General features: G+C 49.4%; 2 protein-coding genes across 4 annotated transcripts; both read left to right on the top strand.

The window, feature by feature from the left end:
• The first annotated feature begins 28,132 nt into the window (after positions 1–28,132).
• RRP15 (ribosomal RNA processing 15 homolog) lies at positions 28,133–47,256 on the top strand. The gene is made up of 5 exons (XM_028531389.2): positions 28,133–28,313; positions 34,723–34,967; positions 36,096–36,193; positions 36,785–36,986; positions 46,352–47,256. Exons 1-5 carry the CDS (start codon positions 28,169–28,171, stop codon positions 46,490–46,492), a joined length of 831 nt encoding a protein of 276 aa, XP_028387190.1. The 5' UTR covers positions 28,133–28,168; the 3' UTR covers positions 46,493–47,256.
• Positions 47,257–59,775: 12,519 nt separating this feature from the next.
• On the top strand, positions 59,776–129,687 carry TGFB2 (transforming growth factor beta 2). 3 transcript variants are annotated; one of them, XM_036016162.1, is made up of 8 exons: positions 59,776–61,516; positions 75,144–75,227; positions 104,009–104,172; positions 120,341–120,473; positions 120,597–120,707; positions 122,534–122,596; positions 123,705–123,858; positions 126,868–129,687. In XM_036016162.1, exons 1-8 carry the CDS (start codon positions 61,171–61,173, stop codon positions 126,890–126,892), a joined length of 1,080 nt encoding a protein of 359 aa, XP_035872055.1. In that variant the 5' UTR covers positions 59,776–61,170; the 3' UTR covers positions 126,893–129,687. The 3 variants fall into 3 exon arrangements, with proteins under 3 accessions (XP_035872055.1, XP_028387186.1, XP_028387187.1); XM_028531385.2 differs by having other exon boundaries at positions 59,781–61,516; positions 122,419–122,596; XM_028531386.2 differs by lacking the exon at positions 75,144–75,227 and having other exon boundaries at positions 59,782–61,516; positions 122,419–122,596.
• The last annotated feature ends 12,688 nt before the right edge of the window (positions 129,688–142,375 follow it).

The raw sequence follows: 142,375 nt of genomic DNA, 5'->3' as shown, positions 1-142,375 counted from the left end.
CTTGGGTCTGTTCTACTGAGTTTGGGATTGACTACACCAACAAAAATTCCTGCCGAAACCCTCAAAGACATAAGAAGTCCATGAGGGCAGTCCTCAGTACCCAGAGATGAAAAATTATCCCCTGCAGGTCTGTAGAAAATGCTTGATCACTAGTACCGTCTCGACCCATGCACACTCCTGCCTGCAAAGACAATTACATGCATTTCTCAGGGAAAATCTCAGGCTAAAATGAAAGGATCTTGTTCTCCCTCAGAAGGGACTCCCACTCAATTTCTCACTGGAATTCAACAAAATCCCTCCATGACTGCCAGCCCCATTTTTAGTGCGTGTCTTCTGCATTTAACCTATTTCTTTTCACAATGAAGAACAACTGACTCACTGGTTTTTCTTTAAAAACGGCAGCAATCATGGTAATAGTGTGGTTGAGAGTAAATGTCCTCTGTGCAGGAGACAGGAGACAGGAAGAGGAAATAATTGTGTGTCAGGATTTCTTAACTATTTTACATTTGAATCCAAATAAGCAGATTGGGCATAGCTTGGGCATTCCTTTTTGAAAACAAATCTCAACTGGTGAGACGGGTGAGAAAGCTTTTGTGGGAAGCTATTCATTAACAAGGAATGTTACCAAGGAAAAGCTGTACCCATTAAAAAGGAAGATGGCCTTTTCGATCAATTAAACCATAATATTGTAGATTTATTTTATTATTTTCATATCTATTATATATGTGTGTATGTACATATGGAATATCATATGCTGCTTTCCCATGTTCCAGTTATCAAAATTGTCACCACTTGATAAAAATGAAAAATTTTCCATCTCCTTTTTTCCAACTATTTCAGTAGCTACTGTCATAAGAATAAAACATGCAAATGATCTTTTCCTTGTTTTTTTTTCTTTAGATGCTTAGCTGCCAGTTGTAGGAGAGAATGCCTACATAGACAAAAGAATGAGAGGGTCCCATTCATTAAAACTGAAGTATCTATACTGATTTAATAATCTGACTATTTCAGGTTATGTAGATTTGGAGAAATAACACCAATAGATTAAAAAAAAACTAGCCTGATGACCACAAATGTTTATATATACAGAATGGGGCAAAAGTAGGCTTACAGTTGGGAGTACATGGAACAGTTTATTCTTGTATTATTACTTATATTATTTTCATATGAACAACTGTGAACCTACTTCTACCCCACCCTGTGTATATATGTGTATTTGTCTAGCTTATGTAATATAATGTCTCAACTCAATTAATAATGGCTTGGCAGAAAAATTACGGAAGCCCTTTTGCATTCAATAATAGCACCTAGTCACAGCACAAATACGGAAACAAAAAAAATGTCAACCCCTCTTCTGACATCTCACTGGGTTGCAAGGGTTACTTATCTTTCCTGGGTCTGTCTCCACTAGAAAACTGGGCCCAAATCCTTCCTCCTCCACAGGTAAGGTGTATAAAATGCTCAAATTCAAAATCACAGATCAAGTACAAAACGAAGTCCTCGTCCTTTGAAGAAGAATGAAGGTGAGACATAACGTACCCAGTTACAAATCAAAGGGGCAAATTTAAAGCGAGGCCTGGCTCCTGGCTGTGAAATCCCGTCAGACCAGGGAAGAGTTAAAACAGGAGAACTCCCCAAAGCTTAGATGACTTTGGAAACACAGATCAAAAACAAAGAGACGGAAAGTATAATTAACTCCATTACTGCTCAGTCAAATGAAAACAGCCATGACATCCCTTCTTATTTATGGCACCGGCAAATGGCTCAATTCCAGGCCTGGAGATTGCCGTGGGACGGTCCCGGTTGCATGGCAGGTGAAACAGAAACGAGCTGCTGAAATTTATGTCACTGGACCATGTTATGGATAGAAGATTTATTCGGAAGTCCCATAAAAAAATAAGTAGCTTTTCTATCTTCTTATAACAATTCTTGCTCTACAGCAAGCCGAAGTCTCTACGTAGAAAACTGGAATCTTCTAAAGTACATCTAGGATAATGAAAGGCCTGTTTCCTTAAATATCCTTTTTGTCTCAGATACTGGAATTTGCCAATAGCAATTAAAAAATCCTTGGGTAGTCAAGCCACCTTTTAATGTTTGTGACACATTTTCATTCCTGAGTTGGCCTCCTTAGGAACTGGGAAATTCATCGGTGTGGTGTGGGCTCGCCATTGTACAGAATGGCAAAGGGAATGTTTGGGTCACATGCAAAATTACCTTCCTGGAAATTACTTCCAGTTGCTTTCCACCTCTGTGCTTTGCCTTTCTGTTCAAACCTTGTCCTCTTAATCATTTTGGTATGTCTAATGCCCAGGACAGTATGCAGCTTTTACTCAATAAGTTACTTATCCATAAAGAATTTCATGGTGCCTATACATCCTATCACCCCAGTTCCAATGGCAGGGACCCCCTTATATTTCTTTGTATTTTGGCATCCATGCCGAGGACATGAACCTTATTTATAGCAGGTTCCCAAAAAATATTAGTCAATTGACTGATTTCCCAGGTTAAATCAGTAGTTTTGCAACTATATAAAATCTTTTCTTCACTTCTGGATGGAAGTATAAATTGGTAAACCATTTCAATGGCAATTTATTTTTTACAGTTTTGGTCAACAATATTCAGCAACATAGTTTAGAAGGACAAAAAGAATACAATGGATACATAGTAGTATATTCCCATAAGGGAGAGTCATAGGCTAGTGACAACACATCCACCATCCTGACACAGGTCGTCACCAATGATTCTCCCAAACAAGACATTAAGGACACAAAGCCAAATTGCACATCATTTACATGCACAGTTTTAAGCCCTGAAGGCAAAACTACCTGTTGTATGTACACCACGCATTGCGCTGATTAATTTGAAATGCACGGGAATGAACAGTCCTGCCTTCAGCACACTGGTTGCCTCGGGGTAAGGAGAGAATGACAGTCTCAGAGCAGAGCACAGGAACACAGAACACACCATGATATCCAGTACTGGCAAGGGCGGAAAATACAAAACAGTGATACCTAACATTTATTGAGCAGGTCATATATGCCATGGGTTACCTCACTTACGCTCGCAATGACCCCATCACTGGTTGTGGCGCCTTCTAGGTGAGGAAGAGAAGAAAGTGGGAGGCAATGGAAGCTGGCCAAGGTCCTGCAGCTCATGAGTGCTGGACCTGAGATTTGCACCTAAGCAATGTAACTCCGGAGCCCACCCTCTGAAACCGTCCTCTGAGTCTGCCTCCCACTTGAATGTGAGGTTACGGGGAGCATAGATTAGTACAGGGTTTTTATTTATTTATTTTTGTTGATGTTCAAATACAGTTGTCTCCATTTTCCTACCACCGCTGTCCCCGCCCTACCCACCCCCACCTCCTACCCTCAATCCTGCCCCTCTTTGGCTTTGTCCTTGAGTCCTTTATACATGTTCCTTTGCAATCCTTTCCTTTCCTTCCCACCTTATTTCCCTCTCCCCTCCCCTCCGGTTACTGCCAATGTATAGTACAAGTTTTCCTGTGGCATCTTGACATCATGTACCTAAACTTTTAGGGTGTATATTTTCTGACTCAGAAACAACATTTCTGTATATTTATGCTCTTACTTATTTATTAGTGCTCTGAACTGGGTTACCTGTCTTAAGAAGGCTAGAGAGCCATCCAGTTTATGCCCCTCAGTGGACCAGGAAGGACCAAGGAACGGAGGCTGCAAAGACAGGGCTGCTGACCATTCGGTTTATAGGGTTTTTGTGTATTTTGTTTTCGGAATGTCATCAAGCGGTAGGAGCCGTGACTTAAAGGGCTACAAAGCCTTCTTTCCCCCTTATTCTTCTCAAAGCAAACAGGCTGACCTAGCCCCAGCCTCCTCCTGTCAAAAGAATAGTCACCCCATAAATATGTGTTGCAAAAAAAAAGAATGAAGAAGGGAAACATGTAAAACAATTTTTTTCATCGGTCTTGCCGTGGCACTAAAAGCCATAAAAACCACAACTGAAAAATGTAAGATTTGATAAATATTGAGTCTAGGGAAGGAAAAAAAAAGCGTATTTATAAATTAATTTGTTTTCAGTATAAGACCTTGTATGCCAGGTTCCAACACAGTGAATTTTTACAGTGAGGCTATAAACTCTAAAATGGGGATTATGAACGTGGACGATATAATTTATAAGACTTGCATAGCTTTCAATTATTCAGGTGCTCAAAGCCCAACAAATTGAATAATGAACAGGGGTAATGAATTGAACCCTGAGAAGATGATCGCAAAAAAACACTGGGTCGGCACCACCGAGGAATTCACGTGCAAAGTAGTCCTGGAAGAAACAAACTTGTTTGAAGGGCACGTTTTCTCTTTCATGCCAAAACGTTTACGAACAGTAATGCAAGAAGGAATTGCTTTTAAGAAATACCTGTGCAGGGCATAATGCCGCGAAAAGAGTATATTTCAGATGCCCAAACAGAGAATTAGAATCATAAATTGGCCTGTTACATTCTTGGAGAGAGCAGGTTCTCTATTCCATTATTTCTAACTGCATTGAGAGGGGGGGAAATGCGGTCATATAAATTATGAAGCCTCGTCGCTTGAGACATGGGCTGGGGAAGAGTGTTGATATTCCACAGATCCTAAAGCACAGATTTCTTAGCAGTCTTTCGTACAACACTGCAGACCAGAAATTTAAATAATGACATAGCTCCCGAGCTTGCTGTCCGGCCCCAGGATAGATGACACGTGTTTTGTATCTGCTAGTGCAGGTTCTGAAGGAAGGGTGTGCACTGTGCATGGCACCCACCTCTCTGCCTCCAGGGTCACCGCAGACCTGTGTACTGTGCAGCTCACTAAAATCCTCAGAAGATTCGAATTAAACACAATGAGCTAAAGTCAATAAAAAGGAGCCATTCCTTTCACCCCAGCCCCCACCACCATCATACACACTACTCAGTCTGTTCCTTCATCCAGCTCCTACATAAAGTATGTTTATCAAAGCAACTTAAAAATAATCTGTCTACTAGAATATTGCAAACCAAGGGGAGAACCATATAATGATCAGTGTATTGTCCGTGAGGTCAAGGTAGCTGGTTTTTAATCTCAGCTCTACCATTTCCTAGAGTCTTAGACAGACTGCTTAACCCTCTAAACTTCAGCTTATCTGCATCATGGGGATAATGCCAGTACCTACCTCATAAGGTTATTGAAAGTATTCAGTGAGATAATATATGCAAAATATTTAGTATAGTAAATTGTAAGATATTTAAGTGCAAGAACCTCCTCTCTTTTTTGGTCACTTATAACATGGAACACTGTAGGCTCCCATGAAATCCTCCAAATGAATGAACTCTAAGAGAAAGCATTTCAAGCTATTACAGCCGATGAACTCTGAACTCTTAAAAACCTTGAAAAAAAATTCTTTTGGTTCAAGGGTGACCTGGAACAACCCAAGAACAATAATGTACAACATGACCTTGGATAAATCAATTAACTTTTCTGGACCTGGGTCTCTTCACCTGGACCGTCAAGGGGTTGGCCAGGGTGACGTGTCGGGAACCCCTCACATCGACCACTCTGCGACCCCGTCCCTTCCTTACCCTGCTTTCCCTGTGCAGCGTGAGGTCGCACCCATCGCCCCTTCTATAATAGCCCTTCAATCTTACTTCCAAAAGCCAGGGCCCACTGGGGTCGGAGGGCGTTGCTGGCTTCTAGTTCGCACTGGAGAACCCAGTGGTGGGGAACTGATGAGGATCGATGCCCTGTTCTGGCCACAGCTAGGAAGCAATTTCAACCCTTGTGCGGGGGCGGGGGGGCACTTTGCTGCTCGGCTGATTTCACAGGATGACACTGTCCTCCTGTGAGTACTTGGTCTTAAAAAAAATACATATATGTATCTGTGGGTGTGCTAGCACCAGAGGCTTGCTTCCTGACCGACAAAATACAGAAATAGGTCCCGTGGAATCAGAGAGGAGTAGGGAGTCTCTTCTTTGCCCTTGATCTCTAGCTGTTGACTCAAACTGAGATTTATGGCCAGCGCCGGGAGTCTGTTCTACCCCCTGGAGACCCTCAGAGAGCACAGAGATTTCAACGGAACTAAAATAAAACTCCTTCCCAAAATATAGAGCTGGCATGACAGGAATGCCTCTCCAGGGGGAAGCAAAACGATGGAAAGAAAGTTGGTTTAGGTAAGAGCAGTGTGAATATTCTCCCCAAATAAATCTCATTAGGTACGGAGACGGCAGAAGCAACAGCCAGAGGCAAGAAAACAAGGGTGACCTCCGAGCAACATTAAAGCAAAATGCGGCCCACTTTTCCCGTTGAAAACATGTTTGCCGAAGGTTTTAGTACGACAGGTTTCAGTGACAGGGCAGGGCTGCAAAAAGCAGCTGCCTCCTCGGACAGAGCTATGACTCATCTGAACCCCTAGAGAAAGAGGGGTACACTTAGAAAATTACTTGAAGTGAAGATCATTTCCTCACCACAAGAAACCCCTTTACCACATTTTCCCTAAACTTCCCCAAGGTTCCCTGTTAATACATTATTAATGTTAAGAAATGGGCAGCGAGAATAAACAAGCCCATGGGAAGGCATGCCCATTTGAGAGAGAAGGATGAAGCCAAATCAATTTCAAAATTGAACAATTCCAAATTATCCCATTGGCTCCCCTTGAAGGTCACTTTCAAAGATCCGGCTTCACTTGGAAAGTTTCGGGCGTGCATTTGTTTTTAATTTAATAACAGGTTAGAGATTTCATTGCTAATGTCCTACACATTTTTTACCCCATTTCCTTCACCCCTCTTTCATTCATTCACTTAACTCTCTCATTCTCTCAATCACAACCTGAGGAGACAATATTCATAATTAATGTAGAATTGTCCTGACTTGCTTTGACCAATAGGACATCAACAAACATGAAGAGAGAGCAGTGGGATAGAAAAAGCATGGACTTTGGGGTCAGCAAGACCCAAGTTCAAGTCAGAGGTCTGCAACGTGTTAGTTGAGACAATGGGAAAATGATTTGGTTCCTGCGCTCTTCATTCTGAGAGACAGGTTACCATGGTGGCATGTGATCCAGCTTCAGGGAATTGTACAAATCATTTAATTACTCTAAATGCCGGTTCCCCGTCAATCAGGTGGGTGTAATACTGTTTATCCTACACATTTTAATATTGCATAATACAATTAGCACCTCACAAGCGGTAGACACTCAAGAAACTGCAATATTTGTTGAAAGGTTAATTTATACTATTTTTGGTCTATTTTTTAAATAGAACAAAATGTTCACAAATAAATATATCAACGAAGTGTTGACAAATATATAAATTCAAATTACAAAATGACCAACTACAGTAGTCATTGTATTTGTGTATTACAGCTTGATTCAATGTATCTTTCATATATGATATCTTTTCATTGCATAAAAATAAGAATGTGTAAAAAACACACAAAAATAAAAATTTCCCATTTCCCTCCAACTTAAGTTAATAATGATTAATACTTTGGTGACTACATGCCCAGATATTTTTCTGCAACTCTGGGACCATACTGTAAATATTGTTTTGTAATTTCCCTTTTTTTTTTTCACTTAACATACTGCGAACACCTTTGTGTCTATAAATATATTCCCCAAGACTGCTGTATTAATGACTGTAGTATGGATGTACCGCAATTTATTTAACTGTCCCAGTGTACCCATTAAAAAGTAGCTGCAATTTTGTTTATTTGGAACTCTGAGCCATATATACAAATCAAATCCGTCACTAGGCTCGAACAGAAAAAAAGATTTCATATTAAATTTAATCAACATCTCCAATTTAGAGATGTCACGCTGAAAACTAAAAATATGGACTTGGTCATTAAATATACATTTGGCTTGTGTCTTACCAGTAACCGAGCCCCTGCTGGGGATGTTTGTTGACTAGAGAAGTATATTAATATGATTGCTCTGATGCGATTCCCATTGCTCTAGAAGACAAATCAACCTCGCGTCGTCCCAGAGAGAGGCACTGTGAGGAAATCAAGTTTATTTTTCCCTTCCCACGGACTTGGAGAAAAACATGTTTTCCAAAGCTGATTTATAGCCTGCAGACAAATGGAGCTGGAGATATTAAGCTGAAAGTAAGAGATGCTGGTAGAGAGAAGTGACTTGTCCCGAGCCAAGGGAAGGTTGAGGAAAGGACTGCTGGGGCTTCTGGTCAACCCCTGCCTCGAGAAAGAAACCCACGACCTTCATTCAGAGCCAGATTGATCATGAGTATGTTTTTACAATAAATCTCTTCTTCCAGCCCAACTGATGAAATCACGAGGGCTCCCTGACAATTCTCCAGGGAGAAATCAGAAATAAATGGCCAATGCAACTCAACCAGGGGCTCCCAAGGGGTTTACAGAGAGGAAATTCAGAGCCTTGGCACTAATGACACACCACATACTTATCGAGGATTCGCTGTGGGTGACACATCCAACTTATGCAGTTGTCGCAGCATCCCTGGGCACTAGGGACTTGTAGTGTCTCCATTTCTCAGAGGAAGCAGCTGACACTCAAAAGCTTGGGTAACTTGCTTTAGGTCTCATAGGTGAGAGGGGCCTGGAAGTCTGGTGCCTGAATCTGTGCACATAACCCCTTCTGTCCTGACTCCACGGAGCACCAGCCATTATTCTCCGAGATAGAGCTCCTGGCCACTGCCCTTTGGTCCCTGGGTTGAACTGCTTTTACAGTCGTACGTCATTCTCACTCTTCCCTGGAAACATGGCAGAGTTACTCAAAATGCCTATATGTGTTGGATGCTCTAAGCATATGTGTAAATACGCTATATGCATATTTGTTCTACCACATCTCAGTACTGATTCAACTTGTTCCCCCAGGGAAGTCTTTGCTCCTGAAGAGCAGCGTCTTTATTGGAAGCAAACATTAACAATAACAATGTGATGGTGAATTCTGTCATGAGTGTGAATTCATTCATTCATTCACTCACTCACAAACTCTCAGTATTTATAGTCTAACTGGCTCCTTGCTATAGAGGTTTCTCCGCATGTTCTTATTGGTGAGCCCCCCCGGTGGGGCATCTCGGCAGCTGGGCCACTGACCAACAAGATGTCCTTTTGTTACCTGGCAACTTGTTGCTGACTGCAGATCCTGAATATGCCCCCAAATCACCGCCATCTACAAAGGTCGATGATACGTAAGTTTTGCTGATGTACATTTGATGAAGGACCAGGTGGCCTCTTCTACATTACTAGCCCTGATTTGATTAACAACTTGTGTTATGGATTTTTCCTTCTTTTTTTTTCTGACAACCCAAATCCCAAAGAGCAAGTTCCAGACTTCCCTAAGCCTGAATTAAAAGCAGTAATCTGTTGAAACGGAATGAGCAGGGGACCTCTCTGTCAAATCCCCAAAGACAAAATTTTTGCATCTATTTATGGACAGAAGAATGCTACCCTTAGAATTCCAAGCACCTGTGCATCATTCGTGACATTGAATATTATTCACAGAGTCCTTCCATCTGTCCAAGCTATAAAGAGCAGACACAGGCTCGTTGTCAAGTGCATCAGAAGTGAAGGCATCGGCAGCTTCTCTTCCAGTGAAACATTCATGTGTTATAATGACCCAGTGATGCTTTTTTACTCAGTAATAATGAAAATATATGTTCAAAGGAGAATTACAAAAGAATGTTCGTAGCTCTACTAATAATAGCAAACAAGTGAAAACAACCCAAACCCCCATCAATAAGCGAATGGATGTACACACAAGGGGACGTTGCACAGAAAGAACAAAGGACAAGCTATTGATAGGCCCAGGAACTTGAACCCCAGAAATAACGTGGCCAGCAAAAGTATGCCCCACTGATGTTCTAAAATAGGCAAAATTCTGTTAAGGTGACAGAATTCAAAAGAGCTGGTCAGTGGTGGGAAGCCGACCCCAAGAGGCATGAGGAACATTTAGGGATAACTTTCTGTTCCTATAACTTGATTGAGGTGGTGGTTGTAGGAGTAGAGACTTACATCAGATCTCACTGAACGGAGCACCTAAAACCTGTGCTTATCTAAGCAGTACAATAAAATTGAATAAAAACTTGTAAGAGTCCAAATAAAACGGTCACTTTTGTTCAGACTGAAGTTCAGACATCGCACCTTCTTGTGCGATGGCTTTCTGTCTCTTGAACCCACTTTAGAGATATTCCAGCACCCCTCCCCCCTCCTAACTCATGCTAAAGACGAACGGAGAATGGTCTCCTGATGGTCATTCATACTGAACAGCTAATATTAACTGAAAATATGGATGGGGATTTGCAGTCCACACACACTGGTCCATCATTTCTACAGTAGTTTTATTATTATGTTTGCAGGTATTCAATGGTGACAAATGGTTTTTCAAAGGGTAAACAATTAGTCTGTAAGATTCAGCACATTAAACAGACTTTATAGTCTCTTTACTAATCTCGAACTCGACAATTTCTGGGAATTTTGAACCAATGGGTTTTTCTGGTTATTTTTCCAATGACATTTAACAGTTAGACTTAAAAACACAGAAGAAAGCATTATAAGTTTTACCCAAAATGATTATGGCCATCATTTGAATAAAATACAGATTTTGCAAGCTGTAAAGCATATCATTTCAACACACTGGCCTAAGGAAGGTTTGGTCCACAAACTACAGCGCTCTAACCAAGTCATTAAATCTATCTAAAAGGGCCTCATTTGAGAAGCAATAAAATTTTTAATCATTTTATTATTAAAAGAGTGTTTAATATGTAGCTAATTAAATGCCAAAGGCAGGTTATCTGAGTTTAACCTTCAAAAAGAAAATGATGGATCAAAGTGTGCCTCTGGCATCACGGGATGGAAATGTCATCCCCATAATCACTGCGTGACAACTAGCTGGTGGCCTTTTCGGCAGCTACAGTTAAATTACCTGATTAAATTAATAGCCATTTAGATGTTTTAGGAACTGCACAGACCTATAGTACATGAAAATTAGGCCCATTACATCTTCTGAGTGGGCTGGATAGATCCTAAAATAAAACGCGGATGCCATGGCCCCCAAGACTTAGATCAAGCAATTAAAAGCTCCTTCTAAAAAGCATCCAATTCCCTGTCATGTGCAGACAACTGGGTTTACTGTAATGACCAGAGGGAAGGGTTTTTTTGTGTGTATGTGCTTATTTTTCCCGATTCTAGGACCAATTTTCTGTGTGTGTGAATTTTGAAAGAAAAGAGTAAAACTCGAAAACATCACCTAGATGTGTGGCTAGATAACGTTATTTGTGATTTCTCGAAGGCAATGAACAGTGGTTACATGTAAGACACTAAATTAGAAAGAATACAAAATCATCATAATTGAGAATTCACTAAATGCTGCAGGGTTATTCTAGGAAACAGCTTTCAAACCATTCAGCTATTTCAACTATTTGGAAAGAATACAAAAAGAATTCAGACATTCTCTCCTGCCTAAGTTAGTCCTTCCATATGAAATCCAATCATCAAATAATTAAACACATCAAAAAAGGCAAACAGTATATTAACTCTCCCTTCCCTATTCCTCCAGTTGCCAATGAATATATTGGACATAAGTTTTAAGGACAGAAGGTTTGGTTGCTGCTATATCCCAAGTACCTAGAATACTGTCTAACACACAGTAGGTATTTAATAAATATGAACTGGATGAAAGGCAAGCCTAAATTTTTTTCTCAGTTCTCCTTAATAACATTTATTTAAAAGTCATATTGATATAGCAAAACCCTTTCTCTTGATAGCATGTTAGCACATTAAGTATTTGGCAAGAAATTTTTAGGGCAGAGCCATTTCAGATACCTCTAATACATGAACCACACCCATGTGGATGGAGGCTTCCTTTATTAATAATTAAGCTTCATTTCATTTCACACTTATCCAGGGTACAGCATCCTATTCACGGACTTCGAGGGGTTCAAGGAGTAGACATAAATTCTATAATATTCTATCTCAGCATCCTTCCTGTGGCTACAAAAACTGAGACCTACTATAACATCTAGTACTATTTACAGTGACATATCCATGATGTTTCTAACTTTAAACAGGAAGAACCAAGGCAGCATAGACAAGAACGTGTGAGCCAATCCCTCTCTGGGAATCAGAAACACTTACATCATAACTTGGTCAAACGCACGTCAGTCTTCATTCACTGAACCAACATTGATCGGGGGCCAACGGGGTGTCTGCCTTGCTCTACACTCTTTGTAGAAATACAAAGATTCCTCAAACAGCCACCCTCTTAACTCTAGTGCAAATAAATAAGTAGCACTGGGCATGAAAACATAATAATAAAGAAGTACACATGAGCAATAGTAGAATTGAATAGAATAGTAGAATTGAACAGAATAGTAGAACAGTGTAGCAAGTACATCAGCTACAGCAAGGTAGAAATTATGAACTGTCCTGTGGATGGTTGAGGCACGTCAGGGAAAGCGTTGTGAAACAGAAGATAGTCAAAGCTGTCATGTGAGGAAATGAAAAAAGAAACCGGTATATGAGGATGTCAGATCTAAAACAAATACCAGAAAGGTTGACTCAGACACTAGATTTAACTCGATACAGAGCCTCCTCAGAAAATGTCAGAATCTCATTCAATGGATTGAATTTTTTTTTAAGTTGCTTTATTGGTATGTCAAAAAAAAAAATATTCCAGTTGTACTGCATTCTACGTACTGTGATTTTTTTCAAAGTTACTGTGGAAAACACTTCTTAGAGAGAAACACCATGGGATAATTCCATCATAAAGAAGACAGAGGAGATAAGAATGTAAGACTTGCACGAGTCCATGATTTACAACTTTAGAACTGAGAGGGAATTCTGAGACGTTCTAGCCTGACCTCCCAAATATTGTTACACTTCCAGTCAATAGGGGCAGGACTCGAACGAAGTACTCCTCACCAGACTTCTCTCCACCATCTCTTCTGCCGCCCAGTGAGTTTCCCCAGAGCTAGAACCGTCCCCCAAAGGCGCCCTGCCTCGGTGTCTCCCACGTGGAACAGCTGCGGAAATCGGTAGGAGTTCGGCGTCTACAGCAACCTCGGAGGCTGCTTGCGGGTCTCACTGCATTAGAAGAAATACACATGCATTCATCTGATCTTGGCTCCTTGGCTGTGCGTTTAGAGAAAAAAAGATGAGCATGAAATGTGTGTTCTCTCTGCGATTTTTCGCCCAGGCATTTCCCTTTTTATTTCCCAGGCAAAGGTGGCTGCCATCTGAACGGGAATGTCAGACCCCGTGGACTTTTCCACCCGCACGTTGTGGAGATTCAGTTTTCCACCATTTAGAATTTGACGGCGGGTCTTAGGTGAAGCCTGCCAGGTACACGGAGGGTCAGTGGAGGGAGGCTGGCAGAGGGTAAAAGGGCTACGAAAGTGGCCGTATAATTTACAATCCTGACGCCCATAAAAGCATGGCAAGCAGGTAAGGTCAAGTGCATTCTCACATGGGCACTAGCCAGGCCTTGAAGCTATAAGCTCTCATTTCGTTATCCCATGACATGCCTCCCACTCTCCTATGATGAAGCAGGAAACCAACCACACAACTCTGCAGCTTTGCTCCCCCAAAACCGGGAGGCCAAGTGCAAACAGCACAGCTAGCATTGCCAGGTGGCCAGCGTTCTTCTAGAGAATCACAATGACGAGTTATAATGTCCAGAACTCCGGATCTGGCTCTGATTCTGTGGCTTTGTAGCTGTTGCCACAATGCCACGGAGGTATTAGGTGCATGGGGCTCTGGGTTCAAATCCTGTCCTGCCAACGTGAGCTGGACAGCCTGAGCATCTACATCCCTGACTCTGACTTCCTGAACCTTGACATGGTCATCTGAACAAGAGTCAAATGCTTGGGGTTATTAAGAGAAATGAAAAAAAAAATGAATCCATGCAAAATGCATGGCATATAGTGAGCATACACTAAATACTAGCTTAGAAGTTTGATTGGCTTAGCATTTATGATTCTGATGGATACCTAGGCAGTGTGTCAGGCCAATTTCTTTAGGTCAACCTATACATTTTTGGCCATTCGTCATTAGCTACTAAAGAGATTCTCCTTCATTTCTATAGGTTAGGCTGATCAAACTGGAAAATCACAGCAATGAAAAACTCCACCCGGACTATATCATCATAATTATCTGAATAACTGAAGGGAAAGTTACAAATGTGTCCTAAAAAGGAGCGTTTAGTAAAACACCCCTCCTGTCCACCACACAGCCTGCATTCCTTTCTGTTTTAAAATTTTATTACATTTATTGGGCTGGCAGTTGGTTAATAAGATTTTATAAGTTTCAAGGGCACAGTTTTATAACACAGCATCTTTCATAACCAGTTCTTTCCCTACCCCGACGCAGCTCACCTCAGAATAGTGTCAAATCCCAATGAAGATACAACGAAAGAAAAATAAGTAATCTCGTGTGCTGTTTTGCCATTTATAAAACACGATGTCACTTACAGAGCCATTCACAAATAACATCTTACAATAAAGAGTTCTGTTCCCATTAGAGAAATGCTACATATAGATTCTGAAAACTGAACTCCTTGTTGAGGCTGGCTTTTGTACCAATGATGTCTTTCATTAATGGACAGGGAAATAAAGGAGGTAGCTGTCAGCGTGCACCCTTTACTTCTCGGGTTTGAAAAGGAAATGATCCACGGGGATGTTTTTGATCTGCAGTGAAATGTAATATTCTGTTCGGGAGTTGACATAGGAACCACCAAATTGAGGGGGGGCTGGGGGGGACGGAAGGGCCCCTGCATATTTTTCGCTGGTTTTCTCTCTCATCAACTGGCAATGTGACAGTGTGAGCGGCAAACCTTCTACCCCGCGTCTGAAAACCAAGCGCTTAGGCATTTTTGAGTGATAATTCAATAGGATTAAATTACACGCAGGTGACAGTTCAACCTCGCTAATGAGGTACATTTCAGTAAACTGTTGACAGAACTGTCTGGAAGGTTTCTTTAATTTACCAACATGTAACAACATGGGAAACGCATTCGTCAACTAGATGAAGATGAATAAGCAGGTCTAGGGGTATTTTGCATTAATACCTGACAGCCTGAAAGGGTTTTTGTCACGGGCTCTATTTAGCCCAAGGCAGGCACAGAATAACCGGTACCTGTTAGTGTGATTGACTTCCCCAAAGCAATGAAAGGAATTATCGTGAAGAGGGCTGAGCAGAAAATATGTCAGAGAAATTTCCTTTCCTTCCAGCTAGCAGGAAGCGTGTGCCTTGTAAAGCAGGTGGCGGTTGCAGCCAAGTTCAAAGAACGTTTCAAATCGTTTCAGCTGGCTACATCAACACTTTCATTTTTCAAACTCTTTGAGTCTGTCCTTATAGATGAGAAAATCTGCCTGTATATATTTCCAGCAGGTGTTGATTGGAAATAATGTAAGGTTATCCTCGCCCAACTATATAATTTATTCCAAGCCAAAAAAGAGAGAAAATATAAGGAGCATGAAAGAGTAGGGAAAGAGAGACAAGGAAATCTGCTTCTGAAGGCATCAAATGCTTACCGAAAAGTGTTTGTAGTAAGATTATAGTAGCCAATAAGAGGAGGCAATCATTTGCATCCTTTGAAAAATATTCTGAACTAACAATGGCCCTCCAGTGTCTGGCACATTAATTCTACCTAAATGGATGAACACGGTAACCATTTGGTCCAAGGGATTGTCTGGCTCTTACCCTGACCAACTTGATTGTCATGTAATAGATTGATGGACCGAGTTTTAAAATTAAAAAGAAACAAGTGAATGTTGTCTAGGGTTGACTAAGCTATCTAACCAGTGATTTTGGAAAGTTTCAACAATACTAATGGTCGATAATAGCTATTTACCAGCATTGTGGGATTTCATCATCCCACAATCCTGTGCACCTCAGTGCTGTTATTAGCCACATAGAGAGGATGTGAAAGGCAGCCTGAGAGCCCACACGGTGAGACGAGCAATCAGCAGAGCTACCACGTGGACCCAGGTCCGCATTACTCAGACTCTTCGACCCACTGGCTTGACCATTCCTTGGCTAGATGCTGTTTTTCCAGTGACTTCCTAAGGTTCTCCCATTTGGCTAATTCTGGTTCTCTAACCCAAGGGTGGCCTAGTTAGAAAAGATGACAAGGGATTGAATCAACTGGGAGCAAAATGAAATACATTCGAATAGAAATGTCTACTTTCCTGTCACCGGGGAAGTCTAGCACCAAGCTGCACGAATGGCCAGAACGAGCACCAGAGCAGGTTTTTTTTTATGAAAAATTCATTCTCCAGATACACTTGCATTTGAATATAAAGATGTATTATAAAGATTTAGATATTGTTTGAACTAGGTAGTAAAAGAAAAAAGACTTGGTGGGGCCAAAGGAATAAATAAATTGTGACAAATGCATGCAATCCAGCACTGTGCCACCATTACAAGAAATTAGAGAGATCAGTGTGTGCGAATATTGATCGATGGCCAAGACATATTGTTAAGTGAAAAATCAAGGCGCTCCTGGTATCTCTAGCATGTTGCCAAATAGACTGTGATATGAATTTGTACAAAATACTACATCCCTGGAAGGATCTAGAAGATACTGGCATTCATTGTCTCTGGAGAAGGCAACCATGAACTAGAGAAAAGAGACTGCTTTTGTTGTGTAATTATTTCTATTGTTCTAATTACTTTTTATCATGTGCATGAATTACTTAAAAGTATTTTAACATTGATAAGAAAATAATCGTGGCTCAATCAATGTGTGTTGAGCTGGACAGTGATTAGAACACACGGGTCGTGTTAATCTGGAAGCACTGGGATCAGACACACACAGAGATTTTAAATGGGGCTCTGTCACAAACTAGCAGAACGGGGCTTCTTTGTATGAGGTACTTAAATCTTTCCGTCTCAGTTTCACTTATGGGAAACTGGTGTGATAGTGGCTACCCTACACCTCACAGGCTCGTGAGCGTTAGGTGAGATAATATACAACAAAGCGTTCCCTAAAGTATAAAAATACAAAGCATCGTTCTTGTTTATGGATGAGGCAGGCTCCGGTGAAGATTAGGAAGCCAGGAGTCACAAGAGGATGGTTTAACATGTACGGTTTTAGACTTGCTTCTTCAATCAAATATTTTCCAAATAGCCATTTCATTACCCTATTCTTCCTGTTTTGCCACTATATGTAAAATATTCTTTTCCTGTTCGACAAGAGAAAATATTTGCTTGGAGAAACACTGGGGTGATCCTTTGGAGGAGAAGGTCACCGTGAGAGAGGCCTTGCTGAGGCAGAGAGACTTGGTCACGTTTCCTCGGAGAAGGTGGAGAGCAGGGAGGAGAAGACGCGGACTGGGACCAGAAGAGGCCAGGGCTGGGCAACGGGCACCCGCCGCCACTGCACTTCCCACTGAGACCCCAGAATGGTGGAGGTGAGCAGAGCTCAGGGGAAGCCAGCAAAAAGGCTAAGCAGAGTCTGGATAGGGTCTCTCAAGGCAAAAGAGACAAGGAGATGAGACAAGGAGGTAAAAACTCAGGGCCGCTTGGGAATAAAAGAATCCTGGGCCCTCGGCTGCACGGGTTGAGATCTGGATGTCCCTTCAGACGTGTGTGAGAGGCAGGCACCCCAGCTGACTTCGGGGTGACCTACTATTTCCCCAAACAGGGAGTGAGCCACCGAAGTTCAATACACGCTTGGGGTTAGATGGCGTTGGAAGTGGAAAGGATGCCACGCCAGTGAACTGACCGTCCACGATCAGTGGGAGGGCTCCTCGGGGAAGTGCAAGCTGCTTGCTCAGGTGCCTGACCCTTCCAGACCACAGTGACAGTTGCCACTCGGTCCTAAGCCGGGCTTATGCACCACTGAGGGGTCCAAGCCCGCCCCACAGGAAGGCTTCCAAGTCATAGGGGCTGCACGCATCTGATGGTGACTAATGACTAGTTTACCTGCTGATCAGTACACAGTAGTCAGTATTTTGTCCTATCCCCAAAGCAGAAAACACCACACCACTCACCTAAAAAAAAAAAAACAAATAAACAAAAAAAAATAAAACCTACAGCTTCTCTATATTTCTAGTAAGACCTGAAATCGGTTCAATTTTAATCCCATAAGCAGTAAATCAAATATCAAATTTAAAACAATGAACTACAAAGAGCCTCCTCGAAGTCACTTAGCGTTGATAAATTAGTAATGTATTATTAAATTATTCATATCTTTTTTCCCTCTGCACTGTAACGATGTACTGTACACAGCGCCGATAATTTACTTAGGCCGAGTCCATTCACTTAATTATGCTGCTAAACTTGGTCGGCCAATTGGTCATCACGAGGGTTTTCAGGAAAGCTAATCACAAATATATAGAACATGTCCCTTATTGTCCCCAGCGGCTAAGTGCTGAAATGCTATTTAGTGCTCGGAAGGTTAATGTGCTGCTTATGTAAATTGTCCAATTTAACATTCAGCAGCCGTATCATAAATTCTGGCTCCAGAATTTCATTAAACGTATGTTCAAACTAGTTGACCTTAAAGGTTAACAAGCACAAGTTGAACAGGACAATTATTTAACTCGCTTCTTATCAAGAGACGCTCGCGGACTGGCCACCGCATCGCCCCACGTGTGCCTCACAATTAGAATTCTTAGAAGGGCTCCGGAAAAACCGCAGGTCATGAATTTTCATAAGGATGTCAGATAATAACTATTTATCTGGACTTGTTTTTCTTTCTTATAAACTTAAACTTTGATCTTAACATTCAATTAGAAATGACTCCGCAGAGGAGGACCAGGGGACTCCAGGAGCCGCGGTCGCCTTCTTGGGGGCCCACGCAGGGATTTAAAACAGTCATGGGTGTTTTCATGAGTGGAAACGGATGCAAAAGAGTCAGACGCTCACGACCAAGTGTGCACAGCTCCAGTGAAGTACCTGGCCCAACACTGAGTTGCAATATTGCTTATTGTTTTGGGACATTAGATCAAACATTTCCATTGATTGATTGATTGATTGAGATTCTATTACAGTTGCTACAATTTGTCCCTCTTCGCCCTCTTCCTCCCAGCCCACCCCCGGCCCCCATCATCAATCCCCACACCAATGTCCATGTCCACGGGTCATTCATTCGTCTCTTTGACTAGTCCCTTCCTTTTCTTCCCACCATGGTCCCCCTCTCCACCCTTCCCTCTGGCCATGGTCAGTCTGTTCTTCAAACGCCTATCGACCTACTGGAGAAAACGCATTCTCCTTTGCCTTCCTATTATTATGGGTTTTAATATAATATAAAAGAGAGATTATTGAAAGTGTCCTTTTCCTTGCCAGTCTGGTTTTCTCCGCTGGCACTCGCTGGGCTTCGTGAAATAGGGGCAAAGCTCAGGGGGGTGATGATGGCCTCAGCCCTCTTACCTACGGCTGGGTGATGCCCAGAGCCAAGCCCCTGGACTGACATTTTCCAACGCTCCCCACTGTGGCAGGACCTGGCAGTGGCTTCCGGATGCAGCACACTGGTACCCACACGCCAGCAGCCTCCACAGCTGACAGTCACGGTGCACCAGGAAAGGCACGGGAAACGTTCACGGCAGGTTCCGCTGCGCAGACGGCTCGCTGTTAGAAAATAAATCAGCGAGGAGGAGCCAAGAGGATCTCACTAATGAATCCCAAGCTGGCTTTCTCTTAGGAGCTGGAACTGAGCAAAATATGTCAAAGTTGCCTATAGGCACATTTATTGGGTGCGTAATAAGCAATTTCAAAAAAATGTGCAGTGTTTGTGAAAAGTCATGAAAGGCAATGATAGACAAGAGGTAGAGAGATGATGGATGGAAGGAGAGACAGACAGAGGACAGACGGATATTCAACAAGCCTGTCCTCAGCCAGTTCCCCATTCTGCACTCCTCCGTATTCCCCCAGAGGTTACTGGATTGTTGGGAACTGTTTAAAGAAATAACACAAGGAAGAAATATTTTCCAGCAGGAAAAAACGGACAGTGTTTTATACCCTCTTGTGTTGCTCTTCGTCCAAACTTCATCTTGTGAATATTGGCTTCGAATCCCGCCCGAAAGGGGACATAAATAAAGCGAAACGGCTAATGGACTAAAAACACTTATGATCAGGTTTTCATAACTAACATTATTGATAGCTCCTCTCCCACGTGCGCCCGTGCACGGTGCAATATCCATTTCTAAAGTAAGATTTAGAGCCCTATTTGCAATAAAAGGCTAGCACATGCAAATAAAGAACCGGGAAGAGAGGCCAGCGGGTGGCATTCCCCCGGGGAGGGGGAAGAGAGCTTCTTGGGAAATGGAGCTGACCACGGTGTGGGGGTGTGAGCATGGAAAACACCTGCAGATTCGGGTGTGGCTGTGCTTTTCCTTGTGTCCCGGACAGGTCTTAAAGGGACAGGGAGCGGTTCATCTGGAAAGGGCCACTCCTTTCTATTTAATGGCATCGGTATTTGAACTTGGGCATGAACGTAGGTTTGTGTGCCTGTCCTTTAAAACAATAACAAGATGGCCATGCAGGAAACGGAACCAGGCAAACAAGGAGGCAAGATGGGAATATTTTCATGGGCATCTGGTGCTTCTTCCCATGTCAATTTTAATGTGGTTTTCCTGGTTTTATGTTCCCTCTTGAAGATCTCTATTTTAGTAAAGATGATTAAAGGAAAGCTTTTCCAATGCCTAGAAATTTGTTTTGTGCAAAAAAATGCATATGTATAATTCTCTCCTTGACAGTATTTTAGCTGCAGCCACAAGGAACAGACACTAACAAACAAAACATTTCATCTGCTTCTTGCTATTTAGTTCGAGTATTGGGAGCAAAATTTTCTTCTATTTTGTTTTATTTATTTTTTATTGGTTGACTTTGAGAGAGAGAGAGAGAGAGAGAGAGAGAGAGAGAGAGGGAGAGAGAGATTTGTTGTTCCACTTATTTATGTATTCACTGGTTGCTTCTTGTATGTGCCCCGACTGGAGATTGAACTCTCAACCTTGGTGTATCTGGAAGATTCTCTAACCAACTGAGCTTCCTGGCCAGGGAAATTTTCTTCTATTTTATTTAGTTCCTATTGTTCCAATGTCAGCAAAAATATTTTGTCTTCAAAATCTGGACTTCATTATTTTATAAAAAATTAAGTTCAGATTACACGGGAAACTGTACATTATGGCTTTATTACGTTAAATCAATTAGAAGGAACATAGGACTTGCCGAGTTGATAGAGCTATTCACGTTTACAGCTTCTGCTACACTAGGGTCCCCTTCTTTAATTGTATCAAAAATACAAAACCACTGCAGTCCTGGTACCTGTCCCACTTGGAACTGTGCAGGAATATTAGAGATTGTCACCTCTGTCCTGCCAAAAGGCTCCTTGGGGAGCAAGCTCGCTGGGACTGAGACCGCTGGGCAACCAGGCCATTGCAGAGCCTCACAGACCACGTTAGGAGTGACTAGTCACTATGGCCTGAATTGCATTTGGAAAAAGTCATTCTATCTGCTGAGTACATGCAGGAGACCAATGGGAAGGGGTGGAGCAGGGGGTCGCTGAAAGCCCACTGGAGGGATAACGGAGGTTTTGGCCACAACAGTGGCCTCAGGAAGGAGGAGAGCAGATAGATACAAAGGGTGTCAGGAAGTAGAATGCCAAGCAGCACGGATAGTCTTGCTGCGTGTCTTCTTTACGACCACTTTCACGGTCTAGGTGACGCTGCTGAAGGCCTGGGGGGAGCCAGCGCAGTAAGGCTCCTGCTGTTTGTTAGCCATCTGATTTCCATGGGTCGCACTCCTGTTCAAGTTCAGACTTCTTTGTTTGTGACTTCTTTCTTATGCCTGTAATTTCTAAGTCAGCGCTTTTTAGTATTAAGGTTGACCTTGAAACCATCCGTGATCTGAAGGACATCGTTTGCATTTCCTCTTAAAGGGACACAGACCGCACCTGGCCCTGCCAGCGATCCAGCAGGCTTCCTGCAAGCCCGTCCAATCAGCTTCCACCTCCCATTCTACAAGGAAAACCCTGGGAGGACCCCCAGGTTTGGAAGGAAAAGATCACCAGTGACTACCACAGCCCAAGCAGCTGCGGAGGTCAACAGAACGGTCTGGCTATCGCACGGAAAAACCCACAGCCGTCAGACTATATTTATTACCGTATTTAGTGGACTGTAGCCACGGCCTCGTTATGACCACCCTCGCACAGCACAAGGCCTTTCCCATTAGTACGAGAAGGAGCAGAAGGTCAACGTCTCCCTTAACTTCGATGCACTAATTAGGGAGGCCCTCTACTGGGCGAGGCTGAACATAATTCAGCCATTACCGAATCCCACCACAAAATAAAAAAACACACAGTTTCTTTCTTGTTGGTTTTCCCATGAGCAACACACAGATCGTCCATGGATGTTCAAAACGTAGCAAGAACATGGCTGACGGTTTTCTAAATGTGAAACCCAAGTTCATGAGACTCTATTAATACTCCTCGTGTTAAAGACCCTTACTGAACAGGTAGACCTGCCTCTGACCCATGCTAAACGTCTGGTTTCATGAACATCATTTCCTGGGAAGCTCAGGAATTGCCGTAGACACTGAAAATTCATTGCTCTCAAGAAAGACACCAGGGTTTCCTTAAAGGCCATGATGTTTTGGGGACAATTTAATAAGAACCCCCCCTTCCAAAAACACCTGTGGATATAACACATGGGAACACAGCCAGGGGGACCCACTTCCACCCAGAGCTACATGGACGCATCTGGAACAGCACCCCCAGATCTGGCCCAAAGTCAGGGGGAGGACCATGGGGACGTCTTCTTTTTGGAGGAGAAGTGAACTACCAAATCCTCTTGACAAGGTCAGCGTTTTCCATCTCTTTCTCTTTTCTCCGGTGGGATGACCAAGGCCCAGTGCAAAACGTTTGATGTCCAAGCCCAACACTTTCTTGTTTGTCTTTCAAAAATTAAATTTCACGTTTACTCCTTTCATATGAATGGGTCCATTTGAAATGGCAACATAAATAAAACTTGAAAGAAATGAAAATAGCTGTGTGCTGTGGCTTCCTTTGGAAGTGTTTGTTGTCATAATGGCCTCATTGTCATTTGTTGTCAGAATGGCTACAAGGAAGTTTGACCAAATACTTGACCATCCTAGTTTTTCTTTTTATTTTTAAGATTTTTATTTATTTATTTTTAGAGAGGAAAGGGAGGGAGAGAGAGAGAGAAACATCAATGTGCGGTTGCTGGGGGCCGTGGCCTGCAACCCAGGCATGTACCCTGACTGGGAATCGAACCTGCGACAGTTTGGTTCACAGCCCGCGCTCAATCCACTGAGCTATGCCAGCCAGGGTTGGCCATCCTAATTTTTCACATTGAAAGTTCTCTCTGTCAATATCACAACAACTCTGCGAGGTGGTGGAGCCCAAGAAAATGGAAAGTCAGCATTTCAGTAGATTGAGTTCAACTCTCACAATAGGAAGGGAGTGGCAGGCCCTTGAACACAATTCAGGGTACACTTTCTACTAACAGAAATGAGAATCTAAAGGATGAAGGTAGCCCACTTTTCTGTTTCTTTGATCCTTCAGAAATCCTGGGCAAATCTTGCCACTTCTGATGAATCCTGCCTAAGAGACAGTCTATTCCAATCACAAGGTGAGTTTTTAATGGGAAGGTTTCATGCAAGGTGAAATATGCTCCGTGATGCATGAGAGTGCCCGGCTCACTAATGCAGGCTCGGAGACCAGGAGTCCATGAGTAATTTGTTCAAAGAAATAAAGCCTATCCGTCTTGCCAGGATTCACCGACCAGATGATGTAATCTGTCCCTTGCTTGTTTACAGGCATGTTCCTAAAGAGGCGATCAAACATTGCGTCAGTCCGGTTAGGAATAATGAGGCTGCCGCATGAGTCTTAATGATACCGCAGGCAGGAGCTCAGGGCTGGAAGAGAGAAAGATGAAGGGGGAAGCTCTCCTGTTTCAGAGGATGTTCCACAGGCTTCAGAAACACGTGTCCTTAAAGGGAATATTACAGGACTCAGAAAGAGTCCTGTGAACAGACGGAGCCTGGAATGTTTGGACTTTGGAAGTAGTTCCACTTTTCTATCAGAGAGCAAAATTGCTGTGAAAAAAAAAAATGGAATTCTAATTACTTTCTTCTTAATGAATTGCAAGGGCTTTCAGGAGACACACATGAAAGATTATTACTGGTCCCTCCTTCTACCCTAAGGGTCGATACCCAGAGGAGACAGACCCTCACCCGTGGGCAGCTCCGCTCCGTGAGCGCTCATCCTCACGAAGGAAGGGTGTGCACTGGGCTGCACGGCTGTACCCCCTCTCCTCCCACCGGCCGTTCCAATGGGATCTGGGCTGAAATCAACATACATCTGAAGAATATCTGATCTCTCTCAGGAATACGGCACCTCATTCCTTTTTTTAAGTTTTCCTTTATGTCTCTCATTACAACAGCAACTCAATCAAATGTTTGTGATGTCGTTTCCCCTGAGACCACAGTAGAGTTTAACATCGATGCCAACCTCTTCTTTTAGGGAACTCATTGCACTTGTGTTGAGGGCCTTAGTATTGCTCTTCTCCTAACTTTCCTCCCTGATTGCTCGTTCTCCTTCCTGTCCACACAGGAGCCCTGGTCCACCCTGGGATCCCGAGACAGCTTCTTTCTCTTTACACCCTGTCTTCATAACCCCACTCCCTGTGAAGAACCCGAGGACCATCACTGAACCAGAACCTCTTTCCAGAGCTCTTGTCCATCGTGTTTGCACCCACACCTCGCCCGACAGCAGCATCCCTGCCCTGGACCCACTATCTCTCCTCTTAATCTGCCCCCTGTCCATCCGTTCAGAGATTTCCAATGTGCTCACATCAGCCGAGCTGCAACAGAACATCCAGAAGAAAATATCACATCTCTTTTCCTCCTACAAATATCAGTGTTTTCACGAGGAACTCTTCTCCCTCCACCCACCCCACTCTTCATAAAAGGAACCACCCTCCCTGAACTAAGCGCTGCAGGCAGGCAGGGTGGACATTCACAGGTGCTGATAATATTTTCATCACAACATGCATTCTACCGTTCTATCCACCAAGGCCAATCAAGACAAAACACTGCTTACTAATTTCAATAGGAACGTTGAATATAAAAAAATATGGGTAGAAATCTGGGGAGGGATGTGTGGGGAAGACCAGCCATGGCAAGGAATGGCCACTGGAAAGGGAAGATTGTGTATTACACATTAAAGGGTGATCTTGATACCTGTTCTCATGGGTATCAGTAAAAGTCATGTTATATAGTTGCTAAGCTATACTATGTCTAGTGTTGAAAATAAAGATGATAAATAAGGATTCTCATTTTAAAAAAAAGAATTATTAACTATAGTAGAGGGCTGACATAACAAAGGATTGGCTGATACAAAATGAAGTCCAGAGAATGCAGGAACGGCAGATGTGAGGAGCTGAGACTAGCCTCGGAGCTGACAGTTAGTGCCCAGGGAAGAAGTGCCCCACGGCCCAAACCCCTCCAAACATACACAACTGAGGTCCAGGTCTGGTGGGACCTCAGTTGGTCCCCAGTTGGTCATGGCTGTGCCTTATTTATTTTGGGGGGTGGCTACATGTTTATTAAACCAAGCTTTTCCATGATATCTACCTACAATCTGTAAACATATACAGGACACACGCGAGTAAAAGGCTCTTAGATTAGAACAAGTGCAAATTCTAAAGATCCATTTCTACACGGGCACCTCCCTACTCCTGGGGCTGATGTGATTTTGTAATTGAGAGTTAACTGGAAAAAAAAAAAACCAGAAGGAGCTTAGCCCAACTCCACCTGCCAGCATGGAGTTCAAGACCTCACATGCATTCCACGTTACGGTAGGCTGGGTTGTAGCGAGGCAGCAGGACCTGTTTCACCTCCACAGACGGGCCGACATAGTACGAGCTAAGCTTCTCTTCTGTGAGTGCCCCTCCCTGTGACCATCACTAATGATAAGAAATGCGATGGAAAAGAAGTGATGGACCACAGGTGGTTACAAAAATAGATACTTCCTAGAATAACACATATCTGCAGTTGGCAGAGCACAGTCTTCCAACATTTATTTTATAAGAACTTGCTGGAAACCCAACCTCCAGCGCTTCCTGGAAATTGATGCCCCTTCAGGTTCCAGAGGAAGTTGTTCCCTGGCAGATGTTCCCCTGGAGGCGCTCTGCTATGACACTGTCTCAGGGGGTGGCCTGGGGAAGCTGCTGGCCGCGGGGTGCTGTGGACCACTGTGAACTGCAGAGTCAGATGCTGGAGACGCCGCCTGCGCTCCAGAAGGCTGCAGACTGAAGCACCCTGTAAGCAGGAAGAGCCTCCGTCTTATGATGTCGCTCCAGTGCCCTCTACTGGCGGAGCTGAACATCCCGCCGGCCCAGGCAAAGGGAAAATATTTAAAGGACCCCACTGTATTTTCAGAGAGCAGCCAAAAAGGATGGATGTGGAGCTGAGAGGCAACAAGCTAATACCCAGCCCAGGTATGTTTGTACCAGTCCTCGTGCAAGCAGGCAGTTGGCTTCAGTTATATCCATCACACAGTAGGGATGTTGTATTTGCATCCAGTCAGTTATTTTAGTTCATTGTGAGGGCAGGGATTTTTTTTTCCTACTTTATGAATTCCAGTGCTTGGCAGAAATTTCCATTGTCTGTTTTCAGGACCTACTTCTTCAAGGAGTAAGTGCAACAGTCCGGCACACTAGCTCAGTAACTGAACAAACCCCGGAGCAGACGGACTGCTCAGGTTTGAATGTGATTCTGCCACTTACTGGCTATACGACCTTGAGCAAGTATTTCATCCTTTCTGTGCCTCAGTTTCCTCATCTGTGTAATGGGGACAGTAGTGCCTAACTGATTGACTAATTGGGACACTTAAATAAGCTAGTACAGAAATGTCCCACTTAATAGCAGAAATCCCTTTGTAGAAAATCAGGTTTCTGCAGGGACACCTGGAGCCTCTGTTATGTTACTTTTAAGAAGAAAAACTTGAATGTGTAACAAATTAACCAACCTTACCTCTCCAAGCAACATCTTAAATTGTCACCAGAGTAAATCCCTCGACATAAAGCATCATATTAACCACATCAAATGCTCAAAACATCACTGATGATCACAGTGATGTGCTGATCACAGCATCTTAGCACGTGATGTTCTGTGTGCAAGGCATCTTCCTTGCCTGTGAAATCATTTCTCTTTCTCACGTTGCTTCTCCTCTACAGTTTTTTCCCAATGCTTTCCCAACTTTGTTTTGAACTCTGTAACATCCGGCAAAAACAAGGGCTAAATGGGAAAGTTCGCAGGACACAGGTTCAAGCCCAAGGTGCCCCAGCAGGTAGAGGTTACGCCGAGCAGCATAGTGACGACTTCTGGGTACTAGCAAGGCCCTAAGGGTCCACTCCTGAGCTGCGCCCCTTTTGTTGCCAACAATCCCAGTTTTCAAAAGGTTTAGGCTGGAATTTGTTATTTTCCTGCACACGGTTTTATTTTGAAAATGCATTGAATTGGGGTGTGTGTGCAAATATTTTTTCCTTATATAAACAACTGAATGTGTCCAGTTGAGAGGTTCCTACTCCATTAGAAAGTTTAGGTATTAAAAATCAAGGAACTCTCTACCGCTAAAAGTGGAGAGTTAGGGTTAGTCTTGAGAGTATGCCTGGCCTAGAGAACGCGAGGTAAGAGTTTGTTTGCTGCCTTACCCGTCTGACTCATGAACCTTAGCAGTGGATTCGTTCATTCATTCATAATTTTCTTCCTTCCAAAAAAATTGGGGGGCTCCTAACGCAGGCCAGACTCTTGCTAGCTATGGGGGGATGAAATGATGAATGAGATATGGTCCCTACTTTCAAGAATCCGACAATTTAGGGGGGCAAACGGGCCGATTGTGGCAGCTGCTTGGAAGGGAGCGCGGGGGCTGCGAGAGCAGGTGACAAGATGACCTTCGGGAGAAGCAGGCCGGGGAGAGAGGCGGGAGAAGGGATCCGCGCACTGACGCCGAGAGAAAAGGGTCGAACTGGATCCCCTAGCCCACGGGACTCGGGGGGAAGAAAGCGAGAGTCTATTCGCTTTGCAACTGGAAGACAGGGTTCTCCCCACCCCGAGTCTGAGGCCGCCACCCGGAACCTCGCGCTCCAAGGCCCCGCCCCGGAACCTTAGGTCGCCGGAACTCGATACCGAAGTTCCTTTTGTTACCACCGGACGCAATACTCCAGGGACGCTTCCGGTGCGGAAACATGGCCGCGGCCGTGCAGGACTCACGTGGGAGTGCGGGGAGAAAGTTGAAAAATTCCCTAAAGAAGAAGAAGAAGAAGAAAATGGTAGCCAAGGCTGTAGCATTGGAGCTGGAGGGCGAGAACAAAGACCCTGACGGCCTTGGAGGTAACGTGCTAGGGCTGAGCGCTGGCTGCCGGGAGGGAAGGCCAGGCTGAGTTTGCGGGAAGCAGGGGATGCCAGTGCCCTTTGCTCCGAGCCCCCCGAACTTCATCTGCGCGGGACCACTCGCAGGATGAGAAGGCTTACGGGGAGTGGTGTTCAAGGAAGGGACGTTACCAGCTGTTTGAGCTTGCACACCTTTTTTCGGTGGACGTTTTCAGGGCCACACTTATCAACTAAAACTGACGGAACTGCTGCTTACGGTAGCAAAAGGCGAAAGGAAGGGGGGCATTTGAAATTACTAGAATGGGATAGGTCTCATAGGGAGCATGGAGCAAAAGGCTAAAACAGGTAACAGGAAGACGGATGGTGCGCTTGCCTTTTCCTGTGCGATAGGTGCGTGCATGTGTTCAGGAGTTCGAGACCGCATAGCGGTGAATGAAAGAGGTGGTTGGAGTAGAATAAATAAAACCGGTTGTTACTGTCTCTCGCAGAGACGCTTGATGTTGAAAGGAAGGGAAGAAGTTTTGAGGCTTTCTACCGTGCTGTGCCCGCCCTGCTTCCTCTTTATCATCATCCGTGGCACTGCCAGCTTCGTAGGTTACGAGGCATTCCGGACGACCCCTGACTTCCTGGCAGCCCAGGTATCGTCCTGACACCGAGAGCTCCTCTTTTGTCATGTACCTCAGCTCATGTCTGTTACCTTCTCAAGATGATCCATTGGCTTTCCAACTTATAATGACAGCCAACAGCCTGTATGCTCTCGCTCAGGTCGGCCTCCCTTATCTGCCACTCTGGTCCTTGCTAACCACTAACTGTTACCTAGCTGTGTTCGTGTCCTTGTGGTTGTGTTGAACACATCACACATACCCCCACACCGAGGTTTGCACGTGCTGGCTTTACTGCGGACAGTTTTTCAGGTGTGAGCATGGCCGTCTCTCGCTGGGTTCCTTTAATCTCTGATCCAGTGGGTTATCAACAAGACGTGCCCCTGACCACCCTGCCTGATGTACCACCGCTGCTCTTCTCCTTGCCTCCCTACCTTCATTGTTTGACTTAGTACCCTGGTTTGTTTTTCCTCCCCATTTCCCAAATTGTGTGATGTTTTATATGTGCTCAGCGTCTCTCCCAGCTGGAATGTGAGTTCCTTAAGAGAAGAGATTGTTGTATTTCCGGGGCCTAAAGCAGTGCCTTTTCACAGGGGATCCTTCCCAGATGTTTACATAAATGAGCGAATAAACTTAAACTTCCAGAACCAGGAAGAAGAAACTGTTACATGCTCCTGCTGGCCCTGCATGCTTAGAGTCCTCATTACCTGCCAAAGAAGTTAAGGAAAACAAGCTGTTTGTTGAACAGGAGTTAGAATTTTGGTTCTGAGATATGTGTATATAAAAACTCAACAGACTGGTTCTTGTGGGGTTATCAGAGAAAGAAACACTGCTACATTTGGAGCAAACTGTCAGTGCCGCTTACAAATTTAGGTGGAAATTTGATTTCCCTATTCAGATACTGGATAATTCCAAGTTCCGTCTCTTAACTCAATGCTGATTGCACTATTGTGAATACTGGTTAGGTTCTAAGGTTCTCTTGCTAATGTGGATCAGTTACATTATAGGTTAAGAAGGCTTTTTGCTAACAAGGAAACCTCATTATCCAGGTCAGTTCAGTGAACACTTGTTGCCTTCTGTTCTATTCCAGTCACCCGCTGGGTGTTGAGGATACAAAAGTTGAATAGATTCTTGCCCTAGAATTGCAGTCTTAGGAAAGATATTAAACACAGAACTTTAATACGGTGTATTGAGCATTATTATGAAGAGGTAGTTATAAAGGTAGTTGTTATGATTATAGTCCAATTAAAAGTGATAAAGATGGAGACAGAGAAATCCGTCTCTCTCTCTCTGCCCTATCCAAATCCAGCCTAGTCATTGCTTCCTTCTGTCTTACACCTGTTGCTCACAGTGTACTGTGTTATAATAATGTTAGCGTGTCTCTCTCCTTGTAGATACATGTCCTCTAGCTTGCTGGTGTCACGGGGTTCCGAACGCCCCATTTCTTGAGTGCAGTCTGCTCTGCCTGCTCCTAGCAGTGCTTTTGCTGTTCCGTTAACACACTCCTCCTCCCTGCCCCCACTTCACTTTCTCTTGACCAGCTTTCCTGTGTCTTTTAGGTTTCAGCTTAGTTGTCTCCATCTACATTTTCTTTCAAGATTTAGCTTCTCTCTGTATAGAAACAAATAATAAAGGGCCTTTTATTTAATACATTCAGTAACATGGATCCATTGATTATCAGATGGGGCATTTGCCTTTGGTTTAATTTGGGCTTTGCCATTTAATGTAAGAAATTGCTGTTTTCTTCTCACAAAATCAGGTGTTTCTGGGAAGGTCACCTATGCAAATGGCTATCCTAGTTCAGATCTTTGTGTACACGTGGCCTTGGCAGAACTATCACATTATCAAACTTTTTCAGACAATAGATACTGAGAAACTGTAAAAACAGAAGATTGAATTTGGCTTCGGAGCCGGGAGGAATCAGTGTGCAAATTATAGGGTTATTGTGTACCTGCTCGTTTTATCAGGAAGTTGACTCAGAGACTTGTCTTTGAATTTTAATTGGGCCCTAAAAGTTGATAGAGGTATGCCTTATGTCCTTTTAAAAGTGATTTCCTTTAGCAAGATTTTCCTAAAGCTTCATAAAACACCACGCAGGTGTTGTTCGAACTTTATTTTTCATCTTTTGTCTTTAATTTCTTTGACAGTTGTGTAAGAAAGGTAGAAACTACACTTTTATGGGTATGACACCTGTAAGTCGTGTTTGTCAACCCGCAGAAGTCTCCTCGTTCCGTGCTGAGAGGCCGGTCAGCTTGGCAGTAGCGGTGTCACAGCGCCACGCATGTAGCGGTGAATGTCATTGACTCATCGGGCAGACTGGGAACTTCTGTTAATCACAAGCACCAGGTGTCATGGAGGGTAAAATTAACAGAAGTTGTGTGTAACGTAACCTTGAATGACAGCACAGCAACTCAGAGTGAATTTTTGGTAAATTGTCATTTTCTCCAGTAGGGTTTGAAATGTGTTGATAGCAAAATCACAAGTGATCCTGAATCAGGAATATACAGAAGGTAAAACACTACAGCTAGCGTTTTAAGTAATAGATAAATGTCCTGTGTTATAAGGGGGAAGATGAATATTTGGCTCTTACGTTTGTAGCCTTTAAAATACACACACACACACACACACACACAGCGCCTCTTTTGACGTAGATGGTATTTTATTGCCATTTTCCCAGATTAGGAGACTAAGGCACAGGACTTGACATCTTCAGAAAGGTTGCGTAGATTGGACTCTGGAGTTGAGATTGAATCCAGGCTTCCTGACATCCCTTTTCTTCCTGTTGACCGTGGCTGTGATTGCCATTAAACATTTATAAGGACTTCTATTGGACTTACACTAACTTCTGAAGGTGTGAAGCAGGTTAAAGGTTAACCAGGAGCCTTAATGTTCACCGAGGGTTTTGCATTTTATAGGGACAGCCTTCTTAACCCAGGAGAGAGACTGTTAGAAGTGCAGACCTGAGGTGTGTCCCCAGAGGACAAGCGCCAGCCGTCTGGCCCGGGACTGGCAGCAGGCGCGTGGCTCGGGTGCAGAGCCAGCCAGGTTTCATTCTGGTTAATGTGGGGTGCTTCTCCTGGACCGAATTCATTTCTCAGACCAGCTTTTTCATGCGCGTCTTACCACCAAGTCCCAAGCCTCCGTTTTCAGCCAGTGTGAACTTCCTGTTGTTTATCAGTATCGCACCTGCCGCGTTCTCATGCCTTTGGACATGCCTCGTGCTGGCTTCTCCTGCCTGGAATGCCCGTAATGGCCGCTGCGGTAATGATGTTCATTTCCACGCAGAGCATGGACTCCCAGCTGGGATGTCTGGGCTCTGCATTCGGGGGTCCTGCCTCTTGCAGCTGGCCCGGGCTGGAACCTTGCTTCTCTGGCTCCTCCTGTTTCCTGTCATTCAGACCCTTGCTTTATCCTCCAGGAAAAGCTGAAGTGTCCGCTTTGCAGAAGAAAATACGCCCCAAACAGCCACTCTTTTTTCCTTGTTTTTCTTTTAGAAGAGCACGCACGAATTTTTGCAGGTGGGTGACTGATCTATCTGCCCTGCCCAGCAAGTCGTTTCCTCCGGGAGAGAAACCCGGATGGAGAGCTGTCATTTTCTCCCTCCTCCATTGTCACTCCTGGGAACTCAGGGAACGTACCTGCCACTCAGGAGTCAGAGACATGGCTCCAGTTAAATAACTACATGTGGCAAGTGAATTTTTAAATGTTTGTCTGCTTATTAAGAAATATGCAACACATTAGGGTGGTAGAATTATTTGGGGTTTCTTACTTCTGTCATTTCCTTTAATGTTTTTTGGTACCACTGACATACTTTATAGTATAAGATAGTGCTTTTTAAACATTTATTCTTCTTCCTGTGTTTAACTCATGTTTCTGTCATGTTCTGTTACTTTTTTGAAGATAAGGGCCCTCTTTACTTTTACCCATATGCTTGAATTGCATTTTTATGTATGTTTAAAATTATGTATGTATGTTTATATGTTCTATTGGCTGTTTTCTAATATGTTACACATTTTGAAATATATCAGATATTTAGTTTTTACTTCCTTTTCATTTCATGAATTCTCGGCACTTTAAAAAATTACTTTTGTGCAGAAGTAACACCAGCATTGCGAGTAGTACAACGACTGGCTAGACATTCAGCTCTTCCCTCCATTTCTCTCTGCAATCGTGGCTGAAGGTCAGGAGATTGGAGGGCGCCACTCAGAGGTCAGCAGCTGACCTCCGTTCCCTCCCCTTCACTTTGATCATGACAGTAAGTCATATTTGTTAAAAAACCTAAAGGACATTTAAAACTAAACGTGCACGTTGGCTGAGATAATTTAAAAGAAAAACGGGGCTTGGAGTTGGAGACCGATGGTTGTGAGCGGTCAGCGGTCTGAGAGGTGCGGGCAGAGAGGTTTGGGTGGGTGGCGCGGCTCGGGGAGGGCAGGTGCGCAGGCCCTGTGCCCATGGCTGCGGGTTGCTTTGCAGTCCTGCAGGTCCAGGTGAGGGTTCCGTCTGGATGGCGGGGCGTCAGAATCGAGTTACAGGGGTGGGGGGGGCCTTGTTCGTGCTCAGGCCTCTTTCTGCTCAGTCAGCATTTAAAATGTTACTTGGGTTGCTACTGGTATTTAGTGGAGGTACTCTGATTGAAAGAGTGGGAAGGGATGGCGTTTTCAGTGTGAATTTTGAGACTCGGCTGGGTCAGGATTGGTCGGAGAAAGCACAGTTCCCCGGGGATGGTGCCCCTTCCTCTGTGCTCCCCCCTGTCAGCTCTTCTGTTTGGTAAGGAACGTTCCAGGCTGCTCAGCCATAGCGTGATTTTCTCCTTTGAGGTGTTTCCTAGTGCAACCTGCGGGTTTCTCAGGACTTTCGAGCTCCGCGGAGGGCGTGGCCTTGGAGAGACCGCGTTGGCTGGTGCCCGCGGGCTGGGTGTTCCCCTGCGGTGACCTTCCAACCCCGGGGGCTCCGGAACTGCACCACCCAGGGCTTCTCAGCCAGTTCCCTTTCGGACAGGGCTGCTGACCGGGGTCCCCCTGCCAGTTCCCTGAGCCCAGCCCAGCCGTTGAATCTTACGTGAGGGGCCAGTTTGTGGTCACCCGGATGTGCTTTTGGGGGGCGGGTTTGCGGGATGTCATTCAGACGGTCACTTTTGTATCTTCAGTCCGCAGCGTGATGGTCTCATTGAACCGCTCAGCCGTGCCGTTGACTCTTCCGTGTCTTGGGTACATGTCCCTTCACTAGATTATTTTTCAGAAATGTTAGAACAGCCAACTATATGGCTACTTGCAGATTCTGTGAGAGGAGGCTGGTTTTTAGCTGTTTCTGCATATAAATGTAGGACGCGGCGTGTCCGGCCAACCCCAGGGAAGCTGTGCTGACTCCTCGGTGCCACGGAGACGCGGCGCTGTTCTCGTGTCGGTGTGCTGTTTGTTCTGAAACAGGCTTCATGCACCTCCCCACGTGTTTCGCTGTGCGGGAACGCCCGTGGACTTGACTGTCTCTGCACCGGCCCGTGTCAGCCTCCGTCACCCCTCAACGGCAGGCTAGGGTGGGGCGGGGTTTGTTCATTGCCCTGGGTCCTGGGTCAGGAGGACCCTGCATCGCCCCTGTCCCCCATCAGCACGGCCGGATCTCCGGAGACTGGTGGCGAGGGTGGGGGTCCCACCGGCACTGCTCTCCTCTGTCCCCGAACCTGCCATCCTGGGAGAAGCCCTCCTTGCAAGGTGGAGACGGGCGGGGAACTGCTCTGGGGTCCTGGGAGTGGCCGTGGCCTTGGCCACCCCTGCCTCTGGCACCAGGGCTCCATCTGTCTCTTCCCTCAGGGTCTCCAGGAAGGCGAGCCTCCGACGAGGAAGCGGTGGAGGCTGACAATGAAGACGAGGCCGGCCCCGGGGACAGTGACGGCGAAGACGCCCGCGGGGACGCCAACGCGGGCTGGGCAGACGCCATGGCTAAGATCCTGAGCAAGAAGACGCCAGCGAGCAAGCCCACCATTCTGGTCAGAAGCCGAGAGCTGGAGAAGGAGAAGGAGAAGCTGAAGCAGGAGAGGCTGGAGAGGAGGAAGCAGGTGTGTGCAGCTGTCGGCCTGTGTTCTGGTTCGAGTCCCTGGGGCTCCCGGTTTGCTGGGCAGCCAGCACTTATTTCTAATCATGAGTATAAAAATGTATTTCAGAGTTTAAATATTTAGGGATTATGCATGCATGCCTATTTTCCCTTGGGTACTACAGATAATTCAGAGTAAACCTAAAAGTAAGATTTAAAAAAAATTCTGGCATAATCTGATAGTTTCACCACAGTTGAAACAAACGATCTGATTTGGGGAAGAACCTGTGCCCGTAGAAAGGAGTCGGCCAGTCTTCATCCTGAGCACGGGAGTTCGGTTCTACTGTTGGCGGGAGTGTTGCTGGAAGCTGAGAGGGGGGGTGCACGGGTTGTTGCTGGAAGCTGAGGGGGGGTGCACGGGAGGGACAGATGAGAGGGGACCGGCTGCCCGGTTCTGGCTGCAGCCTGGTGCTCACCGCACTGGTGCTGGCCACGCTCGGTGTGCTGGCTGTGTGGGGCGTGGGATGGGGTGAGGGTGTGGGGGGCATTTCTGTCACGCTGGGGGCCTGGGGCAGGGCTGCCACTTCGAGGCAGTTTTGAATTCGGTTATTTCATCTGTGGGCTTTTCTCATTGCCTGGCCCCCTCTGCCTCCGCGTGATGGCAGTCACCAGCACACTGTGCTTTGTGGCCCAGAGGCCACGTGGCCAGGTGTGCCCTCAGAGAAGTGGGTGTCAGTGAGTCTGAGAGGAAAATCTGTCACTGTATAGGTACATCTGGACATGACGCTATTCATTTAGAAGCCCATCTTAGTTCTTCATAGTTCTGACTGCTGGGGAAGTCCATTCCCAAAACAAAGAGAAACAGTGTTTTAACCTTGTGGCTGCCACAGAGGGCAGTTTGGGGTCTTCCCGATGCTGCCCCCATGGGCCGGGGCTCCCCCACACCTCCCTAGCAGCCCCCCACAAACCCACCCGAGCCTCTCCCGTGACGCTGGGTGCGAGCCTCAGGCCCCCCGAAAGCGTGGGCCTGCAGCGTCCCAGGACAGCCAGAGCACGAGTTACCACCTCTCTCCTGTCTTGGGGTATCGCGTCCCAGTGGGCGGCTCTTTCGAAAAGACCTAATGTCCTCCCCCCCACACTGTCTGCCACGCAGCTGGACAGGAAGCGGGAGTGGGAGATGCTGTGCCGCGTCAAGCCCGACGTTGTCAAGGACAAGGAGACGGAGCGGAACCTGCAGAGGATTGCCACCAGGTGAGCCCTGAGAACCTCGTCTGTGAGCGCCGTGCCCGCCCGGCCCGGCCCTGCGTCCGGGGAAGCAGGTGGTGGTGGTCAAAGTGAGCCTTGGTTTCAGTTGCACAGAAGTTGGTTTAGAGAGACCAACGCTGAGAGAAAAACAGATTATGTATCAGTCCGCATATAAATATTCATTCTGATACGTTCATAAACTTCTGTTCATTCGCTGAAATGCATGTTCCCTTCTTTTTTTAAGATTTTATTTATTTATTTTTAGAGAGGGGAGATAGAGAGAGAGAGAGAGACATCAATGTGCGGTTGCTGGGGGTTCTGGCCTGCAACCCAGGAATGTACCCTGGCTGGGAATCGAACCTGGGACACTTTGGTTCCCAGCCCGCACTCTATCCACTGAGCTACTCCGGCCACGGCACATGTTCCCTTCTTACAAGTGTCCAGCCAGTCGGCTGTTGCCATCTGCACGCCCACTGCACGCGTGCCTCCCTCCCGAGCAGTGAGCAGGGCACACCCTCTGCTCCCGTCCTCAGTGTCTGTGTCCCAGTGGGACCGTTGCTGACCCCTGTCGCCCTGGCCCCCTCTCTCCACGCGCAGGGGCGTCGTGCAGCTGTTCAATGCTGTTCAGAAGCACCAGAAGAACGTGGACGAGAAGGTGAAGGAAGCCGGAGGTTCCGAGAGGAAGCGCGCCAAGCTGATCTCTACGGTGTCCAAGAGGGACTTCATCAGTGTGCTCAGGGGCATGGACGGCGGTGCGCACGAGCCCGGCGCCGCGGGAAGGGGTGCGAAGGCCCGACAGGTGAGACTTCCCTGCGGGGTTCAGTGCACCCCCCGACGTTCAGCTTCGACACTGAAGCTGAAACCCACACGTCAGGGGCGGGGAGCACACGGTGGGTGGAACGATAGATTCTTCAGATCCACTCCCGTTTTACACGCCCACAGCCTAATTCATTTGGACTCTTAAGTTTCGAGATGCTGTACTCGGCATGGGATTGCCAGGCGGGGGTGCCGTAGCCCTGCGGTTAGAGCTCAGCAACCCCTGGGTTCCGGCACACTTCCTGGAGGCAGAGCCGCACCCGTCCCACCTGCAGTTCTGCCTCTTGTGCACTTTGGGGGCCAGAAGCCTGAGTGGGGCGCGCAGCCTCAGTGGGAGGGGTTTCCCGAGGGGGCGTGTTGGTGCCCTGTGACTTCTGAAACTGGAGGCAGCAAGGCCTGGGGCTTGGAGGCCGGGAGTCACCCTGGTGCCGGGGCAGCGGGGGCAGCAGGGGCCGTCTGGTTGGAAAGGAAGGACGTGAACGGTGTCGTGGTCTTTGGCGAGATAATGGTACTGGCTCCACCCCGGGACCCGTGTGGACCCCGAGCGTTTCCTTTTTTAATGTGCGGGCGAACGGGTCCAGAGTGTGCTTTAGTCTCAGAAGCGCCGTCTTTTAAAGATGAGCCAAGTGCGAAGTTGTATTTGTGGGGTTGAGTTTATTGCCAAGAGAGGCACTGCGGGGCGGGGGGGATGGGTGTCCTTACGGTGGCGCTGTGTGTGCGGGGACAGCAGCTGAAGCTCGGGCAGGGGGCGGGGCCTGCGGGGAGCTCCGCCTGGCCCAGGGGCGGGGCGTTCTTCCAGCTCCTGGAGGAAGTCACCAGGCCCCCTGGTTCTGGCAGACATGCGAGCACCCAGATTGAAGACTCCGTGGTGAATGAAGGTGCTCGCTGCCGCTGCCGTTGGAAAGGGTCTGTCGGAAGTCGTCGTCACTGCACGTGCGCCGTTTTGGGGGCTGCACCCTCTTCGGTGGGGAAGGCAGGCTGGGTGCCGGCACGCCTGGCTGGCAGAGCTGGGGAAGGGCTGTGGCGGGGCTGGGAGCAGCCAGTGGGACGCGGAGGGGAAAGAAGCGGCTGACCCAGGCCCGGCGATCCTCTCTGTCCACTCTGGTGTCCGAGGGGCTTGCAGACACGCCGGCGCCAGCCCGGGCCCTTCTGGCTGGGGAGCTCCGCTGGGGTGGGGTGGGCTCTTTACTGAGGACGCCCAGTGGCGGTGCCTGGAGTCCTCTGGGCCCTGCACCTGTTCCGGGGAAGAGTCTGCAGGCTGCCGCCCCCTCTGCAGCAAGGACGTGGGGCGGGCTGCAGCCGAGTCGCCCCGGGGCCGACGGGCGGTGTGCGGGCAGAGCGCCGGCCGTCTGTCACCCCCACGCTTGAATGACGGACCTCACGCCAGGTTTGCAGGACTGCAGCTCGCCGGTGCATCACGACTGGCTGCTGTTTTACGGCGGAACCACAACAATGATCTTGCAGTGAAGGAAGGCTCCAGCCCGTTTCTGTGAGAACGGGTTTCCTTGGTGATTGCCGGGCCCCGCATCCCCGTGACCGTCTCTAGGCTGGACAAGCGACTGGGAGAGGGCAGGCAGTTACCTAGTTTTCTGCTTTCGTGGCATGAGCACGTCAAACGTCAGACCCAGGAGTAAGTGCGGGGGCTCCGTTCTCACGTGTTTCTCGTGAATCTGCAGAACCAGGCCTTCCGAGGTGGGAGAGCTTCTGAAACACCCGGCCTCCAGGGCATCTCAGTAACGGAGAGCCGTGCTGACAGCGCTCCGTGCTCGCACCAGCATACCTTCCTCCTGGTCCGCGGACCTGCTGACCTCCTGCTGCTGGAGGAGGCAGCTGGGGAAGCAGGGGCACCTCACGCTGGTCCCTCGGGGCCCCCGCTGGTCTGGGGACTTAGTTTTCTCACGGAGTTGGGGGCGTGGGAGGCAGGCCAGGGGTGGGCGGGGAGAGTTGCTGCCCACATCCCACGACAGCAGTGCTGCCGCTCTCACACTGAAGCTGCTCTAGCAGGAATGTGTGGAATCCGGACTTTGTGAGTAGTTCGGCTTAGTGTTTGTTCGCTGCAGATGTCTGAGCAGACTGGCATTTAGACGGAGGAGAGCAGAGTTTGAGACGGGAACAGGCGGGACCGCACGGAGCACGGCTGATGGGGACGCCGGGAAGCCCGTTGCTCACCACATTGCTCCTCCGACAGCAGCCCACTGGGTCTGGGTCCGGGCGCGGGGCGATTCGGGCTGGACTGCTGCTGTGGCCTTGGCAGACCTGCGTGTGGCTGTGTGGCACGGGCGGCACTTTGACTCGGGCAGCGTGGGTGCGAGTGCAGAGTTAGAGCCGGTGCCGGGGTACCTGCGGAGATCTCTCGTTACTTTTATAATAAGGAGTACTAAAGGTGGTACCGCGCGCCTCCTGGCCCCTCTGAAGAGCTGGTCTCTCTCTGAAGCAGCTGCTGTGGGGGGTTTCCATCAGCGAGCATGAGGCCCTTTAAAAATGTAATGGTCCGGCACAAAGTGAGCCTCTTGCCACGTGCGGCACTTAGGGTGCATTTTTAAAATTCAGAAGAATATTTTACTGTTTTTTGCTAAACACAAATCATTTTTGAGTTGTAGGCAATTGAGCACGTGAGTGGCGTTGTGTGATGCGTTGTCACACACCAGCCCCCTGGGCTCCAGGCACCTGGCCTGCCGTCTGGGCCCCTTCCCCGCCTCAGGCCTGGGGTGCCCCCTGACCGCTCTCCGGTGTTCGCTCTGGTGCGGCTCGCCACCTCGTGGGCCCCGTGAGAGCCACGTGAGCTGCACACAGGGCTGGGAACCGTGGCCAGCGCTGAGCGAGCGCCGTGCACGTGTTTGCCGGCACTTTCAGTTCCCCCTGCAGGCCGTTCGTTAGCATGGGTTCCTCCCATTTAGTAGTGGTTTTCCCGACAGGTAGTGAGTGATCGGAGGTGAGTCTGTAGTTGGAAACCAGTTTGAAGGGGAAGTATTCTTATGGGTTACTGGCTAACCCCAGAATTATCTAACAATTTAGTAAATTGTGTTTGGGTTTGGATTGGGCTTCCTCACTGAAGTGTCCGGTCTAGTGATGCGGAGTTCTCACAGGGTAACAACACTAGGTTTGGGGACGTAGGGATCGGTCCCCGTTTCAGGCTGTGGCTGAGCTAGCTATGTTCCTCACAGGATGTCCCTCAGCAAGCGGAACCCTTGGTTTCCGAGCCGTGCTGCCCTGCTGTCTGAGCCCGTCCGTGCTCGTGAACAGGGTGCGGCCTGGATCTGGGAGACCGCAGGCGGCCCGGGGCGGGGTTCCAGGTGCCCGAGCACTTGGGGCCTCGGTGAGCTGGCTGGCGGCGGGGGGCTGGACGGGGCTGTTTGTTGTCTGCTGTGTGCCAGGTGCTCCGGAAGGTGTTTCCACGGAAGGATCATTTCGGGAGGTGCTGGAACTCCTCCCATTTGGAGGAGAGAAACCCAGTCAGAACGACTCAGCGACTTGCCCCTGGCCGCCCCATGGGAATCGGAATCTGGGTAGAAGCCCGTCTGCACTGCCTGGAGCCCGTGGCATGTGGCAGCCTCGCTGTGGCTGCTGAGCACACGGGCCGTGCTCAGTGGAACCAGCAGGGGGCGCTGCCTCCCGGGCAGCGCGGCTGGTCCCGAGCCCCGGGATGGACCCCGCCCCAGAAGGAGCGGGCGGTGCAGGTCTCCTGCATCTCGCAGCTTCTTCCCTGAGAATCTTAGTTCTCAGAACCGCCAGGGAAGTTTCCTTTCTGTCTTCCAGAATTCTGAAACTCGTTTAGAACGTTCCCTGTTTCAGTTGACACTTTTTATTTAGCAAGGAGTGGAAGTGCCCTGGGTTCCAGGTGCACCGTGACTCGGCCACTGCAGTGCGCGCTGGCGCCCGTGGCCCTTCGCCCGACCCCTTCCTCTGAGCGCTGCCCCCACCCCTGGGAGACCGGGTGTGCGGACCTGCGGCCGACCGCCCGCTTCTCCCCGGAGCCCCGGTGAGGGCCGTGCGTTTAAACTGGTCTGGGATGCCCACACATCCGGTCTGTGTTCCAGACGAGTTCACGGCTCTGCTAATCTGTCTGTAGGCCTGAGTTCTCATTGAAGTGCTGCGATGTGGCGGCTGATAGAACGGGCTGGGCTTCGGGAGCCTGGCACCGGGGCCCTCTGCGCAGCTCGGGCGCCAGGGGAGGGTGGAAGTGTGCCGGGCGCTGAGTGGAAGGGCCCTCGGGACAGTACAGCTGTCTCTCCGGTCAGTTCAGGCCACGTTGACTCAGTTCTCAAGAGGACGTAAACCACGGGGAAATTGGAGCTGCCCAGTGTCCCCGTGGACTCCCTTCTGGGGGTGGTGTGGAGATGGCGCGTCAGGATGCAGCACACGGAACAGAACAGGTGTCTCCAGGTGCAGCTGCTCTGAGCCGGGGCCCGGGCGTTGAGCTCAGGGTGAAACCGAGCGCTGCGGCAGAAACTGAAGCAAACACGATGCCGTGAGCGAAAACCTGTTGCATGAAAGAAAGATCTGCAGGAGTGTTGGGCCTGAACTCTCAGGAAGCCAGAATGCTGTTCGTTGAACTTGAGCTTGGTCCCCGATTGAAGCTGACAGGATTTCAGCCCCTTGGTCTTCCTTCCTAGGATTGACAGGAGACTCCAGGGTTGAGGGTTTGGTCTGGCCAGCAAGGCCTGAGGGTCACTGGGTGCGGCGCCCCTGCCCCGGGAACCGCACACCGGCCCCGGGACCCCGCAGCTCCGCCTTCGGGCGGGGGTCTGCAGGCTGGCGGGGAGTGCAGGGCTCTGCTCCAGGAGGGAATGGTGCTGAAATGGGTGAAGAATTCTCAGCAGAAACACTAGGAAAATCTCCACAACTCTTATCTGATTGACCCTTTCCGAACCCCTTTCCCACCCGGTTCTCCTTAGGAAGAGGTGGGCTCGAGGTGAGATGTGAAGGCGGTTTCTAGGTGCAAACCCGCCGACTTCTCAGGGCGCCGGCATCTGAATAAAGTGCCCGTAGAGATTCACTCCTGGTCTCAGCTTCCTGGTGCTGGTGGCAGACGGCACGAACACCGACGTTTCCGGTTTCAGGATGTCCTACCAAATGCTTTTCTGGTCTGCCGGGATCGTATAAGTTACCCATCTGAATGTGGAAATGCTGCACAAATCAACACAGATGCTTCTGTCTGATCTTGGTGAAATATTTATATAAAACCAGGCCAGGGAGGGTAGGGAACCATTCACGGAGTTAACAAAGCGGAAGGCCACGTGAAACATCCTCGTAAAATGGTTTAAACAAGCCGAAATAAGTTTGTGAAGGGATGGAGAAAGCAACAACAACAACAACGAAAAAGTCAAAACACCAAGGAATCGCTTATTAAGAATTCTTTAAGAATCAGGAAAGTTGACTTTGTTTGATACAGGGTCTTCCACATTACCTTGTGGGCTGCACATGGAAACTTTTGAGCCCTGTATGGTATTGGGGAGTTGAAATGCCCTGCGTGGTGGTCAGGAAAGCATTGATGTTCTTACTCACATTCTAAAGATCCAGGGCATGTCTCGCTTCCGCTGGTTGCTAGCAGGGTGCGTGTCTTGGGTCCAGGGATTTCCCAGCACCCTTCACTGCACAGGCTGAACTTCTGGGGGGGCTCTGATCTCGTGTGGAGGAGACCACCAACCACGGACAGCTCACTGAGACTTTGCAGCAGCAAAGGTGTTGGGACACACTGGCCAGAGGCGAGCACCTTTTTCAGTGCAGGTGACACTGCATTGAAGTGCGAATGGAGCGTTCTCCCCGGGGAAAGCAGAGAAGCCAGGTATTGCCAATTGCCAGCTGTAGATGGGATTGTGTGGTCCGCGGTTCTAGGGTTCCACTTGAATCCTCCCTCTTCAGAGTTGAGATGGGCTCAGCTCTTCGCTGCTCGGGGGCAGACTAATGAGTCATTCCGGGACTGTGCTCAGCTTTCTCTTCAGTAGCTGCCAGGGTAGGTTTGAACCTTGAAATGGGAGCTGATTAGCATTTTTAAGGGTTGTCTTCATCTTCCAAATCGACGCAGATGCTTCTGTCTGATCTTGATGAAATGTTTATATAAAACCAGGCCAGGGAGGGCGGGGACGGGGGCTATTTTGTTTCCTCGCCTCATGTGGTTCGCATTAAGTTTTTGCATTTAATCAGTTTTTCTTCTCGTTTGCTGTGGGCGCTTACAGTTACCTTGTAGCTGCTTTAGGTCACAGAGTCCGTGCAGTCCCACGGGGCAGGGCAACTCCGAGTTGCTAGGTCCTGCCCCGTTCCTTCTGGGTGTGGACAGGCGCATGCTCCGTGCGGCGGTAGGCGGAGTCTGCGCCCTCCGCCGAGTGTAGCCCGCGGTACTGTATCTCAGGCTGTGTTCACCCCACCAGGGTGGTTCCGGGCTCCACGTGCGTCAGAGCCCCAGGGTGGCTGGTTAGACCGGTTGCTGGGCTCGGCCCCCCGAGTTTCTGGGCCAGCGGGTCTGGAATGGGCCCCGAGGTATTGAGTTTCCAAAAACCGGTGATGATGCCGATGCCTGACCTGGGACCACACTTGGAGAAAAACGGGCACAGCCTGTGTCCATCTCTCACAGAACAAAAACACCTCCGCCAGGACCTCCCAGGGAAGCTTCTCTTTGTGGCTAGTCTTCACATTGGACAACCAAGAGAAGCTTTGAACTTGTCCTGTATTGCTCTCTGTGCCAAAAATACACATTCACGTGGTTGTCTTTGGAGACAAGCAGGCGAGGCCATTGTAACAACCGTCCTTTCCTTTGGCCCAATGTTGCTCCTCCCTCCCTCCCTCCCACCTGCTTTTACTCCGGTGTGCTGTTGGGATTGTCTGGTGTTGTCCTTGGTTATGGTTAGCATCTCACTGGGCCAGACTCACGGATTCAACTTTGTCCTAGGTAGGTGGGTGGGTGGGTAGGTGGGTGGGTAGGTAGGTAGGTAGGTAAGGAAAACATACTATCTCTTCAGTTTCAGGAGTCCGCTGAGGGTCTTGAATTGGGACACTGTACTAGTTTGAGGCTCTGTCCCCGTTCATCCTCCCCCCCACCCTGGGGTGCTCCAGTGGGGGAGTGGCCCAGAGGCCAGTGGAAAAGGGCTGCCCGGGAGCCCTGCGGGGGCCACTCCGCACCCAGGGCCCTGCTGCGGGTCCACTGCTCCGTGTGCTACCGTGTTGGTGGCACGTGGGATGCAGCCAGCTGCACACGGAGGCCACCTCCGGGATCGAGCCTGTTCCCGGTTGGACACAGCCGTGGAGGCCGGGACGAGTCTGCGCTCGCCCGGAGTCTGGGTGAGGAAGCGGGTGCTTCTCGGAGTGGAGTGGGAAGCTGCATGTGATGCATTGGGCAGGAGACGCGTTCAGATTGTTGCCTCTGTGGGGGTCTCCGTTCGCTGCTTTCTCTTGTTTAAGGTGGGAGGAGGTTGGCAAAGACGAGTGGGGTTGGACGCAGGAAAACAGCCCCTTGCCAGTCGGGTGGCTGGTGCAGACCCGCAGAGGGCGGGCAGGGCAGCAGGGCCGGGCCGCGGCAGCAGGGGCCGGGCTGCGGCCCTGGTACCTGCTCCCCCCGGGGCCGGAGTCTGCGTTTGCTCCTGCGTGTGGGTTTGCTCCAGTGCGGTGTGCCGTGGGACTCCTGAGTCCCGCCTGTGTCCCGGTTCCCCCGGACCCCACGGAGGGGAAAGGGCGGTGGGAGGGCGCCTTTCCTGTGGGTTGCAGCTTCCAGTCCTTCTAAATGGGACGGTTGCTTTGGGCCATATCTCTTTCAAGGCAGCATTAGTAGAATTAAATGTCATCTTGTAACCCGACAAATATCTTTTACATCTTTTCTCTTAAAAGTTGCTTTTCGTATGGTTTGTAAACGCCATTAAAGATAATACTCTTTTCTAACCAAATGGCATGGGGTCTTGCATCTTTAGAGATTTTTCCAACACTGTGTATTTCTGTGAATAGAATAAGTAAAAAAAACATCGACTGTTGGCTCTGTGAAGACCGGGACTTTGCTTTGAACAGCGCTGCTCAGTATTTGCGGAATGAGGGAAAGAAATCACCGCCTGTAGTCCTGCCTATATTGCAGTACCTAGTCAGCGCCACAAGGTGGCACTGTTGTACCGCAAGACACGAGGCTGTCCTTGGACTCTGCTACCCGTGTACTTGGAGTGGTGGGGGGAAATGGACACGGCGGCACTTGAACAACAGTTTTTTAAAATGTGAGAAGAAGAAAGCTTTGGGGCTTTTGGGGTGGGAGTGAATGTGTTTTGTGTGCGGGAAAGACATGAACTGTGGGGATCTAGAGGTGTAGGGCTTTGAGCTGCATTGTGTCCTCACAAAGTTCCTATGTTGCTGCCTTACTGTCCTGCACCTGCACCTGCACCTTGGAACGCACCTGCACCTGGAGACGGGCCTCTGAGGAGGTGGCTGAGGTACAGCGAGGCCGCTGAGACGGTCCCCCCTCTGGTGTGGCTGGTGTCCCTGTAAGAGGGGCTGTGGACACGCAGGGAAGTGTCCGTGGTGCAGAAACACAGGGGCAGGCCCTGTGGGAACCAGTGAGAATGTGGCCGTTTGCCAGCCACAGAGCGAGGCCTCCGAAGGGACCAAACCTTGACCTTGCACATCCAGCCTCAGAACTGCGAGGAAATAAATCTCTGCTTTTTGAGCCAAATACATAAATAAATTGACTGCCTATCATGTTTATTGCCTGCTCATTTATTTATAATTTTTGCATGTGACTAGCCTTTTGATTCCATGGTCAGGTCAGGCAGTGAGGTCATAACCGAAATGAAGAACATTTGGTTCATGGTTTTATCAGCTGTTACATGAGATCGCATGTGCAAAAACCTAGCACGGGGCCCAGTGAGCTCCCTTTTCTCTCCTTTCTTTTGGGTTAAAAGCCTTTATTAAAGTTGTTTGACTTAGAATAGTTTGCCAAACGTTTTAGTAAATTATCAGTGAGCTTGAAATACTATTATAAGGTTTTTTTGTCAGAAGACTTTAAAAGTCGATACTAAGCCTAGATCTTACTGTACTTTCTTCCATTGCAACAACTATTTGCCTCCATGTGTCTTTGGTGAGGTTGAAACGTTCTGTCAGCGCTCAGCTCTGCTGCGTGTTCGTGCAGACACGGTCCCAGGCACAAACAGGCCGGCCTGCGCTTGGACTCAGGCTCTCTCCTGTCGGAGCCAGGTGTCAGCGGGTGTGCTATGGCTCGGGCGCTCTCCTGTCGGAGCCAGGTGTCGGCAGGTGTGCTATGGCTCGGGCGCTCTCCTGTCGGAGCCCGGGTGTCAGCGGGTGTGCTGGGGGCTCGGGCTCTCTCCGTTTCCCTGCGGCTGAATTGGCCTCTGAACGTTGTGGTTCTGTGCTTGTCCTCAGACCGAGGCGAAAGAAGAGGGCCCCGGCTGGACCATCCTGCGCGACGACTTCATGATGGGGGCGTCCATGAAGGACTGGGACAAGGAGAGTGACGGCCCGGACGGCGGCAGCCCGGGGCCGGGCAGTGACGCCGACGCGTGAGGCCGGGTGTGCGGGAGGCGGAGCGCACAGCCACGTTATGTCTCCGGGAGGAACACCCCGTGCCCCGGAGGGGGAGGGGCGTGCGAGGACCCCGTTCGGGAGCCAGCCAGCAGAGGACCTTCCCGCGACCAGCTCTGCGGTGTCCCCTCTTCACCGGAGCTTTGCCAGAGCCGTGTCTTCAGACTCGCGTGCTTGTAAGCCTTGCATCTGCGTGTCGAGCGAGACACACACTTGGCCACGGTTGTCATGGGTTTACGTGCTGGCCGTGGGTGTTTGGTGTTTTGTTTCATTGTTGCCAGTGTTCTAGAAAGACAACATCCTTTATCATTAAATTGAGCTCCTTGAAGCTCAAGTATTCAGCTTACAGCCCTGTGAGTGTGTACTTCCAGTCTGGGGGGAGGTTTGGGCTTGGTTTTGGTGACAGCTTTAGAGAAAACTTGTGCAGTGAAGTTTAAAATGATGATACTTCTGATTTGGGGTGATAATTTTATTTCCTAAGACATTCTGGCACATACGATGTACAAGACGTTAAATCTCTACTTTCACATTACATTTTATACACTGCACATAAGTAATGACCGACAGTTTCCGCGCTGGCATGTTCTCGCCCGAGAGGTTGGCTGAGGTCTCCCCTTCCACCGACGCCAGGAGGCGCGCTTTCCAGGGAAGCTCGCGGGACGTGTTTCAGTCCCTCGTCTCTGTGGGTACTGACGTCATCCTCTTCCGTTCTCTCTCGTGGTCGTGCTCGAGTAGCTGGCGGGCAGTCCCCACCGGAATACGGAATACGGCATCCGGCCCGAGGCGAGTTCTTGACTTGCCTTAAGGACTGCTAAATCCGGCTACTCAACCCAGAGAGTTGTAGTGTCCTGGTGTTAAATAACGAGGGAAGACAGAGGAAGACACTCCAGAATTCCTGCCAGACGGCCGGAGATCTGAGTCGGCCGGGGACTGTATTTGTATTGAACAGCTCTGATCGTCCCTCTTTCCTTGACGGCCCCGCCCCCTGCCCATCTCTTGGAACCGCCCTCTCCTGCCGCCACTGCGCCTGCGCGGACTTGCGTCTGTTCCACCGCGAGGGGGGGCCCTCCCCAGGGGTTCTCGGGGGGAGGAGGAGGAGGCGGCGTGTGTCTTCAGGCCCGTTCGCGTGACACAAAGAGTGTGACGCAGCTGAAGTTCGGCGAGTCCGCGACCCGGCGTTTGTTGTGAAGGAAGGCGGACGGCTCGGGTGCCAGCGGTCAAAGCGGCGGAGCGCAAGCGCACCGCGTGCTGGTTCTGGCTTACGTGCTGCGTCAGCGTCTCCGCGGACGGCGGCGTCGCCACGCGGTCGGCGTGACCCGGGGAGACGTGAGCGGACCCCCGCCCGCAGTATCACAGCGCGGGGGGGGGCCCCCTCCTGTTCCAGTGTCACGCGGGGAACGTTCGCTGCATTACAGCCCCGCACGGACGTCGTTTTGGAAACAAGTGTTTGTAGCACCTAAAAACCTTTTCCACCCCAAAGTTGAACGTTGTGCCTTATTTTTGTCGTTGTTAGTCCCTGCATCATACTAAACCTTCGTGAAAACTCCGAATAATAGTATGTTTGGTGGGTAGAAACCAGTAAATATTGTCACTTCTCATTTACTGAGCGGTTGTCTTTTAAATGTGCACATATACTCATTGTACAGTCTGTAGTTTAATTCAGAAAAAGCGAACAAGATCTCCAAACTGAAGGTGAGGAAAAGGATACTTACAGATTTCTCTATTTCTGAAATTACTTTATTTCAAAATAAAATTGAGTTGCCACTATAAAAACATCATGTTAGAGACTATAAAGCTTATATAAATTACATGAAGTAAATCATACCATACAGATGGGATGTTTCATATGTACTAATATTTCTGCATCTTGGCTGGGAAATATTTAAGCAAAATACGGTGCTACCCTATATGAATATGAGCCTAAGGGTGAGCAAATATTATTTTAGAAACTGTATCTTTAGGTGAATGGTTTTCATAATTGAACTCTGTTGTCTCTACCCTAAATATCTAAATTCTTCTGGCATCAGTTAGATAAATAGTCCTGTATCTATTTCATTTTTCTCCATTGTCATTGAGATCTCTGAGAAGGGAAATTAAAGGAACTGCATTTCTACCCCCCGCCCCCCACTTATCTAAATGTAACAATATTTGGATTTAATTTTGGCAACTATTTAGAGTAATGTAGTAATAAGGTTTATTTTCATTTGTTTACAAAGAACTGTGCTAAAGAGTAACCAGGTACCTAGTGACTGGATGTTATCTGACTCCCTGGTCTGCACACTTAGATGGCTGGGCAGGGCATCTCCGAGTGGACCATCGTTTAGTATTCATTATTCTCTGGTCCTCAGCCTCGAAATCTTAAAGTCAAAGGTGATACCTGTTTTCCATGGAAAAGAATAGAACCATCTTAGTAGTTCAGCACTTTAACTTTGGATACTGGATTTATTTTCAAGTTACCTGCGTTCCTCTTAGATCAACTATTATTCTACTCGAAACACACACCTTGGAAACCCCGTGAATGAGCACTTCAAAGGCCTCCCTTTTTAGCAGTTGGAGCCAAGAATGACTTAGTAGGAGGTTCTGGAAGGTTATCTGAGGATAAGTCCTAGTTCTTCAAAATATCTTGTGTCTTTTACAGCAAGGGGGCAAGAAGGGACTGCTTAAGTCTGGAAAACCTCCTCTTAGTGCTTTTCAATCACTGTTTCGCACATACGAAGGAGACTGAATAATGAATGCAGTGGCCCCAGCCAGCCCAACCGCGTCTGCGCTGGTTCGGGGGCCAGGGGAGCACAGTGCCCAGTGACACGGCCCCGGGGCTGCAGCTCGTAGAGGTCCGACCTCGCTATGCGCGTGATCACGGAGAAGCTCCGCTGTCCGTGCTGGCGTTCAAGGCGTCCAGAGGCCGAGAAATCGCCTGTGAAGGCCTCTTCAAAGAGCATAAATATCTCTACAGAGGACATAGGAGGAGGGCAAATAAATACAGTGATACTTCTGCGTCTTTTGGACAACTTTCTTGTCCGTGCATGTATTATTTTTGTTACATCTATTACAGATTTTTATTAGTATTTGTGTGTTTGCCTTTGGTGAGATGGTTGTGTGTTTCCCACCGTGTCAGTGACCACAGAGCAGGGTCGTCGTCGTCCAGCGCGTCGGCACTGCTGTGCCACGAGGATTTCACTCTCAAAGCACACTCAGTAGGTGTGTTTTTTACCCGTGTCATTTCTTAAGGAAGTGTGTGTGTGTGTGTGTGTGTGTGTGTGTCTTGGTCCAGGCTGCCGAACCCGGATCCCATAGACCGGAGAGCAAAAACAAGTCTTTCCCCGAGAGTTCTGGAGGCTGGGGCGTGCGAGACCCAGGGGCGGTGGGCCTGCTGTCTGGTGGCACCCTCTTCCCGGTGTGCAGGCAGTGGACCCCCCCGCCCCCCCAGTGTCTTTCCCTAAAAGGGGGGGGGAGCTCACCTCTCTCGGTGTCCCTTTTATGAGGTCACTAATCCCATTCGTGAGGGCCCCGCCCCAATTGCCGTCGGGTTGGGGACGAGGGCTCCCACCTGTCATTTGGGGGGGGGGGGCACAAGCAACGTACAAAACAGCAAGTTGTACATTTTTTTAACTTGGATGTGGAATAACTTTCGGTACCGTTGTTTCTTCAGTTTCTTAACAGAATTTCTTAATAAAACTAAGTGAAGTATTTATCTGGCGTTAACTGAGCACCCATTCCAGGAACTGCTGCAATTATTGGAGTGGCGATACTAATTATGGCCAAATAAGGGACAGTTTTACTCCTATAAAGGCCAAAAAGTTGGACCTCCTCCTCCTTTTTCAAGTTAAAGTCACTGTACAATGTGAGCAGTGTGGCCGTTTGGATTCACAGTGATAACTCAGAATCAATCAGCTACCTACCATGAGTTAAACAGATAGTTTTATTATCATGGAATCTAAGCTGTGCATTCATAGAGGTACATCCCTGTTACTGGGAACAGGAGAGAGAACTACACCACGCCAGCAGAAAGCTCCCTTCATCCCTTCCCCAAGACGGCAGGAGCCTGCGTTTGGGCGGGCGGACAGGGGAGCCCTGCTGACTCCTGCAGCGGAGGGAGGCTCGCTGGGTGAGCTTCTCTGGAACCGGATTCCCTTAAAGCCGAGGGACCCGTGAACAGACCTGGGAGTGGGGCGGTGCGTGAGCTGGGCGCTATTTGGAACAGTGGCTAATACTTAACAAAACACTGAGCCCTGCGATGAATCGTCACGTAACCCCCACATTGGGGGCCGCTTGGCTGGGAGATTTGCCCAGGAAGCACCTTCGGTTCAGGAATTCAGTCGTGCGGCCGATTCTGGCAAGCTCTCAGCATCTTGCACGTGGCAGTTGCCGATTTGGGGAAAGACAAAAACGCAGAAAACAGAGCACAAGGAGCATTATTATTATTATTAGCACAGCCGGTTTAAACTGATGAGGTGTTAACCACATTTGTACAAATAACAGTTTCTCTAACCCCTGAGTCGCTGTCCTGTGCTTCAGGGCAGCCGGTTCACAAACATCAAAGCGAGCTCACCGATCCGGCGCGGGGTCAGGACCGCCTGGGGCGCGGGCGGGGAGGCAGCTGAGGGCTGCGTGCTCGTGCGTGGGTGGCCTCGCAGCTGTCCACTCACCCTCCGGCTACTACACAGTTGGGTCTTCGCGCCTGCAGACCCAGGCTTCAGTCTTCCGTAAAAATGGGTCCCCTCCCCCAGGAAGGGTCATAAAGAACGGGCTGACATCAGCGAAGCAGCCAGTCACGCCGTCAGCCTGAAACCCTGAGTGGCACCACGCGCAACATCAGGGCTGTTTCCACATAGTATGTGTCTTTGTTCGGTAGCACCGGGCTCTTCTCAGTGTGTTACAAATACAAGAGCTCAGAGCACCACAGGTTCAAGGTGATGCTGTCCTGCTCTTGCAGTGGGAGGAGCACCACGGAGGGCAGCTCCCTGGGCACAGCCGCCCTGCTTAGGTCCTGATGGCAACAGAGCAAAATTCTACTGACATCAACCGTTTTAAGAAAGAGCATGTGTTGTTAGATGACGAGGCATAATTCTGGAATCACAGCTAAGTTCAGAGCAGTTTGGACGCTTCTTAGCTGCATGAGTCCTTGACAAATTCCTTAAACTTTTTTGAGACCAGCATGGCAACCAGGCTCGGATATGCGTCTGCACTTACATCGCAAGGATCTGAGTAAGGTGGGCGCGGTGCCTGTGTCTAGCACAGGTCCCCACGCGGGGCGGGGTCTCGGGAAATGTCAGCTTTTAGGACGGGTGCTGTGCGAGGGGCTTTGTCCTTCCAATCTGTGTCATTGTCAACCTCGTCTAGGCAAAGACGCTCAGAGTGGCGGATAGTTACTGAGGCCCGTACATCTCCCTCTAGGAACCGTCCTTAGAAAAGATCCTAATTACAAAAAATAATGCTCTGGGAACAGGATTCCAGCACTGTTTTTTATAGCAAAAGGTTTCACACAGCGGGAGTTCAGTGCCGTGAAGACCTGCAAGCAGACCACGGTACTTCCCGCGCCCTGCACCCATGTCACACGGTGGGCATCTGTGAAGACTGGAGAAAACATGCGTGTCCATAACGTGTTAAATGTAAGGTTCAAAACACAGATAGTGTAAGTTTGTTTAATGCCAGAAATTCACTGCATGAACATAACGCATCCTCTAAGACGATAATTTTTGACAGCCTGCACACTAAGACCAGTCTCACCCTAAGTAACAAGGGACTGGATTTATAAAAACGACTCTTTGCTTGCTTACAATGTCCCAGAACCCAGACTCTTAGGGGCTGTCTGGATGGGACCCCCTAAGGGTTGGTACAGAAGGTGCGGTATGTGACTGTCAAGAGTCCCGTTCCCTAGAACTCTGCTTTTTCTTTTCCATTTTAATAATTACGCTGCTTGGAACACTGAGCATAAAACCATTGACTCCCATCCCACACGTCACCTGTTTCTTTGCCTCTCCTGATAAATAAAAATTTATTGTAAAATAAATGCACTTTCTTGACATAAAACATTTCTTCCTCCTTTTGCTTTCAACCATGTTATTCTGATAATCCCATCAAACGTGCAGGTGGAACTCGGAGCAGAGAATGTCCTGACAGCGGACATTTGTATGTGATTCCTCAGAGCCAGTTACAGCTGGAGGCCGCCCCAGGGCCCTTCACTCACGTAGGGGAGCAGGCGCTGCTGTCCCCAGCGCACAGGTGAGGCAACGGGCAGTAGGTTCAAGAACCAGCCCGGGGTCACCCAGCTGACACAGTCCCGTCCCATCTCAGGCCACGGAGCTGCCGTGAGCGGCAGGGGTTCCTCCCGTTTCAGGTGGCATCAGATGTCTTAACAGAAAAGGAGATGCTAGCCACTGTATCTGGGTCTTAGGGAAGATGAGGTCCTGGAAGTTGAACTTGGCTCTGGGGAAACACGCGAAAGGGCACGATGCATTTCCCAGCCTCACGCAGCGATGGCCGGAACCTGCGGTTTTGGGGAAGGGGCGGGCGGCCCCCTCGCATCCTCCAAAGGCGGAAGGGTTCCTGGCAGAGGCTGCGGGTGTCCGTCCGCCGCGACCACCGGAGTGTGACTGCCGTGCTTCCAGACTGCTGTGTGCTGGTGACTTCAGTGACACACCTCACGAAGGTGCGGGTGCTGGCATTTCTGCTCCTACGAGTTCAGATGCTCTAATATGCTTCATAAAGGAAGACTAGGTTTGTGCGGACAGTGTTACTGGCTGCGAGATAACAGGTAGCTAAATCTCTCTAATTAAGGAGGTCCCACTGTTAATGATCTAGGACCTTGCCTAAAACTGCACGCTTTCCAATTTTCGTATGGAAATGTAGTTTTCATTTTGAGTGCGGGGATTTGTGTTATATAGTGCCTTCCCTCCAACCAGTCAATGGACTGTATTCTCGAGGTGAACCTGGAAACTGTTCATTGCAGTTGTAAGTGAGAATTTCCAGCAAAAATGGCATTGTAAGGTGGTTTAACGCGCTGAGACGAAAGCACGCAGAGAAAACCCGAGCAGGTTGGTTTCCCCAAGTGCGCTGTGAGACATACCACTGCCGTCCTCTAGGTGGCGCGGTTTAGGCTCTCACGGAATTCACTGACACCGCTTCTCCCGCGCCCAGGGGCCCAGGGGAGGGGCTCGGTTCGGAACCTTCCGCACAATCGCCGCATTGATTCCCCGGAATGGCTGCAACTGGCCAAATGGGCAGATTGATCTTCTATGTAAATAGTCCGCTGTTTAAGGACCTTCGTTCACGTCAAAAACCTCTTAAACAGAACCACAAAAACTTGTTATCTCTAATAACCAGGGAGCCCAAATCGTGTGTGTGTGTGTGTGTGTGTGTGTGTGTGTGTGTGTTGCTGAAATCTCTGGCTCACAGTGCAGACCATCATGAGATTTGTTTCCAGGCTTTATGGTGGGGAGCTTGCCATTCGATGGGAACTGTAAAGATAATTGATGTTGTGCCTAAAAGGACACGTGGACATAACTGAAATAATCTTTTAAAAGACCTAGAATCAGAAGGGATTTTGATCCTAAGAAGTTTCAAGGTTACAGGGAACACGACCCTTTCGGTTAGGGGAAGCGAACTCCAGGTGCCCTGGTGCTGTGCAGCCTGGGAGGTTCACCAGGCAGGAGAGGTCGCCCCGCAAGGCCTGCTCTGGGTGGCGGGTCAGCACCAGCCGACAGAGGACGTCCTCTTCTGTGTTTCTGTCCGCGCAAATGGGAGGGCGACATTCTTCCTTGCCACCTTTTGGATTCTTAGTCTATCGTTGATTTTCCAAAATTTAGAAATGAGTCTGGCTGTAGACAGAATGCATGAAATGCCCCTTCGCCCCCAGTCGTCGTTACCTTTCCCCTCTTTCTCTCCCCGTGGGAGGCGCGCCGGGGGTCCTGACCAGGCACCCTTGTTGGGGAGGGGGGGCGGTTCCTGGGTGGCACATATTTACATAAACGCTAGAAATGTGCAGTGGGCATTTTCAAATTAGAGTTCTGGTAGTGATTATTTGAATCTGCAGCTTAGGCAAAGCAAAAAACAGGCCTGGAAATGCGCAAACTATATCGCCGTTATAACCAAGGAAATGTGGAAGTCTGATGTATTTGACAGACGCAGATTTTAAAGTGGCTTCATTTTAAACGGAGTGACCGAGGGGCTGTCCTAGTTCACCCCCCCCCCCGCCCCCCACACGCAAATAGCTTCCCGGTGGGTGCCGGAGACGCTCAGGCCTGTGTGCTCAGCTCCATGGTCACCCTGGTGACGGGCCGAAGCTGCCCCCAGCCTCCAGTTGCGCTAGTCAGAACAGCCCATACCACTTGGTTTTTTAACCAAGTGGTTAAAGTGGTTATGAAAGTGCACTTCCACGTGGCTTTTTCAATGACTTACGTGCTAGTTTTTTCTTCTAATAAAAAGGAAAAAAAAACCTACCACCAGGTTTTTTCTTTAAGTGCAGTTACTGTCACCTGTTGGTTTTTATTTTGTTTTTGTTCTTTTAATTGCAGAATAATGGAGGCAGCCGAAAGGGAAGGTTGGTAACTTTGCTAATGGAGATGTTTACACATTGGGATTTCACACAGTCCATGAAGCCCCCTGAAATGACGACAGATAAATCTATTTAAGACTACATATCTTAAAAAAAACTAAACATTCAACTTTATGTTGCCATACTACTTTTTTTAATGTCATGCCATTTTAGTTATGAGACCTAATGATGTTTTTCTCTACCATTTGCCGTTTCTTTCCCTTCCTCGATTTTATTTTATTTTTTTCTACTTTGACCATACTTCTGTTTCTCCCCCTGCCTCCCCAGCAGCCCAAGCCCAGCCCTCGCTCTGGGAGTGGGCCTGGGGGCCCTGGGTGGTCCGCTGAGTGAAGTCACAGCAGAGATTCTGTAAGGCTAAGCGTCAGAGTGCCCTAAAAACAAAAGGAAATTCTGCTGCTGGCTTCTCATCATGAACACTGGCATTTTATTAAGCTCGTTGCCATATCCTACTGTCTGACAACTGTCCCCGTAACAATCACTCATTGAGGTCAGTCGCTCACTGCTATTTATCTGTATTAGTCGCTAAAGCCAAAGGGGCTAGAAGGCCGAGGCGGCAGCTGACTCCGGTGGGCCCTGGGGTGACAAAGCCCAGGCCACGGCGACACCGCTGGAGAAAGGCTCCTTCTGAAGTGGGAAGGCCTGCAGGGACGGGAGGGCCCCATGGCCACCGTCCTCACCTGTCGGCTCATGACAGTGCCAGGGGTTGGAAAAGTGTCCCCACAGGGTTCCATTAAACCCTCAAAACCTGGAGGTCCCTGCCTGGCCCTGGCCCTGTCCCTCCAGTCTGCCCCTTGATCCTTTCGCCACCACCTCCGATCTTCTGTGTAAGCCCCTCTCCTCCCCACCCAGCGACCCTCCCTTCTCCTCACTTCTCTCTCTGACCAGCCTGCGGGGACAGAAGGGAAGTAATAATAACTGGGCTGCTTTTCTGGGGCAAATCACCAACCTTGCCATTTCATTGTTGAGTGCAGGAGCTTATTTCTCTATAGAAATGCACACGGAACGTGCGATAAAAATCACTGTAGACCAAACATTGTTTTTCAGTTGTAGCAAACATCGAATTGTAAGTGATCAGAAGGGAGGGAGAGGGGAGGGGATGATGGGGAGGAAAGGGTGAAGGGTTCACAGGAACAATTATAAAGGACACATGGACAACAACAAGGGGGGGATGGAAATGGGGGAGGGAGGCAGAGAGGGTTGGGGTGGTGGGGAGGGGTGGGGGAAAAGGCAGAAAACTGTACTTGAACAACAATAAAAATAATGTTTAATGACATTTTTAAAACAAAAGATAATGTGATTCACCTGAGACAATAAATGTTAATAACATTAATAAAAAAAGCGAGAACTTAAAAGGCTTCTGGTATATGTTCACATTAAAGGGTGACGTTGCATTTACCAAGTGATACCTAACCAGTCACGGCGGGTCCCTATGGTTCCTGCTCCCCGTGCCCTGGTGTTTAACGCCCAAGACCATCGCGCAAAGCTCCCGGCTTTGCTCTGAATGAAGCTGTCCCTCCATCAGAGTCCGGAAGGACCCGTGAGATCTCAAACCCCTGCGTGCGATCCATAGGAGTAGAATTCCAGAACAGAAGGAGCTGCTGGTTTTACAGCAAACATTTGTTTGGCCCTGGTAGGAATTCCGCATGGCTGAAGTGACTCGGCCCGCTGAGGAGCCGAGGAGGGCCAGTGGCCGAAACAGCTGCGCCCTGTCCTCCTCTGATCTGGGGGACAAAGAATTCCACTTTATGGTGTTCAATAGTCAGAGACCTTCATCTTCCATTTGGACAAAACAGGACTAGGATAGTCAGAATTCTATTCATCAAAAGTGTATTTTTTTGTCTTTCCTACAATTACTGGGGGCGAAACACCATAGTTCGTTTTCCAAAAGATCCTCATGTTTAAAGAACTTGACCTTGTCCTTAGCAGAAGCTGATAGGAGGTACGAACCAAACTCTTGCTGGCAGCTTCCCCAGCTCCCTCACCCCATTCACATCTGAGAGAGCATAGGGGCCACGTGCCCGTACCACTCATCTCCAACAGGCGGCGAAGGGAGAGCTCGAGAAACCGGTGGGGAGCCTGTAGTGGGCAGAGGGCAGGTGCCAGGCCGTGGCAGAAGCGCTCCGTGTGCCTCGGGCAGTTCCGTCCTCACACTCACTCCACACCGTTTGCACAATGGGCGTCCCATGTCGCAGATGAAGAAACTGACACGAAGGGTCTGAGGCACTTGGCCAAGTTCACGAAGCCAGGAAAACTGGGCTCCGGAGCTGGCCCTTTCAACCACTACGCTCTCCTGCCTCCGCGAGGGAATCAGCGAGGTCTTTGTGGGCGGAACACCGTCTCACTCGGGAGACTGCACAGAGCCCCTAGCACACACTAAGAGCTCATTAAATGTAGCGAATGTTTACTTTCTGAATGCAGAGATGAAAAGACTCCAGAAGAGTTGTTTAATACGAGAAGGAGTCCTTTCCAGCTTCAGGGAGTAGCTACACTCTTACAGTCCAACCTGTGCCACCTTCAAAGGGCTGCTCACCTGAGGTGGGGGGAGTGGCTCGCCTACACCAGAAGATTCCACCAACCCCTCCCCTGGCCTGCCTTCCTGGGCTTGGGGGAAATGACGAGTAGGCTCTTAGGAATAGACCAGGGGCCTGAGGGATTGTACAGTTAGCGGCGAGTGTTCAATACACCAGGAATTGTGGGCAAAAGTGTGTATGTTCATCCCGGGGGCAGGGGGTGGCCAGGAGAGTTTACAGTCTGGGCTGTTCCTCCAGAAGTGACGGGGGTGGACTTCTGTCGCTCTGTCCACATTCTGATCTTAGTCAGTCCCCTAACCTCAGGTGTGATTGTGTCTGTACCAAAAAGGCGGTCTCCCTGCATGAGGGAGCCACAGCCTACATTGTTGGCATTGTCCCAGCGATGGGACTGGTCACTCCTGTCCCACTGCGTAGAGCTAGATCATTGCCCTTCCCAAACTGACCTCAGGGCGACAGCCTCATGCCGCTCTCAGCCACTCGAGCCCACTTCGCTTTGGCTGTGGGAGTGGCGCCCTTTCCAGCTGCTTCCATTCGAAACGGGCCCCACGGAGAGGCCCCTGCCCACGCCGATTTGTGTGCACCCTTCAGAATTACCTGGAAGTGTGTTGGAACAATTCCTTTTTTCCAGAGTCTCCCAATGCATGTTAATAAGGGGGGGGGGGGGTACACGTTCAAGGGAATTTGGAACATGCTGGGTGAAAAGGAGTTGGACAGTTTTCTGCAAAATCCTCAGAGCCTTGAACGTATGGTGGGGATTCTGCATCTGTCACAGAGTACCTGGTACCTCGCAAACGTGCATCACCCCCACATCCTTGTCTGTAAAGGCATATTCCGGCACCAGTGCGTCTCTGAAGCCCACAGTGGGTGCCAGTGTAGGCAACGGACCCGGACTGCGGAGTCCGGCTCCAGCACCTGCTGTGGCCTCGAACTCACTGCGTAACCTCTGCGCAGCAGTCTCCTCATCTACAAAGCAGCGGTGGCGTAGTAATCATACCCCCTTTACAGAGCTGCGAGCACCGAGTGACCGTACACATCTGCCTGCCCCCTCACCAGGCGTAAGGCGACATAGCTGTGTCGTAACTACACAGCCTTCTGTTTACCATCAATCTAGGCCCCACATACATGGAAAGGGCACATTTCAGAAGCCAGAGGAAGCTCCCTGTGAGCTTCCTACAGTAAAAGGAACATGTAACTAGGGAATCGTACGGAGGCTTTGAATTGGGGGGAAGATTCGACAGAGTCTCCCGTTTAAACCATCTGTCCATCAGCATGGCCGCAGCCGTGATGAAACGCAAATGTGGACTTGGGGCGACTGAAGGTGAAAGGAAAGAGGAAGGGAGAGGTGCCCAGAGGCAAGAGCGCTCCTGGTATCCATCTCCTGCGGACGAGGGTGAAAGAGAAAATGTCAAACCAGGTGTAACGGGTGACGGTAGACATCACACACCCCCCATTCCAGCCCCCCGGGGTGGATGTGATGGAAAGAACGGAGCGGCAGGGCACTGTCTAGCCCGTGGAGAAGGGGGACAGAGAGCCACCTCAAGAAGTGGCTTAGGCAGCGGTAGAAGATGCCCATTCATTCCAACAGTTCCACAAACCAGTAGGCTTCCCGCTCTGGGTAAAAAGCAGGGAGGGGTCTGTTGGGAGTGGTTTGCAGTCACATGGAGGGCCAGACTGTCACAGGCCTTAGCAATCACGCCTTAGGACACAGGCACTAGACCAGGGTCCGGGAGCGGTGGAGAGGGGTTCCACTACAAAGGCAGGAGGTGACTGTCAGACGGGAAGGCAGTCTCAGGGCCGGCCCCACCCGGGGTGAGCTGATGCCCGTTTGTGCGTGTGTTTGTGTGCAGGGCACCACACAGGAGGGGAGAGTTCCCCTGTGGAGCGAGTGATTCCGCCGGGAGGCTGTGAGCGAGCGAGCCCCACCAACTCAAACGGGAGGCTTGATAGCGCGTCCTTCGGCAGACGGGGCCAAAATGACTATATAAAGTAAATACCGTAAATCACCGTTGTCAGGGCGCACACTCCACCCCCCCCACCCCCGCCCTGCCCACACACACCCCCTCCACGGTTCAGGGCCAGCTCGTGGTCGAGGCGAGCGAGAGGACTCCTGACTATAATCCGGGCACGTCACTTTGTTGAAGGCAAACACGTGGTTCGGAGGGAATTTATAAATCTCTCCTCCCAGGCAAGCCCGTGATGTTATCTGCTGGCAGCAGACGGCTCGCTTCGAGGGGAGCTCCAGAAGCTCCCAGCGAGGGAGAGAGAGAGGGAGAGAGAGAGAGAGGGGGAGAGAGAGGGAGAGAGGGAGGGAGAGGCTGGGGAAAGGGATGCAGAGCTAGTATAACGGTCCAGGGAGCCTTTCGGGATCCGGCCGAGTGGCTGCTGGCCGCAGAAGCGGAAAGCAGGAGGGTCGATTTCAGGGTGCCCAGTGCCGACCTCCCCTAAGCGAGACAGTCCAAGGCGCAGAGCAACCAGGAGAACTGGGAAAGGGTGGGCGTCCAAGGGAAGCCCTACGCGACCCCCGTAGGAAAAAAGCTGCCCCGCAGCGGTCCCAGGGGGTGAAAAAGCCACGGCGGCGGCCGCCCGTCGCCTGTTGCCGGGTTGGCGTTTGGAGCGAGAGGAGAAGGAGGAGCAGGAGAAGGAGGGAGCTGGAGGCTGGACGCGTTTGCCAGCGGCGGCGGCGGCGGCAGCAACGTGGAGTAACCGGGCGGGTCGGCGCGCTCCGGCCGGGGTGGAGGCCACAGCGCGCGGCTCTGGGAAGGATCCTCGCCTCCTCGGCAGCTGCCGCTGCGGCCGCCGCCGACCTGAGCGGGTCCCGAGCGCCCAGCGCAGCGCAGCCACCTCCCCGCGGCGCGCCAGGCTCGCCCCCAGCGCGCGCGCCCGCGCGCGCGCACACACACTCACTCACACACACACTCACACCCTCACACACGTGTGCGCTTCTCCGCTCCCGAGCTGTTGCTGCTGCTGCCGCCGCCGCCGCCGCCGCTGCTCCCAGCGCCGCAGTGGACCGCGGGGCCCAGCCGCTCCTGCCTTAAATATATAAATTACGGCCGCGCAGCCCTCGCGCCGCTCTCGCTGCGCCCCTCCCGCCCGCGCGCCAGCTGCCAGCCCCGGGACCTCTTCCTCTCTTCCCTCTTGGCCCGAGGAGCCGAGTTCAGATCCGCCACTCCGCGCCCGAAACTGACACACTGAACTCCGTGTCCTCCTCTCAAATTCATTTCTGCCTAATAGCCACCCGTCTCTTCCCCCCACCCCCAGCCTCGTCGCTCCAAGGAAACTTTTTCTTGCTCCCCCAAGTGAGGGTTCCCCTCTGCCCGTCGTGTATTAATACTTCCACCTTGGGAACTACTGGCACTTTCTTTTTAAAGGAATTCGAGCAAGATATCTTTTTTTTTCTCCACTATTGGACATTGATTGACTCGGTCGTTTGCAAAAGTTTCGCATTAAAAAAAAAATCTACCTGATCTGTCTGTACTTTGAGACTGGTTGGTTTCTTTTCTTTCTTCCTTTCTTTTTTTTTTTTTTTGGACTTTTTTTTTTTACTTAAAAAAATTTTTTTCACCTTTAAAAAAATGCACTACTGTGTGCTGAGCGCTTTGGGGCTCCTGCATCTGGTCACGGCCGCGCTCAGCCTGTCTACCTGCAGCACGCTGGACATGGAGCAGTTCATGCGCAAGAGGATCGAGGCGATCCGCGGGCAGATCCTGAGCAAGCTGAAGCTCACCAGCCCCCCAGAAGAGTACCCCGAGCCCGAGGACGTGCCCCCGGAGGTGATCTCCATCTACAACAGCACCCGGGACTTGCTCCAGGAGAAGGCGAGCCGCCGAGCGGCCGCCTGCGAGCGGGAGCGCAGCGACGAGGAGTACTACGCGAAGGAGGTCTACAAGATCGACCGGACCCCTTACTTGTCCTCGGAAAGTGAGTTCTGTTTCCTTGCTTCCATTCCCCGAGGCTTAGCGCTCGCTGCCCGAGTCTCTCCAGAGGGCCACCACCGCGGGGGTCGCCCTTCCCTGTCCGCGTCCCCCGCTCCGTCTTCCCTTCTCCGCTCCCTCGTCCCACCCACCTCCTCGCCACTTGTGGGCTCGGGAAATGTAGGCTTGAAAACCTCGCCTTTCGACTGTACTTTCTCCATTCCTCCCTTCCCCCACCCTCTCCTCCGTCCTTTCTAAGGCGTTATTCCCTCTTTCTCGCCCCTGAAACTCTTTGCCCAGCCACCAGCTAGCAGTCAGCTCCCCTCCGTCACCCGAGAGGGGCTCCCTGGGGCCGAGTTCGGCAAGGGAAATCTCGGTGGGTTTCTTTCCTGGTCCCCGATGGCCGTGGACGCGGTCCGGCTGGTGCATGAAGGGTTAAAAAAGAGTGGCTCAAAGCTAGGCTCGCCGGAAGGCGCCCCTCTCCGTGCCGAACTATCAAATGGCTCCCCCAGCTTCCCCATTGTCTCGGGCTCCCCCCAAAATGTCAGCATCGCCAAGACAAACCCGATTTGGTGAAACCCCTCGAAAAACCTACCTCCGCGAACCCCCGATTCCTGAACCTATTGCCACAGCTGCGTGTTTGTGTCCCCCAAAGTGGGGGCCGGCTCTTCCAGCCACGGCCCCTTCTTGGTGTCACCTGGAGCGTTGGAAAGGACCACTTTGTTTCCGACGCTGCCGAAGGGGGGTTGCCTTCGCGTTATTTTCCAGAATCCACTCAAACCTGCCCTCCTTCAGCTCGCGGTCTAGCAGGTCATTTTTCTTACGCGTTTATTTTTCTCCCTCTTGAGCTCTGGGTTCCTGCAGCGACTGGGGTGCATTCCTAAATCTCAGAGAGAGTAGAGCACAGCTGATTTTTTTTTTTAAATAATAACTAAATAAACCGGCTTCTCCAAGGGCAGTGACTTCAAAACCAGCTGGTAGACAGTAGCCATGGGAGTGAAGTGATTTATTGGGGAGTTCCTTGGGGGGTTGGGAGGGGGACAGTTAGCTTAGAATTAGTTCCAAGTTCTTAAGGGGAAAAAAAAAGGAAAGAAGAAGGATCCAAGGATACCTGAGAGGGTTAAATACCAGGAAGAAGAAGGAAAAGGGGGAAAAAAAGCTTCTACATTTGCTTAGTCCAAACCCCAAGTTGTAAACTTTTCATTGGTTGCCCGCTTCTCCCCACCCCGTCCCCTGCCCTATATGCGTGCTGCCTTCAGACAGTCTCCGTGTCTTTCCCCCCCCCGGACAGATAACAGGGCCATCTTGATCGTCTCATCCTCCCTCGAGGTTCTAGTCGTGGGGTGGGGCTTTCCTTTTTTAATATTCCTTTTTAGCTGGGCAAGTCACAGCTTTGCTGCTCGCCCGGTCTCCTGCCGGACAGTCTCAGGATCCGGGGAGCTCAGCCCCGTCTTCCCCGTGACCTGGCTTGTGCTGCGGTTTCTCCTCTTGTGCAAGGGCAGAGGGCAGAGGCAGGGGGAGCCCGGCAGGCAGGATTTCACTGCTGTCATCACGGCACCGTCCACCCCGGTGGCGGGTGGACGCCGCACCCCGGTTATGCCCCGCGGAGAGCAGAGCTTTCTTGTCTGGGGTGGAGCCAAGGAGATTTTTTTTTAGGCAAGGAACGTTCAATGTAATTAGTCCAAAACCATTGAGACCAAACAGGGGGTTGAGTCAGTTTGCTTTCTCCGGCAAGTGCATGGTTGCTGCCGGTATCCGGGCAGACAAACAAGTATGTTATACAGAACCTGACCAGGTCAGCCCTGCAGGCCTGTTGCCTGCAAAAACGCTCGTGAGCTGCCAGGGCTTTTTAACAGAGGAGGTCTGAATCCGCCGTGGTGAGATAGGTGTGTGTGGGGGGGGTGTGGCGAGTGGCCCAAGGAGCTGCTAACCCTTTGTTCTTCCAAGCGTAGGAAAGCTCAGAGGGCTGAGATGATCTGACCCAGGTTCACGGTCATTGCCCAACAGGAAAATCCTCACAGTGTCAGGATTTCAGAAGATGGCCTCTCAGGTCAGCGGGCAGAGGCCCTTCTCCTGTCCACCCCTAGCCACCCAATAAATTAAAACTTCTGACGAGTCCAATATAAAAAAATATGTACTATTAGGTTTCATACAAAAAAAATATACAGGCTTCTTCAAGCCTGGCTCGTGCAGGGGGGTTCAGGAGCAGGAAACCATGCAAATTGCAGACCTGACCATACTGTGCGGGGGCTGTGGCCCATGTTATAGAAAGTAGGTTAACTGATTTTCCAGCACTTTCTAGTTATACTGGAATATAGTAAACCCTTCCAAAAAAAGAAAAAAGGAAGAAAAAAGAAAATCACTCCACCATATTTTTAAAGAGCAAATTGAAAGTACAGCACCGACTTCTGCACCAACATTTCCCCATCAGGACCTCGTCTGTGGCCATGGGGAGGGACCGTGCCTGTCACTTCTTGCCGGTGACTTCAGCGAGGGTCAGGAGCCTCAGAGGCGAAGGCATGGGAAAGATCACTGGTTCATTTTTTACCACCAGCTTATAGTGTTCAGGGAGTGACTGCAGCTCAAATATTACAAATATGCTCTAATTATACTCAACGAGCTATATATCATTACGGATGGCTGATAGCCCTTGGTGGGACATTTTATACAGTTCAGACTAAATATTTTTAGCAACATGGAAATTTAAAAGTAAAAATATAAGAGATATTGTATATGCCTTCAGGCGTATTTTGTCTTAAATATTATCCTTGGCCCAGCGTGCTGTATAAATACAGTAAATATGAATAGAACTGGCCAGTTGCCAGTCTCCTAGGATGAATTTTAGTCAAGAAAGGTATTTATGGGATATAAATAATACTGCGTCAACACTTAAAGAAGGAGTCTGATTAGTTTTGAATTTACTCAGATTGATGTTTTCACACGCTGTTAGTTTAAGGCTCGCAGTGGGCTGGTGCTTCGGTTTACCGATAGTTTACCTAGTGGGATTGGGAGGATTTCTCCTCCTTTTGACAACCCATGTGAAGTTCAAGACACATCTTTTCAAAAGACACTGCACCAGGCTTTAGAAATTCAGCAAGAGCAACTTCCTTAACGAGACAAGGTGTCAAGTGATTGGCAATTACAGTCCGTAGAGGCTTGGAGAGTCAAAGAGAGAGAAACCAAAAGTTTCATTTTCTGTTGTGCCCTTTTTCATAGCTACAAGTCGGGCACTGGCTGTGGCTGTAACTGTGGTGATCCGTCCCCCCCCCTACCACACACACACACACACATACACATGCACACACGCCACACACCCCCCCTCAGGATACATTTGGCAAAGTCCTGGGATATTTTTGGTTGTCCTGACTGGGCGTGGAGAGGTGCTGTAGGCATGTGGTGGGGAGAGGCCAGAGGTGCTGCCGATCACCCCACAATGCACAAAGCCGCCGCCTCTCCCCCTCCCCCACACCAGAGAATTATCCGGCCCAGCGTGGCAATAACGCCCACATGGAGAGGCCCCAGTAAGCCCAGTATTTATTTTGGGGGCACTGAATTCTGCTAGTAATACCTTTTTAAAAGTAATCACCTAAAAATAAAATTTCTGTGATCAGAAGGACATTAAAATGAGAGCATCCCACAGAAAGATAACCAGAAAGTTATGTTCACTAAAGAGGAGTATGAATTGGACCGTTTTGTATAGCGTAGGCTTTTTAAAAAGGATCTTAAAACACCTAACTTAGAGATGCCCAAGCTTCCCATTCATTTAGCCCAAGAAAAGGCACCCCCCCACCGCCACCCATCAGTAACTCAGTCAGCAACAACGTGATGTCCGTCAGAACAAAGACAAGTGAGAACTTATCTCGGATTTTCCTTGCAAAGAAAATAAGCAATTCATGTTCGTGAAGAGTGGCTTCTCCAAGCCAGGCAACCGAAGCAAGCCAGTGACCATGTTGGTTTATCCCATCCCGTTGAACTAGATAAACTGCAGCTTGCAGCCCGAAACAACACAGTGAGGTTTCTTGCGTCACCGTCTCACGGGCAGGTCAAGCACTAGAGATCCAACACTGTTCGTGTCTGTGTCCCCTGCGATTTTTCCAGTGACATCGTGGGATGTAGACAGAATGAATCCCATTAGCGCTGTGCTTTGGAGAAACGCGACTGAAGATTCTATTCGTGGGTACACCTTTCTGAGCACAAATTGCCGGCCGATGGGCCGCTTGCCCAGGGAAGGAAAATCTTAGCAGTTGCTGGAACAGAGTTGTATTTTTGCTTAACGTTCAGGGTTTTATTTTTTAAGATTCTCTGTGTGTGGGTGTGTGCGAAAGATAAACAGAGAGACAGAGGGAGAGATCAAAGGCAGACGGAACCCCTCGGCTTGTGCACAATGACTGAGTTATTAACAAACAACAGGCCGGCTTGAATTCTTGCATTTTTATTGCATCATTGCTTGTACTAACTCTAGTGTCTAATTGTGGTTGCATTTAACTTAGGCCACATTCTCTGTCAGGATTTCCTCTCTGCTCTTTCTTTTACTTTTCAAGGACTAGGAAAAAACCCTCAAAGAAATATACTGTTTATAACCTAAGCAGTTGGGCCGTCTTTGTTGCCAAGTGAGGCCGGCCTGCTTAGGGCCTCTCCGGAGGAGGACTCCCCTCCCCCAGGGAGGCTGGGCTCTGTAGCAGGAGGGGCAGGTGGGGACCACTTGGCCTCCCAGAGGGTCGTGGAGCCCTCCGTGTCTCCACAGCGGCCCCTGGGGTCGACTTCGGGAGCTGCGCCTTCTGTAGGATGACGTCTCCCTGATGCAAACGTGCTGATGTAACGTCCTCACAGCATCCTCCGTATAAAGATATCAGAGAATGACAGATCGGCATTCCTAGAGGACGAGGCCATGTGAAAACAGGGCTAGTGACTCACTGTTGATTCACCGTCAGATCTGGGCTAGAACCGAGGAGGTCCCTGGACTCCCAGGCCTTTGCCCAGAGATGACAGCACCGTCGGGGCAGCATTTTAGAAGCTTAGTGAAGGAGCCTGGCCCCAGGAGAGAGGTGCAGGCCGACCATGGAGGTGGGACTCGGGTCCACCCCCGCCTTCCCCATCACTCCCACCCGCCTCTGCAGGCTCAGGAGGAGGGTGAGCTGCCAGCGGAGAGACGGCATGGAAGAGTCTGGAAACAGCTCCTCCGTCTGTCTTGATGTAGCGCTCCTGGCACTGGAGGGTCCTGGAGAGAGGCCTCGGACTCCCCAGGTGTGCGCACTCTCCTCGGGAAGCCTCCCGCTGGAGGGTGGATTCCGTTTTTCAGGCTCCCAACAGCTCACCGAAAGGTGCCTCTGGCCAGAGATAAACAAAACGTTCCCATTGTCAGTCTGAAACCATATGGTGCACTTTTCTTTCTCCAGATTCTTCCAACCGAGATCACTTTTTAGCCTCAGAATTCTCTCATGGCCTCTGGCCATTTCAAGTTGGACAACATGCAAGGACAGGGCTCTCGGACGGGTCTGTGTAGATGACAAACCTTGCCTCTGTCCTTTCTTTAGGGAAATTTGGAGGGGCATCTCATGCTCCACCCACAAATGGGTGGCTGTTGTTGTTGTTTTGGTTGTTGTTTGTTGTCTTTCGTGTTTTTCCTGACCTCTCACATCCGGAAGTGGGGGTTGAATCATGCTCCAGTGTGAACCCCGCCTTCCTTCCTGCACTGGCTTCGTGGCCTTGACCCAGCACACACACCCCCTTGACCTCTTCCCTGCAATATCCGAATTGCTTCATGTTCTTCGGGAAAATCCGCATCGGGTGGCCGCCGGCCTCGCTGAACCGGGCCTGAGCTCCTTTCCCTGCAAAGGTGAGCACGAGTCTCGCCCCGTAGGGGCGTGAAAGACGGAGGGCGGCAGGTGTAAAGCACCTCGCTGCTCTCTGACACTCGGGAGGTGGCTCTAACGCATCGCATCTCAAAACCATGGGTTTTAAGATGCACCTTATTTATTGTATGTGCCGCTAAGGAAGAAATATCACTGACAAGTCATCCTAACGTGCCATGGATGATGAGATAGGAAAGGAGATATTTTAGACATTTTAAAAAAATATGATTAAAAATGGGTGTTCTAGAACCCACTCCCACGAGCCTGGGATGTCTTGGGACCTGCCTCTCCCTCTTGTCCTTGTAGGTTCCACTCAAGGGATCTGTCCCCTTGCACACTCAGACTGTTCCTGAGGGGGCCTTTGCTGCGTAAGGGGCTGGGAAAGGAGACCGGCGTGGCTGGTCAGCCACCTTGTCCGGCTCTGTCTAGACAGCTACGAAGCCCCTGCTTGGGAAGTTAGCCTCCTTAGGGAAGACCCCAGACGTCTTAAGTAACATGGCGGACTTTTCAGGGTCTGGCCCCTCCTCCTTGCTCCGCCCCACCTCTTGCTGAATCTCAAAAACCACACTCCGCCCGCGTCGCCCTCTTTGCCTTCGCCCAAAGGGGCAGGTTATCCTCATGCCCTTCGGCCTTCGTTTATGCTGTTTCTCCCACCTGGAGATCCGTCTTGTAACACCTCTCAACATCCTTTGTGGTTTAGTCACGTGCCACCTCCTCAGAAACCGTCTCCCAGTTTCCCAGCCGTGGTTAATTAGCTCTTCTCCTGCGCTCTCGTGAGGCTGATACCCATCTCTCTCTCTCTCGCGGCCTCTTTTCTTTGCTGCTCGTAAACGCTAGCTGTGTTCGGACCTGTCTCCCTCCCTGGTTTGGAAGCTGCCCCACAACAGGCACCGGCTTGGACTTACCTGTGCTGTTGTTAGAGAGACGAGCATGTTGTATCTGCTCAGTACACCCTGGTTAAATGAATGAGCGTTTCCCTTTAGAGAGTCCGACTGAGCCACCAGAAGAAGGATTGATGAATTCCAAGCATCAGGGCCAGGGGATGTGTGGAGACGAAGGCCGACTCACCTTCATTAGCGAGCAGGGCACCGGGGCTGGGTTAGATCACACCTGTGCCGAAGGCAGCAAGGCTCGCCTGGCCCTGCATTGCCTCGTCCCGGTCTTCCAGATAAAGATGAAGATGATGGTGATGATGACACTGATGAAAGCTGACCTGCATTGGGTACCTCCTGTGTGCCGGGCACAGCTTGAAATATATATTTTTTAAGATTTTATTTACTTATTTTTAGAGAGGAAGGAAGGGAGAAAGAGAGAGAGAAACATCCATGTGTGGTTGCTGGGGGCTGTGGCCTGCAACCCAGTCATGTGCCTTGACTGGGAATCGAACCTGTGATGCTTTGGTTCACAGCCCGCACTCAGTCCACTGAGCTATGCAAGCCAGGGCAGCTTGAAATATTTTACATGCTCACAAGCACCCCAGGAAGGTTATTGCCCTGTCATTGATTGTTATTGCCCCGTGGCACAGGAGGACATCGATATTGCTATTCCTATCAGTGATGTTCTATTGAAAAGAAGGATTTTAATTTCCACAAAGAACAGAGGCCCTAAAATAGAGGCCAGGGAATGGAGAGCCTGACTCTCCTGCCCTTTTGCAGAGCGACGCAGCACACCCATGAAACGGCGCCTCTCCTGTCCTACACGAGAGCACACCCAGAAGCTCCGCATTCTTTCCCTGCCAAAGGGAATGCCCCTGAAGCCAGGCACCCAACCCTGGGCCTTTGTTCTTGCCTCCATTGCGTTCAGCCTTTATCCCTGCTTTTGGTTGACAAAAAAAAAATTGTGATTTATCCAGTCTCTTGGTCCTCGTCTTTAATGGCGACCGTGTCTTCTGCAACATTTTGATACGTTTGATTGATAGGGGATTCAGCTGGTCTCTTCCGGAGAATTCGTCTATTTGGGAAGGCAGGATGGCATGGTGTGGTGTAGTGTGCTGAGCACGGAGTGTACAGACAGACAGGCCCAAGGAGCAAAAGAAGGAGAATGACAAACGGACTCTCCGAGGCCAACAGGGAAGACGTGGCTTCAGAGATAAGGAGTCAGACCCAACTCGGTCCCAACTCTGGCCGTTGTAGAAATGGGGTCTTGGGTGGGTTCGCCACTTGGCTCTCTCCGTGTAAGTTAGCACAGCTGCCTTGTTGACCTTGAACTTGCTTCCTGCTGAATTCAGACCTTGGCTCGGCCACTACTGGCCTTGTGGCCGGGTTGCACCCAACCTCAATTCCCTCACTTGTAGAGATAAAGAAGAGAATACCCACCCCCTGGGGTTGTAAAGGTGTGACAGTGACTGGTGCAAAGGAGGCCCCGGGGCAGCTGCTTCTGGCGCTTAGTAGGCCTGCTGTGCACGGCAGCTCTTAGTCGCTGAACCTCAAACGCCCTTGACTTTAAGATGCACCATTATTTGATACGCCCCTAAGAAACAGACCATCGCCAATTCATGGTAACATGCCACCGATGAGGTAGAAATGCGGGCCTCCGGCATTCCTCCAGCCCCAGGGATTTGAGGGACGTAAGGCACACGGAGGAAGCTTTCTGGATACACGGCCCGGACCTTCTGGATGTAGTTGGGCGCCTCTCCAACCTCCACAGGCAGCTGTGCGCTCTCATACTCGCTGGTCCCCCGGGTCCCGTTCACCGGCAGGCAGACCCCCTCCCTGGTCTCCCTTGCTGCCCCCCTGTGGGTCACTCTGCCACAGGCTATTCCTGAAGAGGGACCTCGTGTTTCTGAAGTCAGGGCACAGCTGTTCGAAGATGAGAGGTTGTGGGGGGTTTTTTTGGAGATGTTGTTTGTTTCAGGAAATGTTGTAGCATCTTTCCAATCCCAGGACAGAAAGAGACAAATGCTGTGACTTAGGTGGTGGCTCTGCGCATTCGGCTTTCCCAACCTCACCCGCACCACGCGGACAAGTACCACGTCTGTCTTCACAGGCTGGTGCGCAGGCAGCTCCCGTCCACGGCGCTGGGCTGTGTCACACAGAACATCTCCCTTTGTCGCTTCGACTTGCGAACGAGAATAGTCTATTCTCTATGCAAATAGTCTATTTGCATAGACGGCACAGCCACTGGTCTATGCAAATGTAACAAAGACAGCATTTACTAATGCATTTTAAGAGTGCTGAACTATTGTTGCCAAATCATCCATAAATGGGAATTTTCTGGGAAATATAACTTAATTTTTTGAGTTTAGGGTTCATTTCAATTTTGTTAACGCTTCTCAGACTAAGTCCGTTCTCTTTATACCACCCAGAACAGTAACTTCATCATTCTTCCGCTTTGGGGGTTCATTCTTATTGGGTCACTAATTTCCCCATCCATGGACTTAATCTCATTTTCACGCCTGCTGTGACACCTTAATGACAGTACAGCTGAAGTCGTATTTCTTTATCATAAACTCTTCTAATTAAGTTGACAGTTGACAAAAGCCAAAACGGTGAATTGCTTATTTGGAGTCTACTTTAGAGGGGGAAAAGTAGCCCAGACCGAAGACAGGTCTTTGCAGGAGGTGGGTGATGTGGTAGAGGCGCCGTGACCCTGGGAGTCTGCCGGGGCTTCCTGTGGGGAAATGTTTCCACGTGCAATCTCGTCACTTGGCACTTGGGGCTTTGGAAGTCAAGGAGAGGGACAGAGGTTGGCGTCAGAGGCCCTGACTTTTATCCAGAAGTGGCTGGGCAGGGACAAAGCTAAGTTATAGCTGTCACCTCAGGTTCTGAAGCAGCACTGGCACCCTTAGATATAAGTCTGTGTGAAAACCATGTTGAGCCCTGGCTGGTGTGGCTCAGCTGGTTGGAGCGTTGCCCCATAGACTGAAAGGTCACAGGTTTGATTACCAGTCAGGGCATGTACCCAGGTTGTGGGTTCGATCCCCAGTCAGGGCACATATGAGTAGACAGCCAATTGGTATTTCTTTCTCACATATCTCTCCCTCTCCCTCTCCCTCTCTCTCTCTCTCTCTCTCTGTAATGGAAAAATGTCCTTGGGTAAGACTTTTAAAAAATCATGTTGATTTGAGTAATGACTTAGTCCTTCATGTGTGCCTCCTCACAGGATTAAGCCTCACATTGTTCAGTGGGTTAGCACAGGTCATGGCCGGCCCCGTGCACGGAGTCCTGAGTGACCACCATTTCACCCAAGGAGTTTGGGCTTCCCTCCTCCCCAGAATGAGGGCCCTGGGGCTGGTTTGTCTTCGAGGGAGAGAGATTTCAGAAGAAGCCCACTGTCAGAAAACGTCACCATCAGTAACGCAGCTAGGTATATGGCACCGGGTCCAATTTCATTAATGCTTTGGCACCGGTGCTCAGATTCTAGGAGGTGGGTCTTGAGCCAAGCTGACCCCCAGTCACTGGGACCAGCAGTTTGTCCTTTCTCAGGACCATTTGCCGGGAGTTCTCTGAGTCAAAAGTCATTGTAGTGCAGTGTCCAGAAGAGACGACTGTGCCCACTTGTGGAATTGCTGTAGTCCCCAGACAGGTGTTTGTGTGAGGGTGGGGGAGGGGTTGAGGCAGGCATTTAATCGGACATGGAGTTTCAGGAGCCTGTCTAATGGCATTGAATTCTGTGGAAAGTACCACTGTAGCGAGAAAGACCGTACCTCTGTCTTACAGACACTGTCACACCACACAAAACCTCTGCTTGCTCAGAACAAACAGCCCTCGATCCACTTGGTTGGGGTGCTTTGAGATCCAATGAGATCTGGTGGAAGACCGGTGGTTCTTGAATTTTACCGAGCAGAGAATCACCCTTGCTGCTTACTACGAATGTGGATGCCCCACCCTCCTCCCTCTCTTGCATCCAGATTATTGTTCGGTCACTTGAAGCTGAGTCTTGGGCAGGCTGTTCAGAAAGACACTCTGGAGACACTGGGTATTTCTGTTGTTGTGCTGTGTCTTAGTTTTGTCATCACAGGCAAACATGAACCCCACTACTTTTGTAGTTCAATTCTTTGTCTTTGTTATTTCTATTAATTGGCTTGAGAGAGAGAGTGGGGATGAGAGAGAGAGAGAGCCAGAGAGAGAGAGAGAGACTGAGTTGTTGTTCCACTCATCCAAGCACTCATTGGCTGATTCTGGTATCTTCTCTGACCAGGAATTGAACCCACAACCTTGGCGTAGCGGGACGATGCCCTAACCAACTGAACCACTGGCCAGGGCTTCCCTGTCTTTCCGTTTCCCTGTAAATTACTTCAGTTCCAGGACTGTTTCTCTGTCACGACTTCTGTGTGCCCCACAGGCCCCCGTTATGAATCACTGAGTGCCCAGGTACATCTAGAAAGTGCTATTTCTCCAAGACGGTTAATGTCTCAGATTTTTTCCTAGGGTTTCCTATTTTAAAGTGGCCTTGTTTCCCACAGGGCCACGTCGGTCCCATAGATTGTTGAAAATTGGTATTCTTTTAAACTAAGACTTGCTTTCTTTAACTTAAATAACCACCATTTGCATCACTTATCTCTCCATCCAGTTCATGGTTTTAACCTCTGAGCCTCTGGGTTGGCCCCAGACCACCCCACCCTTTGGCCTGGCTTAAAAACAAACAAATGAGCAACCACAGCAACAACAAAACAAACAAACAAACAAACAAACAAAAGAAGATTTCGACAAGGCACCCAATAGCAGAGTGAGAGGAACCCACAGGTGCCTCCTTGCAGCCCGCCTGTCGGAAATTGCAAATGGCAGTAGCAACCTGGCCTTGTTTCCGCTCAGACTTCCTTTGACCCGGTTGCCCTGGGACAAGTTCAAGGATCTGGGTCCCATTCATAGAATTGTCCCACAGCAGCCAGGAAAAGGAGTTAAACCCCGCCCCTGAAGACATGCATGGGGCCCTGGTTGGGGGAAAAAGTCTACGCTGCCTTTCTTGGGTGACGCTGAGTTTTTCAGGGAAGGCGACTCTCAGCATCTCTTTTTAGAGGTCAGACAGACGCGAGCGAGGAACCTTTGACTTGCCCATCTTGGGACAACCCGTGCGTGCCCAGAGTAGCTTCCTGTCCTTGCCGACTGGTGGGAATCTGAGGGAATTTTCTTCCCGGGAGACCCCGGGGAAGGCTCTAAAAATAAACGGCGTGTGTGCTCATGGGTGAGGACATCCTCCCAGGTGACAGGTGGCCACTGGCAACCGCCCGTGGAGCCCGCGTGGCAGCGGTGTGCCCCAGAAACCCAGGTGTGGGCCCCGCCCTGCCACATGGGTTGCCCAGGGTCCCGGGTCTCCATCAGAGAGGGTTCCCTCGGGGGGAGGTGGGGTCCCCCAAGGTGTGGAAACAGGTCGCTGAGATCTTGTTAGTGGGCAGAAGGCTGGCGACGGTAAGAAGAAGGGGGTGGAAGAAGTCTTTCCGATCTACGTTCAGTTTGAGAGAACAAAGGGACAGGTCTGGGAGAACCATGATGGGGGGGAAATCCGTGCGGCCACCGTCTTTCATTAGAAGCAGTTTCAGGTCAGGACTGAATAGCAACGGCGCGGTTTCCAGCACAGTGGTCCCAGCCTTTTTTCGCACCGGGGCCCGGTTTTGTGGAAGACAGTTTTTCCCCAGACCGGGGTGGGGGCTTGACTTTCAGCACGATTCAAGTGCATTACGTTCAAGCTCACCTCCTGCCATGCAACCCGGTTCCTAAGAGACCCAGACCGGGCGGCCCGGGGTCTGGGGACCCCTGTCCTAGAACACGTGCCCCAGGCAGAGGGCAGCTGCGTGGACAGGCCCTCAGTCTATGTCAGGAGCCAGGACAGAAGCCTGTCCAAGCCAGGCCCCGGAGCCAGTGAGGAAGGCTTCCATCCACTCAGTTAGGACGCTAACGCGTTACATCCTCGACGACGTTCTGTTCGTCAGTCCCATTTCAATCTCCGAGTAACCCTCAGGGTTGCACGCATTACGGCCACTTTCACTGGATAGAAACAGGCCTGGGCACCTCAGGGCACTTGTCCCCGGAAATTGGTGACAGACCAGGGTTTACTCTCCCCACCTCCTTGTGCAAAAACCCTGTGCTCATAATTCACTGGCTCTCCCAACGACTCGGCAGCCTTGGAACACCGAGCAGGGCTCCCTCGTCCATTCTCGGCGTCATTTCTAAATGACAACAGTACGGCGGGCCGGTGCAAGGCCTGGTTGCTCTTACGTTAAAGGGAGCGAAGCTCCAAGCCTCGGGCGGTAATAACAATGACGGGGGATAGGTTTTACCGCATTCCAGGAGCCCTCCGCGTCTCGGTGGGGGCTCGGCAGCCCCAGACCCATCAGTAGACACTTGTGCCTTTGCCTCACTCGAGAAGGAGCGTTCTCGTGCGGGTGGGGAATGATGACAGGTGGTTTTAAGCCACCCCAAACCTAGGCCAACCAAATGAGAACCAGACCTTGTATCCTTAATAGGTAGGCTGTCTTTTGTCAGAGGAGGTCAAGGCCGCTCCTATTCCTCTTTAATAGAAGTCAAGGTATTTATTTTAACATTTCGGTGTATCAATTGCACACTGTTATTTTAACACTTAGACCGTGTTAGAGGGAGAAGTGAACTCAGGAGTCCGACGGCTGGTGACGGGGGTGCCAAACGCCTGGGACCAGCATCCAGATCGCCCCCGTAGACTTGCAGTGTCCACTCCCCCGGCCCCGAGCAGCAGGGACCATGTATCCCTGGGGGGGAAAACGATCAGAATGTGCATTGCGTCCCTCTCCCGCTTTGAGTCATTGTGTAGCTCTGCGCGAGGCGTGTCGTCAGTAAAATAGCTAATGACTGTGCTTTTTAAAACTCCTAGCTGTCTGCCCAGTTGTTACAACACCCTCTGGCTCAGTGGGCAGCTTGTGCTCCAGACAGTCCCAGGTGCTCTGTGGGTACCTTGGTGAGTACTCTTGTCTGCTTTATACTCCTTTGACGTAGTGATGTCGGCTCTCTCTGTCCTGTGTGTGTCCTGTGGGGAGGTGGTCCGCGGCTTGGTGCAGTCCTGAGACGCAGCCTGGCACACGGGGGGGGCCCCTAACTTTTTAGGCGGCCATGTCTATGGGAAATGCTCATGACCAGCTCTGAAATGATGGGATGGCTCAATGGGTGTAAGTGACAGGATGGATGGCGGGGTGTCTGAGAGAGGTGTCCTCAGGGTTAGAGGGACCGGAAATATTGATCTTCTGACCCCCACGGAGGATACTCCCTGGAGGGCTGGACCATACAGCCAGAAGGTCAAGGGTCCTCTTGTTTTCTCTTTTTTTTTTTTTAATATCTGATTTAAATGTCCTTATTTCTGGCACATAGTATTTGCCCAATTAATGAGGAGATTTTTTTTTTTCCTCTGCTTGGAAGTTCTAGAGGGAGGCTTAGGGGAGAGTTATGCCAATGCCATTATTTGTGACCTTCATGTTGTCATTTCCGGGTTGCATGAGAAAATGGGTTGCCCTGGGGACGAGACCCCAGCCCACTGGACCTGGGCACTGGCCACACGCTCACACCACTTAGCCCTGACCCTCAGAGCCAGTGCCACGTGCCAGGCCGGGGGGGCACCCATGCCAGAGGTCTCACTCTGCTTTGGAGCATGCATCAATTTAGCCGGCTTTTATTGAGCGCCTACTGTATGCTGGGCAATGAGACCACTGCCAAGAGCAGGAGTCAGATGATCCGGACACTGAAGAACTCAGGGGCCCCAGCTGCCCCCTGGCCGGGGCCTAGGAAGAGAGGAAGGAGACCTCTGACCCGGGCACTGGTTCGCTCTGAGTTCTCAAGGCCCCGAGAGGTCTGGGTTATACTGATTCTGAATGTGGGCAAGGGTGCCAGCGAGGACAAAAGACGTGCTTTCATTACCCTAAGAGATGTCTGATTCGCTGGCACCCCCTGCTCTGTCATGGATCGTGCTTAACCTTGCTTCTTAGGAATCAAGGAATAAAGTGGTTTATTTACAGTGGCCCAAGCTGGGGTTTCCTCAGAAAAAGCACCGATTCTGTTGAGACATACATTTATTTCAGCCCGGAAAGCCTTAGACTGCCCCGCTAGAAGCCGCCGTGGGGATACAGGAATGAGAGGTTTCGTCCATGCTTTTCAAGGTCTCCTTTGTGCGAGAGCTTTTGTGTTATAGTCAGCCTCTAAATGTGCATTTGATTTCACTGTCTTAACCAAGGAGTTAATTGTCTGATTTTGTTTTTTCTCCAGTAGCTTTTTGGAAAAGGACAAGGGAGAGAATGACAGAAGGGAAACATTTGTTGAACATCCTCTATGTCCCTGTCACTTAACACGCCTCCTCCGGGTCCTGCCCACGTTGCGGGTTGGTCGGGCGGGGGCGGGGGGGGGGGGCCAGAGGACACTCCGAGCTTCTCAGGACACCGTGGCCTGGGAGGCAGACGCCAGGTCCTCGCGCCTGGAGCTCACTGGTGGCTGGGCCACGCCCCGAGTTCTGATTTGGCCTTCACGTTCGCCACCACGCTGCCCAAGCCCCAGACTGTTTTTTTTTTCCTCCCTTTTGCTTTTCCTTGGGAATCCTGTCCCTCACTGTTACAATTTCCTTACCTGCTACTTTGCACTGGTGTCCTTCCCACGTCCTCCTCCCACAGTAAACACATGGAGAGGCCGGCCCTCTGCGTGGTTCTGCCCCTCAGACACCCCGCACTTGGGGTTACTCTTGGCCATTTCCGTGGCCGTGAGCATCCCTCTCTCTGGGCTGAGGGAACATTGGAATCCCACCTTGCTCTGGGCCCTGCTTCCAGGCCGGGGGGGAGCACCCTGCCAACCCCTCCCAGGCCTTCCACGCGAGACTGCCGAGCGGTGGGGCTCCGCAATTTTTTTTTTGTCTCTGTTCTTAGAAATAGTAATTGAGTAAAAATGTAAGTGAGCCGATGCCAGGCGGCACGCAGCCAGGGTCAGGGTGAATTTCTCCATGCTGAGCAGAGGCCGGCCGTGCCAAGCAGCTCCAGGGCCATCCCTGTCACCTTGCGTGAACCTCGCCTCCATTCCAAGGAGACGTTGGGAGCGGCCGGAGGGAGCTGGGGCCCGTGGCGCCTCTCACTCACCCCGCCCACTGTGACCCGGGTGCAGGCGACAGCGGCTGTCCCGACCCCCAGTGACAGGCCTTAGGGCCCTGGTCTCCACTGGCTTCAGTAACAGCCTCTGGGAGGTGACGTTGTTCTTGCTGCTCAGAGGCTGCGTGGATGCTGCATCGTTTCTGTCTTGGTGAAGTCATTTCCCTCCCCCCACCCCAAGGACTGATTAGGGTGGAGTTAGTCTGCCTGCGAGTTTTTCTAATTCCATATAAAGGTTCCGAAGATACGCCACAGAAGGAGTCTGTCCGTGAATGAATGGACTTAAAGTCATGAAAGCCATGTCAGGTTTGTGTGTGGGTGTGTCTTTCAAGCATTTGCTGAGCAAGAGGCGTTAAGTGGCTTGGTGAAGATTTCAGAGTGGTGCTTCTCCAAGGGCGGGAAGCAGATTCCCGGGCCTGGCCCAGAGCTGCGGGGCAGTGGGCTGGGGTGGGCGGAGCCTAGGCATCTGCATATTTGAGTGGCACTGCCATTCATTTCCATGTCACTACAGTTCCCTGCTGCGCTAGGCAGGGGCTGCTCTGACGGGGGGCTCTGTCCACAGCGGTCCCCCAGCACAGAAGGGTTCAGAGGGGTCTCTGCTTCATCAGCCGGTCCTGAGAGAGCAGGACCCTGAATTCCCAGCACGGCCACGTTCCACCCGGGATGGTGCATGTCCCCAAATGTGTGCAGAGAGTGAGGTAGACTTGTTAGTCACACACGTCACACCTCCTCACCCCAGAGGGGACAACGAGTGTGCACGGAATTAAATTACTCACACGCAGGGAAGGTGGAGGGCTAGTTTGGAAGTTACATGGGGGAGTGGCTTCTCCCACCCAACGGCCTTCCCCTGGGCAACGGTGGCGTGAGAAGATTTTCAAAACTAATGTCTAGTCTAAGTGACATGGACCTTCTGATATATAAGTCAGTGGGTAGCGTTCGACTCCCCAAGGTGGCGTTTGGTCAGAGCACAGCCAACCTCTCCGCAGCCTGAACTCTGTTCTGGGACATTCCGTGGCGTAAGGATCTAGCCAGCGATGGAATGTAAACTCTACTATCTCAGCCAAACTCCGCTGTGAGTAACTGCAGCTTTCGCTTTCCAAACAGTGTTGTTCCCTGCCAGAGGCTTAGCGCAGGTGAAAAATCTGACCCAGCTCTTCAAGGGAAGAGTCCGTGATAAACGGCTTGGTATTTTCTTTGTGCAACTGTGCCCCTCCTGCTTCTCCGATGCTATTTTGGAAGGATGCAGCGTTTTGAATCCAACCACCCAGCGTGGATGGTCTATAACCACGCCAGTGCCTGTGGCCATCCAGCTATTACAGAAATATCCACTTGCACGTGGTCTGTGCCACTGAGCAGCCCACGTGGCTACCCAAGTATGAAAAGAAGGTCGGATGGTGTTAATTCTGCTGCCTAACAAGCCTTCAGTGAAAAGTTGTCTACCTTAACTACGAACATAGGGTTTTTTTAAAGATTTTACTTACTTATTTATTTATTTTGAGACAGGGAGGAAGGGAGGGAGAGAGGGAAAGAAACAGCAATGTGTGGTTGCCTCTTATGCACCCCCTACTGGAGACCAGGCCTGCAACTCAGGCATGTGCCCTGACTGGGAATCGAACAGGCGACACTTTGGTTTGCAGACCGGTGCTCAACCCACTGAGCCACACCAGCCAGGGCCAAACATAGGTTTTAAAGACAAATGTCAAATGTGGGCAGAGCTCCATGGGAAGACAAAGAGAAAGAGAAAACTTGCTTACAGTAGATTAGCTCATTCAACAGTACTCACCGAGTGCCTGCTGTGTGTTAGGCACCAGGCTGGATACCAGCGATGCTGCCGATGGATAAAACAGCTACAAACTTCCCCCTTGGGCAGCTTCACACCCTGGAGGAAGAAGAGAGACAATGAATGAGACTGAGAATGGTAGAATTTTTTAAACGATTTTATTTATTTATTTTTAGAGAGGGAAGGGGGGGAGAGAGAGAGAGAGAAACATCAATGTGCGGTTGCTGGGGGTCATGACCTGCAACCCAGGGATGTACCCTGACTGGGAATCGAACCTGCGATGCTTTGGTTCGCAGCCCGCGCTCTATCCACTGAGCTATGCCAGCCAGGTCAGAATGGTAGCATTTGACAGCTCTCATAGGGGAGAAGAGTGGAGCTGGGTCGGGGCATGGGGAGACGATTCACAGTGTTAAGTGAGCTGGCGTGGTAGGTCACTGGAAGGTGGCATTTGAGCAGAGACTTGAGGTCAGAGGACAGCCTGGGCCATCTGGGGAAGAGCACTTCTGGCAGAGGGCCAGTTGGTGCCAGGGTTCACGGGGGCAAGGGTTAACCGAAGCGTCGAGGGAGATGAGGTTACAGAGATCATTGTGGACAGCTCCTGCAGGGCTTGGGGGCCGTTGGAGAGTCTGGGACTTTTCCTTCGGTGAAATGGGGAGGCGGGTGGTGTTAGCCAAGGAGTCCCTGAGGCCGTGAAATTGAGGAGAGCCTAGTGCCCCAGGGAAGCAAGGCAGCAGCCAAAAGCCCAGGTATCTTTGCGACACCTGGAGCGGCTCTTTGCGGCTGCATTTCCAGGTGCACCTGTGCCTTTCCAGGAATCTCCAACAGTGTTCGCTTGTCCTGAGTTCTTTCTTTAGCGAATAATTTGAACGCCAGGCAACCGTGGCTTCTGTAGATAGAAAGCTCCTGAGTTATTGGAAACCCACCCCCTTTCTTTCTGGGAAAGAAGCTGTCTTTGTACTCTTCTATGGGTGAAAATAGCCTTTTGGGTCTCCCCTCTCGTGCTGACAAGTGTGGAGTGGCAGCTGTTGGGGTTTGTACCTGCTGTCGTGCCTAGGCACAGCCATGCTCGCCTCGGTGGCCAGGGACACAGGGCACCAAACTGATGGGCGACCACACCTTGGCCCGGGAGAGTGACAGACTGCCTTTCCACGTGGGGGGCGGAGAGCTGGGCTGACGAAGGTCTTCGGATCTGTCCAGCTGTGCTTAGTGCCTCTGCCTAAGCTCTGAGATGAAGTCATAAGCCAAGGAATTTGCAAAACTATGTCTCTTATCAGTCAGAAAGCATTTCTGTTGGACCAGGGTTTGCTTTCTAATTTTTAAGTTTTGAACGTCAAGGCTTTACCCTGGGAAGTTGATATCATTCCTTCATCCATCTGGACAAGAAGTACCTACGATGCTGTGCACTGGGTGTTGAACTAGGGGCCGGTGGGTGGGGAAGACAGGGTAGACCCTGTCGGCGGGGACCCGCAGCCTAGCGAGGAGGTCAGAGGATCGAATTGGACAAGCAAAACCAAGAAATCAGCACCACGTGGTTGATTGTAAGGAAGGCATCTGAGAGGTCAGAAGAATGGCTTACTTTGGTCTAGAGAGATCAAGGAAGACTTCTTGGGGGAGGCGACATTTGCTGCTTGAAAGATGACCATTAAGGTTGCAGTTAATGAGAGGCTGCGTCTGTTTTCTGGGAGGAGAAAGTTTGCCCTTTCGTATTGTCCTCTTCCCTGTGAGCCTGCAGGACCACCCTCTCGATGGACCCTGATACAGTGCAAACACTTAGTGTGTCTTTGTAAAAATCGATGTGCTCCTTCAGCAGACCCACTTGGACATACTGAGACTGCAGAACAGGGCACAACTGTGATAGCGAGCGTTAGTTATTCCAAGTGGTTACATTCAGAAGGAGTAATTAACCTGTCGCATGTAAAATCCATTCTACCATGAGGTGCTGTGATGTAATGGGACTCTGTGGAATATAGCATTATCGTACAAGGTCAAGGTCACGCTAGGAACGCTTCTGTTCATCCCAATGGCCTGTCACAAAGGTTGATCTCTCACTGCCGTTACACGCATTGCGGGTTGGCGGGGGCACTGCGCTGTGTCATATTCCTTCCGGGACCCAGGCTGAGGGAGCAGGAAGGATGCAGGCTAAGTCTGCATGAGTGTGCAAGTCCGTAGTGCTTAACTGTTCTCTGGGAGCAGCTAGCAGCATGACCTTCCTATGTCTTACCTCTCTGTGTGAGTTCTATGCCAATGTGACTATCTGAACATCGTGTACCATGTGCTTCTCTAGAATCCTGTTTGACCCGAACCTGGGTGTCCCGCCATTGACCTTATCCGTAGACTGCTTGGACCTCTGCTCCCTCCTGCTGTGTCCAGTGAGCAAACTTGGGGGGGTAACCCTGCCCAACGTGGGCATACCTGAGTGACTCCCAACACAGCGACAGCCATCCACCCATCCACCCGTGCCGATGGCCCCTGAGCATGCTCGGTGCTTGCAAATTTCATAGTCACCTCCCCAGCCTATTCTCAGTAGCAGCAGATGCTGGGATTTTGCATGCTGCTCTTGGGGATCGGCGGTGAGAAAGAGCAGAAAAAAAAAACGAGAGCATTGCTTTGCACGTGGCTGGACATCCGTATTTCTGAATTGCCCTGTTGTGCGTATCACGCAGCTCCTGAAGCTGTTCTGTTGCACGTGAACTTCGTCCACTGAAGTTTTCGCCTCTGGAGTCTAAATTGGTGTTGGATCCCTCTGAAATCAAAATGGTCAGACCGTATTTTTCTAATATTCGGTTGGATCGTGTCGTCCTCCGAAGCGGAGCTGACTTGTCTGCGTTCACATCCGCAGCGGGGGTTGCTTCTTTATTTTCCCGGGCGGTACTGCTTGCTTTCCCAAAGCTGCTACTTGCCTCGTCATTGCCCACAGTGAGGGAGGGGCCGGGGAGGGCAGCTCCCCGGGGACCTGTGGCCACCGCGGCTTCGAGGATTGTGTACTCTGCCCTTATTGTCAGGGAGAGAGTGGCCTGCCTTTCAGAAACTGAACAGCTGAAGCACCAAAGACAGCTAACCTACTAGGTGTGCTGGCGCTGTGGCAAAGGCTTGGACCTGGGGTTCAGATAGCGAAGCACGCTGGTCCTTTATTGGAAGCGTCGGTCCTCGGGGCGGCGGTCTCTGTTTGGCAGCTGCAGCCCAGAGACCCCCAGCCTCGCTGTGCATGAGAATGAGCTGGGGTGCACCTCCCCAAAGTCTGACCCGGTTGGTCCAGAGTGGGGACTGCCATGTTTAGTTTAAAAAAGCCCTCCTGGTGGTTCTAATGTGCAGCCAGAGTCGAGAACCTCTGTTTGGGGGCGAAGGGCGGGGCGGGGGGGTGGTTACATAGCTTTTGCTAAAACTGATGTGTTCTTTTTGTCTCGCTATCCATGCCATAATCTGAGTGAATTACTTTAGAAAGCAAAGGCACATATTTGGGTGGGAGTGTTGACGGATGAAAAGGCCCGGATTCTGTCTTTAGGGATAAAATGAAGAATAGGGTAGTGACGGCCCTCAGTTACTGAATCCTTACATTAAGCACTGCGATAATCTCCATAATATCCCTGTAAGATAAACACTGTTGTCGTTGTCAGTTCTGTAGATAAGAAAACCAAGATTCACAGATATCATGTAATTTTCCCACAGTCACACAGCTAGTCAGTGGCAGAGCCAGAACTTGAACTTGGTCTGCTGGACTCCGAAGCTCATCCTACCAGTCACTTCCCTAAGATGATAAACTTCAATGCAAATAAGAATGTTTGGGATGAAAGGATGAGAGTCAGAGAAGGAGAATCCACTGAGAAAGAAGAATGTGTATCTAGCAATTTTCAACTGGCGTGCTGCAAGACACTTTAAAACACGCAGCACCTGACTATTTAGTCAGGGACACTGACCTCTTTTCCCTGAGATGGTCAAACAAAAAATGACAAGAGCCGATACAACAATAGCCATCTGGTATGAATGAATCAAAATTGTACAATTTTTTTGTCAGATTGACAATACAACATAATATATTTTCTGGTGTTCCATGGAATTTTAGTAATCGATCATTGGGTGCCATGAGATGAAAAAGGCTGAAAATCGCTAACCTAGATTATCAGGAGATCCTTCTTTTCTGAAAAAGGGTGGGGGAGAAGATGTTTAGATGTCTTCGTTTTTCTTCTTTCAATTCCGTCTTTCTTTCCTATCGACCTAGGAAGGTCCAAAGCAGGTGGCAGAGCCTCAGGGCTTGGGTGTGGGTGTTGAAGTGACTCAGCGGCTCCCCATGTTAGCTCCCCTCTGCTCTCCGTGCCCCCCTGTTGAGGGGAAATGGTTTCTTCTTACCTGCATGTGGATGAAGCGCGGTGCATTTTTACAGTCATTCTCTTGCCGGGCCTGGCTAATCACGGGTGTGTGCAATACAAAATCCTAATGAACTCCTAAGAAATTTCATCTCCAGTTCCCAACAGTCCTCTCTGTGTCCGTACATATGAAGAAATGATTCAGGCACGCAATAAGTATTTGCTAAATGAAGGAGAGAATGAATGTTGCAAACAGGGACCATAACAGAAATAGCGCTTTGTATATCGCTAAGGACATTTTGGGAAATGAGAGAAGTCTTTGTCCATTGGCACACCCCCAGTTTATCCAGGGGGCCGACTCCCAAGTGCCTACCTGGGGGAACCTTCTGTACATGAAAGCATAGCAGTACAAATAGCCTTTTTTTAAAAAAAAAAAAAAAACATCTTATTGTCATCCGCCTGTTTTCTAACTTTCAGCCTTGTTGAAGGCTACTGACTTTTTCTTCACCCCCAGTAGCATTTTTCATAGGGCAACTTAGGAAACATCCCAAGTTCCCGGGGCACAGGGGAGGCAGGAGAGGAGGTACCTGTCAGTCTGTGAGAAAGAAAAGCCTAGTGTTGACCCCATTCTTGTCACGCAGGGACACCTGAGCTAGACCCTCCCCCTCGGGGAGTTCCGGCCGCTGTCACCGGCGTCCTAAAGGGACAGTGAGGCTTGTGTCCTCGCGTCTCTAGGCAGACAATGCAAGTCTTTTCAGGGCTTTTCTCGTTTCGGTCTCATTTCTGCTTGAAACTTTAGCACAGGCAGGCTGCACCAAAATGACTTTTAAACTACTCTCTGGGTAGTGTAGGAGGGGTTGGATTCGTACTGCAGCCTTTAAGCAATTTTTTTTTTTTTATTGCTAAGTATCCAACAGGCTGAGCAGAGGAAATTCAAGTCTAACCCTGGAGGGACCCCTGTTTAGTCATCTGTCTAGACAGACGGGTTCGTATAATGGGCCTCTCTGTTTCCCTTGCTTTGTTAGAGCAGACGGTGGTCCCTCTCTTTCAACTCGGCGAAGATGTCAACGTTTGGTTGTTTTGATCCCAACCTACTGTTGATAAGCCAAGAAAGTGACTCACCCATGAGCCAGAGATGACTGTGAGCGTGACCTTTAGTCTGTGATACGGCAGAGGGAAGACACAGGCTTTGCACAAAGCAGACCGGGGGAACACCCTGGCTGGGGAGCCTTGGGCAAGGCCGTTCCCCTCTCGGAACCACGTTTGACTCTTCTCTGAAATGGGAATTAATTTTTAAAAGCCTACCTCTGAGTGGCACTTTAAAAGAAGGAATTATCTGATACACAGAAATGCCTTGCATATGGTAGGGACTGAATAAGCTCATTCATTCATTCATTCATTCACTGACTTCAAGGTGATCAGTGAGGCCTTTCACCTTTTCGCTTTTCTATTTTGAGAGCCATAAAAAGCCAGAAATTGCACCCCATGTTTTAAATAGCGGGTTGGCATACCCTGAAATAAAGCAAGTGATCATTTCTTAAAGTCTAGGAAAAAAATTAAAAGCGGTGCCAGTTTCTGTAAGAGGAAAATAGTACCCGAGATAGTGTTTACAAATCAGTAGAAGTAAATAAGACAGAACGACCTTCTTTGTCTTAGCAAGGAGGGCTTAAAACTTGCAGGACTCACCCAAAGAGACTAGTTGTGTTAGCGACTGTCTCTTCAAAGCCGTGGTACTTCGCTCGCCTCCTTATTTCGCTTCAAGCCCTGCTGGGACTGTCTCTGAAAACAATCGTGTGGGAATTTTTGTTTTATTCTGTTTAATTCAGTAAATATCCACGGAAGACCTACTGCGGCAAGGGCTTGGTGCCTGAATCACACAGGTGGCGAGACAGCGAGACAGGTAGGGATGGGTCCCTCCCGGAGGCGCAGCCCAAACCGCCCGGAGGAGTCATGGGGACCACACACCCAGGTTCAAGTGGAGGCCCCACCATCTCCGGTTACATAACATTGGACTGGGCTCGTTCCCTTTTTTTATTTTTATATATTGAATATATATAGAGAAAAACATCGATTCGTTGTTCCACTTATTTATGCATTCATTGGTTGAGTCTTTATGTACCCTGACCAGGGACAGGCAGCTGCAACGGTGGTGTATCGGGCTGACGCTCTCACCCACTGAGCTACCCGGCCAGGGGAGGCCACATTCCTGCTTTAAGCCTCCGTTTCTCACCTTCCCCCAAAGTGGGATGACTCCAGTGCATATATGACACATGGTACGCCCCTCACGACTAGCAACACAGCCTTTGTTATTTTTAGTCTCTTTATTGTGAGAATTATGTAAACCTGCCCTCAAGTAGCTTATAGTGTATTTGTGAAGACCCATTCATAGACTAACTACCCTACACAAAGCAGAATAATAATTCAAGAGAGTCGCTGAATGATATTTACAAGTGAAGGACTATGGGAAGGCAAAGGCCAGGGGCTTGGTTGATGAAAGCAACTTTTCAGAGACGCGATCCCTCACGCACCTCCTCCTTAGCTGGGCAGGGACTGAAGCAAGCAGTGTCTGCGTGTGTACCGAGCTCTTCCCGTTGCACGGTGCAGTTGGCGACAGTCGCACGCATTGAAATCCCATTAGGACCCGGTGTTTTATGTGGCTTCGGATACCGTACGTCTGAGTCATGTCTCTTTCAATGCAACTGCAATCAATAAGCGCTTCCCCCACCCAGCGAGTGTGGGTAACCACAGGGACATCCCTCCTCACCCCCCACCCCCAGATCAGCAGGGTGACTCAGTCCGTTCAGGGCTCCTTCTCCTGATAGACTTCAGACTCGGGGAGACGTGGCTCCCTGAAGGACGGGGGGAGCACCAGTCCTGCCCTTGTGCTGGTTGTCCGTCCCCATGCTGCGGAGCTTGTCCCACTCCTGCCCCTGACCCCTGGCACGCCCAGCGCAGTCCTGTAGCTTGGGCGGCTGTGGGTGGGGAGGAACTCTGCCCAATGTCAAGGGTTTGCAGGACAGATGCCTCCTAAGGATGCAGCCTGAGGTCCCCAAGTACTTCCTGAGTACAGAATCTTTCTCTGTCACTACTGTCACTCTGGCTCCTTCCTATAGCCTCTGTGAAATGCACCCCAAAGACGAGGGTCCCCCAAGAGCTAGCCCCTCCTTGGTTTTAATCTGTTATGTATGTCGTAGTGTTTCTTTCTTTCTTTTTCTTACACAGAAGGGAGCTAGGGAACAGCGTGAGTGCTAAATGCGCAGGGCAGGCTCCGGGAGCGCAGAGGAAGGCGGGGAAGGGAGGGGAAGACAAAAACGGGTGTGAAAAGGCCACGAACATGGCCTTCACCTGCGTGCCGTTAGGGCCTGTGGCCCCTTGTCCCGGCGCCGTCCCGGCAGCGAGGCCACACGGGTGTCTGTCTGCCGACTGTAGCTGTCATCCCAGTACCCTTGAAACATGACCTCCTGTCACTCACAGGGGAGACCCCGCCTCCCTACTACCCTAAATTGTAAAAGCAGACTGAGAGAGCGTGCTCGCTTTTCTTTATTCTTAGGGAAGTGTTGCAATGTTGGTCCTTCCTAATGCTCCAACTCAGCCTCGTCGTCTTTCCTGGGGGTGCTCGGGAAGAGGTGCTCCTTACAAGGTCTAAGGGCAGCTCTCTGTGGGATGGGACGGAGCCTGCTGGACACGGTGTCCTTTTCCTCTGCTTGCGGTGCAGTCTGAGCTCTGTCCTGACGTCCAAATCCTCAAAGGTCGGCGTTTAGGTCACTGGCTGTGCTCTAACCTGATCTCATCATTCTCTCTGCTTGTGTGTAGTTACTAGGCCAAGGTGGGCCTAACTAATCCCACTGCACTTGGTTCCTTTTACTCACTCAAGGGACAAGTTACACTTCACTCAGGGCCTGTATCTACTTGCTTTTATTCACCCTTACTCACTAGCAACGGCAACACTGACAACGATAATGATATTAATTGCTTCTCCCAGTGCCGTGCTGCTTCCACTGGAGGCGCTCTCAGGGCGTTAGCGGCACTGAGCCGTCCATCCCGGTACCCACAGAGAGGGACTGTTGTATCCTCTAGAACCCCGCATATCAAAAAACCGAGGCACAGAGCAAGACGAATGACTCGCCCGAGATCAACGGCTATGATTGGGTAGGGACAGAGCATGCGCCCGCCCTGGCTGCCAATGTCATCACAACACCCCCTCGCTGACTGGGATTGCGTGTCCATCACCAGTCGTGTGATCCAAAACGCAGCCGCGCCGTGTCATGGTTAAAGGACACAGACTGTGGAATAAAATTGCCGATGTCTGTCCATTTGAGGGCAAAGCAGTTCACTCTGGAAGTGGAGCACACCAGGCCTTACTATGTAGATCTTTTGTGTATTGGGAACCGATGGGGTGTGTATATGCGTGCGGTGCTCCTTAGGGTCCGGACCAAAGAGAGCCATCAGCACGCCATGTTCTCTTTCATTGGTTTTTAAAAAAACGGATCCCTCTGATTAGCAAGCAGCACAAACGCCTCTAGAGCTGCAGGATTTTTAATGTCTTGATTCGAACTGCACGACGCGGCCAAGCGTCGTCTGGCCCCGGGCTGCCGTGTGAGCGTGTCTGGGAGCCAAGAAGCAGCTGAGCTCCGCCTGGGATGCCAAGCATTCCAGACCTGTTACCTTGTAAGTGTAATATTTACCAGATTTTTGCTTCATCTGGAGATGAAGAGCAGAGCTGAGTGGGGTGGGGGCGGGGCGGGCTGCTGGCGGGGGAGCCGCGCGTGCAGAGGGATCCTTGAGTGGGTAGGCAGCGGGGAAGGGGAACAAAGGTTTGCCAGACACGAACCCTTTGGCCGGCGACTGGGAATCTCAGGAAAAAAATAAGAGAGCTCACGTGCTGGGGTGCTGACCGTGGGCCGTGCACGGTGCAGCTCCTGCGTGCCTACTTTATCCTCGCTGCCCTGCAAGGCGAGAGAGACTGCACCGGCCCCACCTGGTAGACCGAAAAAGGCAGTCTGGGGGCTTAGGTGGACTGCCCGCGGTCCTTGACTTGCATGTTAGTAAAACTGGGCTGGACAAGGGATGAGAGTGGCCAAGGCAGGCCCCGAGGGGCCCAGCTGTTGCTTCTCACCTTCCCCACTGGCCTGCCAGGCGGCTGCCCTTCACGTTTTACAAACAGGGAAACTGAGGCCCAAAGGGATGAAGAGGTTTTCGCCCAAGGCTTGTTTGCAGGGGCCCTGCAGGGGCAAGAGAGTCTGGGCCCACTGAGTCCCACGTCCCTGTGAGGTGTAAGTAATATAAAGCCAGTACCACGTCTTCGTTAGACACCAATGTCAGGGTCACAAAACCCAACCCTAGACCTCTGGGGGAGCACAGCTCTCCGTCCTGCTCCTAAAAGAGAAGGGGCTTGACTCGGAGTTCCAGACGACCTGAGCGAATTCCCTGTGTCAATGAACAGGGCTAGTACATGAGATAATGTCATTAGGCATATGTGTGTGCGTGTGTGTGTGAGAGAGACAGAGAGAGAGGCGTGTCCGCTCACACGGGGGCTAGGTTGCCTGCTGGAGCCGGGGAGAATTAAGAGACTCTACACGAAGAATTAAGAGATCTCTACATGAAGAGATCAGCGGTTGCCAGGGAACCACGTGCCATGTCCCATGTTTTAGTTGGATTGTCACTCGGTCTGAGGAGGGAGTGGTGACGAGACCCCCGAGGTCACTGAAAGAAGACGGTAAACACTGGCTGTCGCCCTTTCTGCCCTCCCCAGATGGGGCTGCCCTGAGGACCCTCAGCATAGCTCTTTTTTTTTTTTTTTTTGAGGGGGAAGGGTTTGCGTGGAAATTAAGCCGTGGCACCCAGACAGCCTCCCACCCCCACTCCGATGTACTGGGGCTGACTTCTGAGGAGGCTGGAAATAAAAGCAGAAAAACCGTCTTGCCCAGAGCCCCCCCCACCCAGCCAGAGCCCTTGTACCGCCTCCTCTGCTTGGGGACATGATGCTTGGGTTGCCTCTCCCCCCAAACAGTGTTTTTAGCTGAAGGGGGGGGGGGGGGCATTCTGACAGCAAAGGTGGAAGGAAGTTTCCAGCAGAAGAACAAACCCCCTCCTTTGCATAGAGTGTTTGCTTCGGGGCACACGTTCAGACTGGGGGTGGGGCCGGGGCCGCTGATTCATCCCGGCGCCAGCCTGATAAACGGACTCCTCCAAAAGCACGTGGCTTCTCTTCCAAATTCAATTAGGTAGTCAGGTTATTTCCCCGTGGAAACTCCGGTTTCTTTCTCTCCGGGCTGTGCCGCGCCACGTGTCCGGCGGGGCGTTTGGGCGCGGGAACGGAATGCAGAGGGTGGTGCGCCTCCGTTGCAAACCCTGGGGCGGAAGAGCGTGGAGCGGCTAGCTGCAGCACGGCGGGCAGGGTGCGGGGAGAGGCGTCCGGACTGGGGAAGGACAGCTAACACAGGACCAGGTCCTGCGGCCAACGCCACGCTAAGAGCCTCTTCAGGCGCCTCCCCCGCTTTCCTCCCGCCCTCCTTTCTCGCCGTTTGCGAGCCCTGGTGGTGTACGGCGGCGGGACGGGCCATTTCCCTCTGGATGGCTCATCTTGATTTTTGAAAATACGTGCATATGGGGTGAGGAGGTTGTCCCATGGCACCAGCCGTGGAGTAAATTGTTTTGAGAGTCTTCTCGAAAGTGGGATATTGAATGAAACGCTAGATGATAAGGGGAAGTTTCAGCAAAGGATACAAAGCAAAAGGAAAGAGAGACCCCAATCGGGAGGGAAGAAAACCCCGTGAGGGAGCCTCAGACTTTTAGATTCTGCCCATGCGCGGAGCAGGACGGCTGCAGGGGGCATGTAGGATGTAAGCAGAGCTTTAGTGGAAGATCATGGGCCACCCACACCTAGACGGGACCTAACCCCCTGTTTTCTCCATGCATAACCCCTAGGGGTCTGTAAGTGATCCTTAGAAGGGACCAAAAGGCAAGGCAAGGCAGGCCATTCTGAAACGCAGTAGCAAGTGTGCTGACTTGTCCCTCAGAGGTCCCTTCTCTGTCGATGGGAGAGCAGGTGGCATCCGGGGGGGTGGGGAGGGACACCACAGGCCTTCAGTGTCACCCAAGCTTCTGCTGGCTCCGCAAGCCAATAGGAACTCCTCCCAAGAAGTGGCTATCCTTGCGTAAGCCGCTCGTCCGCTCACCCGCGGTGTTTGGGAGTTTCTTACTGGAGAGTTCTGACACGTGCCGGAGGGCCCGGGGGACTTGCCCTGTGAGTCAGGTTTCAGGGAGTTAGGAGCTGCCACCAAAGGAATCACACGCTTCTGGAAAACTCTCCCTGAAAGGCAGTTTTGAGTGAGCAATGCTGCCTTTGGATTTTCCCACCTAAAAAGGTAGAAAGGAAACACGGACTGACAAAAAAAAATGTAGCACAGTGGGGAGCCTCCCCAGAATGGTGAAGTGACGCACATCTTTTTCCCGTCGCCTTTTCCTCCACTTCGACACTGCGGGGCCTGTCATGCGTGGCGAGTCTTGTGGCAGCGTGGCCGTGCTGTCCAGACGGGGTACTTGAACGTTTACACAAATTACACACGGTCATCTGCAGGGTTTTCCCCCTTTTCTTCCAGAATATCTTGACTTTTAAAAAAAATAGGGGAAAAAAGGGAGTTAAGTCCTATAAGTGTTTTGAATGCATGGAGTATGTGTCTTATTTTTAGTGACTGTGCCCTGCCGTTCATTATTGTATGGGCTTAGAAGTGACCGTATTTTTCACGTAGGCAGTTAACATAGCTGTGTGTGTGGGGACAGAATGAGAACCTCTTGGGCTAGTGTTTCCGTGCGATGTCCCTGGGGTCATACATGAGATTGCATTCAAGGCAGTGCTTGGTCCATGGGATGTGAATGTGGGCTCTTTTAATATCAAAAGTGCTAGAAGTTTCCTTCAACGCCTGGCGTATATGCGCACAATCCGATGGGTCCACAAATGCAGTGGGTGCGAGAGTGGTTTTCTGAGACACCTCCTAGTGAACCAGGCTCACGCGCGCCCGCAGTGTCCTGACACTCATGGTTATACACTGGGGAGCAGAGGCAGACCTCAGGACTGTGCTGGGTAGCACAGCAGACGAAAAGCCGGCTCGCATCCCCAGGGTCTCAGATACAGCCGCTGATCTGACGCCCGTGACCCTTTCTTTGTTGCTGGTTGGGAGAGTCTCCCTGGCATTAGGCTCTGAGAGTCGGTGCGGGCTCCCCTCTGCACCCAGCGGTCCGTTAGTGATAGAAGCTTCCATTTATTGAGTCCTCGCCAGGTTCAAAGGCATTACCTGGCTTCACCCTTTGTAGCCGTGCTTGGAGGCGAGAGTTAGGGGGAGCGTTTGAAAGATGCAGAAATGAGCCTAGGCCCTGGCTCCCCCGCTGTGCATGTCCCCTCGCAGCCGACCTGGCCACTGCCCAAGACCCGCTCCCACCTGACCCTCCCCCTCCCCCTCCTTGCTCACGCTGGACTTGTGAGAAAAGCTGCTCTGACCGAGGGCTGGGAAAACCAGACTGACTCCATGTTGACCGCAGATAAATAGACACGTAGATATAGATTAGGCTCATCAAGTGCTCTCGGGGCTCTGAGATCCTTCTCTGAGATAGTCTATGATGCTGGACACGCCATGACATTCGTGTCTCTGGGTCCCCGCCCCCCCCAAGCACCATCCCCATCCACGTTTATTCTTCATGGAAATGAGTGCAGCCTGGACGGGCTCCCGAGAACAAACCCGTGCCTTTGCGTGCTCTGCAAGGTTAGAAGCTGTAGTTCGCAGACCCCGTGTACCCGCCGGCCCCTGGGCCTGGGGTCCGACCTAGAGCATAATCAGGGAGCGCTATGGGGAAGGTGTCTCTGCCCCTTTGAGCCGTCCCCCCTGCCCCATCTTCCTTCCTACAGTAAAAAGGACTCATGTATGGTCAGTGGGTTTCGAAAATAGGAAGCAAAGGGCTTGGTTGGAGTCTGTGAACCAAAATGCATGCAACACGCATTTGGCCAGGGCGGAAGAGAGCCTCTTGTTAACAAGGCCTTGGTCAGTGCTTTTTGAGAAATGGAGCAGAGCCCTGGACTTGGAACCAGAGAAAGGCACTGGTCCCGTCCTGTCTGCACGGCCGTCCTGAGAGAAGGGAATGTGGAGAAAGCTTCAGGAACCACCTGAGCCTTGATCCCTGTCGTTAGCAAAGATTTCTGAAAGCCTTTCAAGAAGATGGAGGGGGGTGTAAGACAGAGCTTTTGCTTCCCTTAAGAGTTCTCTTTTCTCAAAATCGCAGCGCCCCGCCATCTTTGCAGGGGTATCAGATCCATGGAAACTGGTTGCGGTAACTCTTTGGACATCCTGGCTGTGTCTGTTGAGTCAGTTTCCTGTCCCCCAGGGTCCCTGAGAGCAGATTAAAATGGGTACATTTCAGAGCCACGAGGCACCAGCATCCCAAGCTTGAAGCTCAGCTCTACAGCCCGCTCTCAGATCATTAAGTTAAAGGAACACGTACTCAAACGTTTTCAAGTACTTAGCCGTGGTCAAGCTGTGCAATGGAGAGTCTTCCTTGAAAGCCTGCTTTTATTTCCTCTCCCAAACGGTGGCCTGACCTTGAACAGAAAGCGGCTCAGCACCCACATGAACGTGATTTCTTAAAACAAGCACAGCATGCGGGGCTCCATTCCAGAACATGTCGGTCTCCCAATTCATCTGGATTCCTATAATTCCTGTACGTTCCCATATCTTAATTGCCCATAGTGGCGCTGCCAATACAAACAGGATGGGGGAAGAGTACACGCCCTTCACAAATACACCTACCAATCCTAAGAAGGCACCATCCTCTGAAACTCTAATGGTGTTTGTAAGGTACTGCACGACCACGTACGGCAGTGCTAATCAGGGTAGTGAGCAGCTGAACATTCCTTTAGAGCAGTTCTTACCCCTGCACCTTTCTCGTCCCGCGTCAGGGCCAGCATCTGGCAGAGAGAACAATGCAGACCTTCCGTCCAGCTTTCCCAGGCAGCCTGTTTGGAAACTCACCCTCCGAGTGCTGATGAGTGGGGGATGGGTGTTAGGGGTGTGGTGGATTCTAGAACCTTCCTCGGCCCTGTCTCGTTGGCCATTTTCCTGATTGATGCACAGCGGGACGCAACTGGCCCGCTCATCCACACTGAAGAAAGTGTGCTCCTGGGCAAATGATTTTGTTGGACAATAGTGTGATTGCAGGATCTGGGGGCCCCTCCCATAGACTGGGCTGTCCCCACTGGAGACCGGTGGCACAGTGCTGGGGCCCGGTGTAGGGAGAGCACCTCAGAAGGAAGGAGTTCCGATAGGGAGTCAGGTCCGTCTTCAAGGAAACTGGTCCTAGGAACTTTGTTCGTGATCTGTGAATCCAGGGGACTGGATGAAATAAACACGGAGGATCTCCCCAATTTTAAGACTGCCCTCTGCAATATTATTTTACAAACGAATGTGCAGGTTTACCAAATTAGACTCCAGATCCATCTCGGCATATTTGAAATAAGAAGTAGAGTCAAATAAGTACACAGTGAGTGGAGTATATTGTAATTGTGCACCAAAAAAGCCTCAACACATTAAAAATATGATAAGGACATCTGTAAAACAGTTTGGAGGGGAAAGACCAAAGACTTGTAATTTATTGTGCATTTGGAACAGAAAATACGATAGGAGTGTGAAGGTTAAAAGAGGAGAAAGAGAGTAATTAATTAAGTGTTGGGGTGCATTAATAAAAGTATAAGTTCCACAATAAGGAAGGTGATAGTTCTACCCTATTCTGCCTTGAGAATTATGTTCAAATTTCAGGGTCCAGTTTTAAGACTGGATAAAGAGGACATCCACAGAGGTAAAAGGCTTTTATGAACAATAATGCAAGGAAATAGGGATGTTTGCTTAGAAAAGAAAGAAAGTGGTCGGGGGGAAGGGACATGAGGACTGGCTCTGGAACTTCTGAGTAGGGCCAAGCGGAGTGGACCCGCCGGGCAGACCTGTCGGCAAGAACATCTGAGCCCAGGGTAGAAAAGAGACCGCCACAGGCCCTCTCCCTGAGTTCTGAGTTCTTGTGCCGCTCTGGGTGGGGCTGTGTTGTCTTGTCCTACAGACAACACTGTAAAAGGAGAACTCATCTACCGTTAACACTGAGAAAGCACCGACCACGTGCCAGGTGGTCCCTTTATGGGCTCTCATCCCTAAGCGCGATGAAGGGTTTCAGAGAGACTGAATATTGGCTGTAGTTGCTTTCTTGCTTTCAAACTGGCTAATCCAGACCATCAGTTCCTCTTCATAGTCACTCACTCCCAAGTCCTGAATTTAAGGCGTTAGTAGTCATAGCCCATGCCAGGTAATTACCTTGGTAAATAGCTTGCAATCCTAGCAGGGCGAGCCCTGCAGCTTATTAGCTTAGCTGCAGGGCAAAGCGGCCAATCCCTGTAATGCCTCAGAGTAATTAGGCCGTAGCCTTACAAAGTAGCTGACGGGAAACCCAGAGAAAAGCTCGCCACGGCCCAAGCGAGACGTGCGTTGGCCATTGTGTGCACTGCTGCTGTAATTTTAGGAAGATTAGGGAAAGATTTGCAGGCTGGTAAGGACACTCTCCACCCATTAAGCATCTCAGAAGTCCCCGCCAATCATTACGGAGAGGTGGGGAAAGCTCATCATTTCTGCAGAGGAGGGTGTTGAGGTTGGTTTGTTCTGGGACGAGCATGCTCTGTTTGCTGTGATGGGCAAGAGTGTCCAAGACTGTGCATTTAATTCTTTTTTTTAAAGATTTTATTTATTTATTTTTAGAGAGGGAAGGGAGGGAGAAAGAGAGAGAGAGAGAGAAACATCAATGTGTGGTTGCTGGGGGCCGTGGCCTGCAACCCAGGCATGTGCCCTGACTGGGAATCGAACCTGCGATGCTTGGGTTCGAAGCTCGTACTCAATCCACTGAGCTACACCAGCCAGGGCTGCATTTTAATTCTTATCTTGCCAATGCTTTTGCACCATCCTGGAAAGGTTTTACTCCTTGGTTTTTCGATCTGTAGAAAAAGATTAAAAATACAAAGTGCCTTTAATCCATTAAGACAGTGATTGTCAACCTTTTTCATCTCGTGGCACACGTAAACTAATTATACTAAAATGCTGCAGCACACCAAAAATATATCTGTTGCCGATCCAACAAAAAAACAGCTGTAATTTTAATTTAGTCACACTGGATGGCTATTGCTGTGTTGGCTGTTGTCATTTTTTTAATTGGACAATCTAAGGGAAAAGAGGTCAGTACCCCTGACTAAAGAGTCAGGCATTGAATGTTTTAAAAATTCTTGCAGCACACCAGTGGACATCCTTGCAGTAGGAGACTAAAGATGCTATTTTAAGTTTCCGAGTTTAATTTGTTAGTGGCATCAACACGTATTGCCTTCCTCCTGTTGCCCGGGCAGGGAGCCGCTGCTGAATTCTGGAGCAGGTGTTCGGGCCACGATGTCATGGGGCCCTGGGCCTCCTCCAGTGCCCTTAGTGGACCACGAAGGCATGGCTTCTGGGCTCCCTGTACGCTGTAGATGAATACATGAAAGCATAAATTGAGGAGAAGGAAGAAGAAAAGGAGAAAAAAGAATGTGGAGAAAGGAAAAAGAGAGGATGAGAAAGGAGAGAGAGAAAGAAAGAAGGAAACAAAACAAACCCAAGCCAGGAGAGCTTTAGGTGCCTCTAGGAAGGAGGCAGCAGCTGGTCAAGGTGGCGTCAGTCACCCATTCCAACCGTCAGGACAGACTGCTGTGGCGAGGCCGTTCAGGGAGGCATGCCACGTCACGGTCCCCCTGCCTCGCGTGCCCGGCGCTGCCCTCAGTGAGCCGCTGTTGGCCCGCCCCTTTCTGCAACCAAGGATTTTACTGCAAACACCCAGGACCCCCCCTCTGGTGCAAATGGCCTACCCTGAGAGCAGGACCAGAAGCACAGAGCCCTTGCAAAGCAATAGGTGTCTCCCTGTAGGTGGGGTTTTACAAGGGTGCCGGAAACTCTGCAGGACAAACGAGAAACCCCAAGTCCCTCACAGCCCCAGCAAACCAGCTGCCCTGGGTCGCGGCCCCCACTGCCCTCTGGCTTCGGCTGCCCTGAGTCAGGAGGCGCCCGAGCGCTCACGCTGACCGTGGTACGGCCTCAAATAGCAGCGCGAGGAAGGCCAAGCCCCACAAGCTGATGCCGACACAATTAGACTCCCAGTTGCCAGCGGCACGTCAAGTCTGACACTGGCCCCCACACGGAGACGCCCGCTTTCAATCACAGACGCTCCGGGGCTGTGTTACACTGAGTAGGAGGGATGGCGCAGGGAACATCAGAAACCACCGCCCGATGCGCTGTTTATTTCTCGGTCGTTTTGTGTGAAATTGCTGTGACTTGAATGTCAGCAGTGTTTGGGATGTGGTCGTGAAATAAAATCCATCTCCGGCGTGCCAAGACAAATTTCAGGAAACCCCAAAACACAATTGTCTTGGTTTCTTGCTGGCTGTGTCAGCACGCACACCAGTAGAGGCCGGTTTATTGCCCTGCAACCATTTGGTGGGTTGCCCGCCTCACCGCCCTCTGGGGATGCCTAATGAACCCCAAACTGTTCCCCTCCAAGCTGGGGATGTCAGGAGCAAGGGGCCACTGCACTCATTAAGCGTGTCAGAAGTCCACACCAATTACTGTAGAGCCACAGGAAAAGCAGTCATTTCTGGAAAGGGAGAGAAGGAGCCTGCTCTGTTCCTTCGAGGAGCTTGGAGATAAGAGCCAGTGCGTGCTGGGGGTCTAGATGCTCCTGGGCGGTGCTTTGATGAGAGAGGGAAGTTCAGGACCAAGCAAGCACCCCCCACAGCTCCAAACTACAGCCATTCTTTTTAGGAGGACCTGTGAAAATCCTGGGCCTTGCATTCAAGTTTCTGGAGCTTTCTTAGGAAGTTGAGCTGATCTCTAGTTGAGAAGGACCCACTTTCTGTGCCTGTTATTTTGCAACAAGGCTCCAAGGTGGGGGTGGGGGGTGTTGGTATTTCTGCCTGGGGTGACACTCTTGCCTTAGTCTTGGGGACTCCTCTGTGCAGCAGGCAGGACGTTGTAGTGAAAAAAAAAGCCTCAGTTTTCATTGAAAGGCCAGCTTCACCTTGACCGTGGCCGGGAGTTAATTTATTCTCCTTCCTTTCGGTTTCTTTAGCTGGGAGTGGGGATTAGACACTCCTGGCTAGCCGTGTCTAAAGCTGTTGTAACACGGGAGAGGGGGTTATGAAGGAGAATCCAAGGCTGCAGTGCGACCGGGCCATTCCTTTTAGGGTGTGGGTGGCGGGGTGGCGATATTTCATTCATCCCGCACAAGTACATGACACTGACTAACTGACTAACGCCGGGAAGGGAAGCCTGGCCAAGTTCGCTGTGGTTAGACCAGAGTCTAGGGCAGACATTTGCAAGTCCAAGTGCAAAACAGAGTCTCACGCGATTCACCCCGAAGGTCTGGGGTGGAGCCAGGTGATGAGCATGCTAATGAGCTCCCCAGGTCAGGCCCATGCAGGTGCTGAGTGGGAATCATCTCACTAAGAATTTAGGGGAGAAAAACGGCTTTTGGAAGCTCGCCCACGGGGAGCATCGGAGCAAGAATGATGTCACGGCAGAGCTGTGAGGGGGCTGGGCGGCCACCTAGCTCCGCCCGCCCCCAGATTCAGGACACCCCACTGTGTCTTGGGGGACAAGGCACATCTGGACATAAAGTCTTCCCGTGAGGTGAGCACATCCTGCACTGAAAGACACTCCAGTCTGATTTTTGCTTTTTAACTTTTCGAAATGATGAGAAACATTCTTTGTATATTGAGCCAAACCATGACTCCCCGGCCCTACAAAAAGTAGGGACTTTCCATGTGAAGTATTTGGAATCTCCAAAGGGGTGTCACATCTCCAAGGTGCCCCTTCTTGAAGCTAGGTGTTGTCAGTCCCTTTCTCCGAGGGGTTCTCTCTCCAGCCTGGGCCTGGGCGTCCTCTTAGGAGCTTAGAAAAGTCCACCCCGGTCCGGTGAGACAGACCCTTGGGGGCTGGGTCCCAGGCCTGGGTATTTTAAAAGTTTTCCAGTTTGGAAAAGGTGAAAGGGATTAGAAGTACACATTGCCAGCCATCAAAACAGTCGCGGCGATGAAAAGTGCAGCCTGGAGAACATCGTCGTCGCTGATACTGTAATAACTGTGGGTGGTGTCGCGTGGGCACTGGACTTCCTGAGGGATTGTTTAGCAAGGTATTTACATGTGTCGTTGCTGTGTTGTGCGCTAGACACTAGTGTCAAATTGTAGGGCCACTGTAACTGAAATAGTAAAATTTTAAAATATGTATGCATGTTACAATTAAAAAATAGTCTTCAGTTTGAAGCGTGCAGTCCAGCTCGACAATTAGTATAAATCCAGGGGGAGTTTTATTTTTCTGTTCTAAGAGTCCCAGAGTTCTTGCGTGGCTGCAATTTCTTTTCTTTTCTCCATCTTATTTTTATTCCTATGTGGAATGCCTACAGAAACATTTAGATCCTCCTCTGTCTTGTTTTTTAATCATCTGAAAATATTGATTGAGCTACTACTTCCTAGAAACATTGGCTTCTCCATTTACCAAAACAAAGATCCCTCCGCAGAGTTTACATTCTAGCAGCAGAGACAGGCACTGATACCAAAGAGACTAATCAAACAAGGCAGTTTTACAGGATGTTGACAGGAGATCTTTCAAAAAGAAAGGAGTGCATCATAATTGCCTCTTTCTCTGTCTTTCTTTGCGGATTTCCTTTCTTCTGTCCTTTAGGTCAGTGGTTCTCAGACTTCAGGGCACATAAGAATCGCCCAAGGAGTGCGAAAAAATGCAGAGCCCAGACCCCACCCCATGCCTGTGGTTTCAGAACGCCTGCTGTGTGGGACCCATACATCCCCCTGACAACGGGAGCCTGGACTGCTTGGTGAATCTCTTCGTCCAGGCCTCTACCATCTATGTCCCTTCATACCCGCACCTTCTGCCTTTCAACGGAACTGGTGACCTCTGCTTTGTCCTGGAAGTTCCCCAAGGACACAGGCCCGAGTCCAGTTTCCCTTGGGGGTTTTAGTTCCTGCTGTCTCCCCAAAAGCTGTTGTTAGTTAGATGCTAACTCCTCTTTCTCCTCAGCCCCTGGCCCCTACCTGCCTGCACGGATGTGATGTGTCACTGGCCTCACGGTCTAGGAGGGAACTGGTACCCTGGCCCAGTGCGGGGGTGCTCGCAGTTCCGTGGGGTGTCAGACTCCCCTGGATAACCTGCCTCCGCCGCAGGTCCCCAAGTAAGGCAGGTGCCGTGCGCCCACAGGTACCCAGAGCACCTCCGCCAAAGGGTCCAGTGTCTGTCCCACGCGTCTCTCCCTGGCTGTGTTGTGGCCTGGGCAACCTGGCAGGGAGTAAACGACAGGTGGATGGATGGGTGAAGGGCCGGGCTCTGGGCTCCCTCGTGGGTGGGTCTCCTTTCAGGCCTCCCACCCCCTGTCTCAGTCAAAGCTCATCACGTATTGGTGATGCAAGACCTTTCTTTAGTTTTTGTGTTTCCCTAACACTTTTTTTTTAGATAGTGCTCCTTCGACCATCTCAGTGGGAGGTGGACTTGCCTGATGTTTGGGGGGTAGTAGACTTTTCTTGTCACTTTTTTTCTTGTAAAACAGGCAAAATATTACAGGATGGTGGTGGGGAATCTGAGAATACACGGGTGACAGAGATTTCTCTCTGCGGTGGAGAGGACTTAGGATGTGAGGACACGTTTATAAACTGCTCCAGGTGCTTAGCTAGGGAGGAGGTAACATACAATGAGCAGATACATTATTTGGAACGGATAAGTCAACATATAACGCTTCTATTACTAGTTTGTGGTAAGTGCTATAATTAGGCTTTCTGTATACTGCGACTTAGAAAACAAATAACTTGTTAGATTTCCTCATTTTTTCTTTCCCTCTGTCCAATTCTGCAGCTTCAGTTCAACGGGGACATGAGGCTGGGTTAAGGTGAGGGAACACTGTTTACTTGATGACATTCTGGAATCTTCTATGTGCAAGATTTTCCCTGAGAGGAAGGTCCAAGGGAGTGTAGGGAGGGGAAGCAGAATCAGACTCGTGGACTGAATCAATCCAAAGGGTGGAAGGAAAATCGATTTGACAAAGAAAGAAAGAAAGAGAGAGAGAGAGAGAGAGAGAGAGAAGGGAGGGAGGGAGGGAGGGAAAGGGAAGGGAAGGGAAGGGAAGGGAAGGGAAGGGAAGGGAAGGGAAGGGAAGGGAAGGAAAGGAAAGGAAAGGAAAGGAAAGGAAAGGAAAGGAAGGAAAGGAAAGGAAAGGAAAGGAAAGGAAAGGAAAGGAAAGGAAAAAAGTGGGTCGGAAAACGAGAGGAAAGAACCAGCTAGGGATGAGTGACGGTAAGTAAAGTAGGCCAAGGTCAGCAGAAGCACCGCCTAGGACCCGGGATGGGAATGGCAGAGGACAGAGGGAGAGCTCCCATTCTCTGTAAGGGTTCTTGGAGAAGGCAGAGGACAAGCTCCACCCTCCGAGGCGAAGTGGGTGGGTCAGGCCTGGCTGCATGTGGATGGGCAGTTTTCCATGGCCCCTGCGCCGCACCGTGCACCCAAAAGCTTTGACAAGGCGAGGGCGGGTCACAGACTAGGCCGGAGCGATATGCTGTGATTTTTTTTTCCAAACGCAGAAACATTTCACAAATTGCTCAAGTTCCTCAGCTGGGCTGGGGGCTGCCGACCCAGAGCAGTTGACAACAGAGGACAGCTGGCTCCGTGGTTGGTCGGTTCTTGGTCAGCCAGAGCAGGGGTGTGGGGACCCTGCCATTTCCTCCTGGCCTGGTGGCCTCACCGTGGCCACCAGACCAAAGCAGAGTCACTGGTGGAGGCTGCTCCGCTGTCTTCTCACCTCACGCATGAACCACTTCTACTCATAGCACAAGATCCGAAAATGCAGATTCGTATGATCAGGCGGTGGAAATAAAAACAGTGGGAATGGGTATCATCGCCCGAGGTGGGGAGGGCTGCTTGCCAGCGCAGAGGGAGCGGAGCAGGGCGAGCACACTTCACTATCAAGCTCCTCCTGTAAATATTTGCAAACGCCCCTTCAAAGCTCAAAAGCCTGGGACAGGATCATTGGACGATGTGCTTAGAGGAAGGAGAAACAAAACTGACCTCGTCGCCCGCGGCAGCCATAAAAAGAAAGAGTGTGTACGGGCAGGAGACCAGAAAGTGGGGAAATGGCTCAAAGTTTAATAAACACAAAAGAGAATAAAAATAAATCTCCAGAGCACTTATTTACACACTTGGTGGAAGGATGAGATGGGGAGGGTGAGTGTGAAAAACGGGTGTTGGTGGAAGGGGCCCGGGGGTTGCCTTGAAAGGCAAGGGGGGGAAATGAACTAGACGTTTGCGCTTTCTGGTGGCAGGAGATGCCCCGGATGAGCTCTGCTCTCCCGGGACGCTCTTTCAAAGCAGGTTTGCAGCCTCCACTGTCTAATGGAGATGCCATGGGGCCGAGAATGCAGCCCCTGGGCCCGTGGAAGGGTCTGGCCAAACTAGAGTGGATGCAAAGTCAGAGCGCGTGGCCCAGCCCTGCCCAGGCTTCTTTGCTTGGGCCTCTGACCTGCGCAGGGCAGGCTGGTACCTACCTGTCTGATCGCCTGCAGGGGGCAAACTCCGAGGAGAGAGAAATCAGTTTCTTCTCCGCAGCTACCTTTACGAATCGCTATGCCAGGGACTCCAAACATTCCTGCTCGAATGACTGCTCGCCCAGCTGCTATCTGCCCGCCAACTGTTTCACAGCACAATGCAGCGGGCCGTCAGTGTGTGGGTGCATGTATTTTCTTGTCCCCAGAACCTGGATGATGCTTTAGGCTTATGGGCTTGCTTGTTCATTCATTTCCTTGTTTCTGAGACTGCTGGCTCACGGACTGCCAAGTCCCAGTTCACACGGTCGGTTGTCTCCGAAGCAGCCACGAGCAGAGCAGGGCTCGCAGTCCACCACCCGCCCGCCCGTGAGCTGCTCTCTGAGAACCCAGCCCCCGGGGAGAGCAGGGATCGAGTCTGGCTCCCAGGCTCGGAGGGCGAAAGAGTGAAGAGCCCTTCCGATCGGGAAATGTCGGCGTGTCCCTAGCACTTTTTCCAGTGTGGCCGTTGGGGCGTGGGTTTCTCAAGAAATCACGAACGGTGTTTCCTTCTGTGTTAAGATCGGCGAGATGGCTCCTGTACTGAGTCGGAGCTTAGCTTTGCCCATAGCCAGATGCCCGAGTCTTTCAAGGCCCCGCTGACGATGAAAGAGGCAAACCGTGGTTACTCGGTAAACTGCACGCGTGCAGAGCCCTGTCCTAGATACGGGGGGAAGAAAGACTGGGCAAACTGGCCTCTGCCCTCCAGGTGCTTAACACCGCATGGGTGGGGGAAACAAAATTAACAGACACAATGCAGGCGTAATCAAACCATTTGTCCAGAGCCATCGACAGCAGTGATTCTGTGGTATGGAAGCTATGTCATTCAGGACAGGCTAGAAGAGGGTCACAAAGCCACCGGGGTTGGATAGAACATTCCGGAACACTGAAAGAGTGTTCGCAGGAGGTTTTGGAAGAGGGTTGTGGAAACACCTGTACCGAGTGGCCTGTCCAGTGTAGGTGCTGAAGAAACGGGCGTGGCATGGGACGATGGGGGTGGACCGGGCCCTGCTTTGCTTTTGCTGTAGCCTCAGTTGCATCTTCAAAGCAGTGACAGACAACCATAGAATAACCACAAAACTCTAGCCACCCATGAGCTTGAAATTGGTGTGTACAATCTGCATCCGTGTATCTTTCATGGCTCAGAACTGATGGAATTTGGGCTGATGCTTTCTCTTAATTAGCCAAGGTCCCCTTGCCCAACCACCATTATTCTGAAAAAAAGAATTTTAAGACTGGGCCTGGAATAGCCAGTGTATGGGTACAGCTTTTTTTTTTTTAAATCAAATTTCCTCGTCCTAATGTAACTAGAGGGTGTATTTGGTCACATGTTTTAAAAACCAAACTACTGAAGCCAAAAAAAAAAAAAAGACGCAGTACATGAACCTGGATAGAGTAGAACATTTGGATGCCAACATTTCAAGGGGAAAAAAAATACACGGGCAAACTGCTTGCCATTAGGAGCTATTTTCTCGGCACGTGTGATTACAGTGTCTGTGAGCCTGACAGCTCGCTCCAGCATCAGCCGTCAGGAACATACTCCAACTCACGGCCATCTAGCGCTTTCCACGGCCGTGTCAGCGTTCAAAGGACAGGGTTAACTGTGCGCCCACAAATGGGGCTGGAAGTGGTTTGTTAATCTCCATTAATCTGCGACTCCTGTAACCAAACGCACATGTTTATTTTATTTTTTTTTTCGAGTTAAATGGTTAATGGTATGAAATTGGCCATTGAAAACAAAATCATTCTGTAGATATGTTCCTTATGGCGGTGTCTCGAGACCATCTCAAGCTGTGTTTTTTTTTTTTTTTTTCTGAGTGAGAACAATGGGTTTTTCTCGTTTTCAACGGCCGCCCTCCCTCTTTGCAGACGCCATCCCGCCCACGTTCTACAGACCCTACTCCAGAATCGTCCGCTTCGACGTGTCGGCGATGGAGAAGAACGCGTCCAACCTGGTGAAGGCGGAGTTCAGGGTGTTCCGCCTGCAGAACCCCAAAGCCAGGGTTTCCGAACAGAGGATCGAACTGTACCAGGTAACCTCCCTTGGGGCTGTTTTCACGGGCCATCCGCTCCAAGGCTTGGGGTAACATTCTTCTCATTCTGTTCGATGTTCTGAGCCGGTATAAACCACCCTGCACATCCACAAGGGTGGCACGGGCCCTCCTGTGTCATTCCTAAAGGAAGAGCCTTTGGAGGGGGGTGGTGGCTCTCTGAGCACGCCTCTGCAGCAGTGTCGACGGCTGGGGTACCCCCTCAGGGGGGCTCTCGTCCAGAGTTCACCCCTCACCTTCAAAGTCAGATAACCTGCCACCTGGGTCCCCTTCCGCCCTGAAGAGAGAAGCCACGTACTCTCCTTCCTCTGCCGTCCTCCTCCTTGACTGTTGGACCTTCCTCCTCTTCTTTGATCCTCCTCCCTATACCGCTGTCTCTCTCCCTCTTCCATATCCTTTTGTCTTCCTCTCTCTCCCTTGGCCGCATCCTCTCTGGTCCTTCCTGCCACCTCCTGACCTCGCCCACCCTCAATCCTCTGCCCGCCCCTGTCTCCTGCCCTTTCGGGCCTCCCTGCTGTCTCCCTCACCTCGCAAGTCCAGTCACTGGGTCATCGTGTCAAAGGGCGAGGAGGGTGGTGGAGATTTCAGAGATGCTCTTGAAAGCATGTGACCCAAGTGGCGCCCGCAGTCGGGAGCATGCACGTCCCCTGGGAGCTGTGACAAATGCAGAGTCTCAGGCCCCACCCAGCCACGAGAGTCAGGGGAGGGAGGCAGGTCTGTAAACAGGCAACTTCGGTGTGTCCTCGTGTCACAAGAAGAGTGCAGGTCAGTGCGGAGGGCAAAGTCAGAGGGGAGTTGACATATGGGCGGGGCCTCGAGAAGTGTCTGTTTACACAGGATCGTTGGTCCTCGTTGGAAGTAGGGGCAGCTTGGGCAAAGACGGAGTCCTGAAGGACTGAGGGTACTAGACAGAGGGTGCTGAGTGGCTGGAGGTGAGGAGAGGTGGGGAGAAGGTTGACCCTCCAGGGAAGCTAAAGAGGATCGAGAACAGCCCCCCGTTCCCATGAACCCCAACATCAAGCCGTAGGCACGTATGACCCTATGAACTAAGAGTGGGCTTGCTTGCAAAAAGGAAGGAATTGACTTTGTACGAGGAAAACTCAAATTGTCTTGCATTCCAAACATTTGAAATTTTCGGTCATTTGGATAAGAATTTTCTTTGTGCTTATTAAGAACATGAATTACCATGCCAGAAAAGAAAACCATTGTGTGTGGGATCTCAGAGAATAAGTTTAAAGTTGTTAAAACAGTCTTCCAGGGCCAGCTTATAGCTTCTGCATGAGCCAGATCCTCTGTAAGCACTCCGTAGGTAATACTGTTGCCCGCGCTGCCAAGTTTGCATGAAAAAAATAATCTATGGAAATGTCATTGACATAGCGCATTGTATCAGTTTTAGGTGTGTAGCATCATGATATGATATCTGTGTACATTGCAAAGCGATCATCACAGTCAGTTCGATGAACACCTACCACCTCACATAGTTGCACACTCTTCCCCCTGTGGTGTGACCTATGACGGATCTGCTTGCTTAGCAAGTCTCAACTGTAGGACACAGGGTGGTCAACAATAGTCCCCATGCTGTGCGTTACAGCTTTAGGACCTTTTTATTCTGTAACTGGAAGTTCGTACCTTTGGACCACCTTTACCCATGTAAGGTCTTCTCTTTTACTATATTTTCCCCCTCCATTTTACAGAGAGAGACACTGAGTCACAGAGAAATTAAGTCACTGGGTCAGAGACTCATAGCTAAGAAGTGGCAGGGCCGGGGCACACAGCTGCCCGCTTCTGCCCACACACCATACTGTCCGTGGCGCATCTTCCCCTTTCTCTTCGCCGCAGTGCAGCCAGAATAGAAGACAAATTAAAACCAACTAGGCCAGCCAGAGGGTAGAGTGATATTTGGAGGGAAAACAAAAAGCAAATTCTGGGTTCTCTGGGAAAGAAAAAAAAAAGCTAGTTCAAAGGTAGCCAGCTATATTTCCAGGTGGTTTCAAAAAATAAAAACCAATCCATGCTGATATACCCTCTTCTTTCTTCTTTTTCAATTAAGTCACCCTGGCATGCCTCCCTGTGTGGACGATAGTCTTGCAGATGGCTCCCTGGCCCTGTCCCAGGGACACGACTCCGTCAACGGAAGGCAGGGCCTCTTAGGTTTCCTTGCCTGTAACAGAAGCTGCTGAATCCCTGTTCCTCTTTGGCCTTGGCCTTCTGCTCTGTGCAGGGACTTCTGATAGCGGGATTCCTGATAGCTTGCCGTACCACCTCATCTCCTGGAGGGGACGTGTCCAGTGTCCCTTGAGCCTGGCAATTGGAGGACCTTAGTGAGTTAGTGGCTCTGCCTCCTCTGAGGTCACTGCTGCTGTGGCTGCCCCCTGGGATGAGCAACACGATCTTCCTGGACTAGGGTTCCCTGGTAGCAAGGGAACCCCAACAGTGGAACTGTCTGGGGGGGATGAACATGGGCGTGCCCATTGTCACTGAACCCACAAGGAGGTCGTTGTAGAGGAAAAATAAGGAAGAACAGCAACTGCTTATCCATGTGAGGCTCAGGTGGGTGGCAATCTAACCTCGGAAGTGCAGCCCAGGTCCAGGGGTCAGCCAAAGAGACCCCCAAATCCGCTGACGGTGGCAGCGGGCACAGGTAGCCGACTCCCTAGAAAGCTGACCTTGGCCCTGAGTTCACCTCTGACTAGGCGGCTTCTCTCTGGGACCACAGGGAGCTGGAAGCCTGGAATTAAGGGTTGGGGGCCAGAGGAAGACACCAGCAGGAGCAGATAACCCTTTAGACTTTGAGATTTTTGTCTGCACGCCAGTGCTAACGGCCTGCTGTGGACCATTTTCCTAAATCTTCTTACCCTCTTTACAGTTGACCAGCTCTTTCTCTCTGTCGCACCCTCTCATCACCCGATAGATGAAGGGGAAGAGGAAAGGAAAAGAAATAAAGGTGAAAATTGAACTTTTTACAAGTAGGAATCCTTATGATCTTTATGTTTTTAGAGATTTATGCCAAAGGTAGTCTTTATTGGAATGTTCCAGAATATGCTCAGTGCCCTGGGAACACCTTTGAACTTCCAATATTCAGTGTAGCTCTCGGCTGGTTCAGAATGTGACTACGTCTTTCTTTGATCAGTTGCTCTTGATTCATGATTAAAGTCTTGCCCAGAGTTATGTGAGGGAGAAAAGAACAGAGAAGAGAGGCCTTCTTCAAACTGAGTATCACCAACATGGGCAAGGGTGCCCACCCTCCTGCGCTGGGGTGAGGCCCCTGGGTCACAAGGGAAGACCCGAGGCCCCCAAACTAATAACTTATGGAAGGGCGCCCATGACCTTGAGATCCCATGGGACAGCCACAGAAGTGCTATTTGGATGTGCTGTGACCTCAGAGGTCCTTGGAACTTTCATTTACTTCCAGCTTCCTCTCACCAACTCACACACGTTTCACACTTACTGCTCATTTCAAACTTGACCAGCTCTAGAATAAGATTTGTGTCTTTGTAACTTTCAATGATCTCTTCCCTGAAAAACAAACTACCCCCAGATTGCATGGCCTCGAATAACAATCATTTTATTCCATCTCATGCTTTATTCCATCTCACGGTGCCATGGCTTGTGAACCTGGTCAGGGCTTGGCTACATGGTTTCCCTGCTCCATGTGGCTTTGACCGGGGTCACGTGGTGGCATTCAGGTGGCCATTGCGCCGGTCTGGAGGATCACGATGGTTTTGTTCCTGTGGTTGGAGCTCGGGTGGGATGACTGGAAGGTGGGGCTCAGCCGAGACCCTCCTCCTCTGCGGGTAGTCTCAGGGTGTCTCCATGAGGTCTTCTAGAAGAACTTCTAGGAGTCCAAGTGTCCAAGGAAGAGGCTACCACTCCTCTTAAAGACTGGGCCCCGAATTGACAGAGCATTGCTCTCACCTTATTCTAGGGATCAAATGAGCTACGGGACCATCCAGGCTCAAAGGGAAAGGGAATAGACCCCATCTCTTGATGGGAAGACTGTCGGAGAAGTTGCAGGCATCTTTCACCCGCTGCGCTGACCCCGTACAGAGAGTAGCAACCTTCAGTTCCGAGTGGGTGTCCCCTAGTGTCAGCCCGTAACTGGTGCCCCAGCTAGAGGTAAATCAGACTCAGCCTCCGTCTTCCATTTGCTCAGTGTCTGGTGGAGGAACAGACCTGTAATTTGCATCTCAACAGCATGCTCTTCCCACGAATCTAGACATACTGAGGGCACTCTTGGAGCAAAATCTGGAGGATCCAGAGAAATACCTCAGGACTCACTTCTTCCAGAAAGGCAGTTCCAAAAGTCTGGGGGAAGCCTACCCTTTTGGTTGGGCCCTTGGGTGAAGGCACATACTTCCAAGGGGATCTGCCTGAAGCAGGACATTCTTTGGAGCCCCCAATATTTATAGCGGGGATATCTGAATAAATCAGACTGAGATAGGAGCAGGCTAAGAGGTGTAGTATGTTCTTTTATTCCTGTTGGGACCACCTTTGTTGTGTTGCAGTGTGTCCTGGGGTTTGACAACTACCTCTGTACTGTGTCTTCACCCTTGGTGAGGCAGCGTGGTGCAGGGTTCAAGTGCATGGGCCCTGTAACCCATGTTTTCTTAATAATTCTCAGCTCGCTGGGTATTTATTGTGAGGGGGACATGAAACGCTGTTTAGAACTGCCAGACGGAGAGGGGGCACTCAACATGCGTTAGTTCCCTTCCTTTGATTTTGACTTCCCAGCCTTGCGACTCCAGGAGAAAAGGCCCTCGATAGAATCACCTGCCCAAGTCAGTCGCCAGGTTATTTTTAAGATGAACTCATTTGCTTCAGACCACTAAGACCTTCATGCAAAAAGAACTCCCTGGGAGGCAATGGGATGTGCTGGGCTCAGACAGTATCAAGCATCAGGAGAAAAATGTCCGATTTTTGCACAGGGCTGATGGAGGCTGCCCATGTTGGTGCCAGGTAGCCCGGTAGAATGCAGTCGGTGGATGGGCCTGCCTCTGTTCATCAGCAGGTGGACGTACTGAGGTTAAACTCGTACATTTCAAAGGAACCTGAGATTTCCTGACTGTGGCCCTAGGAGGAACCATGTGGCCACTCAGTTTTGGGGACAAACAGATACCCAGCCTCAGTTGAAGTCACCATGGCCTTGACCAGGGAACTCCACCCTCTACAAAATACCCCGTAAAAACATTGACAGAGGAGAGTAAAATACAATCTGTGCCCCTGCCTTCTCTGACCTCTTCGTTCAAGAGTTGGATTTTAATGCCGATTTTTTAAAAGGTTTTATTTATTTATTTTTTAGAGAGTGAAGGGAGAAAGAGAGAGAGAGAGAGACATCAATGTGCAGTTGCTGGGGGTCATGCATGGCCTGCAACCCAGGCATGTACCCTCACTGGGAATCGAACCTGCAACACTTTGGTTCGCAGCCCGCACTCAATCCACTGAGCTACGCCAGCCAGGCTTTAATGCCGATTTCAACTTGCATTTAGGCAGTCGCTGGTTTGTCAGATGTGATAAAATAGCATTTTTATGGCCAAGTTGCAAAGATCTACAAAACAGTATGTAGATCCTACGCCATTCATACCATTTTATTTTTGGTTTCAAGCTGTATAGTAAATGTTAAGTGGTATTTCCGTATGGAGGATAAAAGGGTGAAGTGGGGATTATGGAGTCAACTAAGTAAGCAAGGAGGCTAGCGTGAGAAGTGTCACCGGCCACTGTCATGAACATTTTACTCGCGCATGTGTCATCTCTGCAAACAATCTCAAACCATGCGCACCCCTAAGGGTTGAGAGTGAAAACTCAAGGTTGATGCCATAGGCTTGCTTTCTAAGGGACCCTATTGCTGCCGAATGAAGGTTGGGGGTCCTAACATTTTGGGGAGTACGGCACTAAGGGAGTTCATGAAAATATCCCCCTTTACCTAACCCCAAACACATGCGTGTGCCTGTCTCATGCACACATGCGCGCGTGCACACACACACACATACAGAGTTCAGCTTTCATTTCGCATGTTGCCCCAGGGGGTGTAAAATAAAAAGAGGTCAGCCAACAAAACTGACTGTCTGTTCAATTAGACTTTGCAGAAAGCACTACTGGAAAAAAATGGTAGACTGTGCTGTGTGTTGGACAGAGTTTTACAGCACACCGTGCCCTTCACGCCGGCCCTCACCCCGGCGCCACCTCGGTGGCACACACCGTATAGTAACCCACTTGAAAGAAAAAAGCCGTGAGGTATAATAAACACTTTGTTTGCACAAGGCTATTAATATCTCAGGGTTTTTTAAAACCCGATCAAATGACAGGCTTGTTTCCTATGGAAATCGGAGCGTTATCGTTTGCCTTAGGGATGAGGTGGCCCAGGGTTTCGTGAGCAGACAGAACCCCAAAACTCGTGTGGACGGCAGTTCCGCCCCACTGTGTCAAAACGGTGTTAATAACCCTGCAGCAGAACTAACTGTGCCTGTCCTCACAATGGGACTCAGGAACAACGGTGGTGATCATTGCTGTCACAACTCACCATGTGCTGGGCACTGTTTTAAGTGCTTTATGGAGACTGATTCATTGAATCCTTTCAATAACCCCAGAAGGTAGGTACTGTTATTATCTTCGTCTTACAAATGGGGAGACTGAGGCACAGAGAAGTTAAGAAACTTGTTCTGCCTATGCAGCTACGAAGAGGCAGAGCCAGGATTAGAACCCGGGCAGTCTGGCCTCAGAGGCCATGCCCTTGACCACTTTGCCAAACTAGTGGAGAGAACACAGGCTTTGCAGTTGGGCCGGTGTGGGTTTGAAGTGTGGCTCTGCCCCTTTGGGGAGTTGGAGGAAGTCACATCATGGAGACAATTTCCACACCTGCGAACTGTGGATACAAGCATCTGCTGGGCCAGGACTTTTTTTTTCTTTTTTTTTTTAAAGATGTTTATTTATTTATTTTTTAGAGAGGGAAGGGAGGGAGATAGAGAGAGAGAGAGACATCAATGTGCAGTTGCTGGGGATTATGGCCTGCAACCCAGGCATGTACCTGCTGGGAATCAAACCTGCGACACTTTGGTTTGCAACCCGCGCTCAACCCACTGAGCAATGCCAGCCAGGGCTGGCAAGGACTTCATAAGGTAGACAATACAGGGACACTCCTAGCAGAATATCTGTCTACTCGATGGTGACCATTATTACTATTATTATTCAATATTATTACCATTTCCAAAGCATTGAAGTTGAACTTTTTAAAGCAACAGTCCCTTAACTTTAAAATCTGCTCGAGATCTCTTAAGAGTGAACCCTCCCCGTGGCCCCTGTTGCTGCAGAGCGGGGGTTCTCTGTGGCTGCCCCCGCAGTTTGCTCCCTACTCCCCTTAGGTCCCGTCTTCAGCTCGCTCTGCGGGCGAGGGTCTCATTCTGTTGCCGGTGAGCAGCCCAGGGCAGGAAAGAAGAGAAATGTTGCTGCCCATCAGCCCTGGGTTCACCTGCTGCCTTTTCTCATTAGCTTTCTGCTCTTACCAGTCACACGTCAGCCTGAGCCACAGTTCTCCACCACGGAATGTTGATGGCTGTGCTTGTCCCCTGAGTTTCTGTGTGAGGGTCGAGCACGCTGGGTGCACAAGGAGTAGGTGGTGACCCGGGATTTGCTCGTCATCTGGAACGCAGGTTCTGTTTCCCCCTGGAGCTGGCCTGTGGTTCTAAGACGATGCTGTAATGACATCAGTCATCTCTGACGGACAGAATCCCCTCTGATCCAGGGTTATGCGAGCAGCCATTCATCTATTTGGATTTAGAAATTCTGCTACGTTTGTTTTAAAGATGTCCTTCTGTTTATATGAAAAAGAAATAGAAACATACACACATAGGTGTGTGTGTGTATTCATTCTCTGTTATTTATTCACAGCTAATGTTGATTAAGTGGGTAAAAACCATGTAGTGAAAATATGATACCATCAATGAATGAAACTGATATTCTTGGGTAACCTATAAACCTGCATGTTTGTAGAAAAACCAGACGCATCATCATTTTCTTAGACTTGTTACTTTAGAGTCACACCTTCTAAATCAAAGTGCTCTGCTGACTACAAGCAGGGGCTTACATTACAGAAGAGGCCACATGTGTATCGGTAGCCAGGAAGTAGGAAAGGGTGTGAGAAGTGTGCTCCCCAGGTGTGAGTGTGTTAGTGCCGGGCAGAGTGGGATTGGAAAGGAAGATCAAATAAGAACATCAGAAGCTGCGGCCCCAGAAAGCTTACAGACTTGTCGGGGACACTGGCTCCCACCCTGAGGCAGGGAACAGTGGTGATTGTCAGAATCCATTGTCCCAATGGCTGTGTGGCTCAGCCTTAAGGACTGACCTGACTCAGCTTCCCCTCAGAGTCTGCCATCAGCGACCGTACCGTATGTTTCTCTCCTTGCCTGTGCTCGTGTGACTTCTGGCCGGCCGGATCTCTTTCTCTGCTGCGTGACTCATAGACAGCGGCTCCAGGCACGTGACTGGGCTGCAGCTTCCGAGGGACTGCTGACCACACAAGGGGCTCCTTCGTCCTCCACCTGTGGACATGGATTCACTTGTGCACGCACAGTCCGCACAGAGGCCCGTCTGTAGAGAACGGGCAAACAGGCAACAATAGAGAAATATAGGGCGTTTTCGTCACAAATGAGGGAGTTGCCTGTGTGTGTCACTTCCATAAAGCTCTCCATGTGCCGTCCTTCATCCTAATGGCGCGTGGACAGGTGTCCGACAGGAACCACACACCACGTGGAGGAAGAGACGATAGGGTGACTCAGTAACGGAGACACCGAGCTCCAGAGGCCATATTTCTTTCTTTTTTAAAAAAGATTTTATTTGTTTATTTTTAGAGAGGGAAGGGAGGGAGAAAGAGAGAGAGAGAGAGAGAAACATCAATGTGGGGTTGCTGGGGGCCATGGCCTGCAACCCAGGCATGTGCCCTGACTGGGAATCGAACCTGTGATGCTTTGTTTCGCAGCCCGCACTCAATCCACTGAGCTACGCCAGCCAAGGCCAGAGGCCAGATTTCTATGGGCGTCTGTCTTTGGAAGCTGGTGCAGATTCCACAGGAGTCTACTCTGAGGCTGTGGTGGAGCTCTGGCGAGGTATCCCTTCCTCCCTTACCACCTCCCAGGGGATGCAGGTACAAAGGAACCGAGGTGGTTACAGGCCATGGCGATGGGGAGCCGGCGAAGTCCCCGAGAGTAATCAGGCCGCTTGTCCGCTTGTTCGGCACCCGCAGGGTGACCCGGCCTCGTTCTAGGGCGCTGCTGTCAGGCGGGAACACGGAGCCGAGTTTCTGCCCCTAAGTTCCAGTTCTCTGGGAATTCTCTTTCTTGGCTCTTTCTCCCTAATTTTCATTTCACAATGCAGTATAGTGACTAGAACAGGCAAAATATAGTATAAAACTGCTTACACTATCTGGTGATTCTTTTTGTTTTCACGTACACATAATGTATGTGATGTGTACATAATCTCTGTGGGGTGTGCGCGGGCTGTTTTGTCATGAGGACAGAAGGCTCCCCCCCAACCCCCCCCCCCCAGGCCATGAAAGCTTTCTGGAGGATGGATGTCGAAGGATTAGGGGGAATTGGGTGTTTCTCCCGCGGATAAGCCCAGAGTGTGCTGGTGTCTGTCTGCATGAGAGTAAATGTGGGATTATCGAGATTTCCACCCAGAGCGTCAGATTCCTCCCAAATTAAAGCAATGAACACCTCTTCTCAAAGCTGCTAGCATCAGCAAACCAGAACACGGGGTTTGTGGAGACTTCCATGCTTTGTTCCCCTCTGTCTATTCGGGGCTTGATCCCCCCCTGGAAGAAATTAACGTTGACACACACACACACACACACACACACACACACAGCTTTTCCCTGGGAGCCCCTGAGGGCCAGGGGCTGGCCGCTCCGCACAACCAGCAGTCGCTGGGGAGCCAGGACAAGAGCGCTGCCTTTGGAGTAAAAGTACAGTTTTTATTTTTTTACTAAAACATTAAAAATGTTTTAATTTTATATTTTTCAGCTGGAGTGAAGAAATAATAGAAAGGGGTTTTTTTTTGGTTCTGTGATTTATCTCATTTTTAGGAGAAAATCAGTAGGGATACTTACCTAAACACAGCGTTTGGGACATAAAATATATGGTTTAGGGACCGTGTTTAGGTTGGGATTCCAGAAATGGGAGGCTCATCTTTAGGATGACAGGGTGGTGGCTAGTTGTGTCTTAAATACTGATCTGAGGAATCTGAAGTTTATTCACCAGACAGCAGAAGCTCCTGGAAGGTTTGGACGAGGTAAGTGACTTGATTATAATAATCATTCATATCTATCGAATACCAAGCAATGTCATAGGCTCTTGGCCTTCTCTGAGTCATTTAATTCTCTAAAAAAATATGAGTGGGTTTTATCAACCCTTCCATAAATAAGAAGTTCACTGATTCAGTACGTGATGGTACGTGTTTGCGTGACTCTGGAGCCTAGGAACCTTTTCGCTACACTAGTGACTTCTACACACACGTGGGTTTTTCTAAGACATCTCTGGGGCCGCAGAGGAAATGGAACGGCTTGTCTATTGGCGAAGAGGGGCAGGACTCCTCACACCTCAGGAGAAGCCTTCAGAGACAGAGATGGTGGAGAATGAATGCAACGTATTGTTTCGGGGCAGATGGCTCCTACGCGCCTTTCTGACGCCAGCATGTCATGGTGCTGAGGTCCATAACTCCAAGTCCGGCAGACCCGAGAGGGTGGCGCTCATGGCCAGCACAGTGCGTGTTTAGTCCGTTTGCTAACCCGTGCGAGCCACGGCGAATGTTTACACTGACTACATTGAACGCATTCAGTGCATTTTAAGACAACAGCAAGGTGCACTGACGGTAGCGAAGCTGGTGGCAGGTTTTCTCCGCTGCCCCGTGGCGAAGTTTCCATTTCCATTAGAAGTCCAGTTGCTTTGGCTTCTGGGCTCTCCTGTAGGTCTGTTGATGCCTGAGTGTGCAAAGCAAAATAGAGCTTCCAAGGCTTCCTTACAGCTCTTTGCAATGCCTCATGGGAGTGGGAGGGCTGTTCTTCGCGTCTAAGCCAAATCCTGAGTTAATTTACGGCATTATGCCTTTAAGACGAAGATTTCCTCTAGCTGTGATTTTGCATCTGGACTATTATTTCTTTTATTTATTTATTGCCCCGAACTATTGGATAACACCAGTGACTTTTGCCTCTCTCCACTCCCTGATTGGCTGCTTTCCAGTGGCAGAGAGATGAATGGATCCTTTCATGTAGGGAGTTTTGTAATTCAGTGGAGAGCTTAGAGGCTTGCCAAAGGTGATACGTGGATAATTTGAATATAATATAGATAACATAGTGAAGGTAACATTCCAACATCACCGTGGGTGGTAGCTAAATGATAGACAGCTAAATCTCATTTGCAATGCATTAGAAGCTCTCTTTTCTTGCTCCCTAAGGAATGGCTGTTGTTCTGTTATGTAAAGAAAAATGCCAATTACAGCCAAGAATTCTAGAAACATTTAGTTGACAGCCCCTGGGAACCTCTGTTTTGTTTTCTATCTCCATGAATTCGCCTGTTCTAGGTGCCTCAGAGAAGCGAAGCCATATAATATGTGTCCTTTTGTGCCTGCCTTGTTTCCTTTAGCATAATGGTTTCAGGGTGCATCCATGTGGCAACATGGATCAGCATTTCATTCCTTTTTATAGCTGAATGAAGTTCTAGTGTACGTATGTCTATGGATGGACACTTAGGTCGCTTCTGCCTTCCAGCTACTGCAGGTGACACTGCCGTGAGCATTGGCGTACAAGTCTCTGCCCAAGGCCCTGCTTTCAGTGCTTGTGGGTGTACGCCTGCCAGTAGAACTGACAGATTATATGGTGATTCTACATTTACTTTTTTTTTTGAGGAATCACCACACTTTCACGAAAAAAATTGAAGCAAATTGTCTTTATGAAGACTTTCTAAGGTGCTCCACTGGAGTAAAAAAAAAAAAAAAAAGCAAAGCTCTCTTTACTTTTGGTCCTGTATTTCATCAGTTTCTGGACCGTTTCATTAACTTGTATAATTACAATATCAAGTCCAACTATCCTAAACAGGTTTAGAAACATGTATGGTCGCTACCCACTCAGTGCACAACTCAACAGATGAGGCCACACGTGCTTGGGAGTTATTAGATAGGAGCTTTCTAGCAACGAGGCCCAGCATTCAGGGGGCATCCGCTAATACACATTGCAGGACAAATGCCCCATCCTGGTTAACCGGGCCAGTTGTTAGGAGAGTTTCTACTATTCATCGGAATTTTCTTAGTCATGTAAAGACGTATAAAGAAATTTAAGCCCTGGCTGGCGTAGCTCAGTGGATGTAGCTCAGTGGATTGAGCGCGAGCTGCGAACCAAAGCATTGCAGGTTCGATTCCCAGCCAGGGCACATGCCTGGGTTGCAGGCCACAGCCCCCAGCAACCGCACATTGATGTTTCTCTCTCTCTCTCTTTCTCCCTCCCTTCCCTCTCTAAAAATAAATAAATAAAATCTTAAAAAAAGAAATTCAGAAACACCTGTGGTTGTACAGAAAACATCCGTATACTCACGACTGTTATCACCCAACACACTCGTTGGGAGAGTAGGGAAAGGCAGAGACAGCAAGGCTAAAATCCAATGGGAAGTTGACCGATCTGGCCATTTCTGTATACATTCTTGAGTTTAAGAAAGGGCTGACGGGTAAGAGCAGCGGGCTGGTTTTCTTCCCTTCCAGTGTCCCTTAGCGTGGGTGGTATGCGGCAGGTAAACAGGGAGTAAGGAGGTTGTGCCTGATCTTAGAAAGGAGAGACCTTTGAAGTCAAGGCTGGAGACTTTGAGACATGAGTGGAAGGTTTTCTAGCCAGTTCTGAAGCGAAATCATGAAGCTGGGGGAGGTGTGCTTTTATATAGCATCCTTCATCCTTGTTAGAGACCATGTGATGAAAGGTTTGGGACGCTGCCCCTGTAAGTATCAGCTTCAGGAACTGGGTTTATTTAGCTTAGAGAGAGGGAGGGAGAGAGAGAGAGAGAGAGAGAGAGAGAGAGACAGAGAGCGAGCGAGCGCTGGAACATGCTGAGGGGAACTTGGTAACAGCCTCCAGGAACAGGAGGAATATTCTCTGAGTGATGGAGAGCAGCTGTCTCCGGCTGCATGGAGGACCGGACCAGGGAGAAGGGAGTTAAGCTACAACAAGTGCGTTTAAGAACTCCTTGGCCAGAAAGCTTGAGACAGCGAGTCGCTTCCACGTTCCAGAATCATGTAGCTGGCTGGCTGGCCGGCTTTCTTGGGTGGTTTAAACTGGCCTGGTCTTGAACTAGTAAGAAGATCTAGAGGGCCTTTTGCCCACGTGACAGTACCAAGTTGTTCATTGTCAGAACTTACCCGTGTTTGTTCTGTGGCTAAGAAAGTGCTTCCCTTCTAATGAGATTTTACAAAGAAAAATGTTTCAGAATATTTTTGCTCTTCTTTGGTTCACTTTTCAAGCAAGATCATCCAGATTTATTCCTTCACTGTGCGGTGAAGAATTTCCATAGATTTTCCAGTGTGTTTCCTGCCTATTTGGTTGATATGGTCACGATTTATTTTTAAAATTCTGAGACTGCATATACTTATATTTATTATATTTATGTTTATGTAAGTGTATCAGATGTATTAATATATCTTATATGTAATTAATTCAACAATGAGAGCAATGTTTTGTTCTAGACAGTATGTCTAAATGTTAAGGGTATGAACGTGACTAAGATACACACTATGCTAATTAGGAGCAAAGAAGATACACAAAACATTATAAAATAATGCATCATTATAGGAGGTCAGCTAGGGGAACAATTTTAAGACAGAAAAAATGCATTCTGGGTATATTAGTTGTTTTTAGGCAATGAGGCAGATGGAAGTGCGTGGAAACTTCTCCACCATTGTTTTCTCATTGTTAATCCTAGATTAGGTTAAGTATACCATTTATTCTGAACTCGCTAGGTGGAATCTTATTTGCCCAACCGGGAGCGTTTTCAAGGCGAAGTCTGGTTTTCAGTGGATCGGCAGCTGTGCGGCTTGGTTTTTAAAGTTATCGGCATTAACTTTGCGTGCATGCCACATTTCACGTTTTCATCGTGTGCCAGCAGTGATTATAGTCTCATTAAACATCTTTGCCTCGGTCATGTCACGTTCTCTGTCCCCCAGAAGAGGGCACGGGGGACTCGTGCTCCAACCCTGACCCCCACCACCCTACAGCCTTCGCACCCCGGCTCTGCAGTGGGAAATGGTAGCTTTGCTCCGGGCTCTCTCCACCCTTGTGCAGTGGGAGACGTGGGGAAAGAGACCTAACCTACCGGAGTTCGCTTTTCCTAATCAACCTCACAGCAGTGTTTTGAGAATTGTGTTAAAGTAAGTAACGTGCACTAAGGCCAGAACCCAGCTCTGCCCAGCCCTCAAGTCATGTGTATCTGCTTCTTTAATTCACAAAGAACCTCTCTTGCCTATTGGAAGAGCCCTGATTAGATTCCCCCACTTAATGGGGTTCGCTGGACCTCAGCATTTGCTGGAGTAGCAGACCTCAAGGTCTTCTAGTTGGGTTTGCCTAAAATTCACGCCAGCACCTCTGAGTTCAATTGTATGAATCTCTTTCCTTTTGTAAACTTGCTTAATCCAGAAAAAAACCCCTGCTCTACGATAACGCTAAATATTCTAGGATGCATTTGTTGCCAAATGACCTGAGACAAGTCATATATACACACGGACGAGAAGTATATTTTAAAATCCACAGGAAGATTGTTTGTGTTTGTTTTACAAAGTTTAAAGAAGAGTCAATAAATCTTCTAGACATTCAGATAGCCATTCAATTAAATCAAGCGCTGTGCTCTGAAATGACATCGCATTGAAGTCGCGTCCCCGAGGAAGCTTAGGAACCTGTGGGAGAGACTGGGGCCACCTGCCTGAAAGGACCACCGAGGAGTCAGACTCGATGTCGGGAGGGCGGCAGAAAGCAGCACAGGGCTCAAGCCCCCCTAAACCCTGAGAAAGGCAGGCTGAGGCTCTGGGTAGGGAGGCTATATCGCTCTGGGAGACTTAGGATCCTGGTTCGGCTGGTTCCGAAAACACTGCATGGTGGTTCGGCTGGTTCCGAAAACACTGCATGGTGACTGCTGGAGGGAGGAGGGTAGAAGGGGGTGGAGGGAGGGATGGGGGATTAAATGGTGATGGATGGATGCTTGATGACTTTGGGGGGGGTGAACACACAATACAGTGTTCAGATGAGGTGTTGTAAGATTGTGCACCTGAAACCCAGGCAATTTTGTTAACCCGTTCCCCTAATACATCAAAAAAAAAAAAAAGGAAACAGACCCATTGTCATTTAAAGACAGATTTTTTTAACCCCTAACAATGTTCACTTCCTACAGAAATTCAAGAATGTCTACACTTGCTGTTTATTTATTTGCAGTAAATGCATCCTTCTAAATCTTAGTGTTCAGGCTGTTCAGTGTGTTGGTCTCAGACGTGCACCATGCACCGGGCCAGGCCTCTCCTGCCCAAATCCGTGCTTAATCTGCAGGGTATGGAATATCTTTATAAATCATAGCAAGTCACACTGAGAGTAAAAACCCCAGCTCAAGACTTACCTCAAGAGCTGAGGCATGCCGCGTTTTTTAATGCCAGTGGATTTAGGAACCGGGGTCAGGACCTTCCTCTCTTTATTAGCAGGCGATTTATAATCCAGGGGCCTGCGGAGGGGGAGCACGGGCCCTCTGACCCAGACCCCTGCCCACAGCCCAGCTCCCCAAATGAAATGTCAGGAAACAGAATCACAAAACCATTAACTGCGCAGTGCAGAATTTATGGTTGAAGGCTTGCACAGCTTATGTCAGCAAAGTAAAATAATTACTGTCACTTTCTCTTAGACACTCGGCTTTATGGTTCCTGTCACCTTTATCCTAACACACAGCTGATTTAGTAGCTCTGTTTCTCACGGCGAACGGCCTGGCATGATGCTTTCCTGCTCGTGGCCGTGCTTTCTTGAGGACACCGCGTGGAGACGCTGGATTGGAGCTAAATTTAAATAGTGAGCTGGGAGACCGTGCTGCCCGGCTCTGGTGTTGTCCTGCTGTCCGTATGCCCACTGAGTCCTGTCCCTCCCTCTTTTCCCTTCTAGATTCTCAAAGCCAAGGATGTAACGTCGCCAAACCAGCGCTACATCGACAGCAAAGTCGTGAAAACAAGAGCTGAAGGGGAATGGCTCTCCTTTGATGTGACCGATGCCGTGCATGAGTGGCTCCACCATAAAGGTAACCCCCCACCCTCTGCTGACCCCCCTAGATGCCTAGCGACCCTCAGTTATTGCAAGTTGGCTGCAGGTTTGAGGGCACAGATGTGCATGCAAATGACCGCCTTAACTTCCTGTTTTCCAGACAGGAACCTGGGATTTAAAATAAGTTTACACTGTCCCTGCTGCACCTTTGTAGCATCTAACAATTACATCATCCCCAATAAAAGCGAAGAGCTAGAAGCAAGATTTGCAGGTAAGTGAAACCTAGTCATCTGAGGCGTGGCGGGGAGGGCCTGCGTTGTTAATCTCGCGGGGGATGAAGTCAGTTCGCATGTGAAAGTGGGATTGTTGGGGGAGGCCTGGGGAGTTTCATGGTCTGGGCCGAGGTATGGTTGGAGAGAGACACGGGAAGGCAGAAGGGTTTGGAAGACAGGAATTGCTTCCTGGTTTGTGCTGTTCAATGCCCAGTGATGACTTGGTGGTACTGACTGACTGACGGGCCAGCGCTCACACCGTTCAACAGTTAAGCTCTATATTCTTCATTTAAGCAAACCAACTTCCCATCTATGCTCAGCATTCAAGCAAGTCCCCCAAACCAGCGTCAGGACCCCACAGTTGTATGCCGGAGAAGAGGGAATGCCCCTCGCTCCACGGCCCCTTCCGCTGACTCCCGTGGGGGGGACCACTTCATGTTGACTAGTGGGTGCCCAGGGTTCTGACTGCCTTCCTTATCAGGCTTGGACTGTAGTTTATAAACTCATAACAAGGCCATAGTGTCCTCCAGACCCTTGCTCACCTGTTAGTGAAGTAGCCAAAGTCAAGGACAATGAGGAGATGCCCACAGTACATGGGCATCCAATGGTATGTTAAAGTGGTTTTGTTTTTTACTCCTCACCCAAGGATATGTTCTTTATAGATTTCAGAGGGAGAGAGGAAGGGGGTGGTGTGGGAGAGGGGGAGAGAGAGAGAGAGAAAAAAAAACATTGATGTGAGGGAGAGACTTCAGTTGGTTGCCTTCTCTGTGCGTGCCAACTGGGAATCGAACCCGCCACCTTTTGGTGTACTGGGCGATGCTCCAAACAACTGAGCCACCTGGCCAGGGCCAAAGGCTGTTAGATAATGAGTTATTGGATGATGAGGGGCTGAGGGGGAAGTGGGTGCCATTGCGGGTGCAGCACCGCCAGGTCAGGCAGCCGGTTTCCTTCCCCTAAGCGACACCATGCACTTGCAGAAGGCTGCCATGGCCTTTTAGCTCTTAGCCCCCTCCCAGGGGTCGAGAGATTTATGTCACTCTCAAGCCTGCTCAGGATTCCCTCCGGGAGGAGATTAAATGCTGAAACTGGCAGTCTCCTCCGAGTGCTTTGGGGTGCTCGAGTTTCTCACTCTCAGATGGAATCAGGGAAGTGTTAAGGATGTCATCAACTCAGTGAAAAAGCCCTTTCTTCCCAGCCTCCCCAGATAGCATTAGGGAAGGGCAACTCCTGTTTCCCTGGCACCTAATTCACTGCAAGTCAGTGTCAGGCTTAGTTTATAGCCATTAGGAAAGGCTTTCGTGTTCCGTGGTCCCAAGAAGAGCATGAGCCCACGGGGGACCGGGCAGGTTCGGCTGCTGTGTGTTCAGTCACGGAAGGGTTTGGACACAGCCTGCACGGAGGGTCGACTCAGGTCACCCGCCTAGATTGCCCCGGGACTGGAGGTCAAAGACTTCTTCCGTAGTGACTTTCAGAACCAACAAGCCCTGTCTCGGACCCTGAACGGCCTTCTGACAAGAGCCCCCTTTAGAAGTACTCATTGTCGCCCGCTGCCGTCCTGTTGTACCATGTCTGGTTCTGTGGGGAGTGACCGTTGCCAGTCATCACTGCTCTTTGTGACAATAGAAGCAAACAAACAGACAAGAAAGTAGGGCTGATGATATTTGATGAAGGTAAAGCTAAATGTTGATTACCCGAATGCATTTTTTCAAGGTATTGATGGCACCTCCACATATACCAGTGGTGATCAGAAAACTATAAAGTCCACTAGGAAAAAAAACAGTGGGAAGACCCCACACCTCCTGCTAATGTTGTTACCCTCCTACAGACTTGAGTCACAACAGTCCAACCGGCGGAAGAAGCGCGCCTTGGATGCAGCCTATTGCTTTAGGTAAAGAAAATAAAAATAGCACGAAGGGATTGCGTCCGGTAACTCTTGCACTTGCCTTGGCCCGTTCTGTGACCCGTGCGCACGGCGTAAGGCCAGGCACAGAACAGGGCGGCCCCACGTTTCCTGACATCCCTCTTCCCAGAGGCTGAGTGTAGTTGTCATTTCCAAGTTGTGCTCACCATCTCGTAACCTCCCGAGTCCCTGGGAAGCCCTTTGGGGCTGGAGAGGAAGATCAGCTCTCTGCTCGCCAGAGCAAGGGGGCCTGGTTAGGGAGTCTCACCACCTGCACGAAGCCTTGGTCCTCACGGCGCAGGGCCCAAGGTCGTAGCGCTTTTGCAGTAACGGGGACGAGGGAGATGGAAGAAGAACATTCTCTGTCACTCCTTTAGCTGCAGGATATGTGGGAAGTGAGGGCAACACAGATTTGTCCCCCCTCCCACGTGAGTCCATGGAGGGAGAGTGTGAGTGTGCTCCCAGGGCTTCTCATCAAGCCTGCTAAGAGGCGAGCTCTCTCTCCATTTCCAGAGCTGTAGGGCTGCGAGGAGTCCTCACCCATTAGGTGCACAGAGTGTCCAAGTTCACAGGGACGTGGCGTTTTTGGGGGGGGGGGTCAGGGCCAGTGTTCGTACTAAGCAAGATGCCATGGTTCTTGGTCTTTGGTTCATTCCTAGATCAAGAAACATGACGTGAAGCAAAGGATTTATTTTCAAAGGAAAATACCTGAGATGGAGCTTTGAAAATAACTCTTGCGCTTCATCGTTTCATATTTGGGGTTGGATGGCCACTCTGTGCCATGTGGGTTGGACAGAGGCTGGTCTCCATCAGCCACTCTCTGCTTCTATCCAGTCCATCATGGGAAAGGCTTGATTTTCAAAGTCACGTTCAGGGGGGTCATGCTGTAGAACTAAAAAGGGAAAGTCGTCCCAGCTAATCCCCCTAATCCCCCATCATGAAGGTCACTTAGGTTACAGTAAAACCATTAAAAGACCTGGCCTGTGATATTTGCTTATAGATATGTGTTGAATAAATGAATGAGTCGCTTTTCTGGTTGGGGTGAGGGGCAGGAAGAAAATAAGCTTTACAATCCCCATTGCTCTTCTTTTAACAGAAATGTGCAGGATAATTGCTGCCTGCGTCCACTTTACATTGATTTCAAGAGGGATCTTGGGTGGAAATGGATCCATGAACCTAAAGGGTACAATGCCAACTTCTGTGCCGGGGCGTGCCCATATTTATGGAGTTCGGACACTCAGCACAGTAGGGTAAGCGTTTGGTTGACTTGTCTCTCCTCTTCTCGGCTTGCTAATGTGTACCCGCCAATAACATTTGACCCTGGAATGATGCAGGGGTTAGGGGCACTGTGCACCCTACACACATGCAGTTGAAAATCCACGGATAACTTTTGACTCCTCCAAGAGTTAATGCCAGTCATCCCTCTGTATCTGCAAGGTATTTGTTCCAGGACCCTTCACAGATACCCAAACCTGCAGACCCTCAAGTCCCTTCTGTGATAGGGAGCAGGGCGGTGCCTCCTGCCGGCCCTCCCCATCTGTGATTGGTTGAATATGCGGAAGCAAACATCCGAGGTATTGAGGGCTGGCTGTGCACCTATTGAATCGAAGTGGACCCACGCAGTTCACACGCGTGTTGTTCAGGGGCCAGCTGTATTGCCAGATGAATCCCAGTTGTCCCAGTGCCAGGTGGTCACATGGCAAGGAAGGACACTGAGGCCTCAGCAGATGCTTCGGCCAAGTAAACCACTGGCCCCTGACAATGAGCAGGTCATGTCACTTCTTCGAACCTCAGTTCTTTCTGGTCAGAAGGAATGTCTCCACCCAAAAGTATGTTTAAAGTCAGTAAGGCCAAACTTGAGGGTTCACGTGACGACCACAGAGGTGGTCTGTGAGGACACAAGGCCTCAGAAGGCCGGGCTGAGACTGGGCGCCAGGGCTCCCAGCCCAGATTAGCAGAGGCCTTTCCTCCGTGATAACGGTATTCGTCCAAATGCTTCTCTCTGGTGGGTGACGATGAAAAAGGCCACCTAGCTATCTTGTCCAAACCTCTCACTTTTCCAGAGAGAGGGGAATCTGTATGGTCTAGGTGGCTTGCCCACGATCAGACAGCCAGGAACAAACCAAAGCTTGGAAGGCAGGCCCCTTGTTTAACAACCAGGCCCCGGAGCGCTGTGCCTTACTGAATTTCACTCTTGCAGCGCGGCTGCCCCCGGAGTCACGCCGCTGCAAATCTCCTTATTAAAGAGGCATCAGAGAAATCGGCTTCACCGCAGGGCAGGAAAGTGCATCTGCCGCCAAGATCACAAAGCGCATTCGGCTGCGCTCAAAGAGTTCCGGGGTTATCAATTATTTCAGACAATCCGTACTTTCCAAATTCCTCTTTCATTGCCTATGAAAAATCATGCGTTCACGGAACACGAAGTCTATTTATTTATAAATGCCTCCATAAGCTGGATTTGAAGTTGATAGATACGCCCCACGCACCACCCCCCCCCCGCCCCCCCACCTTCCTTCAGCTGTTTTCCCAAGTCCCCTGTAGATGTTGGCAGCAGCCGCTGAGCATGTGCTTGGCCCCGTGAGCGCGGCCTGCTCCTGCCTGTCCTTCTGTCCGAGCTCTCGGGCCAGGCGGCTTCCTCTGGGCCGTGGCAACGGGAGCTGCAATGTGGGCGAGGTCCCGCTGCCAAGTGGAAACCCAACTCCCCCTCCCAGATACACAGAGGGAGTGTGTGAAGGCAGAGCCCGCGCTTGTTTTCCGAGGGGAGAGGAAGGATAACTGTCATGGGTGCAAATATGTGGTTTGGACAGCTCCCCGAGGAGCCAGAGGTAGCCTCATAAAGTGGCCAGTGTTGCCGCGCTGAACGGGTCTTCTGTCTCGGGCTGAAAACAGCGCAGCGAATCTCGAGGAAAAGGTCACTCGCTGTTTGCCTAACACATTAATGGCATCCTTAGAAATGACTGTCATCGCCGGGGGGACCTACATACTTCCCCCCGGGAAAAGTCACGTTCGCCTTTGAGAAAGGAGGGGGTTCACGGTTCGGGATGGACAGCAGGACTTTCTCCTCCGTCTGTTTTAGGGCTGGCTGGCCCCCGCGGAGCTAAGTGGAGGGCGGATTCTTGTTTTTGTTATTGTTGGAAGCCCAGTGTAAGAAAGGGAACAATTAAAATATAGATTGCTTTTGATGAAGCAATGATACATGAAGACGCTTTTTTTCCTATTTATTTATTTACCGAATGTATGTGAGTGACATGGGTAATAAAATTCTATAGGTTGCAGGTATATAATTCTTTTTTTAAAGATTTTATTTATTTATTCTTAGAGAGGGAAGGGAGGGAGAAAGAGAGAGAGAGAGGGAAACATCAATGTGCGGTTGCTGGGGGCCGTGGCCTGCAACCCAGGCATGTACCCTGACTGGGAATCGAACCTGCAATGCCTTGGTTTGCAGCCTGCCTTCAATCCACTGAGCCACGCCAGTCAGGGCAGGTTTCAGGTCTATAATTATAGTGCATTACCTATATCTTGTATTGCGTGTTTACCACCCTTCTCCTTTTCTCTTTTACATGAAAATTTAGGTGACATTAAATTGACCTGGGAAGATGCTTAGCATAGAAAGATTTCACACTGCAGACAGGTTTTTTTTTTTTTCCTATACCTAAGGGCAGACTGAAACTCTGATGGAGGTATTAGTAAAAAGTTGTATTCTTCTACTTATCTGTGTATTCATTTCTCCTTCGCCTTACTCATGAGTCTCATTTGGCCAGAGAACAATTCCTGCAAGGTAAGAACAAAGTCTAAAAAGTGTCTGACCTCACAGAAAATTTCCTCTGGATGGGAAGGCAGAATATACATTCAGGAAACAACGGCAGTTACAAAGACGTATAGAGATAACACCAAATACCAAGAAAGCCGTGTGTTTGGAAAGCCTGAAATGTGTATGTAGCAAAGCAGTGATCAAAGTGAGGACTTACTGGAAAAACTGTCAAATCTGTCAAATGAGCAGTTTTGTCCAGCAGTTCTGACTTTTAAAGAATCATTCGTTTGCAATGTATGGAAAAAGGATTCTATAGGAAACTGATGAATTCATTGACTACTAGGGACACATACCATTCTGACCATGACTGGCAGTTAAGACGAGAGAATTGTAAACCAAAAGTTATTTCAATGGCCCATTCAGGGCTATGGCTGATAAGAGTAGGGAGTGATTCTTTAAAAATTAATTGTCTTTTTGTTGTTGTCTTTTCTCTCTGGTGTCCTTACAGGTTCTCAGCTTATATAACACCATAAACCCGGAAGCATCCGCTTCTCCATGCTGTGTGTCCCAGGATTTAGAACCGCTCACCATTCTCTACTACATCGGCAAAACACCCAAGATTGAACAGCTCTCTAACATGATCGTAAAGTCGTGCAAATGCAGCTAAGATTCTTGAAAAAGTGGCAAGGCGATCATCACACGATGATGATGATGATGATGATGATGATATGACAACAATAACAATGTTCAGGACAAGAAACATAAGACAGCCTTGTTCCATCAGTGTTAAAAAAATGATTTGAAAAAGCGGTACTAGTTCAAACACTTTGGAAGTTTGTGTTCTGTTTGTTAAAACTGGCATTCGAAACAAAAGGAAAAAAAATACAAAGGCTTTATTCTACATTTCGCCTACTCTGTAAGTGAGAGAGACAAGAAACAAAACCTTTTTTTTAAGAAAAAAAATAAACACTGGAAGAATTTGTTAGTGTTAATTATGTGAAAGAAAAAAAAAAAAAAAGAAACAGGAAAATCCCGTTCAGTGGAGTTGCTGTACATGCGTTCCTAACCCCAGCCTCACTTGATTTTTCTGTATTGCTATGCAATAGGCTCCCTCCCGTTTTTACTCTCAGAGTTCACAGTGAGTTATTTATTGTGTGTTACTATATAATGAACATTTCATTGCCCTTGGAAAATAAAACAGGTGTATAAAGTGGAGACCAAATCCTTTGCCAGAAAATTCATGGATGGTTTAAGGAACTTGAACTCAACCGAGCCAGGAAAAAAAAAAAAAAGGCCAGATGAGTGGGATGAAAACCCAACGGGAGTTCTTAGATGGCCCAGCGAGTGGGTGTTAAAGAGAAAGACCCTGGAAACGATGCAATGTACCAACGGCCTAAGGAAGCTTCCTGTAAAGTTCAAAGCTGAAAAGCCTGTTAATAAAGGAAACTTGCAGTCAGACTAAGTCTGTAAGATTTTTTTCTGCCTTTCAATTGTAAATGGTTCTTTGTCAGTGTAGTCCACCCGTGAAATGTTGCAATGTTTGGATACATACTCGTCACACTTCAGACCTAGAACTCTTGCTGTCTAGTTATGCCATAGGTTTTTCTTAGTTTCGATATATGTAACCATACCTATATTATTACAATAGATGAGTGTAGAAGCCAGTATAATTGGAAACACATCTGCAGACTTTTTTTTTGCAAACTATTAAATCAAAACATTAACTACTTTGCGTGTAATGTGTAAATTTTTACCATATTTTTAATGTTCTGTAATAATGTCAACTCTGATTTAGATGGGACTTAAATTTGGGCTTTTTTATTTTTATTTTTTTTTAATGATCACACAGAACTGTGTTTCCTTTAGCTGGCTAGTATTTTTTGAATAAAGCCCCTAGATTTTGACTTGCACTAAAAATACATGTTTCATAGTATTTGCTCCATTGTGCTTTATAAATTGTCCATTTTTATAATGTAAGATACCTGAGTCCGCTTGTCCTTTTTTCTGTTACGGAAAAGATAGATTTGAGTTCAGTCCCCTTCCCTCCTCTTCCAAGCATCACCACTGATCAATTCAGATATTAAAAAGCTTCCGTGTTAGGAAAATTCGGGACGAATGTTGATCCAGAGACAATGAAGTGAAATGTTTGCATTGCAGCAAGGGCTTTCGGACCTGACCGAAACTCAGGTCTGAAACTCAGACCTGGCTCCTCCCACCTGGCTCAGTCAGCACATGTGCAGCACCCTCCTGTTCTCAGAAAAGCAGACAGTTTGTAGGAAACTTCTTTTACTTCCATTAGGCTTGTAGTGTTCAGGGTTCAATAGAGAGACTTGCCTTTTCATTGATTTTTCTTTAAGGACAAAATACAGGTCAGCACAAATCATTTTGTTTATTTCACTGACATGAAGGTTTTTGTAGGTATCCTCGGAAGGTTGAAAAGGCACAAACCAAATTCTCCCATGATCAAACCGTATTTTTCCCCTGTGAATGAGCGTGTTCTCTAGATCTGAGGCTACGACTTACTTTGCTTCAATAAATGATTTGCTACATGATTGCCGAGGCAGTAACCTTAGGTCACAGTTTGTAGAAGGTGTCAGTTTGCCCATTGTCCCTGATTTAGCTTTAAGATACAAATCCATAGGTCAAACCATGGAGTCTGCAGTTTCACTTAAAAAGCAGCACAATGAGGGTAAATCCAAGGGAAGTTGTTTGATGTAGTAAACTTTTTTTTTTTGGAACTTCCTGACCATTAATGAAAGGGAGGAATTGGATTTACAAGTTTGGAAACTGGAAAGGCGAGAGATAGAAAGCCACACACAGTAGCGAACACCCCTTGCGGTAGGTGTCCCCCGATCCCACGTTTGAGAGTGTTGATTTATTTTCTCTTCCACGTTTCTATGAATTTCTATGTAAAAATCACTTTTATTTCTGCAGGTATTTTCTCAGATAGCAATGACATTTTGTTTCGTATTATTTTGTCTTTCCTCATGAATGCACTGATAATATTTTAAATGCTCTATTTTAAGATCTCTTGAATCTTATTATTTTTTTTTTTTAGTTTGGGGATTCTATAAGGTCTTTATTTCCCATAAGTAAATATTGCCGTGGGAGGGGCGGGAGGAGGGGGGTGGGGGAAAGGTTAGTATGCGGGGTGGGGGCGGGGCAGTTTTTATGTGTTAAGCAGCAGTACAACTTTACGGTTGGCATGGTTTAAAAAAATGGAATATAAGAATAGCTGTTTTGTATTTCGATGACTGATTTACGCTGTATTTTAACACGATGTATGTCTGTTTTTGTGGTGCTCTAGTGGTAAATAAATTATTTCAATCTCACGTCGGTGTGTGTTTTTCTGCCGTGGCCCCGCGGTCGAGCCCAGAAAACACCTCGGAGGCAATGACAATGACCTCCAGCTGGGAAAGCCAGACCATCTTTAGGATGGTGCATTTTTTTTCTTGTGGTGGTTTTTTTTTCCCCCACCCCCTCCAGGATCCACACTTCAGAAATGTCACGCTTTATAGCTCGAGAGCCAGGGCTTATCTATCAAGAACCGAAGAAAGTCCTGTGCCGTCTTTTTATGCTCTTGTTTATTGCTCTTGGGTAATTGTTTGAAATGTCGTCTCCATCCAGCTTGACTGTCGACCAGAAAAAATGCAGAGGGATGTTTGGCTCACGCTCTGGCGTTCTGGTTCTGTGTCCTGCCAACGCCAGAGCCAGAAGACTCGGTCTAGACGACATCCCTGTAGCCCCATAACTTGGGCCGTTGCTGCGCCGGCCAGATAAAACAAGGGCCACGTGCTCCTTGGGGTTGGTCTCTGGGAGCTGCTACTCCTGTCTGCAGTTCACCCATACCACTGCACCAAAAAAAAAAAAACAAAAACCAACCCTATTTCCACACGTTTCCTTGGCTGTTTCCTGCAAGACCAGACTTTGCAAGTGCCTTGCCAAACTCTTAATAAATAGCACTAATAAAAAAAGTCGTTGTGGCTCCATCCGGTTGTCTTGCTTTATTTACCTAAGGAAAGAAGTCTTGTGTGCCCGTTGTGGGAACGCCGCAGAGAAGCAAACCATCAGGGCCCAGTGTTTAGGCAGAAGAGGGAATGGTTCCCTTTCCCACCACCTGTGTTTCCACGTCGACACTCAATGCAGAGAGGCAGTCTTTCACTCTGAAACAATGAGTGGGTGCTTCTCTGCAGGGGGCCAGCGTCAGTCAGCCGATCACCCTGGCCCACGCGCCCTTGTGAGCCACTCTGACCCTGTGTATCTTTATCTTGAAACTGAGGATGGGACTCCTGGCTTTCCACGGGTTTGCGTGCTCGGTTGTTTTGTTGGTAAGTACGTGGGCATTTATATTTTTTATAAAATACTTGGCTCAGGGCTTGGCCTGCCGTTGGCCATCTAAATGGTAGTCTTAACAGTATTTCCCAGCCTATTCTGTTTTTGGCTTTTGGTATCCCTGTCACCACAAGCCTTTTATAGTCAGGCTGCGACCCGGGCGGGCCTGAACTCCTGCATCTTGACACTGAAGGTATAACCCCCAGACTCGAGCCTCCTAAATGGGTCGCGCCATCAGTTATCCCTGAGAATATTCTGTGACCCTGTCTGTTAACCTTTTGGTTATGTGACTGAGTGGCCAGAGATGGTTTGTTTGAAACAATGGGCAAATGTTCATGTCACGCCTCGCTTAAGGCCACCACCTGAATTCCCAAATAGAAGAGACTGAGGGGCTCACTGAAAGACCTATGTCCCGCGAGGATGATGATGGTAACGGAGATTCACTGAGCACCTACTCGGTTCTCTGTGAGCCTAGTTAACCTCGTCTTTGCCCCCATGATGTAGGGTTTTAAAAATATATAACTCCCTATTGCAGGAAGTGAGCAGACGCAGAATGGTTAAATTATATGTCCAAGGTCACTCTGTTTGTAAGGAGAGAGTCTAGAACTTCTTGTCCAAACACTAGCTGCCAGCCAAAGGTGGCTGTCAAGTAGCTGAAATAGGAAAATATGGCTAATCTGAACTGAGATACTCCCAACGTGTAAGCTCTACATCAGATTTTGAACACTACAAAAACATAGAAAATGTCTCATTAATTTTTATACTGGTGACATATCTAAATAAGACTATTTTTGATATATGGTATTAAATAAAGTATATTACTAAAATTAATTTCTCCTGCGTCTTTTTACTTTTGTAATAATTACCAGACAATTTAAAATGACATAAGTGGCTCACTTAGACAAGTGAGAGTTTGTGGGGATTTATTATTATTATTATTTATTTTTTTAATAAATTCTTCAAGATTTTTTCCTTTTTTAAAAGATTTTATTCATTTATTTTTAGAGAGGGAAGGGAGAGGGAGAGAGAGAGAGAGAGAAACAACAATGTGCGGTTGCTGGGGGTTATGGCCTGCAACCCAGGCATGTACCCTGGCTGGGAATCGAACCTGCGATGCTTTGGTTTGCAGCCTGCGCTCAATCCACTGAGCTACGCCACTGAGTTGTTTTGTTTTTTAAGAATCAAAATTAGAAGTACAAAGTTAGATTCAGAGCCTTCAAAAGGGCCCATAAAAGCAAAAAGCCAAAACCCTGTAAGCCTCGAGAGTGTGACCGCAAATCACTCCCTGGGGGTTAAGCTAACACAGGCCTGAGTTTCGACTAGACTGTTACCTCGTGGTTCCAGCAAAATCTAGATCCCATCTTGCTGCGAATCTATGAAATCAGTTGTTCCGTCTCTGCCCTTCTCGTTTCTGCAAGCACACGTTCTGTGCTGAACAGAGGGAGATAAGACTCCGGTTTTACTAACATTCCAGGCCAGAGGCAACAGAGAAAATGTGACTTTTTCTACCTTGCCTGAAACATCGGGTGATAGTTGTATGCCATACAGTTATATACCATAACCAGATCCCATGAGGTTGGAGAAACCATTCATAGAAACATTAGACCATCCTATCAATAGAAATGAATAACTGTAGCTTTTTTAAGAGAAAGAATTGCTTTAGTCTTTTTTCCTGATTGTGTCTTTATTTCCCTGAAATCCTTCGTAGTTGGTTTGTTTAGTTCAGCAGGTCACGGCTGTTTGGGGGAAAACTGAGTGCACTCCTGTAACTGGGCAGAGACCTCGTGAAAGGAACACTGCGTACTGAGGGAGGCTCTGTGCTCTGGGATCAGAATGAGTCAAATCATTCAGCCTAAGAGAACAGACATAATTAAACAGCAAGGCAAAACATTAGTGGTAAAGAACAAGGCCCAAAATAATCTCTCAGGCTTTTCCGCCAAAGTGGATGTTTCTCTCCCGCTGATGCCCACCTGACTTAAGGAACACACAGACGGAACACTCAGGTGACATCGTAAAGCTCTGCCCAGCCCCAGGGGTGGCAACCCTCTCCGCAGGCCCAGGTCCCTGCTAGGAGCCTAAAGAAAGTCCCGAGTCTCCGGACGCCGGGAGCGCGCATGCGCTAGGACATTACGCAATCTGATTCTGCTCGAAAGGCCACGTCTGGCTCGTCCCCAGACCCGGGCGGAAGCTCACTTCTTCCTTCAAAGTGAAGTTAGATGAAACAGGACGGAAAAGTGAGCAGAGCTTGAAACCGAGCAGCGGAGGTTCAGGTGGCGAAATACCAAGTTTCACGTTTCCGCACGTCCGCTTCCCCTCGTTCCGGTCCTGGTGTTCTCCAAGAAACCGTCAGTGGGGTTCCGATCGCTAAAAATGGGGAAACACAGGTAGGAGCTGGTGGGGGGCGGCCTGGAGGAGCTCCAGGGAGGTCTGGCAACACCCACCCCCCAAATTCGGCTTGCCTGTTGTAGGCTACAGCGCGGGATTATCCCTGGAGGGTTTCCCGCAGGAGAGGTATTCTGGCATACACAGTCACGGCTCCTTCAGTGGCATCGCTAGGTGATTTCATCATGGTGTGACCAGCATGGTACACACACCTGGACAGGTACCTGACACACAGACACCCAGGGGCACACGCTGTCGGGAAAACAGCGCCGATAGACTGGCTCCATGCGGGGTTGCCGCCAACTTTCCATTTGTTAAAAAACCCATGTCTCCAAGTGCAACAAAGTGAGGAACACCTGTGTGCATGTGCGTGTGCGTGTGATTTCTAAATTCCAGTATTGTTCGTCGTGTAGCACAGAAAACAATTCCAACCCCGAGGCACTGGGATCGATTTTTTGGAATTTCATTTTTCAATGCCAGTCGCCATTTAATAGTATTTCCTATCAGTTTCAGGGGTACAGCACAGTGGTATAAAGACAATCATATACTTTATAAAGTGTTCCCCCAGATATTTCCAATACCCACCTGGCACCATTCATAGTTACTACAATATCATTGACTGTATTCCCTATGCTGTACTTTATATCCCCGTGACTGTTTTGTAACCTCCAATTTGTACCTCTTAATCCCATTGCCTTGTTCACCCCCCGCCACCCCCACCCTGCCTGGCAACCACCAGCCCGCTCTTTGGGCTTGTGAGGCCCTAGGATCGATGTATTGACTACAGTGGGGATTTGGCATAGTGAGACCAGTGAACGCTTGTGAGAGGGAGGAGGGGACACAGGGAAGGGGACAGGGAAGGGGATGGGGGGCACGGAGCGCCTACTTTACGTGCAAGGCACACTTAGCCAAGAGTTTGATGTACAACACCACAGCAACGAAACAAATGTCGTGAGGAAGACAAAACAAATTGGTCAGCTGGGCTTCACCTCCAGCAAAAGGCTCGAAGGGGGAACCCCACTGAGCCCTTGTCTTTCCCGGGGTCCTGAAGAGCCCAGCGCTGGCTGCGTCAATGAGGTGACTGGGGAAAGTGCCTCTTTGTCCTCTGTCTCTGCCCTGCTGGGCCGGGTGTTGGGAAATGGTCACATGCCACTCCAGGGGTCTCCCTCAGAATTGGGAGCTGTCCCAGTCTTCTCTTCCCTATTCTGAAGCTGCCCCTACTCCACCTGTGTTTCCGGAGCCTGGGACGTAATTTAGCTCCTGACAATTCACCGAGTGTTGGTTAAATTGAGGGAAGGCAAGGAATGGCATTGTAGTCTCAGCTCTGCCCCTGACACACAGCCCGGGACCCAGAGAGACCACTCGATGTTCTGGGCGTCTCTTTCAGTAAAATGTGTCAGATTGGGGATCTATAAAGCCCTTTGTTATGCTTTCTATGCTTTTCTTTTTTCTGTTTCATGGGGTGGCCCCATGTATCTTTCTACGATCGTACCAGAGAGCAAGAAGCACCCCTTCATTGATTCATTCCTTCAACAAATAATCCCGGAGCCCATCTTGTAGACCAGATTTTCATTTAGGTTTTAGGGTCTAGGTTCACAAGGTGAACAGAACAGGCCAAGTCTCTGCCCTTGGTAGGTTATGACTGTGTGGGCGTTTCAGTCCAGGGAAACCCTAAAAGGTACCGTGGCTGCTGCCACACTCGGGGACCTGGTTCACCACCGGCGCGGAGGCAGCATTGGGGAGCCACGATTTGGGCCTGATTTTGAGATGATGGAGAAGGAAGACCCTTTCCATCCCAGGATGCTTCCTCCACCAGAGGCTTTGAATGGGCAAAAGCTTCCCTTCCCCAGTCAGAGATGAGGCTGGGCTACAAGGCCCTGTGGGGGACAGAGCCCACCTCTGCCCCGTCACACAGAAGAGCGGATACATGCTCTTCCTGCCAGAGAAAGACGGCCCGAGGTCATCTCTGCAGACAGAGGCGCCGCCGATAGGGCTTCTGTGTTCATCCCGCTACCCACCATCCCTCTGGACAGCCGGGAGTAACCAGGTCTGCTCCCTGGGAGCTCAGAGATTGGTGCACAAGAAACAGCCACCCAGTAATTTTTATTATCATGACTCTCGCTGCCAGCAGTACCATCCCACAAAATCATCACTGCAACATGCTAAGCGTGTGTGTGTCTTGGTTTACCGCCCGGAGCTCCTCTGTTCCATTGAGGCCGGTGGCTCCGCACGGCGGGCGGTCTTGCCCGCCAGGACTGGCGACAGGACCAGGAGGCATTTCCGGTTGTGATGACGCAGGAAGCGCTGCGGGTCCCATGGGCAGAGGCCAGGGCCGTTGTCATCAAGCTGCAGCGCACAGGGAGGCTCCCTCCAGAGAGAATCACTTGTCCCCCCCCACCCCCCGTGTCAGCATCGGTGGGAATGAGAAGCTCTGACCTAGAGACTAACATCCACATTTGGTGGTCATCCAGCATCTCACGAGACAGGGGAGTGTTATGCACACACTCGCATAAATACAGCAGGACGAGCTTTGCTGAGTTTCTGAAACAACCATCTCGTCACGCGGCAGCAGACGCGAGAATGTTTCTAGATGCATCTGCCTTCACTGACGGTCTCTCAAAACAAATTCTGCCTTAGTTTGTGTCTGCAAGGAGGCAGGGGTCTCGGGCTTTTGAAGGAAAGGAGACTCCCCTGTGTTATACTCCACGGGGTATCTTCCTCACAGTCTTTACAGAAACTGGTTTTGGGATCTGTACCTGGCCACTCAGGAGAGGGAGTTGCATTGCCATCTTTAGCAATGGGGGTATTTATTGGAGGGCGCACGCAGCTGTCCCCCTCGATGACTGGCTGTGGCTCAGACCTTTCAAAGAGATGCCTTGTTTGTGATCCTCCGTCAGGGCTGCGCTGAGAAGAAACAGGTCCGCCTGCCTTTCATCTCGTTCCCTCCAGTGCATTCTTTACAGATGAGCTCGAGGACCTCTCTGAGCCGTGCTCCAGGATGTCAGCCCTTGCCTCAGACCCTGTGGTACAGTCCCATCGCTTAGACAGAAAGTGTTAACCCTTAACGTGGTTGCTCTGCACGTTAAGACTGTGTGTTCAGATATGAAAGGAGGCATTTTGTATTTCTGTGACTGAATCCACTTGGTTTACAAGCCTCTCATTTCGTCTGGGTAGCAGAACAATGGGGCCTGCCAAGCCAAGAAAACATCACTTTAGTTTAAAAGCTGTCTTTTGGTCAGCCACTCGGTCTGGTTTCTCATTTTTTTATATATTGATTTGAGAGAGAGGGAAAAAAAGGAGAGAAACAAAGGAGAGAATCGTCAATTTGTTGTTCCACTTATTTATGCATTCATTGGTTGTATGTGCCCTGACTAGGGATCGAACCCACAACCTTGGCTTATCCAGAAGACACTCCGAACAAGTGACCTCCCTGGCCAGGACTGCTCAGTCCATTTTTCATTTGCTCCACCCACCCCTCCATTTCCCCTGTCCCCTGAGTAGCATGTAGGTCTTAGGGTGCAGCCTCCTGACCATATGGGGCCTACAGAGGTCCCTATTTGATCTATGGTGCATTTCCGTTTTCACTGGTCTCTGGGAGATATCATAACCTATCCGAACTTGGACATAGCCTTCTGTATCAGAAAGGGTCCAAGCAGGAAAATAAAGACCACTACTGTTTGAAATAGGAATTCGATGTACCAAACTGATTACCCGGGTGATGAAAGAGCTGAGGAACCAAACAGGGAACTTTAAGGAAATCAGAAGATTAGCAACGACTGGAAGCTAGGACCACGGCTAAGGCAGAGGGACAAGGGAGAAAACAGTATTGCCGCTGGCACCTGGAAGCCGAGAGAAAACCCAAGCCAAGTGGACAGACCATGTTTTTTACTGTCCCAGCCCACAGCCTCGGCCGAAATGCGAGCCGACAGTCAGCTTCAACTCTCAGACACGTGCTTGAGGAAAGATGGCCCCAGGCCCAGCCACCGACTTTCTGCACAAAGAACCTCCAGCGAGAACTGCTTAGCTAAGTCCAATGACCACCCGGAACCACAAAAAGTCATAATAAGAATTTTTTAAAGAATAAATTATTGCTATTTTAAGCCACCGGTTTAGGGTGACTGGTTACACAACAACGATGACTAAACCAGGGACCTATGTTTTGCCTTTTCGATTAAGAACTAGCTGCATGACTTCTAAGTCACTAATTAAACTAAGGATCCCGGTAAATAAGGAAACTTCATTAGGTGATCTACGTGAACTCTTCACTCAAAGCTAAGCTTTTTTGGTGATACAGACACTTCGCAACTTCTACTACCAGGAACTGTGTGCATTGCTGGCGATTCAGAGACGAGAAACCCACATCTGGTATGAGGCTCTCACAGCCTTCTGAAAGAGGGACACGTGTAACTAGCAAAGGCGACTTAGAAGGTGAAAGCAATCAATTCTTCAAATATTGATTAAGCGCCTATGATGTCGTAGGCATTCGATGGGTGTTAGACACACACGCACACATAACCAGTGGGTTATGATAATCTATGCATGGGATGCCAAGGTTCTTAGTAACAACAGCAAATAATTCTGGCAAAACTATTAGGTTGAACCATATGAAAGTGGTTTTTTGGTAGGCCACAAAAAGATCGACCATTGATCATTTTATAGGAGGGCCACTGCATCAACGGGGTGATCAGTCGGCGAGGATCAATGAAGTCCTGGAGGGCTGGAGGCAGGAAGGAGAAAGCAACCTCCTATTGCAGAAAACAGCCAGGAGAGGCGCTGCTGAGTCAGCCGCCACTGTGGCAGTGGAAGTGAAGAGAAAGGCTTCCTAATGCCTCCTGCATCTGTGTCTCCCACACTCAAGATGGAAAGTTCCAGAAGAAAGCATTCATTGGGCTGAACTTAGGTCACATGCCAATTTCTTTGCATGTGGGACTTTTAGAGGAAGAACCTGGTCCCCTCGGCTGTGAGGCAGGTGTGGCCCTAGCGAGTTACCCTCTCAACAAGACCCCTTACACCATGGAAACGCTAACCACACAGGAGAGAGTTGGGTGTATTAGGGAGGTAGAGGAGACTGGGCCACCCCATATTGACCAGCATTTATGTATTCGTTTACTAGGGCGGCTGTACCAAAGCATCTCTGACAGGGTGGCTTAACTGCACAAATTTATTGCCTCTTAATTCTGGAAGCCAAATTCTGGTCCAAAATCAAGGTGTCAAGAGGGTCGGTTCTTTCTGATGGCTGTGAGGGAAGCTTCTGACCCAGGTCTCTGTCCTTGGTTTATAGGTGGCTGTCTCCTCCCTGTGACTCTACTGTGTCAGTCTCTACATACCAATTTCCCGTTTGAACAAAGACACCAGCCATTTTGGATTAGGGCCCGCCCTCGGGACTGCCTTTGAACTTAAATACTTCCATAAAGACTCAACCTCCAAATGAAGTCACATCCCGAGGTGCTGGGGTTTGACCTCCATCCTGTCTCTTTGAGGAATGCAGTTCAACCCATAACAATGTAACTCCGAAGTACAGAGAGAAATGACTAATTATTCCTGTGTAAGTTCAAGGAATAATTAACTGTATTCAGAATGGACTTTACCAATCTGCTAATGGCCAGATATCTCTGCCAAAAATAGAGAAAGATGTAAAGTAATTAGACTAAACTGTTACCCAGTCTTCTTTGTAAGACATTTTGAAAACTCTACAGTTGTAGGGTTGAGCAAGACTCTCACACTGCACCCTGGCTGGTGTGGCTCAGTAGTTTGAGTGCCACCTGTGAACCAAAGGGTCGCTGGTTCGATTCCCAGTCAGCATACCTGCGTGGGTTGTGGGCTGGGTCCCCAGTAGGGGGTGTGAGAGACAACCACACATTGATGTTTCTCTCCCTCCCTTTCTCCCTCTCTTCCCCTGTCTAAAAATTAAAAAAAGACTCTCACACTCTCATATGGACGGGTCCTCCAACTACCCCCAGGGATCCCCAAGTAGATACACAACAGAGGCACCTGGAGAATTTTCTTACATTACAGATTCTTGCGTTCACCCCAGGCCTACTGAATTAGATCATTTTGGAAGATGGGAAGAAGATTTTACAGGAAAAATCTCTTCCAGATGAACCTGACACAGTCCAATGGCAACATTTGTCAATTACTATCTAAACAAAAGGATATACATTCATGAAAACATGTTCGTAACAATGAGACCATTACAATGAGGGATCATTTCCAGACACAACAAATATGCGAAAGAGCATCGATCAGAAAACGAGTATCAATAATGTCATCCCCGGGGACTTGAATGGTCTTGGCTCCATCCTCTCCTGGGAGAGGTGCTTGCCTATCTGTCTAGCTCTGTATAAGCACATCTCTTTAAAAAAAGTATCTTTATTTCCATGCTATTGCGTGGTGTGGGTAGAGCTGGGTCCCTTGGGAAAATGTGAAATATCAAACATGAAATGTTTAGAAGACCACAGTTTGTCATTTCCCAAAACAGATGTATCCCAGGACGAAGAGAAGAATTGTTTCTTCACATGACAGTGGCTGCGAGAATCTGAAATGGAAGTTTGGCAAATGGCGTGGTCTGCGATCCGTCATCTCAACTGGACATTTCCTGTGGGCCTGACTCTTTCTGTGGGAACTTTCTCGAGAGTTTCTCTTGCAGAGAGGCCTCCCTGGTGGCAACTTTTGATCATCCATCTCCGGCTGATGCAGAGTCCTGGCTTTGCTATTAGTTTCCAATCATTTAAGAGCAGCTTAATTTGGCTAGTTTTTCCAAAAATTATATCAAATAGTTGATTAGCCTTAGGTAGCCGAGGTAACTTATGTTTTTTCTTTCAATTGTGCTCCGGAGTCTGCCTATGCACCTTTGGTGAGGAATGTTTCTGAAGCAAGAGAAGCATTATCTGACTGTATGACTTAATGGAACATTCTCCCAATAAGGGCACAGTATGTGGTTCAAGCATCGCGTTTTCTCTGCCAGGTGCAGAGAAAGGCAGAGCGAATAAGCAAAAACACTGACTTGTCTTTTGCTCAGTATTTACTGCCCAGTGGTTCACAGGAACCAGGTTGCTGCAATTGCTTTCTAAAGACAACAGACCCTGCATGAGAATGGGAGGGCTTTACCTCTGCGGTCCTGAGATAAGACAGGTAAAAACGCCAGCTCAGTGCTTGGCACATAGCAGATGCTCAGTAGATTGTGGCGCTCTTTCCTCATCTCCCCTGTCGCATTACCTCCTTACATCATGGCATTGTTCTTAGTGGCAAATCCCCCCCCGCCCACCTCTCAGCTTTCTTCAAACCTGTTCCAACTTGGCTGGTTTGACAGCTATTACCTGCCCATCAGGTAACACCTGTGTATGTCGCTCATCAATTAGGGGGCTCACCCCAAAGCAAGCCCAGGTCTACAGATCCTCGTCTGTCTTCAGAACTCTCCCATTACCCACTTATTTTGGAATGTTGCCCTGGTTACCACTGTGCCAGAGTACCCCCAGCGTGCAACTGGCCATTGTCTGGTGTCCTTGGGGGGAAGAGGAGACCTGCATGTCCAGGGGCGGAGGAGGGAGCAGTGTCCTGGCACGTGCTGCAACCTGGGCATCCTGGAAATCCACTTAGCCGGTTCCATCAAGCGCATCTGCCCCTTGCCACGGCAGAACCCCCATTGCTTTTAAGGAATGTTTGGATAAAACATTTTCCAGACTACATTTATCCCTGTGCAGGACTATGTTATATGTGACAGCCTTCCAATTCGGAGGCATGACTTGTGCCAGTCCACACAAGCAATTAGAGCTGACACATTCCATGGGCTATTGGTCAAGATGTCAAGAGACCAGGAAGAAACCCCGCACAGAAAGAGAACCCATGGTTCTCTTAGGTCACCCACAGAGCCTTACAGTGCAAATTCTCTTTGCACTTGCAGACTGGGCATACCCTGACTCCTGACTCCAGGAGACCAAAAGCAGTTTGACTTCTGTGCCCCAGATGGACTACAAGCCATCAGGAGGGTCCACGAGCCATTGTGTTCCAGGGAGAGACCGACACACATAAAGATTCAGATTGAAAGGATGCTCGGAAAATCGCCGGACTGCAGCTTTTATCTGATTAACTTTCTCCCCTGAATTCCAATCCCCTAACCTACCCTTTTCTTCTCCTGGTAAACAATGTTGTCTTGAGATGAGATGTGAGATGGTTTTTAGGGTACATAACCCTCCATCTTCTCAGAGCACTCGCATCTGAATAAAGTGCCGGTGAGGATTCAACCCCTGTTTCTACTTATTGGTTCTGGTGGTGACAGGCAGCAGGAATGCCGACTTTTCTGGTTTCACCGGTCCTTTTGTTCCATGGGGGGTGGGAGGGGCAGATGTTGGTTCTGGGTGCAGCTGGAAGTCCAAGTTCTCTCCTCCGCACGTGCTTCATCAGCACGACTTGCCGTTTTGCCCGTTGCCTCCGAAAAGCAGCGCAGTAACTCCTTACACAGGACGGGCCCGTGTGGAGCTGGTTCCACAGTTACACTACTACTGTTCTACGGACAAATACTTTTCATCGAGAAGGCAAAGCCATACAGCAACATCAACAACTTAAGCTAACAAGCATTGCCCATCCCGTAGAGTTCAGTGAGAATTAAATATACCCTTAAAGGCTCTCCCTTTGTGTAAAGAAATGTAGCAATTTTACTAGGATTGCCGTTCGGCGTGAACACTGGGTTTTTGTTGCTGACTCTCCGAAGAGCCAGGAGGCCAAGGGAATGAGACCTGAAAGGAAGTGGGCGGAGCTTACTTGGGCAGGTTGCTCGGCCAGTGCGTAGCAAAGACCCAGAGGAAAGTGCATCTAGGCCATTTGGGGATGAAGTCCAGTCTCCCCACGTCCCTTGCTTTGATTCATGGGTCTGCTTCTCACTTGCCTGTTGCCTGGAGCCTGTAGAGGGTCTTGCTGTCAAACTAGTCATCAAAATGAGCCCCCGCCTTCTCTTCCTGAAAATGAACCAGCATCATCCAGGTTTCCGACTCTCTCCCGGCCATCTCCTGGAAGCCCCTGGGCAAGGCAGGCGTGGCTGCATTATGTGAGACCATGGCAGCTCAGGGGACCTTGTCTGTGGGTTGCCACAGAGATGGGATTCCAAACCAGGCCCCATGAAAGCCAGTGGAGGAGCTCCACAGATCGCAGCCGGGTGTCCAGCTTCAGGCATAGTTTGGAGATGACTCACCACCAAACGCTTCCTAAAAGAGACTCACAGCCTAACGGTAACATTGGAGGCCAGTGTTTACAGTGCCAATAGACAACAGGACGGGTGAGTGCTTTAGCCGTGACCTTGGTCTCTGCAC

The sequence above is a fragment of the Phyllostomus discolor genome, chromosome 15 (genome assembly GCF_004126475.2).
Source record: "Phyllostomus discolor isolate MPI-MPIP mPhyDis1 chromosome 15, mPhyDis1.pri.v3, whole genome shotgun sequence".
Lineage (NCBI taxonomy): Eukaryota > Metazoa > Chordata > Mammalia > Chiroptera > Phyllostomidae > Phyllostomus > Phyllostomus discolor.
This window is presented reverse-complemented; position numbering and strand designations above follow the sequence as displayed.

What these genes read in the sequence shown, in the direction of transcription:
- RRP15 (XM_028531389.2), top strand. Translation starts at nt 28,169, where the DNA reads ATGGCCGCGGCCGTGCAGGACTCACGTGGGAGTGCGGGGAGAAAGTTG. An exon ending in GGCTGGAGAGGAGGAAGCAG is followed by an intron (nt 34,968 to 36,095) that starts GTGTGTGCAGCT and finishes TCTGCCACGCAG; the next exon opens with CTGGACAGGAAGCGGGAGTG. An exon ending in GGGGTGCGAAGGCCCGACAG is followed by an intron (nt 36,987 to 46,351) that starts GTGAGACTTCCC and finishes GCTTGTCCTCAG; the next exon opens with ACCGAGGCGAAAGAAGAGGG.
- TGFB2 (XM_028531385.2), top strand. Translation starts at nt 61,171, where the DNA reads ATGCACTACTGTGTGCTGAGCGCTTTGGGGCTCCTGCATCTGGTCACG. An exon ending in GGTGCTCTGTGGGTACCTTG is followed by an intron (nt 75,228 to 104,008) that starts GTGAGTACTCTT and finishes CCCTCTTTGCAG; the next exon opens with ACGCCATCCCGCCCACGTTC. An exon ending in GATGCAGCCTATTGCTTTAG is followed by an intron (nt 122,597 to 123,704) that starts GTAAAGAAAATA and finishes TTCTTTTAACAG; the next exon opens with AAATGTGCAGGATAATTGCT.